The 121,896-nt window shown below is 44.7% G+C and overlaps 4 protein-coding genes and 1 non-coding gene across 8 annotated transcripts; 4 read left to right on the top strand and 1 right to left on the bottom strand.

Moving 5' to 3' along the window:
- Positions 1-247: 247 nt before the first annotated feature.
- On the top strand, positions 248-13,632 carry LOC106588410 (uncharacterized). The gene is made up of 9 exons (XM_014177356.2): positions 248-478; positions 2,366-2,424; positions 2,786-2,806; positions 2,969-3,241; positions 3,562-3,861; positions 4,070-4,357; positions 4,604-4,782; positions 7,952-8,050; positions 8,345-13,632. Exons 2-9 carry the CDS (start codon positions 2,379-2,381, stop codon positions 8,786-8,788), a joined length of 1,650 nt encoding a protein of 549 aa, XP_014032831.1. The 5' UTR covers positions 248-478; positions 2,366-2,378; the 3' UTR covers positions 8,789-13,632.
- A 1,029-nt stretch (positions 13,633-14,661) lies between these two features.
- On the top strand, positions 14,662-19,762 carry LOC106588411 (transcription factor 19). 3 transcript variants are annotated; one of them, XM_045709678.1, is made up of 5 exons: positions 14,662-14,887; positions 15,228-15,267; positions 16,167-16,780; positions 17,022-17,997; positions 18,374-19,762. In XM_045709678.1, the coding sequence occupies exons 3-5, from the start codon at positions 16,522-16,524 to the stop codon at positions 18,687-18,689; spliced, it is 1,551 nt and encodes a 516-aa protein (XP_045565634.1). In that variant the 5' UTR covers positions 14,662-14,887; positions 15,228-15,267; positions 16,167-16,521; the 3' UTR covers positions 18,690-19,762. The 3 variants fall into 3 exon arrangements, with proteins under 3 accessions (XP_045565634.1, XP_014032833.1, XP_014032832.1); XM_014177358.1 differs by lacking the exon at positions 15,228-15,267 and having other exon boundaries at positions 14,662-14,797; XM_014177357.1 differs by lacking the exon at positions 15,228-15,267.
- Positions 19,763-28,806: 9,044 nt separating this feature from the next.
- LOC106588412 (poliovirus receptor) lies at positions 28,807-75,920 on the top strand. Its single transcript, XM_014177359.2, has 7 exons — positions 28,807-29,325; positions 60,352-60,461; positions 60,755-60,998; positions 61,306-61,605; positions 62,081-62,198; positions 62,880-63,028; positions 70,310-75,920. The coding sequence occupies exons 1-7, from the start codon at positions 29,241-29,243 to the stop codon at positions 70,861-70,863; spliced, it is 1,560 nt and encodes a 519-aa protein (XP_014032834.1). The 5' UTR covers positions 28,807-29,240; the 3' UTR covers positions 70,864-75,920.
- On the bottom strand, positions 65,381-65,456 carry trnaa-ugc (transfer RNA alanine (anticodon UGC)). Its single transcript has one exon. It is a non-coding gene; the product is annotated as a tRNA-Ala (tRNA).
- Positions 75,921-99,712: 23,792 nt separating the features above from the next.
- LOC123730934 (uncharacterized) lies at positions 99,713-110,936 on the top strand. 2 transcript variants are annotated; one of them, XM_045709564.1, is made up of 5 exons: positions 99,713-100,010; positions 106,653-106,788; positions 107,000-107,057; positions 107,195-107,290; positions 107,766-110,936. In XM_045709564.1, exons 2-5 carry the CDS (start codon positions 106,748-106,750, stop codon positions 107,994-107,996), a joined length of 426 nt encoding a protein of 141 aa, XP_045565520.1. In that variant the 5' UTR covers positions 99,713-100,010; positions 106,653-106,747; the 3' UTR covers positions 107,997-110,936. The 2 variants fall into 2 exon arrangements, with proteins under 2 accessions (XP_045565520.1, XP_045565519.1); XM_045709563.1 differs by lacking the exon at positions 99,713-100,010 and adding an exon at positions 105,819-106,031.
- The last annotated feature ends 10,960 nt before the right edge of the window (positions 110,937-121,896 follow it).

Genomic DNA, 121,896 nt, shown 5'->3' with positions numbered 1-121,896 from the left:
TGATTGAGTCTTTGAATGAAGAGATTGAGATAAAACTGTCCAGTTTGAATGTTTGTTGCAGCTTGTTCCAGTCGCTAGCTGCAGCGGACTGAAAAGAGGAGCGACCCAGGGATGTGTGTGTTTTGGGGAACTTTAACAGTATATGGTCTGATATACCATGGCTGTCAGCCAATCAGCATTCAGGGCTCGAACCACCTAGTTTATAAAGGGAAATAATGCAGAGCCGAACCTCCGGAGTCCGGATTCTAACGAAATTGCACGAGCTCCACCGATCATTAATAGACCACAAACCGACACCTACCGAAGCTCTCCAGATAATGCCGATTCGTAACACCATTGAAGTCCCTTTATTTGACGGGTTGGGGGTGAGGGAGAGGGGGCGATATTAAGAAGAAAAAAAACGAATTTAGCAGAAAACCCTACTTCCTGTACCCCGCCCGTTCCATCTGCTGCTTTCGGATCCAAGCCTGTCTGAAAGGTATTTACCAGCATCGAATTATGATTCATTGGTATCTGCTCAGTTCTAGCGGTTTTTTTTATTTTACCGGGAAATGTATGGGTTAAATTTGGCCGTTTTTTCGTTTGCTGGCTGGTAATTTGGCTGTTTTTTTATGCATATCTAACAGCTATATCTAATATGCGTGATTTAGGGCGTGTTACTGGTAATAACGCAGCAGAATCGGGTAGGATGACAGTAATTACCTTCATCTTCACCTAGAACACATAAAAAAAACATTATTTTACATGTAGAATATAGCACTTCCCATAAACAAAGGCTAATAATAGAAAATAGAAACGGGGACAATGACTATTGTTGGGCACCAGGCAGCATTTCATAGGCTACATATGCTATTTGGGAAGGTTGAACGGCCTCTCTGCTTCTTCAGATTGTAGCCTATTTCCTTACAACGAACACCAGAACAAACACTATGGAGGAGGGTTCTCCCCCCCATCCCCCCTCCCTCTCCCCCTTCAATCGTTTATGTAATTGATGAACGAATGGTAGTTCAATGTGAAATTGGTGATTCTTCATTATTCGTTTGATGTCCTGCCCAATGCGTTAATACGTGGACACCCTGACAGGACACCCACTCGTTAGGTTTCATAATGAATGGGAACGACAGATGGCGAATTTAGCGTAGTCGCTGAGTACGTGTTTGGTATGGTCACATAGTCACTGTACTGAAGAGAGCATACAAAATCCACACGCGTGACGGAAAACCTAACCGGAGTGAGGAGGAGTCTCCTCTATGTCTTTCAGATTCCTCAGAGCAGTGTAGTCACCATCATTCCCACAGCTGTGTATTATCTTGTTGGGACAGCCCATGCAGCGGAGCGTGACACACCCTTGTCGCACCACCGGTGTATAGACTGCACACGGTTTTACTGAGAGATAGAGCAAGAAAGATGATGATGCTCGCGCGTGTGTAGTGGAGGAAGAGCGACACGGGGACGTCAAACTGATGATATATGTGCGGGAAATTGGGGTGAACAATTTCAGCTCTGCATTTGTTAAATAGACTCCTGACCCTTTCAGAGTTCTGATTGATGTACATTTTACATTTTAGTCATTTAGCAGACGCTCTTATCCAGAGCGACTTACATGTAGTGAATGCATACATTTCATACATTTTCTTCTCCGTACTGGTCCCCCGTGGGAATCGAACCCACAACCCTGGCGTTGCAAACACCATGCTCTACCAACTGAGCCACACGGGACCAATGTACATTGTTATTGCATGCGACAGGCTCAAGGCAAGCTTCACTCGAACGTAGATTAGCATCCTTCTTCTCAGATACTGAACACAACCCATTGGAAATCAATTGCTTTCAAAACTCTGGCTACACTTTGATTGTCCTGAATATGAGATGCAAATAGGGAAGAGCTAGTGCTGTAATTTCTTAATTTATGCCGCTGAAAGAGACCATGCTTATTAAACAGCACTCTGTGTTCTTTCATGGTTGTACGCTAGATCTTTGGAGCCACTTAGCTCCTTCTCATCTCCTGTCACTGTAAGCAGAATGGTGGTCTAAGCCTGGGCTCATGTCCACTCTAGTCTAATGGTGGTCAGCCTCATCATCATACAAAAGAGCTGACTAACGCCCTGGGGAACTACAAGCCACTCCTGTTAACCTCGGGAAATGATGTCAATACCACTGCAGACACCTTTTCTTTTTTTCTTCAGTTACAGTAGAATTTACTGGGAGTAGATGATTGAATATGAGCTCTTCATGTCCAGATTTAAACTATACCCTATTATGTTTAGTGAATCTTCATATCTCTACATGCATGTACAATCATTAAATCCATATTTAGATAAGCAATATCCTGCTGTGAAAACCACTTTTTATTTGGTGTTTTCAGAGATTCAATCAAGATGAAAATAATTGGTGTTGCCGTGTTTGGAGCCGTGTTCTGCACTGGTAAGCATATTGGAGAATTAGTCACCAGGGATTTAGGTTGAGGGGTTGAAAGAGCATAAAGCAAAGTTTGACACAGTCACATGATTATATCAGATTTTATTCACATGAGTGCAAATTGGTAGAGTCATTTATTATCTGTTCCTTTTTTCCCCCTCATTAATTTATGGAGGGTTTGATGTTGTTGACAGAAGTTCTATTTTTGGCAGTGAGAATGTAGGGCATTTATATTGCAAACACTTTGAGATATTTGCCAAGTTCTGTGGTTTCTCTTCCAGCAGAACAAAGAATGTCTAACTTCTTGAAGGATCTTTGACAAAGAACATAAAGTATTGCTAAAATAAACCTCTCTTTTACTCTACAGTTCTGACTGCATCCCTAAAAGGTAAAATCATGCATGATATTCAGTTTTTTCTGTCTTTGACTGTCAAAACCTGAAGATTGAATATGAATACCATCACTAACGTTTCTCTGATTCGGACATATTATTCCTTATACTCTGAGTCCCTTTATCAATCTCCACCTCTTTTCCATTCTCTGTCTTCAGTCAAAGAAGAACACAAGATTGCTTTTTTCGGCGAGGATGTGCACATCCCACTCCCATCCCTAGACAGCACTGAGGTTCTCTTCAAGCCCGCCTCCAACCCAACCGCCGAGGTGGTCCTGATGAGGGACGGGCGGGTGGTGGGCCACCGGGCCCAGCTTAACTCCCTCAAGCACCTCATCCTGGAGGATGTGGGGGAGGAGGACGAGGGCATGTACATGATCAAGAACACCGAGGTGCCTGCCGATGTCAAACACATCCTCCTCCTTGTCAGGGGTACTGTTCTTCTAATTACTGTACCGTTAAATAATCCTCTGTTCTTTTAATACTTCAAACTTTTCTTTTAACGTTGCAATCGACTTGTTTGTGTCCTTCTTATCGGTGTTTATCCAATACATTCACTACCTAAGATTGTATCCTAACTGCGCAAACAATGTAACTCTTAGACGCAGATATCGATCTAAATGAGAGTTTCTTGCATTTTTGCCTGCAATCGATTACGATCACTGTTCTGATGAAAGTGTAACTGTATAGGAATAAAATACTCCCCCTGAGCCCAGAGTGACACAACTGTGCTGCTGTGTGCTCCCTGGCAGATTGTGCGCTGGAGCAGGTGGTCAAGTACGGTGAGACATACCACATCCCACTCAGCGACATCTTGGGCCCTATCACCCTGGAGTTCAGGCCCAGTCAAGCCCAGGCCAATCAGACCACGGAGCCACCGGCGGTGGTGCTGCTCAACCAGACTTCCATCCCCGCGGAAGAGTACAAGGGCCGTCTGAGTGTCTCAGAGAAAAGGGTGACTCTAAGCATGGTGCAGGGGACAGACGAAGGTAGCTTCACCGTACTGGACCGTGACGGGAAAGTCAGGAGGAGGTCATGCCTTAACGTTAAAGGTGAGATGAGGAAGACCACAGTCCGAGAGGGAGTGGTCAATGTCAGAGATGGAAGGGAGATAATACTTGATCCTGGGGTTTTGAAATTGTGGTTAGTGGTGTGGCCAAAATATGGTTAACAAAGCTTGAAAGACACAGGCCAAGGTAAGAGCAAACAGAACTATTTGACAACTTTGATCCTTTTTTATCTTGCCCCTTTGTTCCAAAGAGCACCAGAACTTCGTCCACCTATCATATGGCAGTACTTTGAAGATCAACCTGTTTGTGGACCACACCAAAGTCAACCTCTTGTACACTCCAGACTGGGACCGGAAGGACCGGGTCATACTGGAGCAAGGAGAGCTAGTGGTGCCGTTGGACCCATCACTGGACGGCAGGCTGACTGTAGAAGGCCCCATGTGCATTCTGGAGAGGGTCCGGGTCAGTGACATGGGGCTCTTCAGAGTGACAGACCTGTTGGGGTTCCCTGTGACCAACATCTACCTGGAGGTAGAAGGTAAACCGTGGGTTGTCAGGGAGGAGACTAGGCCTTTAACATATGGATCCATGTATCACCTCTTTTAATGCTCTTTCCTTTCTCTTTCTTCTTATTGTCATCGATGGGACTGTCTATTTCACTCTACTGTTTTCATGTTGGAACTCTCCACATTCACCTCCTCCGTCATCCATCTCTCCTCTTTTCTTGGTGTTCCTTTCCTCCTTGTCTTCCCTTTCCTTCCTCCATCCTCCCTCTCTCTTTTAGCTTATAAGTTACCCACGCTGTATGTTGCAATCCTCTCCTTACTGGGCTTCCTGGTCCTCCTCTTGCTGGTGTGCCTGTTCTCCTGCCTGACCAATGTGCGCCGTCGGGCGGAGAAGGCGAGGCAAATTGCCCTCATCGCCCAGCAGGCGGACAAGGGGGATGGAGACGCATTCGTCAAGGTAACTCACCCTAACGCTTCCTCAACAGGGGTGAACACTTTAAGACACCACGATGCAACCCTTTTACAATAGTTAAGCAGTATCTGCTTTATCACACCTGTGTGCTATTCTCATGTCGAAAACACTTACATTTATGAACAATTATCGGCCATTGTCTCTTCAAGAGCGCAGTTTTCACATTTTGGTCATTCATGAATATTCTGGAACCATGTTACTATGATTGTAGACCTAATATACTAGTAGAACGAAGCACACTGCGACAATGGCTCAACATGATTCCAAAACGATAATGCTATATTGCTATTACACAGGTCGCAGATTGCAAAGTGATTGTTAGAGAAATATTGGTGATGGTAACCCCTCTTTGAGGGATAGTGAGACATATTGGATTCCTTACCCTGTAAGCAGTCTATGTACAAGGTATGACGGCAACCCATGCTTTGGTTTTGTTTAAGTGGACGCTGTTTCAACGGCTAACCGTTTAGCATTAGTGGCACGAATCCAATGCAAGTCAATGCGAACAACATTAGCATATGTCCAAATCATCCTAAAGTATCTTAAAATTGGTTTTGTAACTCAATGTAGTTACTTAGAGATGATTTGGACATGAAGCATGACAATGGTCATTCATGGAGGATGTGGGGGAGGATCGTTGTTCCCATTGACTTGCATTGGATTTGTGCCACAAATGCTAAAAAGTTGAACAAAACTAAAGCATGGGTTGCTGTCATACCTTGTCCATAGACTGCTTACAGGGTATGGAAAACAAAATGTAATTCTGTAAAATGATCACTTTATGTATGGTCAAAGAAAGATGTCAGTGGACATCTAACTGTATTTGTGAGTGATCCTGTGCACCTTTGTCTGTCCCGCTCTCTTTTCCTTTGTGTGCATTCCTGCGTTCGTCTTTTAGTCTCAGATAAATAGCTTTAATTACACTCAAGGTCCTAATTTACTTTTGTTAATTCGCTGGAATTCACTATGGAACAAAACCTGTCTGCCCAATGTCGGATTCCTGGATGTGTGGCACTTTGAATCACACAAAATGAGATCATCCACATATCATTAGTCATCACTCTCTCCACATGGCAGATTCCATCACAGTGGCCATTTCAAGTGTTTTGTCTGCAGCCCACAATGTTGCCGTTGTCACACAATGAGATCACACATATATCATCGCTCACTCCATATTGCAGAATCCATCAGTGGCAATTTCAAGTGTTTTGTACATTTGCAGCCCACAATGTTGCCATTGTCCACCCATCATCTTCATCTCAATCCTTATGTATTTGGTCCACCCAATAGATGTCAGCCTAATTACAAGTTTGGGGAAAATCTAGTTAACGATTTGCCTTTGCGTTACGTTTCTCCCTCTTAAAGGAGCCTCGGACGGAGCCTCTGCTTGGTGAGAGAACTGTGTTCTGGCTTCATTCCGTAGTGTTAAGTGGATGAATCTGTATTGGTGTTTGTACTAACGCTCTGGGGATGGTCATAGCGTCACTATGCTGTGTGGGCCTCCTACCACCGTCAGTGATTATTTGTCTGTGCCATCCATTCCTCACCCCTCCCTCCTTTCGCCAAATCTCCACCTGACAAATAACTGCAGTTACTCCTTCATGATAATTCATGATAACTGCAGGCATAGCCTCAGTGCAAATAAGCATACAGATGCAGCCGTCCAATACGATTCAGCTATTCTCAAGCACACATGCACATATATTGTTGTTGGCGGGCGGAGTTACCAGGTAAACATGTATTTATGTGTATGTGTGAGTATGTGCTGATTTGTGTGCGTGTGTGAGTCTACTGTGCGTTTGTCTAAGATCGGGGCAATAGCGATTAACATATCAATTGGCTTGGTGATACTGGAATAGATCTGCCACTTGTTTTCTTGATTATATGCTGTGGTACATTGTGAATTGCACATTGGGAACCAGGATATGTCCACCTAGTTAGTGGCACACTTACAGTAGCCTACATGCAGAGTATACAGACATAATGTGGGTTTAGGCTGTATAATACACTGGATTAAGTTGCCACCCGGACTAAGATTATCACAGAAGTACACTATGGTATTATAGCAATTAGTGTTCTCTAGTAATGGAATACTGTGGAGATGAGTTCATAGACATTAATTAGTGCATCAAATAACTACTGTACTGTGTACATCGACCAAGAGCATTATGCATTATGACATCATGTAGTTTAAGAGTACACACTGGGTGGGCTCTCTGGACACAGATTACTCCTGGACTAAAACACATGCTCAATGGTGAATCTCTGTTGAGGATGCTTTTTAGTCCAGTTACAGGCTTAATCTGGGTTCGGGAAGCCGGGCCAATTCAAGTACTGTAGCAATTATTCAAAGTATGCGACACTGTACATCCAAGTAAGATTGTATTCTTGATTGCCAAAAATTTAGGGGAACTCTTATCGCTTAATCAGCTACTAGCCCAACAGACGTTTGTGTCAAAGGTGTGCCACTTCTGTTTCTTTCTATTTGTCTGTGTCTATGTGTGTGTCTGTGTAATTTCTGTACACCTGATGCTATACATTTTTGTGTTTGAAAGTGGTGTACCGTAGATAATTTACATGTATATATTGTGACATGATGTGAGGGGCCTCTACTGTTCTAATCCCCCTGTAAGGTCTTTGCTCTGGAGGCTTAGACGACACTATCAATATGCAGCGAGGCTTCATGTCCCACTTCATTATGGATTTCTGGAGACTAGGCGACAAACCTGGACAGCCTGTCTGATTGCCTTTGCGCTCCCCACAGCAGTTTCCGGAGTGTTCCGACGTAAAAATCGATTGATCTACCTCATCTCTCGCTCTCTCCTGACATACACACTAGAATGCGATTCCCTGTCCCTCAAGAACGATGGCTCCCTGAAGCCTGCTCCTCTAAACTTCCAGGGTGTTCATTTCACGCCAACAACTCCAGTCTCTCAACTTGTCACTCTATATATACACACCTTACGATCTTATACATCGATATAAGAGCTTAATGTGCAGTACATGTACATTTTTTTCCCGCCAACTCCTATTTACCCGTATGTGTTTTTTATGACGCGCAGTATACATGATGAAGTGAACCTGTGATTGCTACTGTAATGTGGTTGCCGTGGGTTCCTGCTAAAATACGACCCTCTTGTGCTGTTGTTGGTAGGTTGTTCAAGAGGCCTATACGCGGTTCGCTGAGGAGTCCACTTTGACATCTACGTGGGACAACAGCAATGCTACAGAAAGCACTGAGGTCACTATTAAGGTAAGCAGGGCTCAGGAAAACATTATGGGGTGAAAGTGGCCTACCACTTGGTGCGCATGTTTAAGTTGCAAGAGGAAAACAGATTCCACCATTATAATTGCAAATGTTTTAAATAAAGACAGACATAAACACGGGGGTAATGTTTCCATAAAAGGCTGAAAATAACCAGTCTCCACACCAAGCAGTACCTAAACTACATTTGCAGAAACATCCGAAATGAATCATTCATGTTCTTTTTTTTTTGCTGACCCTTTCTTTACACACCCCTCCCCCCACATGACTTTCCTTCCACAGGGTCTGGAGGTATCTAAAGCAGGCCGCTACCACACTCTCTCCTCGGACAAGAACTTCCTGGAGATGAGCGACTCGGGGGTAGAGTTCAATTCCTCCGGCCTCCCGTTAGACAGCGAATACGAGACGGACATGCCCCAGACCTTCACCTCCCACAAGCTGCTCCTCAACAACTCTGACAGCGTGGCCGCCACCGTCATCCCAGAGGGAGACCAAAGCGCCAACTGGACCCCCGACTCGGCCATGAGCCCCAGCCCCGTGACCCAGGCCCGCTCTGAGGCCGACGCCCCTGAGGAAGACCTGATGGGTGACAGCACGCCAGAAATGGCATCCAGGGGCGCCGAGCTGGCTGGAGGACTTGAGGCAGCCGACAGTGTTGCTGAGCCTGCCGATAAAGCTAGCAGCCCATTGATTCCCAGTGCCACCGCAGAGAACACCACCACCTGAGAGCTCCTGCATTGTATTCCTAAAAGTCAGACACAAACCACCGGACACCCTAACAATCTTTACACTTCAGCCTCAATTACTCTCCCACTCACTCACACAGACACTACCCAAATCCTGATCACTGCTTTTTTAACCTAAAGCTACAAAAAAAATACTTGTTGTAAAAATTGCCAGTCTAAATGCACTAGACTTTCTAAAGAAAAAAAATACAAGAACTTAGCTCATTAGAACACATTAATTCTGTGCATACGGGAAATGCATGTGTAACGGAGTTAAGCACATACCGTAAGCTCACTCCACAGCTAGGTGGAAATGTCGCGGATGGAGCCATCCAATTGGTACCTTTTGGGTGGCTCAACCCGTTGGAATGTTGTCAAGGAGGGCGGTCACGTGTGTGGTGAAGCAGAGGATCACTGGATCGAGCCCAGTATGTGGCAGTTGGACTGTGGAGGAAGCTAAGCTGTTAACAGCACACTGACCCCCGTTACACATGTTTCTAAATTAGACTTAAAGCCGGGATGTATCCTTAGCTGGCCCAAGAGGGAATTGATAGTATTAATTACTGCGTACTGCATGCATTCCTAAGAACCACAGACTCAGAGATAATAAGATAACTTGGTGGACTAAGGGAAAATGCATTAAGATCAAAAGGAATGAGTGCACACTGATATCAAAGTAAAAAATGTTTTAAATAATCCTGTAAAAATGTATCCCAGATTTCCTATAATGGCAAAAATGATGACATTTCTGACAGAGCTACAATATATTTAATCCATCTTTCTTATTAGCATTGAATGTTCCTACCACTGATACTGTATGTGGGGCCATAGACATAGCAGCAAAATGTATGACATAGGGCCAGGGTAATAGACCAACTTAATTTTACAAATAAAATTGTAATACTAGACTAACAAAACCAATAAAGACAATTTTCTAAAAAATAAAAATCTTGGTAAATAACGCTTCTGACAACCATAAGCCCACAGTTTCTGACATAGGCGCTACACCGCTACAATTTCATTACATAAAGAGAGACACTATTAACAGAAATTACAGGCAAGGCACAAGGCTTTGGCACCAACTCAGAGAAAGCGCTTGTCTCAGCATATAGCCTCTATAGAATACCAGAGTTGGAGAGCTAATTCTTGATAACTGATTCAAGCCTCGTAGATTGAATAACGCCATGCTATGCAAGAAAGCTTGTAGTGTCCCTGGGCATGTAACAAGGTGTCCAATCTCTGCCACTTTTGATGACATCATCCAGTAAAGCACATGTTTACTACATCCCTCATCTTGCCAACACAAATGACCCGGAACTAATACAACGGCAACTTCACATCATGCCATTTTGAACCCATCTACATAAGGGCATGTTTCTCATTACAACCCCAGCCACTGCAGAACAAGCCTTGGAACAGGGACTTCTGGTTGGAAGGGACCTGAACGTTTGGATCGTTGCCCTTAAATGAAGACAGACTCAGGAGTGATTGTGGAGGAATAAGATGATGAGGCAGACCTATTGACAATGAATGACCTGCATGATGCCACCCTTCCTTCCTTTTAAACATTTTTAGTATCCAATTGGTAGTTACAGTCTTGTCTCATCGCTGCAACTCCCGTATGGACTCGGGAGAGGCGAAGTTCGAGAGCCGTGCGTCCTCCGAAACACAACCCAACCAAGCCGCACTGCTTCTTGACACAATGCCCCCTTAACCCGGAAGCCAGCCGCACCAATGTGTCAGAGGAAACACCGTACACCTGGCGACCGTGCACAGGGGTTGCTAGAGCGCGATGGGACAAGGACATCCTGGCCGGCCAAACCCTCCCCTAACCCGGACGACGCTGGGCCAATTGTGCGCCGCCCCATGGGTCTCCTGGTCGCGGTCGGCTGCGACAGAGCCTGGACTCGAATCCAGAATCTCTAGTGACACAGCTAGCACTGCGATGCAGTACCTTAGACCACTGCACCACTCGAGAGGCCCCCTTTTTTTCATTCCTATTTTGCCTGACTACACGGCCCAAAATGAACTGAGTGCTGAATTGATAAATGCTAACGATTAAGCCAACTTTCCTGACAGACTGAAAACACATCGCTTGCTGAGATTGGCGCGCCAACAAAGCCAGCAAGTTATTAAGATTCAATGCCCTTGCTGCTGCATTCATCACGGTCTTTATGGGAGAAGGTTTGCACATTTCCTTTCAACACAATATGTGCTGTCAGATTAATTTATTTGAACCAAACATCCCACCCAGAATCTCTAAACGAATAACAGTCGCTACTTCATCTCAATTCAGTACAACATTTTTTCAAACGCATTGTATTTCAGATAGGTGAGGATGCATGACTTGATTATAATAAAGCGGTAAAGTCACAATGCAAAACAGAACATGATTCTTAATCCAACATCGTGATTGCTGAACTGTTGAAATTTCAAGATGATTGTATTGTCTAAGTTCTATGAGGATTGTACTGTCAGATAGGCCTAATATCCCGGATCTATTCGATATATTCAGTCTGAACAGGAAAAACGCAGAACCGTTCGCCAACCGTTCAGATAACATCAGTGAGAGATGTCTATCTGTCCATTTGCTGCAAATATACATTGCAATGACATCCACCATCAGTCTATTTGCTTCAGTAACACTATATTAATACACCCATTACGTCATCTGACAAACCATTCCACTAAGGCTTCCCATTGGTTTCAACTCTAGTCCAATCAGGTTCTGCATATTATTAACGAGGGCATTCTGTATGTCGATAATTGGTGTGTGTATACATGCTCATGTTAAAAAGGTCAAAACAAAGGGAATGAAGGGGTGTAACAGTCCCAGGCATTTTGGGACGCGGCATAGTTGATGTTGGGGACAGCGTCTGCTAGCAATATCGCTACCTCGTGTTGTGACCGATTTAGGATGTCCGTGAGTGGAACTCAATGGAGTAAGGCAGACATGATTGGTGTCTGAAAGAAAAAGCACAAATATAACATGAGAAACAGTTAAAAGTAGAACAAAAATGTTTAAAAATGAATTGAATTGCAGCTATTGTAAATAACACTACCTACAAAATAAAAAGTATGATTCTACATTCCTTTTTTTGTTGAAAATTAAGGTTAAATTGTTTTTAATACAACATGAGAATACTGGACGGCGTAAATAAATATCTTACGTGTAAATTCATCATATATGATGCAGCTACTTGATCGTTGATATTCTATCGGCTATTATATTGGTTTTGTAGAAGATCATTTTTTTTATAGATTTGTGTTCAATTGGTGTTGAATTTGCACTGAATATTTAGAATTGGATTAGGATGGATGTCAACTTTGACTAAAGACAATGTAAAAGCCACCTTTAAAGCTATTCCTTTCATATCAGGTAACAAGCTACTGAATCCATGGCCTGGTGAGGTACATTTGACCCATTTCTATTTTAACTAATTGAAGGGGGATTGATTTTTCATTGAATCTTGAGCAATATCTGCGCATTAGCACCGAAAAAAAAGGAAAAAAGATAAATATCTAAAAAATATGACCTTACAAATATTACCCAAAGCTCACTTTCAAGCACTCTTGTATATAGCCGAGATATATTGCATGTGTATAGCCAATACTGTTTCTTACTGCAAAGTTATGCAAGATTTTATATCCCTGAGTTGGGTAATTTATCCTTTCACTATGTTCACAGTAGTTATACGGATACACGTAATGTAGGAGATGCCTTAGACTGAGTGATCGAGGAGACATAATAGCAGTAAAATGCCTATTTTTCTGTCTCTCATTCTCTTCTCTCTTTTGCATCACACATCATCTACCTAGAGTATCACACGATAGTATCCGCACCTCAGAATGTTTTTTGGGAAAACGCTAGACATGCTTGAACATTTCATAAGAACTCTTAGTATCACGACTACTTTAACTAATATTACGCTTTTTTCTTCTTATGCAGATAACTGCTGTCAGCTATAGTGTACCCCAAAACTGCTGCTGCATGTTGAGCCGTAGGTTGCCTGTGAGACAGCAGGAATACTGTAATATTTAAATTGCAACGTAAATACTATCATTTTGGTGTCTGTTCATGCAGTCAAAGAGGTATTCTCATTGTCAATATTACTATGGCTCAGACTGGAATAATGTACACGTCGCCCGCAAAAGCCATTACAAAATCACCTCTGCAATTTTCACAATGATTCTATTTCCTTAATATTGATGTCAGCCAACATGATATGTAAACAAATGGTCACCCAGAGTTGAGAGTAAGTCTTGGAGTGACTTTATGCTCTATACAGGTAAAATATGTGGGATTTCGGCAACAAAGTATGACCATTAGTTACAAAGTACGACCATTCATTATAAGTAGTATTTTGTATTCAGCAATATATGTCCATTTTATCTACTTCAGGGTTGAATTCACAAGGCCGAAGTCCATAGCTGAATTCAGCTGAATGGTATACCTACCTGGCAGGTTTATTTCAGGTACCTTGGTGGGAAAAGATGTCAGATGTATTCAGGAAAACTGCTTCTGCAAATGAAATGATGCATGCTAACCTTGGTTGTTATGATTGCATTTTATTGTTTTGTTTCATTTAAAATTAATTACTTTCCAAACTTGCCTGTTAGGTTTAAGTCCAGAATTCATACTGTTGGCTCTCTAGCTATATTATCGTTGACTTTTATAATACTTCGCTATCACGTACGAACAACTATGCCCTTGTATGCTAGAATTAACCATTTCAAAAATGTTATACTTTTGGCATCATGCACAGAATTTTTTAAAATATGTTTTTTTCTGTAATGAATGAGCAATGTCCATTAAAGGATTTTGAAGAGACAGATGGAAAAGGATGCCATAACTGTGTCTTGTGTCAGTGCCATGTCTGCAATAATATTCTTCCAATATAATGAAAATACTGAGCTGAGGTAAACTCACTAGGGAACATTCTTAGTGTAGGAGGGTTGGGAAAGTAATTTCCATAATGAAGTCAAATTCTGGATGTGAATCGAGTTTCCTCCTGTAATGTCTAGACCTAGGGCCTACTGGAGCTTTCTACAGATTGTTACACAAGATGATGTGATATAACCAAAGATTGTTGGTGTCCATTGCTGAATGTTATAAATTTGCCTATACAAAACTTCACCAACAATTTTTCTACTAACCTGCATTTGGTGATACTCTCTTTGTTCTCGATTCAGGAAAACAGTTATCTTTACAAAATGTCTGTATCCAGTTGCAGGTGGTTCTAGAAACACCATATAAAACTCAGGAAGATAGTAAATACATGTTTTGTATCGAGTGAGATATGCTTACTGCATGCATCTTTGTTTTAGTCGCCCTGTCACCAACTAGATGTGCGGCGGCTAAGATGGCAAGGAACCTTTCTTAGTTTTTGCAGTTTTTTTTTAGAACCACCTGCAACTGGATACCGTCACGTATAAGAAACTGTTTTCCAGAATCAAGAACAAAGAGAGTTGCAGATTAGATGGAGAAAAAAATCTATGGCGCTGTTTTTTTTATAGGCAAACCTGTAACGTTCAGTAATGGACACCAACAGTCTTTGGTTATATCACATTATCTGGTGTAGTAGGCCTACAACCTGTTGCTACTGCAGGTGCTGCAGTGCACTGTTCTAAGGTGGAACCCACATGGTAGGAAACGCTCTAAAAACCTTATCAATGTATTTTTCTTGAATAATTTCCTGTGTTAATTACAGGAAACCCTTAAATCAACAGACACCATAGACTATCAACTAACTAACTACCTACGAGTTTTATATGTAGTAGCTGGCCAAGGTAGCTACAGTAGCACTCTGCAGTGACTGAGTTTCATTTAAAACGATGCCAATAGATGTGAGTGACAGAACAGAGGCGGGCGGAAATGGCGTGAATCAAGCGCAAGGAAGCCCGGATGGCGCGCCAAATTTCAAAGAACTTCCTGGGGGAAAAGAACGCGAAAATCTCCGTTCAGCAAACAACGACGTTTAAATTGGACATAAGTTATCAAAAGACTAAAGTATGTAGACCGTTTTAAACCATCGGCAGCATCACATTTAGACAGTGGATAAGAATTCAAGTGCACCAGATTCGAGCCACTTTTGTGGAGGTATGACTTTTAATGTGGATTACAGGAACTATCCAGTTGTCTACGCCTTGATTGTGAAATGCTTTTTCCGAGTAGTGTATTTTGACATCTTAATATGATGCACCTCTTAATCGGTGTAACGATGGTTTAGTTTGTGGACATTTTGCATAGTCATCTTGGCAAAACTATTCGTTGTAATTTAGCTAGTTACCTAACAAAAGTGATTCACTTGTTGTCCACTGCTTTGTCCCTGTGCCATTTCACCGCATGAGCTTTGTGCTACACTAGCAAATCAGCAGCACTGTCAGGCATACAGTAACGTTAGCTATTAGCTAACATGCAGTTTGTTCGTTTTTCATAGAACAACGTGCATCATATTGGTGAATGCTCATAAAGGCAAGGTAGTACCTACAATTCAACTACATGTAAAAGTCTATTTTGATGCATATTTTTAATTTATGCCACTTTTCTGAGATACAGAGTGCAGCTATGGGCAACTTTGATGGGGGCCACAATCTGAACTCATCATGAGAGGCCACAGTAATCAGGACCTGGCACGTAGCCTTTCTGCAATTCTGACTGACATAACAAGAGAAACTGCTGATGCACAACCAAATTTGGAATTGCATCTGTGTTTTCTAACTCAGCAGTAAGCTGAGATCCCGATTTTGAGTTCCTAAAATATATTTTTGGAAGTTGTGTTGTGTGTGTGTGTGTGTGTGTGTATTCGTTTTTGGAAATTGATCTGCGGGCCGCCAGATAGGGCAATAGAGCTGGGAATTGCCAGGGACCTCACAGCGCAATACTTAGGTGCCAATACTATATGTATTGTGATTCAATGTTCCAAACATATTGCTCACTATATGTCTTCTGCAGAGAGCATGAGAAAATTGGCTTTGATCAGTCGTGGAAATAAGTTCTGAAAATAGGCTCGCTTTAAAAAGATGGAGAACAAGCTATAGGATAAAAAAAATACTGTACCAGAGTTTTGGCAAAGGTACAGCCGACTAGCGCTAGCTAACACTACCTAGCAAAAGGTAGATTTACAAATCGATACTTGTAGTCAAAGTATATATATAATATAGTCCAAAGTAGTAACTATGTACTTTTTACTCCCCATCACTAAGCTATAGGATGCTAAATTGCCATCAAGCCATAGATTGTCACTTGTGTTAAATATGAAATAGTCATAACTCATTTATATTGCTAATATAATCAATTAACTATCGATGGTGTAGACAGGCTGAGTGAGTCGTATGGGCATGCTGTCTTACAAACGTTCCCTCTTCTGTCTTTTCAGATTGAACCACCTCAAGCTGCCAGCTCTAGCTCCCAGCCTTTACGTGTCAATTTACTAATTAGTTAGCTTAGTCAAATGTACACGGTATTACAACTGATATTTAGGTGACATTGCTCAGCAAATAACCGTGCAGGTTATAGATTGTATACGATACGTTTTTACTGTTAAAACAAGAGTTTATGTTTAATCTGTTCAAATTCATTCAACACCACATACTAAGAACCAAGCTTTTAACAGCGTTGGAGACGGCTTTTTGTCATCACATTCACTGACTTAAGTGCTATTTAAGCCATGGAACGCTCTATGTAAGAAAGTAACTGTCACTGACCGGGGTGGGCATCGGTGAGTCGTGGCCATGCTGTCCGGAGTCCAGCCGTGTTTCCAGCTGCTGAGAATCGGCTCGTCCTCTACGGATTCAGCCCGGGACCTGTACACGTTCCGGCCTGCGCTGACCCACTCGGTGTTCCGGCTGGGCCGTGCGGCAGAGCTGTGTGACGTCACACTGGACTCGACGTCCGTGTCTCGTATCCATGCCGAGCTGCATGCTGAGAGGGAGGCGGAGGGAGCAGCCGAGGGGGGCTGGAAGGTGCAGATAAAGGACCGGAGCAGCCATGGTGAGTTCCACATGATTACAGTACACCGTTCTTTGAAGAATCACCATCAGAGAGACATAACTGTGATGTAGTCTGATATGTCTGTCATTCTATCTTTTGGGAGGAAATTAATATTTATTTTGTTGATTTCTTGTAACATATTCTACAACTACACACACTTGTGTTTAGTTTCCTTAGGTCTCATTCAATTCTATTCTACTAGCCTTTCATCTGAGCTTTCTCCTCCACCTTCCCATGCCAGGTACCTGGGTGAATGAGGTCCGGCTGCAGCCAGGAGTCCAATGGGAGCTCTCAGATGGTGACACGCTCACCTTCGGCGGCCAATCAGAGAGAGGGAGCCCAGAGTTCTACTTCCTCTTCCAGAAGGTTAGCGTGCGACCGTTGGACTTCGACGCCATCACCATCCCGAAGGCCGGCACCTTCTCCTCCGACCTGAAGAACCGAATCAGAACGAGCCTGGACCGCAAGGCGGTGGCCAACTTGGATCTCAACAGGGCGACTGTCATTCTGAATTCCATCGGAAGCCTGAGCAAGATGACTGGGACTCCTTGGACATTTAAGAGGTGTGACGGCAATATCGCAGACACAAGCTCCACCTCCGTGCCCTTTACATCCTTGGTGCCGCCCTCCACCCCTCCTCCCTTTCCACCCACTACCTCTGTGGCCTCATCCAAGTCACTCCCGCCCTCATCCAAGAGCAGGCGCAAGTCAGCCCACACGGTCCTTCTGGAGGATGACAGCTCGGACGAGCCAAGGAACCACCGAAGAGTGAAGGACGGGCCGAGTGGGACGAAGAGAAGGCGCCTCTACAAGTCAGAATCTGAGGGTTTCCATGCTCATTTACCCAAAACGGACCAGGATGTACGACGCCAGTTTGAACTGAAACGCGTGCCTGCGCCCAAACCGATCGCAAACTGTCACACCATCGTCGCTAACGGCAAACTCAACCATGTTTCCTTCAACATCAGTCAGAGGCGGGAGATCGACCCAAACAATCAAAGGACTGGTCCAAATGTGAACGTCTCTGTGTTTCGCCAGCAGAATATTTTTTCGCCGCCATCCTCTGGGCGGGGAAGGCAACGGGCTCACAGCTCCCCAGTTTACTCCCCTATGGTAGTGGGAGGAACGAGTTACACCCTGGGGTCTCCATCCTTGAGGATCTGCAAAGAGGATCGAGGACGGGCAGGGCAGTTTGCCAGATTTCACATCTCCTCTGGGTAAGAATGCCCTCATGTGACAGCATCCAGACTAGTGACATTGCTCTATCATATATTAGTATTTCTCATTGAACATTTTCCTTCTCTGTAAACGAATATGCTCCGTTCTCACCTCACATTCTCAAATATGTATGGTGGTCCCGTGTAGCTCAGTTGGTAGAGCATGGTGTTTGCAGCGCCAGGGTTGTGGGTTCGATTCCCACGGGGGACCAGTACGGAGAACAAAATGTATGAAATGTATGCATTCACTACTGTAAGTCGCTCTGGATAAGAGGGTCTGCTAAATGACTCAAATGTAAATGTAATGTATTTTTTGTGATATATAGTGAATATGTTAAGTCGAATGTGACACTTCGCTCTTCTTCCTCCTTCCCAGCAAGCGGCGGGGCAGACCAAGGAAGCACCCTCCTCCGCGGCCCTCCCTTCCCCCTCCTTCCTCTTCATCTTCCTCCTCCTCCTCCTCGTCGTCCTCTTCGAGCTCCTCCTCGTCGTCCTCAGAAGACGAAGTGGAGGGAGTGTCCCAGGGGGTGGAGCCGTGTGCCGCGCCTCGCTGCCGCCTGCCCCAGCAGGACACGGTGCAGTGGGTCCAGTGTGACGACTGCGACGCCTGGTACCACCTGGACTGCCTGCACTGCGACCGCAAGAACCTCCTGCTGGACCCCAATGCAGATTTCCACTGTGGCTGCCGCTGATACAGCAGGAGTGGGTCACAGACCCCTACACCAGAGTACACTTAATGCCTTAATCATACCACAATGAATTATGGGGGGGAAACGATACATAGATTTTTTTGTATAATGGGGATCGTATGATCAAAATAGATGTTGTACAGTGTTCGTGGAGGTTTTTTAAGTTGCGACTGAGGCTCTTATGAACAGTAGGATGGGTCTCATGTACCTAATGGTTAGAGGCTGCCCTTAACTGACATTTTTCAAAGTGTTCATCCAAGCTCGCTCTGATGTTGAGCAACGGTTTGAGGAATCCAGTGAAAGCTACAACTTGGGTTAGCGGTGGTAACCCCGGGGACTGATATGAACTGAACTATTTTAGCCGCACACAGGCTACTCTGGTGAACAGTACAAGTCTCGAAACGAGTAGGCTTACAGTGACAGACTGTAGGTTTTTAACTTTGTGTATGAAGTACTTCCATATTGGGTTGTGAATAACCCTGCTGTTGATGGGGCTAAATGAAGGTGGAATTGGAGAATCCGCCAAATTCATATCTGCCGTAACACAATATGCATCGCAATGCTCTCATCACACAATACGAATAATCGAGCAAGGATCTGTTGAGCTTGATTCTGTCCCGTTCGGTAAAGATGTCTACTCAAAAAGATGAGCGTGGATTTTCTGCGTTCACACTGTCGTCGTGTTGATATCGATCTATAAAATGCCGACTTTATTTTTTTCTTCTGTCGGATGACTTCGATTTATATATCTAACTATGTATGCATATCTGTCCAAAACACGACTGGATTTCAGCTGTAGAGCAGGGACGGCCAAACTGCAGGGTTTTGTTCCAGCCCTACTATAACTCACCAGTTGCTCCTCGGGATCTTGATTGGCTGAACCAGGTGCGACATAGTACGGCTGGAGTAAAAGCCGGCTCTCCAGGAGGGTTTGCTACACCTGATGTATGGTCACAAAATATTTCACGCTGTCTTCACTTTGATGATTTATAAGATCAGCTCGCGAGAGCGCGTTACAGTTGGGATGTTTCTCTTCAAAGTTATTAGGGAAGAAATAAAATGTATTTAAAAATGTGTTGATGGAGTATATTTTTCAACCTGTAGTTCCCAAGTCCGTCTGTTCACCGTGAGTCGTATAACACACACACACACGCTTATTGGCTATTGAATTACCAGGTGCACGATTAAAAACGGTGCAAAATTGAAAATAAACTTCAGCACACTGGTGATCTTGATGCGGCAGCTTCACGGATTTAATTGATCTTCTGCGGAGCATCAAGATCACCAGCGTGCTGAAGTTTATTTTCAATTCACCGTGATATTACCAATGACTCAAACTTCGGCCCTCTGGGGTACATATCCATCTAGTTACGGCTCTGGGTTGTGAGTCGCGATAACATTCTGTGGCCTTTCTAATAGCTTTTCATCCATATTTTCTTTCTCCGATTGGAGTACAGTACGTCTTCTCTCAGGTTAGTGAGGTGTGCCCATGGTTAACGTGATACCAAGTCAGATCTCTGCAGACAGCCTCAGACGGCCAGGGGAATAGATTATAGAGCAGGGGGGAAAAAGCTGCCCGACTCTCAAGGAAGAGTACTACATTGTCTGTGTTTCCATGGCAACACTTTTTCAGCCAGCCACAGCAACAGGCCGTGTTTAATTCTGGGAACCTTGGAGGCGATTGGAAATGAGACGATAGGGAGTGGAAAATCTATTTGACTCAGATAATTGTAGTCTGAGGGAAAATGCAGTAGTGTTATCGGGAGGGTGGTAATGAGAACATGGAGCTAAAAAGCTATTTCACGTTGTTATTGTTTGTTGCCAGCAGAGGGCTGTCTTGTTCTTTTAAGTGAGCTTTATGGCTTTTGACGTCACTTAAAAGTGTCTGGTATAAAACTACCCGTCTGGATATATTTATGCAGCCATTCCCAATTATCATATGTTTTCATTACACAATTCAAAAATAATTCTATCTTTTGAACGCATGCGGGCGAGAAATTACTGCGAGGGCCAAAATAGGCTTGGAATGGATGGATTTCAGTGCATTTATTGGCACAGAATATTGTCAGACACCACCAGCCAAACTGAGTTTGGTCCATATGTGCTCTGGTTCCTGAGAGGTGTGGTGTGACTGGCACACAGGCTTAACTGAAGCCTAATGGGATCACTCTGGAGCAGCTGCCACTTCCCCCTAAGAACCTGTTTCTGCCCTCAGCGCAGGATATGAGACGCTTACTATTTCCTCCCGACCCCATCCTGACCCTGGTTTGGTGGGCTTCCAGCACCAGTCAGGAGAGGAGGGAAAACCATTTTACTCACTAGTTCAGCCTGAGAGGTAAATTGCCTGGAACACAATGAGAGTACTGTTCATAAGCCTTGTGTTCAATTTAATGAGTGTATCAATTACACTCAAACAATATTAATGGGCCGTGGAAATGAATGTCTGATAGCATTATAGGACTATGTCAGCTCGGGGATTCGAAACTTGCAACCTTTCGGTTACTAGCCCAACGCTCTAACCACTAGGCTACCCTGCCGCCCAAATGCTGTGATACCAGGATGTGTTGTATGCTTGGGCAGCGTGTTAAGCCCTCTCTGATGAGCATAATGACAGATAGGCTGCCATTAAAGTGGCATGTCCAATTACCACGACACTTACTCTCCCCTCCCTCTGACAACACGGCCATCCATCAAAGTTAGTTACCTGCGACATAAAGCCTGCTCATGTGCGATGACCATCCCACCTACAACTGGCATATTAAGGAAAAGGAAAAAAGAGGGGGGATACCTAGTCAGTTGTACAACTGAACGCATTCAACCAAAATGTGTCTTCTGCATTTAACCCAACCCCTCTGATTTATAAAATGTTTAATGTGGTCCAGGCTGATTCGATCCCAAGTTAAGTATTCTGACTACAATTTTGGTCAGCTCGAAACAGGGCCATGAATGTATGAATGGACTATCTCTATCCCGTTGCCCGCCTGTGGTGATAAGTAATAAATACATTCTCTCCTCGGTTCTGCTAAATGTGATTTATTTAAATCTTTTAGAATCATACTTTTAGAACCTGTTGTTACTGGCAGTGTTTTATTCATTATTGAGCATGAGTTGCAACTTTGAACCACAAGCATTATAGCCCAGCTACTGACAAGGTACAAATCTGTCGTTCTGCCCCTGAACAATGGCAGTTAACCCACTGTTCCTAGGCCGTCATTGAAAATAAGAATTTGTTCTTAACTGACTTGCCTAGTTAAATAAAGGTAAAATACAAATGTAATGAGTCATGCCACCCATAAGAACACACATGCTTAGGCTCAAACACACACACATTCTCTCTCTCTCTCTCTCTCTCTCTCTCTCTCTCTCTCTCTCTCTCTCTCTCACACACACAGGCCATCACTCACACAGCAGCATCTCACAGTGGGTGGCATGCTTCATTCTCTGAACATGGTCCACAGGTGGTAAACAGAACAACCATCAGTCTCCAGTCTATCCTAACCTCTAACCAAATGGGGCTATATCTGCACTGTAATGTTTGAGTGATCTGGGGTTATGAGGTTAACATCACAAGAGCAGTTTATTATTATTCTAATCAATTTGGCTATATCAACCCTCTAGCGTCTTGGTATTTGAGTGATCTGGGGTGGTGAGGTTAACATCACAAGAGCAGTTCATTATTATTGTGAATCTCTAAACAAGATTGTGTTTAACTGCACCTACGGGGTTCTGTGTTGGGGAATGCAAAACAATTCGTCAATTTAGCATTCCGCGGCTCCCACCTCACCTTCCCACAGGTAGCACGGCTATTTCTCAGTGGATGAAAGTAAATGGTCGCAACGACAGGGGGCTTTATTGTAGGACGCGAAGCAGTGCCTACTTAGTCTTCCACAAGGGCAAACTGCTGTTGAACTACCAATTACGTGGTGCACTTTCTCTCAATCCGCTGCTTGTAATGAAGAAAGAGAACGCATCCTCCCAGTAGGCGGTATCAGCTCTCTCTCTGTAATTGATTTAAGTCTTTTACGTGATTGAGTGAAGTCTGTTGAACTGCCAATTATGTGATACACTTGCTCTGCATCTGCGCTGCTGCTTACAGTAAATTAGCGTTCTTGTCTCAATCCATTCCCAGTAATTGTTTTTGCTAAGTCTATATGTGCTGGGAGTAAAAGGCCTACTACTTCACATGGCAGAGGGGCCAAGCAGCGGACATGAGTCAAGCACAAGGGATGTCAAACTCACAGGCCCTCTCACACTGGGAGAATGTGAGGAAATGATAAAGGACTTACAATCTCACCAGACTCACCCATCTAGCCAGTCAGCCCCTCACTCAATGAGCTCTCCACCCTTTAATCTGTCCACCAAACATTGTTTTCACCCCTGGGGAGCCGGTTTTCTATTTATGGAGCAGTGTTGAGCGGATGTGAGACAATCAGAAAGCGCCTTCCTGACGTTGTGTTTGTGTGAGCTGTGCATTGTGGATGAGGAGTGGATGAGCGGACACACAAACAGGAGCCAGTGACGCCATACAGGGAACAGAACAGATGCACAATTATTATGTGTAAAATGGCTAAATATGGAGAAACAAGATGGACCAGATGCAACGACGCCTTCTAGGAGAGGCTCTCAGCATGAGGACAAAAGCCTACACTTTATACACTTTAGGTGAGACAAATGCCAACTCACAGAAGCTGTAAACACACACACACACACACACACACACACACACACACACACACACACACACACACACACACACACACACACACACACACACACACACACACACACACACCCCCATATGGGCCTCAGTATATATTCACAAACACACAGCTACCACCCTTGTGCCTGAAACTCAAACCCACACAGTTTCTTAAATCCAGCAACAAGCGTACTGGAAATAAATGAGCAGGGAAAACACTCATTAACTGTAAACAAAGTCCACGGTGCTAAACTAATGAAGATATTCACGAGTCGGAGAACACCAGGGATGAGGTGGCGGAGACAGCGAGAGAGAAACAGATAGAGGAAGAGAAACGAGTGGGAGAGAGATGGAGAGAATGGAAGATAGAATGAGAGCGGGAGGGGAAGAAATTAAGAATATTTCAGGAGGTGTGAGAACACTTCCTCCCTGGGGCTCCATGTCTCTCTAGCCCTTTAATGTCTTTAATTAAAGCGAACAGTATTATCTGCTGCTCCCTTGGAGTGCGTTTACCAAAGCGACACTCAGCTAATAGGGGAGGGGAAAGGGAGAGGGGTAAACTCTGACGGAAGGAAAAGAAAGGGGGGAGAAGGAAGTCATCGAGGGGGAGGGAAAAGATGGAGGGAGGAGGAGAGAGGTGGGACATGCGAGATCAACGCTTCAAAAAATGAAGGAGGCTGCCACCGGCTAAGATGTACGGCGCTTAAATGTGTTGCTCCGGCTGATACACGATCACATTAAGCGACAGCTTGTTAAATCAATCTCATTCCTCTGAGCCGATCTCTGGCCACAGGGGCAATTTCTCAAATGGCACGGAAAGGGTCTGACAGAGAGGGGGAGATGGAAGAGGCTAGTAAACATTAGATGCATTTACTGTAGTCATCTGTTTTGATGACATGGTTTTACCAAATCAACTTTTTGGTGGGCAGTTAGTTTCCCAGAGATACTGCAGGCATGGTGTTTCTGTTGCTCTGTATGTCACAGTGGAAGGACTAGTCTTCCATTGAAGCCTCCTTGCAGAATGTTGGGTCGAGCCATCAGTAGTGCCAGTCAGACAATTGGCAGAGCTTTGGGACAGATAATCACATTATTTTATTAGTTGAAAAAGATTACCCATTGAACAGTGCAATATTTCAGTGTTTAAAGTTCACAAGCAGAACTCATTTCCAGTTATAGTTGGAGGTATTAACTTTGTTGTTTATGGCCCCCTTGGTCTCCATGGAGATAACCCTAATAAACCCCCAATAAACCCCAGGGCTAAAGTTAAGCATTAAGACCCTTTTGACCTACATCTGTACCGGCTAGATGTTGCAGATGATATGGCCAACCCAATCTACCCTCAGTTGAGTGATGGTGAGCATTGCCTCCATTTTGCCCAGGCACAGCTCTGACCCCCTGCCGTTTGCTGTTTGCGACCCCCAATCACAGCCATGTCAGCAGGCTCCTTATCGTGATGGACAGCCACCTCTTACTCACCGCTCCATGTGTTTGCAGATTGAAAGATTATCTGGCAACCTACAGGTCCCCTTCCCTCCTCATAGAAAAACATTCGAATCTATATCCACACAAATCACATGGAGACCATATGGGCCTTGTGGCTTCTTGGAATGGGAGTGAAAACAGAGGGCCACATCTAAAATTCATGGGCTCCTGTATAAAGAAAACAATAAGGGAGAGAGCACTTTGTTAGCTTGCCTGGCTCCAGCGGTGGACCAAAGCATCTTGGGTAAATAACACAATAGAGGTCCAAGCTGACAGCCAGTCAGGGGGTGGGAGTTGATTTCTATTCCCTCCTGGAAGGAGATTGAGGAGCAAAGGCCAGGATGACCTGAACACGAGGGGATATATGTGGCCGCAATTGCATCAAACTGACAACAGATGGCACACTGTAGTTGATGATTTGTATGCTGGGGGGGGGGGCGGTCACTAGTTTAGAGGACAGAAGGTTTTCGATGCTCCACCAGTATTGAGTGTTTGATTGAGAGTATTGCCAAGACAAAGAGTCAGCTGGTGACCACTGTGATAATGAACTGCTGATAGAGAAGTATCTCACAGCTTATGGCCATACCACCAATCACAGGGCCATATCCTGAGGCAACGTTCTCCTCTGAGCGACATTTATACATAAGAAGGTTACTGAAGGTGTGTTTATGCCAAATATTTAAATAGGTGACATCTTGGAAATGATGTAAGGACGAACATCACCGACCTGTAACCAATACCACATTTGATCAACAGAGGATTTAAATGAATGTACAGTGCATTTGGAAAGTATTCAGACCCCTTGACTATTTCCACATTTTGTTACATTACAGTCTTATCTAAAACTGATTAAATAAATAAAAATTCTCATCAATCTACACACAATACCCCATAATGACAAAGCAAAAACAGGTTTCATTTAAACAGAAATACCTTATTTACATAAGTATTCAGACCCTTTGCTATGAGACTGAAAATTGAGCTCAAGTGCGTCCTGTTTCCATTGATCATCATTGAGCTGTTTCTACATCTTGGAGTCCACTTGTGGTAAATTATATTGATTGGACATGATTTAGAAAGGCACACACCTGTCTATATAAGGTCCCACAATTGACAGTGCATGTCAGAGCAAAAACCAAGACATGAGGTCGAAGGAATTGTCCGTGGAGCCCAGAGAGGATTGTGTCAAGGCACAGATCTGGGGAAGGGTACCAAAACATTTCTGCAGTATTGAAGGTCCTGAAGAACACAGTGTCCTCCATCATTCTGAAATGGAAGAATTTTGGAACCAACAAGACTCTTCCTAGAGCTGGCCGCCTGGCCAAACTGAGCAATCGGGGGAGAAGGGCCTTGGTCAGGGAGGTGACCAAGAACCCGTTGGTCTCTCTGACAGAGATCCATAGTTCCTCTGTGGAGATAGGAGAACCTTTTAGAAAGACAACCATCTCTGCAGCACTCCACCAATCAGGCCTTTATGGTAGAGTGCCAAGCGCCCTGTCTGGAGGAAAACTGGCACAATCAATTCGGTGAAGCACGGGTGGCAGCATCATGCTGTGGGGATGTTTTTCAGCAGCAAGGACTGGGAGACTAGTCAGGATCGAGGGAAAGATGAACGGAACAAAGTACAGAGAGATCCTTCATGAAAACCTGCTCCAGAGTACTCAGGACCTCAGACTGGGGCGAAGGTTCACCTTCCAATAGGACAACGACCCTAAGCACACAGCCAAAACATCGCAGGAGTGGCTTTAGGAGAAGTCTCTGAATGTCCTTGAGTTGCCCAGCCACTGCTCGGACTTGAACCCGATCGAACATCTCTAGAGAGACCTGAAAGTGCCGCGACACTTCCCATTCAACCTGACAGAGCTTGAGAGGATCTGCAGAGAAGAATGGAAGAAACTCCCCAAATACAGGTGTGCCAAGCTTGTAGCGTCATACCGAAGAAGACTCGAGGCTGTAATGGCTGCCAAAGGTACTTAAAAAGTACTGAGTAAAGGGTCTGAATACTTGTGAAATAGCTGGTCAGCTATAATATTTGTTCTGCAAATATTATTTTGGGGAAGTTCCTGAATGTCATGTTTCATAGGAATGAGTGTTGGTGGTAGGTAAATCCCTAAACTTCACTGCTTTTCACAACCTGATCATTTTAACTGAAGCATTTTGATTTCTATGCTGCCTCAACCTGTGGTCACAGCATAGATATATTCATCATGAGTCCCACCCACTCAAAATAGCCCAATTATCCTCTGTGTAGTCTACCACTATGATAACATCCATGCCATATCCTACAGAGAAAAATGTATAGTCGAATAGACAGAAAATGGATCCACCATCCATATAGGTCAGCGGAATATGCAAGAATGTTCTCTATTGTGATTATAATTTTTTTTTAATGAGTGCCTTTGATATTTTAAGTGAAAAATGTAAAAGCCTGTTATATTCAATGAAGGGCCCTTTAATATATACCACATGGAGAATTCAATAAATCATTTTTTGTATATGAATAAAGGCTTTTGACATGCCCCTCCATGCACCCTCGGTGACATACAGGAAGATTTTAATCCATTTAACCCCAACTTTTCTCCCAAATTTCCACCGTCATTGTAGATCCCTAGTTATTTTGTTGCTTTGAACAGTCATTTCCGAAGATGATTATTTCTTTCATGTGATTAGTGATCCATTTTAAGGTCAACCCTGTTATATTAACTGAACTCTCTTTTTAATATGGTGAAACTATTCGTTTTTAAATATTTTTTTTCCAAAAGAAACATTGAACATCTAATAGTCAAATCATAGTGTGAAAGAAGGTGAGCTGGTTCTACTCTTTTTTGGCCATTTTCTGGTGTTTTTGTGTTGGAAAATTCAGTGAGTCCAGCATAACAACTGTTATCCATCAACTATATTAGCCTTAGACAGGCAAGACATTTTTTTTTATTTTAATTTTTTAAGCTTGCATTCAATTGCCCCTCCCTGTTGCACACAACAATCTTCCATTTGTTTCTTTTATCACAAGATTTATGGGTGATTTAAGATGAAATCGTCAACCCTGTTACTTTATTTGGTACATAAATATGCACTTTCTACAGTCATTTTTTTTATTTAACCTCATGAGATGGGAAAACGTGTTATTTAAATTAAGTTGAACATGTGCTCTTTATGACAGAATGTTGAAATAAATTGAATAACAAGATAGGCCTACATGATTTGACCTCGTTCTTTGCTGAGTTCCCAGTTGTCATTAAAGCACCATTAGAGAGACACGTTCATCGTGCTTTCAAGACAACTTGGAACTCGGGGAAAAAACGAGGTCAAATAATGACGTCAGTGATCTTCAGGTCAGAGCGCTAGAAAAAAGCCCCATTTACGGACTTGGTATTCCGAGTCGGAGATCGTTTTTTTCCAGAGTTCCCAGTTGTCTTGAACGCTTTGAATTCGGAAGTCTGAGATTTCCGAGTTTCCAGTTATTTTGAACGTGGCATCAGACCAATGCGGTTTCTGCATTATGTGCATTTACATGACACTTCAACATTCTATGACAGCCATTTTAGCTCCCCATTAATAAATATTACATGGGAATATACAAACAAAAAAGACTATACAACGGAATGTATAGAATGAGCATTACGATGCATAAACATGATACATGATACTTCAACGTGCTATTGCAGCCATGTTAGTTTACCATTACCATTACATGGGGAATATTTAAACAATGCTATGTAATTTAATGTCTAGAATTAGAACAATATTCACAATTCTAAAAGTTGGCCTAACTATTTTAGGGTGCGTTCGTAAATTCACTCTAGCTATCTACTCCGATTTCAGAGTAATCTCGTTTGAGTGTGTCAGAGCGCAGAATAACTGACGAATTTACGAACGGACAATCTGACAACGCTCTGAATTTACGAACGATCAGAGGGCACTCTGAGTGTACTCTGGCACTCCAGATTGAATTTACGAACGCACCATTATGGCTCTGGTTTTAGGCGGCATATTGTGACATCACAACCAATCCCCCACTCAGAATGCGTGCCAATGCTTCGTGGAAATAACCGACACACGGAACATGAGTGTTACTTTTTTCTGGTGCCATTTAGCGAACACCAGAGACATACCTGTACGCACTACGTCCGCCCCACACGGGGAGGGGTTTTGAATGTTTTTGTGTGACTGTCAAGTCGACTCTAATTTGAAATCGAGAAAAATAAGACGTCGGACTGAAGATCAATCATATAGCTCACCGACTCCGGTCTGTTTTGCGGTCTACTTATCCTATTCTATATTTTTATTGAGAAGCAATCAGTCAAGGAATATTAAGTCTGTTCTGGTGTGGTGTGGTGCTGGGGATTTTATATCCACCTCGTCTTTTTAGAAGAATGGCGAGAGACGCTAAACATTGCCCCCTATCACCAATGAAAAACAGTTTGTTGGTGACAGCAGGGATACTTCTGATTATTCAAGGTAAGAACCATGAACATTGACCCTATTTTCTGTAATATCCAGCCCTTTTATTACCTTTTACGTTTTCTTTATGTGTTTCAATGGGTCACGTTCATTCAAATGTTCGGTATCGGCAACCGAACTGTGCCATATAGATCCGTTCACAGTCCCATATGAAACGCATGCACATTGTGGGGCTCATCAACACGGTCATACATGATTTCAGAGGTGGCGGTGTTGGATATCTCAAGACTTGTTATGGAAGTTGACTTCTACACAATACCGTCTGGTCCCTCCCGAGTTTCGGTACGCCATGTTATGTATGCAAGGTGTGGCCTCCCGGGGTATTTATTTGTCAGAGCGCGCAGACTGCAGCGCAGGTGTGATTGTTCCGAATCACCTTAATCCAGTCCTGGTCTGTTGTTGTTTTCTTTGTTGGTATCCTCAGATCAAGTTTCATTCAGCCATTAGTGATCTAGCTGATATTTTCCCATGAACTGAAATGAAGTCAGAAAAAGCAACAGGGTGTTGCTGTAGGCTACAAGACATTGTCAGCAAAGACACTTGGTTATGTGCGTTTTGTGTGGTTTGACTGACTGGTCCGTTGTTACAAGGGGAGAAAAAAACGAGAATGGATTCTACCTACATCTGTATTTATCCTACTGTTTTTACCAACCAAATGTCAATCTATTGTAGCCTCAACTGTCAAATGAAGATGGCTAATGTAGCCTACATAGCCTCTGATCTAGTTATTTTAGCCTTATAAACAATTCAATTGTCATGTCTCCAAGAACCTACCTGCATTCAGCACAATTGACTGCAAGCCTCATCACTGCCAAAACCCGAGCATGGATATGAAAAATAAGGTTTCTCTTAAGGTTGGACTGGTGTTTGACCAGAGAGAGTATAGATATCTTGAGCCTGTTAGGGTTTAGGGCTACTAGATTTGAGGAATGTATTGATTTTGATGGTTGATCGCACAGTGTTGCATAGGCCTATGTCATTTGTGTTTCCTGTACATTTGACTGTATCCTGATTCTTTTCATCCTGTTAAGAGTTTCTGGGAAGAGGTTTGCCTGGGTTTATAGTTCAGATTTTGAGCTGGTTGTCATGGATACTCCTGAGTGGCAGCATGAATTTGGGGCATTGAGATGTCCATCTTGTCTGGTGGCTTTGCTACTATACTGTTTGATACATCTTGAATTCAGGCCTGGGGTGTGGGGGAAAAAAGAAATCCGTTTTGTGTACTGTAATGTTTTAGGAAGTGTGAAGAAAATTCCAGTTTTCTAGGAATCCATCTTGCAGATTTTTATGTCCATACAAATCCTCATTGCAAACAGGTGTCGGTATTGTAAAGCCTGCAGTAGAATTTAAGCTAGGAAACTGGCACCTTGCTTGGATACATTTCTGAATGTTTACGATTTTCAGAGCTCAATCAACATTCGAAGCACCCTGAATAAACTGAACATAACAAACCTCTACCCATCCCCCACTCCCCCCCATCCACTCCCCCCACCCAGAGTTAAAAAAATCCCAGCCCTTTCACAGTATGCCCTTTCTCTCTTTCTAGCCTATTTTCAGACTTTGCTCCAGCTCCTGTCGCTTTGTTGGAGCAGCTTTAGTCAATGGTCCAATATCCCCCTTTCCCCCCCCTCTCCCCCAAAGTTCTGGGCCCCATTCTTTCTAGACGTGTGGTGTGTCAGAGATTCGGGGGGGGGGGGGGACTCGAACAAAAAATGTTTAGGCAAAAGTTCCTGCATGGTCCTCAACTCACCCAAACCATGCCTCTCGCTGAAGGTATCAACTATAATTTCCTAATTTCCTCAATCTTATATGTAGAGGTTTTCAGGCCTGGTAAAATAAAATGACCTACTCTCTATTATAACAATTTCAAAAGAAAATGCTACATTTCATTTTTATGAGCGGTCAACCGTCTCAAGGATTACTGTGGAATAACCCAGATAATCTTACAGGCAAATGGAATAGAGCGGCACCTTCACAAATGTATAGCGACGTGCAGAGGAGTAATCCATGCAACTAGAAACATAAATGAATAGCTCTATGGTGGAGTAATGAGATGGGGTTCGCCTGAAATAAACACCCTCTCCTCCACCAAGTAACTTCTAAATCGTTTGCGACACGTTTGTTTAGGTCAACCCCTCCTGCTGACGTAACCGAGATGGCGGCAGATAACCTACTGTTTTTTTTCCCCCCCATTTTTTTTCCTTTCTTATTTTTCCTAGTCTTTCAAACCTCTCCACCCACCCTGCAGTTTGAGATGAAACGGAGGCTAAAGAGATGGATTTCTGAGTGGGCTAGGAGAACTCTCGCCCTTCCATGTGCCCTCTGTCTAAATCAGAATGTCTGACTTGGCTCCCTGCGACTCCCCTGCGTTTAGCATGTCATTTCCATTTGCATACTGCACACTAACATCTCTCTCCGCCAGTGTCGGGGTGAAAATGTATTCACAGCACCTCTCTATGTAAAACAGACACAGAATGTAATTTTTTTCCCGCTGGTCCAGTGCAAGCTTTATTAATTACTTTTATATCCCTCAGTAATTCTAGGGTTGATTGAAAAATTGTGCCTGACAGCTGCAGCACAATGCTTGTCCTCGCCACTTCAGTGTGCTCTCCTTCAAGCACTTCATCACGACATGTAGTCTCTGTAGACCTGGCGACCTGTTAAAAGGCATGACAAACACGCGGTCAATTGTCTTCATGGTAGATGTCGTAACCCGTCTCTGGTCTGGCTCAAACAGGAGCTGAGCACCGTCACTTTTTCCATGACTTTTGTATCAGTTCACTTTTGTGGAGTCCATAGGCAAAATTTGAACTGGAAGACTGAACAAAAATGGATCTAGTTGCTTCCCGTAAAGAGATCTTATTACCACTTCCTTCATCTTCTGATTTTTAATTTGTGCAGCTCCCTTAACCCTAGGCATCAAAGCAAAAATGGAATGAAATGATATGCGTGGAAAAACAGAAAACATCGAGGCCAGGATGCATTTTCATGACTGTTGTCTTGGGTAGCAAACAAAAAAAACATTTTGCTTCCATTTTCCAGTGGGTTTGGCAAATAAAACTCACAGGCATGTCTAGGCCTGACAGTCTTAACCCCAGTGTCTATTTTCAGTGCAGAGGCTTTTACAAATGTGACGATGAGACCCTAATACCTTGATGTTTCTATTGGTCTTTTACTTTCGGGGGGAGTGACTTATAGGCACCCAATTGTCACACTGGGTGAGTGATTGCTGCAGAGGTTGCTAATAAGATGCATTCTCTTTCAAGTATGCTCCATTACATTTTTTGCATGCCATTTCCAGCAGGCCCAATCCGATGTTCCTGGCGTATAAAATCCAGGCCTACACAAATGTTTAAACAGTTAAGAATGTTTAACTGGTGAGCGCGAGTGCAGAAGGGATGTGAGCACATGCTAAGGAGACTTACTGTTCGCAGCATCACACATTCTTACACATTGTCAGGAGGTTGTCGGAATCATCCAGGCCACGGCACTGAACACCGTTGATGAGACACAGGGGCATGATCTGATCCAACTAGGATACAGAACGACTGGAATAACTCAAAACGGCCTCCCAGTAAGCGTGACCAAATGTCCCGGATTGTGTGGGACAGTCCCGCATTTCAGCCCATTGTTCCATGTCCCGCGACCAAACAATCATCTCCCGCATTTTATCAACAAATTCAAACACCGCAAATTTAGAAAAAAAGGTAGTTGTCCCATATTTCAGTCAGACATTCCAACCTGTCTCTTGCAGTCACATTGCACTTATGAGAAAGTGATGCTCCTCATCCAAGCTGACAGAGTTTGAGAGGATCTGCAGAGAAGAATGGGAGAAACTCCTCAAATACAGGTGTGCCAAGCTTGTAGCGTCATACCCAAGAAGACTCGAGGCTGGAATCGCTGCCAAAGGTGCTTCAACAAAGTACTGAGTAACACTGACTACATGTAAATGTGATTTTTCAGTTCTTTGTTTTTAATACATTTGCTTAAATGTCTAAAAAGCTGTTTTTGCTTTTATCATTATGGGGTGTTCTGTGTAGATTGATGAGGGGAAAAAAACTATTCAATCCATTTTAGAATAAGGATGTAATGTAACAAAATGTGGAAAAAGTCATGGGGTCTGAATACTTTCTGAACGCACTGTATATATTGTATCATAAGGATGTTGTACTGGTGATGTTAAACATTTTTCCAATCGTTGTTGAGATCTGATGTTCTGCGCAGCGCAAGAGGAGACGTAGGCCAATGTCATTGGTTGACGATATGCCTATCACATTTCTCAAATCCTTTCAGGCTAAACTTTGAGAGGACAGTTAGCCCTCACTACTTACAAAAAGCGTGCTTCTGACAAAGAGCTACAAAAGTAAGTAAATAGCTGTATTCAGGGGAGGACCATCCTTCTCAGTGAACTTCATAAAAATGGTAAAACATTTTCAGAAGTTATCGTTCTTAGATATAACTATACTAAATATATTCACGTCACCAAATAATTGATTAAAACACACTGTTTTGCAATGAAAGTCGTCTGTAGCCTCGACAGTACTCCCTGGGGTAGCACATGGTGTAGCTGGAGGACAGCTAGTTTCCATCCTCCTCTGGGTACATTGAGTTCAATACAAAACCTAGGAGGCTCATGGTTCTCACCCCCTTCCATACACTTACACAGTAATTAAAATGACTTCCAGAGGATGTCCTCCAACGTATTAGAGCTAGCTATATTTTGTGCTATTTGATTCACTTAATTAGCTAGTGAATGCAGCTAGCTAGGTTAAACACCTGGCTCTAACAGAGAGGGGTGCTATGTTAGCTAGCTGGCTAAGGCTATCCAACACTGGAACTCTTCCATGTTTAGGTAAGCTTTTGGTTTTATAAATGTATTGCCACCGGGGCCTGCCGGTGTAACTGCTAAACTGCTTGCTGTACACTGTACTGCATGATTGTAGCAAGTTTACTGACATGTTAATTCCAGTAGCTATGCTGACTATGAAGTTAGCTAATGGTGAAAATGATGTAGACTGTAGTGGTTATGGTATGAAGGTTTGGCTTTGAGAGTTTTTTTTCGCCTGGTCACAGACAGCTGTTGTGTTGTGCACTAAAGTCCACAATCGAAGGAAAAAGGTGAGAGAAGGACAGATGCGAGAAGGAATTATACAATGAGCAAAGTGATCATGCTGTTTGTATGTGGGCTGCTATGAAAGTGAACTGCGTGTGCGGGTGATAGGGGTGTATTCTGTTGAAAAAGTTTCTTAAACGGAAACAAAACTGGGATAAAAAAAATACCTGAATTTGTCCAATAGAAACTAATTTGGACTAATGATTACACCTTAGATCAGCTAGATGCAGGCAAGAGTGTGCAAGGTGGTATTGAATATGTCCCTGTCTGTCACCTTGATTACTAAAAAATGTCTCTCAATCTCTGCACCTACATTGTACACTTTCATTCGTAGGTTAGGTTGTAGCAACCTGATGATGGGTATAGGGAACATTTTTGTATCATGTAGTAGCCTAAACCTATCGCTGTTACATTGAACTGGGTGAATGGAATATGAATGACAGTCATCCAACATGCTGTGATAGAAATAAGGACATGCTCATCACAAAAAAATCATCCTCCCTAATCTTAAACGGCACCAACCGCCACTGGCCGTATTAGACTGAAAGATATAAGGTACTTTTTGTCAAACTGGTGAGGCTCTCCAGTCTCCATGCTCGTTAGTTGTCCATTCAACATATACGCCGCTACTTCACTCAATCCCGTTTTTAGAAGTCTCCCTTGCTAACCGTTTCACATTCACTGAGACCCAACCAATGTTTTCCTTGTCCACATATTCCCGGCTGTTCATAAAACAGCCACACGTGGTCTCTCGTTTCTGCATCACCAAATTTTGGACGAGGAAAAATGGTAGACTAGGTGTGGCTGGTGCGCTACTAGCTAGTTCAGTGCAGCGCACTGCGGAGGTGTAGTAGTACTGCCAGAGCGCACCGGAGTGTGTAACATCAAAGATGAATTAATGTCTTGGAAGATCACAATGATTCATTAGTATTCTACAGAGACACATATAATAGCAGAGTATAATGTTAGCGTTACACCAAAAACAACCTAAAATCTCAGAAGAAATGAGGTGATTGTGAGGTGATTGTTAGCTGAATAGTCAAACAACAAAAATCAAATGAGGTCAAAACTCAACAGTAGGCTACTAGGCAGAATGTACTTTGATTTTAAAGAAGATGCAGGAAGGCTATATAGTTTAACACCATCTGCTCTAATTTGCTCATGAAACAGTAATTCAATTGCAAGAAGATCTAAATATACTGAAACAAAATATGGGTGGGCTTGGGAGGGCATAGGCCCACCCACTTGGGAGCCAGGCACAGCCAATCAGATTTTCCTCACAAAAGGGCGTTATTACAGACAGAAGAACTCTTCAGTTTCATCAGCTGTCCCGATGTGGAAGTCCTGGTCCGACTTGGTCTGCGATTGTTAGGCCAGTTGAATGTACTGCCAAATTCTCTAAAACAACGTTATGGTAGAGAATTGAACATTACATTCTCTGGCAGCAGCTCTGGTGGACATTCCTGCAGTCAACATGCCAATTGCACACTCAACTTCAGACAACTGTGGCATTGTGTTGTGTGACAAATCTGCACATTTTAGTGTCCCCTTTATTGTTCCCAGCACAAAGTGCACCTGTGTAATGATCATCTTGTGTAATCAGCTTCTTGATATGACACAACTGTCAGGTGAATGACTTACCTTGGCAAAGGAGAAATGCTCACTAACAGGAATGTAAACAAATGTGTGAACATTTTTGAGAAATAAGCTTTTTGTGCATATGGAACATTTCTGGGATCTTTTTAGTTCAGCTCATGAAACATGGGACTAACACTTTACATGTTGCGTTTTTTAAATATTGTTGTTGAGTGTACATATGGCCAAAAATAACAGGCTACACTGTCCTGAAAAAAAATCATCCTCTTGTCATTATTATTATTATTTTTTAATGAGTTCACCTTACATGGATTTGGAATTGACTCTCCGCCTGTAACACACCACATTGAACTTGACACGTTTGTGGGAATTGTCAACCTCTCGCTATTCCTGGAACTTTTTTTTAATAGTATCTGGGTTTATTGCACTGTGACACTGCTGCTCCCTGTCGAGTGTCAAAATGTTTCTGGTTTTCCGGGAATGAGCCATCCGGAGTGTGTCAGAGGGAGCAGGGACGCCTCCTCCTCAGGAGTGTGTCCACTGGAGCGTCTGGAGGAAGACACTGCTCTGAGGCTCATGACAGCACACAGCACTGTAGGGGGGAACCCGGTTAAGGCGTTTAGTGTGTACCATTTCTCTGACAGAGAGTCGGTGGCGATGGCAGCGAACCTCAACAGGCTGGTTGTTTTCACCCTCTGATATGCAACACATACCCAGAATTCTGCACTGGCGGTGACACCGACCACAACAAGCCAAGGTGACTGCATGCTATGTAAGGCATGGCAGTGACGCCGTCGTTGGCACGCCTGCTTCCAGACAGCGCGTTATGCCTCCATAGCCGTGCCTCTCCTCCCCCCAGCTTGTTTGTTGGGTGAATTCCTCCGTTCAGGTTTATGTCTGTCTGTGACTCACAGATGATGCAGGCTGGACACTGCCTAAGGGAAGACATGGACACTGCCTAAGGGAAAACATGGCAGGCCTCCCACCTCATCAGTCGCTATCGCTCAGTCGGTGTGTGTCACATGGGGTGATGCTCCATTGCACCCCCCCTAGTGAGGTCACCGCTGGAAGTCATCTGCCTTTCTGGCAGAATTTGAAGAATTTCCAGATAAGCTTCGCAGCGAGGTTCACAAGTTCATTGGAAATGCCATTTTCTGTTTGTTAGTCTTTTGTGTTGTGCACTAGTTTCTGTGCACAGTGAGTATATTGTATGTCTGGAACGCACCGTAGCAAGGGTTTTGAATCCAATACAGGTTATCCTTACCTCTTCGCTCACGCATTCCATTGCCTTATTTGGGCAGTGGAGCGAGACAGCACAATTACCGTGGGCCTCGGGGTTGTTTTAACATAATCGCTCTCTCAGCCTCTCTCTCTCTCCTCGCCGCTGTCTTTCTCCACTCTCGCATTTATGCTCGTCATCCCTCCCTTCCTCTTTTGTCTTCCCTCTCTCTATCTCAAGATCTCTCTTGTGCTCAATCTTCTCTCGTTCACGTCTCCCACTCCTCCTCTGTTGAAAGTGCGATCAGATAAGCAGTGCCAAGCGAACAGTAATGGGGGACGGCGTTAACTTGTGCCTTTTCAGGCACGCAACAGATTCCTTGCCCCTGCACAAAGGGGATGAATAAATGTTTCATTGAATATTTTCCCAGGAATTTCTCCTCCACGGCAGGCATAATGTGCCTCTACAGCAGGACTAGGTATATATTGATTGGTTTATTGTTGATATTCAGCAAGCGCCACACAGTGCTGAGTGTTGTCTGCTCAGTGTTGAGAAATACTGTCTGAAATCACCATGTCATAGAAAATAATTTTGTCCTCTTTTCCTGTAAAAGGCTTACCAGTGTGATTACTTGTGAAAGCTAAATTGGCTTTCTGCCCTCGGTCTTTCTCCAACTCCCATTCTGTCTCGCTCTCCCTCGCACATTAAAGCCAGTCCTCTAAGATTAATCCCCGGCACCCTCACTAGCTCGCTCTCTCTCTTTTTATCTGTTCTCTCTTTCATATTCTCCCCCTGAAATCCCTCCATCTCTCGCTGACTCGGCGGCAGAGAGGGTCAGTCATGGTCATGTTTATTTTAGTGCTTATCTGTAACGGTGACCCTCAGACCAAGCCACCATATATTACGGTCTCTCATCGCTTTCCCCCTCTTCTCCTCCTCCTCTCACCACATCCAATCTTTCTCCCTTTGTGCTGCTCTGCCTCTCCAGCCACCATTTCCTTATCCCGTCCTGCTCTCTCTCTCTCTTCAAGCCATTCCTCTGCACACCCTGCGTCTAGGCAACTACACACAGCAGAGCAGTTGAGTTTGACTGTCTCACTTTCCTTCCCTTTCCCCCTACTCAATTCAATTTAATGTACCGTCTTGTCACCATAAATGTGCCCTCATTTTTGCCAAACGATGTACATAATATTGTACTATCAAAGATAAGACGCCCCCCCCCCCCAATATCTCGTTCTCCAATTTCCCTGTTCTCTGTTATAGAAGCAGACAAATAATCTATCATTCTGACACATGATTTTCAGCCTGAATTGTTGAACCCAGATATCATAGCACAAAAAGGCTGGAAGAAGTGCTTATTTTAACTCTCTTCCCCTGAGGACTTTCCTGCCCCCCCGCCCCACCATCCCTGATGTTCCAGCTGTCTCTCTCTACACTGTCCTCGCTGTTCCCTCTCAATGCTCTGTTTGTGTGTGTGTTCAGGGAGAGGGGGTTTACTGAGAAAAGGCACCCCAGAACGTCCAACGAGTACAGTTAATATTGTTTGTTCATTCGCTGTTCTTGCTAGTCTGTGTTTGCTAGAGTCTAATTTTAATTTCCTCTTACAATTTTTGCGTTTCTTTTTAAACATGGATTTTTCAATAGCGTGTCTTTTCAGCACTGTGCCGCGTAGCCGGGACGACGCTTCTCCCCGTTTTGTCATGAATGAAGATGAGAAGAATAACATTTCTTATGCCAGTAAACATATGCCAGCTCAAACATTGTCTTTGCGCCATAAATCAGATGAAATGTAGCACAGACTGATTGCAGTGTCGCTTTTGACGATTAACACGGCTTGTCAGAACTTGTCAGAACCCCTCCTGCTGCCTGACTCCGACTGCAGACTTTCAGTAGGAGGACGGGTGTTGTACAGCCACCCGATACCCGTCTGCACTAAGAGGACAGGGAAAGATGACCCGGCGGGATCTAGACAGACATGTCCTGCGGGCACGACTTTCTTCCTGGTGCCCTTTTGCTGTCCAGAGTCCCCCTCTGGGTTGGAGCTTAATTGCCACCTAAACTGAGTGTCATGCCCCTATGATGTACAGATGGCTTTCCAGTCCACGAAGTCCTGTGCCGTGCCTGCGGGCGGACTCTGTGACAGGTCATCCGCTGTCCTAATAAACCGTGTAGTCCTAGTCTATCTGGGGGAAAAAATGGAGCCCGGGTCTCTCCAGACAGAAATAGACTTTGAATGTTCTCCCTCCCACCATTCTCGCTGTGACAAGAGTATTGAGAGCGAGAGCGAGGCCCTTTGAAGCCTGTGTGCCTAACCTGTACGAGACAAGCTTTCCATAAGTCATTTGGATCCGTGTTCACGGTAACACTGTTCTGGGATCTGTTCTCACTGCCCAAACTGGCCCCAGGGATTCATTGATTTAAAAAAAAATAAACTGGCTCCAGATCAACCTTTTTGAGTGGCTCTTTTTCATGTTTTATCCTGCCAAACAGCACTCCAGAGAGGAGCTGCCTGTTTTTTTTTTGCCACTCATGAATGGGGGTGAATAGATACTTTGCTAGGGTTTTGTTCCCATTAGACCATCGCTGTTTGAATGTGGCCCAGCCTGTTGATGTGGGCATTAGACCTTTTCCTTCCATTATGGTGTGAAGGACAAGCTTTCGCTCCAAAGAGATTCCGTTTTCAAACGATAGTCCTTGTGGCAAGGAACATCTGTGTTCTATATCTAGAATCTACTGTAGCGACAGCCACTCAATCTGGACCTGGTTTAGAGAAACCGTGTTTTGTAAAGCGGTACTGCCAATAGGCGAGGGAGAGAGAGCGCATTCACGGTACTTCACTCTCTCTTTTCATGAGGATAAATAGCAGTCCTCTACGTCTTAAGAGCAACGCAGCGCTAATTCATTATCTCTGAAGGCCAGCGTAACTGGGGAGAAGTACATGTTATTCATGTGGGAGGGGAAAAAAAACCATTATATTTAAGCCGCCCTGTTGATACATAGAAATAACCATTACCGATGAGAGATAATGATACTGGTGCGCCGTCGAAGTCAAGGCAGACTACGCAATCCAAAGGGAATTCCCAGACATGCGCAGTCGTCCAGCAATCGCGTTGCATTATTTCCTTGCGTCTTGCAAAAGCCCCTGGGTTTTCTGACCTTTTCCACCCAGTTGCTAATTATATACCCAGGATAAGAATTGCCACCAGATTAGAAGAGCTTTCCCAGGGACACGACAATGGAGGACAAACAGACCATGCCCCCCCGGCTAAATCAAGATAACGTTTATGACTTAAAGGGATACTTTGGGATTTTGACAAAGGCCCTTTATCTACTTCCCCAGAGTCAGATGAACTTGTGGATACCATTTCTATGTCTCTGTGTCCAGTATATGAAAGTAGTTTTGCGAGCCAATGCGAACTAGCGTTAGCGCCATGACTGGAAGTCTACAGGTATCTATTAGCATGTACTGGACACCGACATAACAAATGGTATCTAAGAGTTCATCTGACTCTGGGGAAGTAGATAAAGGGCCTCGTTGCCAAAATCCCAAAGTATCCCTTTAATGGACCTACTGCGCTGACAGGATTGAGCTGTGGGGTCGAATGAGACCCCCATCCGTGTGTAGTAAAGAAGAGACGGTGAAACTTAACGGAGGTCAGATAGGATAAGGTCACGGTGGCGGGGCGCCAGTATCTCCCTCGGACAGAAGACAGCGGACGGACGATGACAGGAGGAACCGGAGGAGAATGTGATGCCGAGGACTCTGAGGGGGTTTGTGCCTTGGAGTTGTCGATGAAGAAACCGGATGAGTGAAGCAGCATGTAAAAGAGACGTATATCCTTTTTCTTTTCTCCCAGCTTTGCTATTTTCCGTCTCGCTGCACATTCTGCCTGTGGAGAGCATTGGTGCGTGCTGCTAAGGACCTCCCCTGAACTAAAAACCACCCCGTGGGCCCCCAAGGGCCTTTTCCTTCCCTGGTTCCCCCTTTATTTGGGCCCCGCGTTGCAGCCGAGCTGTGTTTATGATTGCTTGGTGGGCATGGGCGCTGCGTGTGCCAGTATTTTTGGGAGCTGGAAGCGGGGGGAGTGAGGGGGGGGGGAGCTGAATCTTCTCCCCGGTGCTGCAGGGAGAGAGGAAGAGAGGAGAGAGATGAGGGAAGCGAGGGCTGCGAGGGCTGTGACGCCAGCCGCCATTAGAGCTATTGTACTCCCCGATTTTTAAACACACATTTAAATAGACACTGCCTTGGGAGGGAGCAGAAGAAAAAAAGGAGGGGGACGGTGCCTGCACGTCATGCCCACAGGAACCGGCATAGATTATTGATGCACTGTGGAAATGTGGCCCTTCTGTACCCCCTGTCTCCGTGTCGAAACGCTCCCCTTCCGCTTTCTCTCTCCCCCACTTCCCCTGTTTTTTTCTCTCTCTCCTTTTCTCTCCATCTCCCTCCCCTCTCATGCCACCTCTCCACTTCCCTTGATTCAGTTCACCTCTTCAACCCAGCCCTCCATCGCTGATATTTCAATTTTTTTCTCTCCCTCTTCAGCTCTCCCTGGCAGAGACTGACTCATTTATTTTCCTGTTTCAAACCATCCCCCTCTTTAGCAGACATGCTCTCAATCTCTCTCTTTTTCCCTGTCTGTCCACTGTCTTTCCTTGTCCAATCTCTGCAAATTGGTTAGACTGGTGCAGTACATTCAGGTTGAAGTGCCCTACTTTCCCACTACGCCACCCCTCCCTATGTTTATTTATTCAGATGTGAAGGGAAGGAGAGCAAATGAGAGTAAGGGAGGGAGGTAGGGAAGGTGGGGGTGTCAAGGGAGGGGAGCCAGGGAAACGCAATGAGCTCTCCCTCAGAGCAACCAACATGAAGTGAGTGTTTCTGACATTCCGTTCTCCGTTAGTGCGGCCAGCCTCTAGATAGAAGGGGTAAAAGATGACCAATCTAAAGCCAACGCAATTCAACAGTTTCTCAATGAGTGAAGCTTCAGTGAGTAGAGCTTGGCGGAGGCGTTGTACGTTTGCATTTGGTAGTGGTGAACGAGAGATCCCGATCGCCGTCGGACTATGAATGGGAACAGTCACACTACCCAGGGCCACCGTCTCGGCTGCAGTACAATATCGCTCAGTGGACACTTTCCTTCCTTCCAGAACAAATGTGGGCTAATGTGTCATCGTATCGCTGGGAATCTCCAGTGACACCTCTGCCATTGACCCCGACAGACACACTCGCACACAGACTGTCCCTCTCGATCTTTGTCACTCCAGTAGTCTGCCAGATAAGCTGTGCCGCGGTGCCGCCTCCCATCGTCTAAGGCAGCGGATGCTGGAGAGGGTCCAGGCCCCGGCACTGTTGGAATAAGCAATGTGACGGCTCCATTAGCAGTGATGGCCACAGGACTGCATTAGGCAGTACCTACACTCTGGGGACACTGTAGGGGGGGGGACCGTGCTGGATTGAACAGGACAGGCTGACGCTGACGAGCACCTAATTAGCGATCACACCGGGAGCCCGAGCGGAGGCTTTTGTTTCGCCACGCCGGCATCATCCTGAAGAGGTGTCCATAACGGCTGACCCGGAATCAAAACTAAGGCGCTTCATACTGTGTTGTGGGTTTGGATCAGATGATGCTCGGCTGACCTCTGGGAAAAACTGTGCTTTAGAGAAAACAGTTGTGCAATCTGCCGCTGCTTATCCACTGGGATAATGACCCAGGTGTTGATGAATAGGGAGATTGAGAAAGCGAGAGATCTGACAGGAAGAAATCAGAGGAGAGGAAATGGAGAAGGAAGAGGTGGAGGGAACCCGCGTGAAGAGCCAGAATGGGGTGAATGCTAACAGCAGGAAAGAGAGCAACTGCCGCAGCAGACAAAAGAGAGTAGTTAGAGAAGGTAGAGATAATGGAGGAGATGATCTGTCACTGAGACTGAGGGCAGAAGGCAGAGAGAGGGGTGGGGTTGCCTCATTATAAGTAATGGAATCTAGAAACGAGGAAGGGGGCTGGGGAGGGGGGGGGTGCTAAGCTGACAGGGAAGGTGTCTACTGTTCTCCGTAATGAGCTGAAGTGATGAAGGTCTGTGCTTCGTGAGCGCACATCAGAGAGGGAAGAAACTGGGGTGATGATGATTAGGGAGGCCTGGCGTGGGAGATTCCCGCAGAAGCCTGTGGGGAGAGTCGGAGGCTGTTTCACATCGTCTGAACTCCGCGTCAATCTGCACAGATCTACTGATCTGACACTGAACGGATGGACTCAAACACACCCTGTGAATCGACATCAGTAGATCGAAATGATGTGAGGATTCTGGCACAGCCTTCATTGGTTAGAATTGTATTGAACTGTGTCTGTGCATAGTTAGCCATCTATCTAGCTGACAGTGAAGTGGATAGACTCGACACTGTGAATTTCAATCCGTGAGTCAGGTGATGCAAGGGCTCTGTCCAGGTGCCCTCACGAGACGAATTAAATTAGGGTAGAGCAAATGGCCAGCGAGGAAATGCCCATTGTTGCTCGTGCCGAGGCGGGTAGACTGACTGCTCGTGCCGAGTTGGGTAGACCTCTGGAAGTGGGCTACTAAATAAACCTCACCACCAGATAAAATCAGAGAATAACAAAACACAATTTTTTGCATCATGGGCATTTCCTCTGGTGAAGACCTCACGCGGCGTAGAGCCATTTGCTCAACTCTCACACCTTGGACAGGCTAGTATGTCAGAACACACAGAAAATAGGCCAGCCCGGTTTCCTGCTCAGTTTGTTTTAGCTCGCTTGTTTTTGTGCCCTAGTTGTTTTTTATGTGAGAAGTCAGTCCCTCGGTCATAGTGGTGAACGTACTGCTACATTAAAAGGGGTCAAGTTCCATTAACTCTGTAAGCTGATACCTACCTATTTACCCAAAGAGGTGGGTGACTGTGGAGAGCACCTCTTCACTGGTATTTTTATATACAGCCTGTACCGTTGACACCAGGCAGTATGGGTCCATGGACTCATGCTGCTTACGCCAAATCCTGACTCTGTAATCAGAATGACTGAGCAGGAACCGGGATTCGTCGGACAAAGTGATGTTTTTCCACTCCTCAATTGTCCAGTGTTGGTGATTGCGTGCCCACTGGAGCCGCTGCTTCTCGTTTTTAGCTGATATGAGTGGAACCCAGTGTGGTCGTCTGCTGCAGTAGCCCATCTGTGACAAGGATCGAGTTGTGCGTTCTGGGATGCCGTTTGTGGCCCGCCTGTTAGCTTGCACGATTCTTGCCATTCTCCTTCGACCTCTCTCATCAACAAGCTGTTTTTGTCCACAGGACTGCCGCTAACTGGGTATTTTTTGTTTGTCGCACCATTCTCGGTAAACCTAAGACACTGTCGTGAGTGAAAAGCCCAGGAGGGCAGCCGTTTCTGAGATAATGGATCCGTTGCACCTGGCATCGATGATCATACCACGCTCCGTCACTTAGGTCACTCGTTTTGCCCATTCTAACGTTCAATCGAACAGTAACTGAATGCCTTGATGCCTGTCTTCCTGCTTTATACAGTGCATTCGGAAAGTATTCAGACCCCTTGATTTTTTTCCCACATTTTGATTCGTTACAGCCTTATACTAAAATGGATTACATAAAACAAAATCTTCATCAATCTACACACAATAAACCATGAAGACAAACCAAAAACAGTTTTTTTAGAAATGTTTGCAAATGTATTTAACCTGCGTCCCACCCTAGTCAACAGCCAGTGGAATCGCGTCGCGCGAAATACAAAACCTCATAAATGCTAAAACTTCAATTTCTCAAACATGACTATTTTACACCATTTTATAGATACACCTCTCCTGAATCGAACCACGTTGTCAGATTTCAAAAAGGCTTTAAAGCAAAAGCAAGACATTAGATTATGTTAGGAGAGTACCCTGCCAAAAAAAATCACACTACCATTTTCAAAGCAACTAGATGCATCACAAATACCCAAAACACAGCTAAACGCAGCACTAACCTTTGACAATCTTCATCAGATGACACTCCTAGGACATAATGTTACACAATACATGCATTTTTTGTTCGTTAAAGTTCATATTTATATATAAAAACAGCATTTTACATCGGCGTGTGACGTTCAGAAAATATTTTCCCTCAAATGCTTCCGGTGAATCAGCGCTACAATTTACAAAATTACTATTCGAAAAACATTGTTAAAATGTAATATTGTCATTCAAAGAATTATAGATTAACATCTCGTGAATGCAACCGCATTGCCAGATTTAAAAATAACTTTACTGGGAAATCACACTTTGCAATAAACGACGTGGTATGCTCAGAAAAATAGGCTAGGCGATACATGTTAGCGCCATCTTGGAACCATCTAAAATCAAAAATACTATTGTAAATATTCCCTTACCTTTGATTATCTTCATCAGAAGGCACTTCCAGGAATCCCAGGTCCACAACAAATGTAGTTTTGTTCGAAAAAGTTAATAACTTATGTCCCAATAGTTCCTTCTTGTTAGCGCGTTCGGAAGGCTACTCATAATGTACTGAAGCGCGCGGGACTTGTTCGTTCAAACATGTCAAACGTTGTATAACATAAATCTTTAGGGCCTTTTTCAACCAGAGCTTCAATAATATTCAAGGCGGACGATTGCATTGTCTTACTAAACGTTTCGGAACAAAAGGGTTCCCATGGGCGCCCGCGTCAGAGTAGTAATGGCCCTCCCCCTGTGACCAACTTCCCAAGCCTCTCTTTGGGTCAGTTTCTACCATAAAAGACTCAAACCACTTTGTAAAGACTGTTGACATCTAGTGGAAGCCTTAGGAAGTGCTAAATTATTAATAAGTCCCTGTGTGTTTCAATGGCAAAGGTTTGAAGTGATTCCACACATCAGATTTCCACTTCCTGTTAGGATTTGTCTCAGGGTTTTGACTGCCATATGTTATACTCACTGTTATACTCACAGACACCATTCAAACAGTTTTAGAAATTTTAGAGTGTTTTCTATCCAAATCTACTAATTATATGCATATTCTAGTTACTGGGCAGGAGTAGTAACCAGATTAAATCGGGTACGTTTTTTATCCGGCCGTGCAAATACTTCCCCCTATCACCAACAGGTTAAAATAAAAAAAACGGATAACTTATGTAAATAAGGTTTCAGACCCTTTGCTATGAGATTTGAAATTGAGCTCAGGTGAATCCTGTGAAGCAAGGTGGAAGAATCATGCTGTGGGGATGTTTTTCAGCGGCAGGGACTGGGAGACTTGTCAGGATCGAGAGAAAGATGAACAGAGCAAAGTACAGAGAGATCCTTGATGAAAACCTGCTCCAGAGCACTCAGGATCTCAGAATGGGGTGAAGGTTTACCTTCCAACAGGACAACGACCCTAAGCACACAGCCAAAACAACGCAGGAGTGGCTCTGGGCCAAGTCTCCGAATGTCCTTGAGTGACCCAGCCAGAGCTGAACATCTCTGGAGAGACCTGAAAATAGCTGTGCGGTGACACTCTCCAGCCGACCTGACCGAGCTTGAGAGGATCTGCAGAGAAGAGGGGGAGAAACTCCCCAAGTACAGGTGTGCCAAGCGTGTAGCATCATATCCAAGAAGACTCAAGGCTGTAATCGCTGCCAAAGGTGCTTCAACAAAGTACTGAGTAAAGGGTCTGAATACATGTAAAAGAAATTTTTCAGTTCTTTATTTTTAATACATTTGCAAAAATGTATAAAAACCTCTTCTTTTTCATGATGGGGTATTGTGTGTAGATTGAGGGGGGGAAAAAACGATTTAATCCATTTTAGAATAAGGCTGTAACAGAAGAAAATGTGAGAAAAGTCAAGGGGTCTGAATACTTTCCGAATGCACTGTATAGCAAGCCACGGCCATATGTCTCACTGTCTGTAGGAGCGATCCATTTCCGTGAACCGGGGGGTGTACCCTAATGAACTGTCATGTGAGTGTACCATGTCAATCAATCAAATGTATTTAGCAACCATATCAATCAGTCAAATGTATTTGTAAAGCCCTTTTTACATCAGCAGATGTCACAAAGTGCTATATAGAAACCCAGCCTAAAACCCCAAAACAGCAAGCAATACAGATGTAGAACCTTCTTGTTCTGTTTGTGCGAGCGCCTGTCACTTTTATGATCTCTTTGCTTGCCTTATCCGTGCAGTGACAGAGGCTTGGCAAGGTGTTAAAAGAAATGCAGATGGATGGATATTCTACAGACTTGGCGTGTTATTTTCTGTTTGTCTTTGAGGGGAGACTGATGTGGTGTAGAGAGAGGGGAAACATGAAAGGGAGTGACTGAGAGGAAGGCCAGCCGGTGAATGACAGATGCAGTGGGTGGGAGTGTGTAGAGGAGGAGTGAAGAGTCTCTTGAAGACAGGCTTAGCAAGTGATAAGGTTTCCTGGGGAGAAGCCTGTTTGAAATGAGAATGCTCTTGAAGAAGCGTGCCTACCTGCTCTCCATTGAAACGTATGGTCTTGTACTTTCAGTCGTTCTTCGCCATCCGTTAGAGGTCGACAGATTTTTTTAATGATTTTTCAATGCCGATTTTTTTTGGGGGGGGTTTATTTATTTTTATTTATAATAATGACAATTACAACAATACTGAATGAACACTTATTTTAACTTAATATAATACATCAATAAAATCAATTTAGCCTCAAATAAATAATGAAACATGTTCAATTTGGTTTAAATAATGCAAAAACAAAGTGTTGGAGAAGAATGTAAAAGTGCAATATGTGCCATGTAAAAAAGCTAACGTTTAAGTTCCTTGCTCAGAACATATGAAAGCTGGTGGTTCCTTTTTTAACATGAGTCTTCAATATTCCCAGGTAAGAAGTTTTAGATTGTAGTTATTATAGGAATTATAGGACTATTTCTCTCTATACGATTTGTATTTCATATACCTTTGACTATTGGATGTTCTTATAGGCACTTTAGTATTGCCAGTGTAACAGTATAGCTTCCGTCCCTCTCCTCGCTCCTACCTGGGCTCGAACCAGGAACACATCGACAACAGCCACCCTCAAAGCAGCGTTACCCATGCAGAGCAAGGGGAACAACTACTCCAAGTCTCAGAGCGAGTGACGTTTGAAACGCTATTAGCGCGCACCCGGCTAACTAGCTAGCCATTTCACATCGGTTACACCAGCCTAATCTTGGGAGTTGACAGGCTTGAAGTCATAAACAGCGCAATGCATTGCGAAGGGCTGCTGGCAAACGCACGAAAGTGCTGTTTGAATGAACGCTTACGAGCCTGCTGCTGCCTACCATCGCTCAGTCAGACTGCTCTATCAAATCATAGACTTAATTATAACATAATAACACACAGAAATACGAGCCATAGGTCATTAATATGGTTGAATCCGGAAACTATCATCTCGAAAACAAAACGTTATTCCTGTCAGTGAAATACGGAACCGTTCCGTATTTTATCTAACGGGTGGAATCCCTAAGTCTAAATATTCCTGTTACATTGCACAACCTTCAATGTTATGTCATAATTATGTAAAGTTCTGGCAAATTAGTTCGCAACGAGCCAGGCGGCCCAAACTGTTGCATATACCCTGACTCTGCGTGCAATGAACGCAAAATGACACAATTTCACCTGGTTAATATTGCCTGCTAACCTGGATTTCTTTTAGCTAAATATGCAGGTTTAAAAATATATACTTCTGTGTATTGATTTTAAGAAAGGCATTGATGTTTATGGTTAGGTACAGTCGTGCAACGATTGTGCTTTTTTCGCAAATGCGCTTTTGTTAAATCATCCCCCGTTTGGCGAAGTCGGCTGTCTTTGTTAGGAAGAAATAGTCTTCACAGTTCAACGAGCCAGGCAGCCCAAACTGCTGCAAATACCCTGACTCTGTTTGCAAGAGAAGTGACACATTTTCCCTAGTTAAAATAAATTCATGTTAGCAGGAAATATTAACTAAATATGCAGGTTTAAAAATATATACTTGTGTATTGATTTTAAGAAAGGCATTGATGTTTATGGTTGGCGCAACGTGTACCTAAGCGATTATATGCAACGCAGGACAGGCTAGATAAACTAGTAATATCATCAACCATGTGTAGTTAACTAGTGATTATGGTTGATTTTATTGATTGTTTTTTTATAAGATAAGTTTAATACTAGCTAGCAACTTACCTTGGCTTCTTACTGCATTCGCTTAACAGGCAGGCTCCTCGTGGAGTGCAATGTAAAGCAGGTGGTTAGAGCGTTGGACTAGTTAACCGTAAGGTTGCAAGATTGAATCCCCGAGCTGACAAGGTAAAAATCTGTCGTTCTGCCCCTGAACAAGGCAGTTAACCCACCATTCCTAGGCCGTCATTGAAAATAAGAATGGGTTCTTAACTGACTTGCCTAGTTAAAGAAAGGTCTAAAAAAATAATAATAAACAAACAAAAAAAATTATTGGCCAAATCGGCACCCAAAAATTCCGATTTGTTATGAATACTTGAAATCGGCCCCAATTAATCGGCCATTCCGATTAATCGGTCGACCTCTACCATCCGTACATTATAGTTTCACTGGTCGGCATATCGACACTTGACAACTGCCATACCTCAGATTCTGCACTCGCTCCTGTTCATCTGTATGTAACATATGCCAGTGAATGCGTATTTTCTTGATTGCTGTCATGGATGGAATAACAGCTTTACAAATATGTTAAATTACTATGCAATTATCTGTCCTTGTACAGGACTATGGTCTGTTCCAACTCTACTCCCCCCAAACCCCCTTATCTCTCCCTATCCTTCCCCCTTTCCTGCCCCTCCCTATCCCCGGTCCACTCTTGGCAGTCTGTCTGCTCTGTGATGAGCGGGCTGTCACCAGATGTGACTGAGGAAGAACAGATGTTGCTCAGCTTCACAGCTGCTTCGCCTCGTCCACAGTGACTCCATCACATCTCCTTGACGACCAATAGCCCAGCATGCGTTCCTGGAAATCACGAGCTGGGTTGGGATTGAATTTCAGTCTGTTTACGACTTATTTACGGTTGGCTTGAGTGAGTCGTGAAAATATTGATATTGTTGCCGAGAGAGAGGGGAGGGATTTGGACAGTTTCTCGTCCAGACTAATCTCATCCAAGGACATTTTGATATGTTTTGATTGAAGGGCACTGGTACAATATTGTGTGTGTGTGTGATAGTTTAGGATTACTAACCAGATGGAACTGCGAGGAAAGTTAAGACATTTGATGTGGCCAGAGAGTCTCCAGAAACCAAAACTGAATTTATAGAACCGGACAAGGTTGACGGCCCTCCTCATTTTGGTGCACAGTGTGAGCAGCTAGACTGTGACATTCAGGGACCTTGACCTTGTGACCTTGCCAATCGTATCTTTCCTTTATTCAAGAAGAGGTGACTGGAGCTTTATGACCGGCCAATTACATGTCAGTTTTATCGGGGTAGAGGTGAAAAGGGTGCTAGACTTAAAGACAAATTTTTTTTTAGCCCAAGGACCTGACGTTATTTAATTAGATTTCTCCTGCTATGTTTCCTCCCCACCCATCTGACAGATTGTGCCTGTGATCCTGGAAATCCAGGGATCAGAGCAGAGTCAGATATGTATGTAATCAACGGGAGAGAGCAGCCCGGCCCCAGCCTAGAAGCCAGAGATGAGAGATTTGGGTATTTTTAATCGGTGTGAATCCCTCAATAGGGCGATTTTTGAAGCGGCAAGACCCCTAATTTGAGGACTTAAGTCACAAAGCCGGCATGATTTCACCACCTGTGTGTTTATGAGAACTCCTAACATACAGCCGAGATAAACCTCTACCAGGTTGACTCTGATGCAGCTCCAGTCCTGAACCGCTGTGTTGCCCTTACGGCAATGTCCTTGACGGGGTTATAAATATCTAACGTCCACAAATCTATACCTATGGCATGTTGATGAAAACACTGCACGCATGTTAGGTTTGCTGAGTTGACAGAAATGGTGTGCACAGGGCTTCCCGAGTGGCACAGCGGTCTAGGGAACTGCATAGCAATGCTAGAGACATCACTACAGACCCGGGTTCGATCCGGGGCTGTGTCGCAGCCGGCCGCGACTGGGAGACCCATGAGGCGGCGCAGAATTGATCCAACTTCATCCGGGTTAGGGGAGGGTTTGGTTGGCTGGGGGTGTCCTTGTCAACTCGCGCTCTAGCGACTCCTTGTGGTGAGCCGGGCGCATGCACGCTGACTTTGGTCGCCAGCGGATGGTGTTTCCTCCAACACATTGGTGTGGCTGGCATCCGGGTTATGCGAGCAGTGTGTCAAGAAACAGTGCGGCTCGGCGGGGTCGACGCATGGCTCTCGAACTTCGCCTCTCCCGAGTCCGTACGGGAGTTGCAGCGATGGGACAAGACTGTAACTACCAATTTGGATATCACGAAATTGGGGCGAAAAAGGGGTAAAAAGTACAAAAAAGAAATGGTGTGCACAGTGCGACCTTTGACTGCTGTCTGGAGTTGAAACGGAGGCTGTTTCAATTGAATAGTGTACTCACTGCATGTTGCATCCCATTCAGATGCCTTAGTATCTTAATACATTAGTCTCCTGGTATTCAGCTAGCTAACTGATGGCATCATCTGGGGCTGTTTACATTGCTCACATTTCGTTATCCATTTCAAGCTAATCAGGTGAAGTATCTTCCTTAGGGCTAGCCCAGTGCCTGGGGCAAATCACCTGCTATTTGAATCATCATTGTTTCCGAGCCGTCGGGTCCCATGCAATGCTCTCTCTAAGCTGCGTGTGAGGGCGGGCAGTTGCCCGAGACTGTTCTATTGCGCACGACTCAGCCCATACACAGACCTGTGCGGTAAAACCAATCAGAGCTGCAGTAGGCCTATATGCAAATAGATCATTGCCATATATGGATCTGTGCCGTTTACTTTGAACTGGACTGTGTTTACAGCTGTGGTTGTGAGTCCAGATCAAATAGAATTAGCTGCATGAAGCCACGTGTGCACATTTTGTTCATATCCTTTACTAGTTAGTGAGTTATTAGCCCAGTTATAGATCATTTGTAGTCAGCAATAGGGGACTGATTGCTTCCTACAAAAGCACGAAACATGGACATTTGTAGACATCTTTGAAAAGCAATTCAGGTAAAGAGGGTTTTTTTGTCTTAAAGGGTTAGTGTTGTATTTTGAGACAGGCTTGAATAAGCTAAGTAGCCAATAGGCAGAATAATTTGTCTGGTTCTCTGTAATAATGGTATGATAATAATAATGGATGTTATTTTGTAAAGTGGTTTCTTGCATCAAACAGTGAAACAACATTTGCAGTCACCTCCTTGTCTGAAGGACAGGTGGATTAACAGGTTAATGTCAAGCCCTGCATGTTTTCTTTATTCAGTCTCATGGAATGTAGGCCCACATTCAACACCACACATTAGCTGCTACTGTAGGCTGAATGATAGAATAGCTGTTTCCATGTTAACATGTTATGGGATGCATTTTCTTCATTGTTTTTGATTGTAGGCCACTCTGGTAGGCCTACGTTATTACAATCAAGTAGCCTACTTGTTCACTGTTAAAACTGTAGCTTAAAGCGGGTACAGCCTGTGTTCACAGTAAACGTTGCACAGAACACAGAATTCTCACAACGTTGACGTTTGCACTCAGCAGACCTGAAATTTGCTCAGTGCGGGAAACAAAAAAAATTGAGGGAACATTGGTCCCGCGCGTTAAATAAAATCAATTGCGCAATATCTGAGCTGTATTTTCAACCCGCTTACTTAAACGATAAAGCAACTGAGGTTGGCTAACCGGTGCGGTGCGGTCGCTCACTCAGGCAAGTGAATACACATAACCCGACGTCTCCCAATGGAGTGCAGTGGAGTACTACAGTCTACAGTCTACCAGATAATAAAGAGCGTTGAACAAAATCCATAACCAGGCAATTGAGAGGGTGAGTACGCAACAACCCGCACTCTGTTAATCAACCTTTTTTTAATGGCTTACTGTCTGAACTGTAACAATGAAATAAACCCAGTCTGAGCAGGACTAATTATTCCTCCAAGGACTTTCTTCAATGTATTTGCCTGAACCTTTCCCAGGATCTTTTCATCTGTGTTCAGGAGAGTGATTTGGTCTATAATTCAAACTTGGATTAAGCTGCCTCTTCTCATTCTAGTGGATAAGTCTCTTGCCCTTAGTGTAAATTCCGCGATTCCCCTCCTGGGTGGTTTTTCTTACCGTGATGATTGACTATAAATGTAGACACTGCTGCCTGTGGCTCATTGACGGTAGTGTGCTCTTTAGAAACTCACCCTATTCAGTGGTTAGAACCCAACCCTCCCCTAGCCGGTGCTGAGCCTCGCGCTCGCAGAGCTAGTTTATTATACGAGTAACCCTTAGATTCAGGAATAAATATCATGCATGACGTTAATCCCTAGCCAAATAGGTCTTTACCTCGCCACATGACAGATCTACACTGAGTGTACGAAACATTAGGAACACCTGCTCTTTCCACGACAGACTGACCACTGTGATTCCAGCTGAAAGCTATGATCCCTTATTGATGTCACCTGTTAAATCCATTTGAATCCGTGTAGATGAAGGGGAGGAGACAGGTTAAAGAAGGATTTTTAAGCCTTGAGACAATTGAGACATGGATTGTGTATGTGTGCCATTCAGAGGGTGAATGGGCAAGACAAAAAAAATAAGTGGCTTTGAATATGGTAGTAGGGTGCCAGGTTTGAGTGTGTCAAGAACTGCAACGCTGCTGGATTTTTCACAGTTTTCCGATGTGTATCAAGAATGGTCCACCACCCAAAGGATATCCAGTCAACTTGACACAACTGTGGGAAGCGTTGGAGTCAACATGGGTCAGCATCCCTGTGGAACGCTTTCGACACCTTGTAGAGTCCAAGACCAGATAAATTGAGGCTGTTCTGAGGGCAAAAGGGGGTGCAAGTCCATGTTAGGAAGGTGTTCCTAATGTGTCGTACACTCAGTGTACGTTTACACGACAGCCCGTAGAGACAAACTGTCATTGTAAATAATGTGCAGCCCAAGCGGGATTCTGGGAAGTGTTGTTTTTGGATGGATTGTGGAACTTTAAGCGCATAGTCTGGGATTTCTGGCAAAAGAACCGAAGTGGGCGCCCTGTAATTGTGGCGGTGTGGCTTTTCTTTATGGCTTTGACATGCGGTAACGGGAGGAAAAGCTGGGTTTACCCCACTACGGAATAGAGGCATTGTCCAAACAATGTCAACTGTCCACAAAGGACTTTTCCCTTCCACTTTCTCCAGCTCCTACATATCTTTTCCCTTTCATATTTGTTCCAAGGAAGGTGTGACGTCCGTTCTTTCAACAGAGCTCCTCTATCAAAGACATTTACATGGGCGGGGGGGGTCTGGCTTGTAGTTGGCCGGTCTTATTAGGGACGATTGTTGACGTGCGTCAAAACAGCTTGTCAAAGTCACTGGGTTGCAACGGTGTGCACCTGGGCTCCATTCGTCTTAAGTGCTGTTCTCCCGTCAGCTGACGTTCACTCTGCGCTTCCTGTTCCATTCAGTCATTAACTTCCAGTGCTGTGTGCCGACACACAAGCGACCGACTTTAATGGCTCTCAAATGAATATTGCGGCCCTCGTGACAGAAGCAGTGGAGTCCATGGCAACAAGGCATCGACAAGGCTTCGAAACAATGGGGGGGGGATGCAGCGTTACTCCCCGATCCAACTCCACCACCCTTTTCCTCATCTCATTCCTCCCACATCCTCTTCCTCTCTCCCCCGGGTCAGGTGCAGTGTAGATGTTGCTTGTCAATAATTTAATAAGAGGGAGAACTCTCTCTTAACCAGGCGGATGAATTATTAACTATTCGGAATGCTGCGGGGCTGTGTTCGGGCTTTTGTGAAGAGGAATGATTAAATAATTGTATATAGAAGTATGAAGACGAGCATGTACATACTGTGGCACCCACAGCCTCATTCATGCATGTTTTAGGAGCAGGCGTCTGTAGCCAAATGAATAGCTTCTTTTATTTTCTGTGTGTACAGATGGGCTGTGTGGATAACTGTGTTTGGGGGGTATGTTAGCAGGTTTGTGAGTGCTGAGGCCCACATACATTTATCATAGAAGGGCTGGGCAGTAGAGCTGTAGCCGTGGGGCTGGAGAGCCATTCCACAGATGTGATGCATGGCTACAGAACCACCCTGGGTCCTATGGGAGGAGGGTTCACTCGGAGTGAATCACATTCTATGTTATGCAGCTCTTGCAATCGCTAGTCCTCTATACACACACACACACACACACACACACACACACACACACACACACACACACACACACACACACACCAGTTCTTGTTCCTTTCGTTTTACACAGATGCAAAATAACAAATGTCTCTCTCTTTCGCACAAACTCTCTTTAATGTTCTCACATTCTCTTTTTATATACAGTGCATTCGGAAAGTATTCAGACCCCTCGACATTTTGTTACGTTACAGCCTTATTCTAAAATGGATTAAATTGTTTTTTCCCCCCTCATAAATCTGCACACAATACCCCATTAATGACAAACGCAAAAACAGGTTTTTAGAAATTCTTGCAAATTCATAAACAAAACAGATATCACATTTCCGTAAGTATTCAGACCCTTTACTCAGTACTTTGTTGAAGCACCTTTGGCAGCGATTACAGCCCCAAGTCTTCTTGGGTATGACGCTACAAGCTTGGCACACCTGTATTTGGGGAGTTTCTCCCATTCTTCTCTGCAGATTCTCTCAAGCTCTGTCGGGTTGGATGGGAGCGTCGCTGCACAGCTATTTTCAGGTCTCTCCAGAGATGTTCGATCGGGTTTAAGTCCGGGCTCTGGATGGGCCACTCAAGGACATTCAGAGACTCCTGCGTTGTCTTGGCTGTGTGCCTAGGGTTGTTGTACTGTTGGAAGGTGGACCTTCGCCCCAGGCTGAGGTCCTGAACGCTCTAGAGCAGGTTTTCATCAAGGATCTCTCTCTGTACTTTGCTTCATTCATCTTTCCCTCGATCCTGACTACCAGTCCCTGCTGCTGAAAAACATCCACATGATGCTGCCACCACCATGCTTCACCATAGGGATGGTGCCAGGTTTCCTCCAGACGTGACTCTTTGCATTCAGGCCAAAGAGTTCAATCTTGATTTCATCAGACCAGAGAATCTTGTTTCTCATGGTCTGAGTCCTTTAGGTGCCTTTTGGCAAACTTCAAGCGGGCTGTCATGTGCCTTTTACTGAGGAGTGGCTTCCGTCTGGCCACTCTACCATAAAAGCCTGATTGGTAGAGTGCTGCAGAGGTGGTTGTCTTTCTGGAAGGTTCTCCCATCTCCACAGAGGAACTCTGGAGCTCTGTCAGAGTGACCATCGGGTTCTTGGCCTTTCTCCCCCGATTGCTCAGTTTGGCCGGGCTGCCAGCTCTAGGAAGAGTATCGGTGGTTCTAAACTTCTTCCATTTAAGAATGATGGAGGACACTGTGTTCTTGGGGACCTTCAATACTGCAGACAGTTTTTGGTATCCTTCCCCAGATCTGTGCCTCGACACAATCCTGTCTCAGAGTTCTAAGGACAATTCTTTCAACCTCATGGCTTGGTTTTTGCTCTGACATGCACTGTCAACTGTGGGACCTTATATAGACAGGTGGGTGCCTTTCCAAATCATGTCCAATCAATTGAATTTACCACAGGTGGACTCCAATCAAGTTGTAGAAACATCTCAAGCATGTTCAATGGAGACAGGATGCACCTGAGCTGAATTTCGTGTCTCATAGCAAAAGGGTCTGAATAATTATCGAAATAATATATATATTTTTTATGTTGAATACATTTGCAAAAATGTCTAAACCTGTTTTCACTTTGTCATTATGGGGTATTGTGTGTAGAATGATGACCATTTTTTCTCTTTAATCCATTTTAGGATAAGGCTGTAATGTAAGAAAATGTGGAAAAAGTCAAGGGGTCTGAATACTTTCCCAATGCACCGCAGCGTGCGCGCGCGCACACCACATATTACCATCCTCCCTGTACAAAGACAGCACAGAGGGGTAGGAGAACAGCACAGAGAGAGAGAGGGGGAAAAAAAGTGAGCCGGAGACTACAAGCTTAAGAGCGAATGAATGACGTGATAGGACATTGGATGTAAAGAGAGCCGACTTCAGACCCTGGGAGTGAAAAGTGGAAGGGAGGTAGATGGAGAGGCACACTGACACGGAGCAAAATGGTAGAGATGAGAAAGATAGGGACAAAAGGATTGGGGAGTACAGAGAAGATGGAAGGGAGCACTGCTTTGACCTTGAGATGAAGAGCGGGGGGGAGAGGGGGCGAGGAAAAGAGTGCAGTGGAGAGCGAAAGAGCTAGCCGGCAGTCGGTGACAGCCAGAGTTGAGAGGATCAGTCTGCTTAGTGTCTGTCAGATCGACAGGAGAGTGAGGGGAAACAGCTGGAGGCACTCTGCGTGTGTGTCTGTCTCTCTCTCTCTCTCTGTCTGTCTGTCTGTCTGTCTGTCTGTCTGTCTGTCTGTCTGTCTGTCTGTGTCCTTTTGTGAGGTTGTGTGTGTCTTTGTCTCTGCATGATGTGTGTTTACCGAGTTTGCTCTGCCTGTATTACGGTTTGCCTTATGTGTGTGTTTGTATAAGTGAGCGGGATGGGGAGAGTGAGAGGGTAAGGACAGAGGGAGAGGAAGGTATGACCCTAGCTGCCAGAGCCTAATCCTCTAGTATGGCCATTTTGGCTGTGATCAGTGTACCTGCAGAGCTAATGGATTCAGATGTGGGAGGGAGGAGGGAGACGAATGGGCCGGCACACCGGAGGTCCGCTTTAATATGGCAGCGATGTCATCACTGCGCCAACGCTCATTGCAGGGGTCACATAAAGAGTGGCGGGTGGGAAAAGTGCCTTTGCTTTCTGGACACATTCTGGGCTGAAGTACACAGCAGCACTCTATTCTCTTTCCTGCTTTCTCTTTCTATTTTGGTGTAAAGAAAGAACAGAGTGCCCACATACAATTCTATCAGCTCCCTCTGTAGTTTCTCTGTTCCTGTGCTCTCCACCCTCCTCTAGTACTGCCTCTGCGGGCCTTGGCTCTCTCTCTCTCTCTCCTTCTCTTTCCCCCCTCTCTGTGTGTGTGTGTGTGTGTGTGTGTGTGTGTGTGTCTCTACCCTCGCTTTCTGTCTCTTTGTACTCCCCATCTCTCTCCCTCCCCATCTTCCCCTCTCCTTCTCTCTCGCTTTCTTTCCCTCCCTCATTCTCTCTCTCTCTTCATTTTGGCTGTCTCACAACTCGGCCAGCACCTGTACCTGTTCTTCTGTCTCCAATCCAGCCTGAAATGAGACGGCGCTTGTGTACCTTCTCCCCCCTTATCCCGTTACTTGCCTCTTTTACATAATTCAGGCAGAAATATCGGTAATTACACCTTTGCGCTTGACTACCCGCTGCAGTGGAAAGCAGCCGTTTTTACGTGCTGCTGACCAATCCTGCATTGTTGGGAAGGACCCGCAAGTAAGCATTTCACTGTTAGTCTACACCTGTTGTTGACGAAGCGTGTGACGAGTAAAATTGGATTTGATTTAGATAGTTCGGGAGTGTTTATCAAGGGTGCTCCGCGTACAGGAACCGACCCCACTTTTTAAACGACCCAGACTCCCACATTCACTGTGGCCCAAAACTGCTGTCGATGAAGTTGGGGAAACAAATCAAAAACACTGTAGGTACGAGGTCAGCGTTTTGGCCAACCAGGCAGCAGGGGAAAAGTATATGCATTGAAATGTGTAATTGCCACAGATTTTTATGGCTGAGGTGTTAATTATGTTTTCTCCCCCGTTCACTGCTGCTTACAAGCCGGAAGATGCATATTGAGGTTGGCTCTGCGTGTATTATAATGAGCCCTGTGACAATTGCTCACTCCCGTTTGCTTAGTGATGCTAATGATCCCTAATGATTCCTGACTGATGAAGGAATCTTTTTTTGATTAAAAATGTCTACATGAAAGGAGTAGCCTTGATAAGAGTGTCACATGACTATAGAATGGGGGGAAGAAAAAAAAATCCATGATATTATGGTTAATGTGCAGCATAATTTTGTAGGTTTTCCTCTGCTGTTCTCCAACATATGTCTATGTCAGCCCGTATTGAGCTGAAGCACAGCTCTCCTTTGTGATACCGTCGAGCTGATTTCTCGACGGTGCGCTCACTCGGATCTAATACCTGTTTTCTGTTGATGCTGGAAGTCATTGTTTTTCAAAGGAACTCCTCCTTCTGTGCTTGCCAGCTCAAAGCTCACACTGAAGTGCTTTGAACGAAAGACGTAAGAGATCTTAATCTGTCGCCTTTTATTCATGTCAATTTAGCCTACAGTAGGCACCGGTTCAAGGCTGTGCTCCTCGGATCTTTCATGCACAGCACTGCGGAGCATGGTTAAAAGGCATACTCGGCGAGATGACGTCGCAACAAACCGCACCGCAGATGCAAGACTTTGCTCTCACACAGTCACACGGTGTGTCCGCGCATGTGCACGGGGGGCGCTCCACGCTGCTACGGGACCAAAACGGCGGAGAAGTTTAGGCTCGCACTTCAACGCTCTTAGTTGTTGCGGAAATTGACCTGCTTTGTGTTTACTTCCTGCATGCAGCGTCACCTCTGAATGTACCTTTTTTAAGTTTCACTATAGTCATATCTCGTTTATCTGAAACGCTGGCATACAAGGAAATTAGTTTACTGGAAATCATAGACAGGATGGGAGGGATGAGTCGGAGCCTTCCATTTCGATACTTGTAAATAATAGGCTCATTCTGTTGTGATAAGTGCTTCTTTCTCTTTCAGCATTATGGCCCATTTGGTAGTTACACCTGCGGCTGAGAGAGCTTTACCCACCGAATAATGTCCTTAAACTAGATGGTTTATTTTGATCCCAGTGATTTAATATGTCGTTTTGGGGAGGAGGGGATGTGAGAAGGCTGATTTGCTGCTTTTGACAGCAGGGGAGAATTCTGGTTCAATGGCAGAGCACTTCTCAATCACTACACTCAGCATTAGTATGACTCGTAGGGGTTATAGAGGGGGTTCTGTACGCATGAGCCACAGGCAGAATCTGAGAGGCTGATATGTGTTTGTTTCTCACTCGCTCTTTCTCTCTCCATCCACAGCTGCTTCGTGTCAGCGGGTGAAGGTGGTGCCAGAGGTGGAGGCGTACCCCACCGAGTCGGTCGACCTGCGCTGTCAGTTTGTCGACGGAGGAAACACCAAGCTCACACAGGTAACCAGATAACACGCGATGAGAGAGCCTGCTGTGCACGTCAGCCTTGACGCAGGGAACGATAAATATTGCCCTCCGATTTCTTTGAAAAGGAAGGACAGTACTGTAAAGATGTTCTCCGGAGTTTTAATGTGGCAACCGTTGTGGTCGACCGTCGCTGCATTGACATTCTGTTAGTGTGGGTGTTCTTTATGCTATTTCATGAAATCGACTGGACATGTGGATAAGACTGTATGTGCACAGACTGCCATCCTGCAACCCTCTTAATTCCTTGTCATTCCTGTTGGACGCAGGTGTCGTGGATATGGGAGCCCACGGAAGGCCAGAGGGACAACATTGCCGTCTTTCACCCCACATACGGCGAGAGCTTCCCCGAATCTCCCTTCAACGGGCGTGTCCGCTTCATCCAAGGCACCTTGACAAACCCCTCCATTACCATCACCAGCCTCAAGATGGCCGACGCCGGGCGTTACACCTGCGAGTATGCCACTTACCCCAGCGGCAATGAGCAAGGCACCACCAATCTGGTCATACTTGGTGAGCAGCTGGTGTTTTTGTTTTCTTTCAGTCTGCGCCCTAATTGCTCTCGGCTAAGAGAGGGCACCGGTGCTATGACTAATAGTGTCCTCAAATGAATGCGGTGTCACGAAACGCATCAGTTCCAATGCACCCACCTTGTTAAGCCTCCACATCGATCGCCTCACTTTTCACCCTCGCCAGCTGAATCTCTGCTGCCTTCCTCTTGCACTGTTGTCTTTTTATTAGACTCTAGGAGGGACCACACTTCCTGTATATGCACAACAACAAACTCACTCATGCATTCGCTTACCCGTCTCTCTTTCAGCGAAACCCAAGAATTCTGCATTTCCTGTTATCGTCCAAGCCAGCACAAGCGGTAAACCAGTGGTCGTGGCCAAGTGTGAGGCGGCCGACGGCAAGCCAGCAGCCACCATCAAGTGGATGGGAGAAGTCGGTGGCACCGAAAACACCACTTCCAAAAAAGGGCTGGACGGCACGGTGACAGTGATGGGCGAGTACCTACTGGTGCCCACGCCCGAGGACAACGGCAAGGAGGTCACCTGCATGATCAGCCAGCGCACTCAGGACAAGCCGCAGATCTTCCCCATGAAGCTGTCCGTCGAGTGTAAGTGTTTCGAACCCAGACCACAAGGTTGTAATCCTCTGAACCGAAGCCTAGGCATTACTCCAATAACAAATGTTTGAATAACCGTCTTATTCAACGAAGTGGGGGGGGGGGGGGAGGAAGCACAGAATATTTCCATTAGGTCTCAGACAATGTTGGGTTAGTTATCTCACAAGCGTGGTTCACCACCTCCATTTCTGAAGCATTTTGGGACTTCCCTGTGTTTGTTTTTACCTAGCGTGAGTCATCGGTCCCTAGTCATATCTCTGCAATCCTCCGGCGGTAGTTTTCAGTTTCAGTGATGCTTTATAGGTCAACTCTCGCTGTGAGAACCTCTGTGTTGAAGCTTCTCCCACTCCTGCACCCCAGTAGGCAATCAGTGTTCACTTGGTCGCTCCAATTCACAGTAACACCTCTCTCTACTCTACTCTCTCTTTCTCTCTACTCTCTCTGTTCCTTTCCCCTTCTTTCTCAGATCCCCCGACTGTGTCCATAGTGGGCTATGATAACAACTGGTACATTGGCCGGACCGACGCTGTCCTGACCTGCCAGGCCACTGGCAACCCTGCCCCCACCAACGTCACTTGGACAGCGTGAGTTAATCTTCCCATAGCTGGCCCCTGATCTTTGGAGTACCCCCCACCCGTCCCCCCAATTGCAGTCCCAGGCTTTTGGATTGGAGTATCCATGACAGTCCCAGATGTTTGGAGTATCCCTCCCATTGCGGTCCCAGACTCATGGATTACCCATCTCATGTCTGTCCCATACTTTAGGAGTATCCCTTCCCGTTTTGGTCTTAATTTACCCTGAGATGGGAGAACGACTTTAGACAGCGTCTCCCCGATCTATCCCAGACAACAGAAGGAGTCAGTCAGCCAAAAACAATCAATTAGCAATTCCAATCTGATCTGCTAGAGCACCAATATTGTCCGTCCTCTGGGTCCCAGCAGCTTGCCTTCGTCTCTTAATGGGGGACACAAGTATCTCTGCATCGGTTATACGGAAAAGAAAAACCATATTTAATTTGTTTTTCTCTTGTTGATTATCCACATGGTCTTAATTTCGTCTGGCGGTGATAGACAGACGGCGGTTAGATTGTTACAGCCTGCTCCTCCAGTTAAGGTCTTGAATATGGAACCAGATAGGAACTCGTCACAAGGCTGTGCTTCTTCCAAGTTGTTTATCTCTGTCCTCCCTCCTTCTCTCACCCCTGCTCCCTCTCTCCACCCCCCACACACACACACACACACACACACACACACACACACACACAGCATGTCCGGTCGGATGCCTGACACGGTACAGATCAGCGCCAACAAGCTGATCGTGCGAAAGGTGGACGAGGCTGTGAACACCACCTTTGTCTGCGAGGTGAAGAACCGGCTGGGAGTGAGCAAGCACCAGGTCACCACGGCGGTCATCGGTGAGTCAAGCCCACTGAGCACGTGACATCCGCCTGCGTACTCTTACTTAGTCTTACGTACACACACTGATGCACACATTCCAGCTCACGAGCGAACACAGGTGCGGACATTTTGTGGACGCACACACACATACACACACTGGGATCAGAGCTACACAGTGGTCTTGTCCATCATTTACACTGTCAGAGACCAACGTTCTCTCACAGCTAACTCTGTCGTCTGCTGGGCAGGTAAAAGGGGGTGAAGGTTTGGCTTTTAGGGGTTCTTGGAAGGGTTCTTCTATTCATGCGGGAAACCAGTTGGTGTGAGCCAGTTTGCCGGGTTTTCTTTTCTCCCCACTAACATCCTTAGTGTAGATCTGGATCTCTCTCTCCCCCCCCCCTTCAAAATAAGAGTCCGCTCTTCCTCTGCATGCACTTTCAACAGATTTTTCCTGTATTCAGATATGCTGCGGTTTCTACTCTCTTGCTTTCACACATTGATCCAATGAACACAAAACAGCCTTACATTGGCTAGCCTTGACTTGGGCGTCAGTTATGGTTTGCAAGATGTCAGTTATGCTTTGTTACATTTGGATTCTGCCTGGTCAAAACGGGTTCTGCCTTTGGATCAGTGGAGCCAGCGCAGTTAGCACTTGTTCTCACCAAAGACGACGTGAAAGCTACATTTAGAATCCGTGGGAATCCTTTCAGAGGTTTTGAATTGTCTCCCTTTGTTCTCAAAGTTGCTTTGTAGGCGCTGAAACGTGTGGGAGGTGGGGAAGAAGTAAGCTCTGGCTAGCAGCGTTGCCTTGTGACCACTGTATTAGGGTTGGCTGGCACTCCCACCAGCACCACATCTTTGCAAGTACTTGAGAGAATCTGGTCCAACCTCCAGTTTCATCCCAAGCGATGGTGCCAGACATTTTTTTGTCTTCTTCTAAATGAAACCAATTGTAGTACAAACACAATCAGCTTCCTTAATTTTCACTCCTGAAACCATTTTAAAAGCCCTCTCTGTTCCCTTTAACTTCAGATGAAAGCGCCAAGCTCTATTTGTCTGGGGTGGCTTTCGTAACACCCCTTTGAGATTGTGATTGTAACGAGGGTTGACGGAGGTGCCGAGCACAAAAGTAAAAGATGAAGTTTCTCCTCTACATTTTAAAGAGGAGTGCTCGGTCACGTGACCCACGACCTCTGAGTAAAATACAGAACTGAGTTCTGCTGACAGGAGAGGAAAATGCGCCGGTCTCTCGCTCGACACTTGCTCAGCAGGCACGTGCCAGAGATGGCGTGTTAGTGTCGACAAGGTGCCAGCTGGATCTGTCCGCGTAGAGAGAGCGGCAGAGAGGGGAAAAACAATAACAGAAAATTCCATAGAACTCTTAGATGACTCCTGCTAGACTTTCAAAGGCCTGGCGGGGGTTCGCGACCCCTTGTCTCTAGTCCCCCCCCCCCCACCTTCGGGGCTGTCCAGCTGGCTCTGTACATTTTCACTGTACACTGGAACACTTCTGAAGGGACCAGCGCGTACACACACACACATATTACTTCCTCTACTGCCTCAGGCAAGCCATCCTCTGGACATACACACACTTTCCTCCACAGGGAAAGAATAATAAACTAATCTAGCTGAGAGGAAATGCTGGCACTGAAATGGCAGCTGACATAAACCCGGTGCTAGTAACCTACTGTATTGTAGCCTTAGTTCTGGTTTTGTCCTCAGGGCTGGAATGGCTGCAGGCCACTGGAAGTTCCTCTTTAATTGATTGTCACATCTTGATTTAATCCATCTCCATTGAGCAGATTTAAACCATCTCCATTTATCAGATGTTTGTTTCCCACCTCAGGCCATGTTAAAGGGGTGTAGTGAGAACTGCCAGACTGTGAGGTTTCATCTCTGTGAGGGAGATAAGGAGAGAGGCAGGCACCTGGCCATGGTGGTTTATCAGAGACTGTCCCGTGGTGCCCAGAGAGAGGTTAAGCCTGCCCAATGGAGAGCCTGGCGGGAAGGTACAAATAAACAAGTTAGAGAATATCTACCATGAACATCTGCCCATTTGCCTCCAATGATACTAGATGTACTGGAGGTAGTTTGCAGTGCTAGTCCAATGTGACCCAGTAACCTTGCCCGTGGCCTGAAGAGGCGTGTTACAAAGAACTAACCCCAAAGAACTAGCAAAATTGACAGACCTTGGACATTAGCACCACCAGACTGGGTTAGCTTGCAGAGCTTAAAAGGACAGCGTGAGATTTTGAGGAAAATACCTTTTTCTACATTTTTTACATTTTAGTCATTTAGCAGACGCTCTTATCCAGAGCGACTTACAGTAGTGAATGCATACATTTTCATACATACTTTTTTTTGTGTACTGGCCCCCCGTGGGAATCGAACCCACAACCCTGGCGTTGCAAACACCATGCTCTACCAACTGAGCCACAGGGAGCCTACCTACCCAGAGTCAGATGAACGCATGGATGCCATTTTTATGTCTCTAATTAGCATTAGCGCAATAACTAGAAGTCTACCAGAACATGCTCATTCAGTTCATATGACTCTGAGTAAGTAGAAAAAAAGGCTTAGTTGCCAAAATTTCATACTATCCCTTTAAGCTCTGCATGCTAACCCAGTCTGGTGGAGTGCTGATGTCCAAGGTTGGTCAATTTAAACCCTGTATTTGGGGAGTTTCTCCCGTTCTTCTCTGCAGATCTTCTCAACCTCTGTCAGGTTGGATGGGGAGCGTCGCTACACAGCTATTTTCATGTCTTTCCAGAGATGTTCGATCGGGTTCAAGGCCACTCAGGGACATTCAGAGACTTCCTCCACTTCCTGCATTGTCTTGACTGTGTACTTAGGGTCATTGTCCAGTTGGGCCGTGAACCTTCACCGCAGTCTGAGGTCCTGAGCGCTCTGGAGCAGGTTTTCATCAAGGATCTCTCTGTACTTTGCTCCGTTCATCTTTCCCTCGATCCTGACAAGTCTCCCAGTCCCTGCCGCTGAAAAACATCCCCACAGCATGATGCTTCCATCATGCTTCACCGTAGGGATGGTGCCAGGTTTTCTCCAGATGGGACGCTAGGCATTCAGGCCAAAGAGTTCAATCTTGGTTTCATCAGACCAGAGAAACTTGTTTCTCATGGTCGGTGTCTTTAGGTGCCTTTTTCAAACACCAAGCGGGCTGTCATGTGCCTTTTACTGAGGAGTGGCTTCCGTCTGGCCACTCTACCATGAAGGCCTAATTGGTAGAGTGCTGCAGGGGTGGTTGTCTTTCTGGAAGGTTCTCCCATCTCCACAGAGGAACTCTGAAACTCTGTCAGAGTCCATCGAGTTCTTGGTAACCTCCCTGACAAAAGCTCTTTTCCCCCGATTTTCTCAGTTTGGCCAGGCAGCCAGCTCTAGGAAGAGTCTTGGTGATACCAAACTTCTTCCATTTAAGAATGATGGAGGACGCTGTGTCCTTGGGAACCTTCAATGCTGCAGAAATGTTTTGGTACCCTTCCCCAGATCTGTGGCTCAACACAATCCTGTCTCGGAGGTCTACGGACAATTCCTTCGACCTCATGGCTTGGTTTTTGCTTTGACATGCACTGTCCACTGTGGGACCTTTTTATATAGATGTGTGTGCCTGTCCAAATCATGTCCAATCAGTTGAATTTACCACAGGTGGACTCTAATCAAGTTGTACAAACATCTCAAGGATGATCAATGGAGACAGGATGCACCTGAGCTCAATTTCGAGTCTCATAGCAACGGTTCTGAATATTTGTGTAAATAAGGTATTTCTGTTTTTTATTTATTTATAAATTTGCCAACGTTTCTAAAAAGCTGTTTGTCATTATGGGATATTCTGTGTAGATTGATGATGAAAAAACATTTAATTTAATCCATTTTAGTATAAGGCTGTAATGTATCAAAATGTGGAAAAGGTCAAGGGGTCTGAATACTTTCTGAATGCACTCTATCTCCTAAATATTTCTGATAGAAATGGGTGGTTCATTACTTACTAGTCAGGAAGAATTTGTTTGACTTTCATTCAAATGTCAGCAACCACCTTGTGCCTCCTTCACTGAACTTGGGCCACATTTTCAATTTTATTCTGGTGGTCAGGTTCTCCACCAATCCTACCTGCAGTAGGAGCCATACTTTCTCAGGAGACCCCCCCCCAATTCCAATCCCGCTCTGCCTTAGCCGTTTGACGTCAAAGAGCGACGGAATGATATGCCTGATTTGTCATTCCACTGCCAGGCATCTAACAGACCCAAGCAAAGGGCAATGATTGCCTTGCCTGTGAGCGGCTGCATTTCAATTTGAATGATAAAGTCTAAGCCCGAACGCTTTGCCGTTGCATTAACCGCTCGCACCCTGCCATTTTGTGCCTGGCGCTTTGTCATTTCCCTCATTTTCTCAGGCTTGTAAATGCAACTGCCCTCTGGCCTGACCCAGCAGAAACAGGCTGCACTATCTGCATAGCCTCAGGCAGGAGCATAGCTCTGTAATCCTCCAGGGTCATGAAGCTACCTTTCAATTAGCCAGAGGGTTAGCTCTATGGCACATCAGATCACTATCTGGCTCAATAATCCCCCATCATTAATCAATGGGTAGTCAATGCAAGACCGAGTGCCCTGAATCCTTCAGGACTAGTACTAGGATTGCTTTTCCCCCGTCTACCCTAGCTTTTGGGCCTCCTCGCTCTGTTCTGGAAGAATGAAGCTGGAACCACACACTTCTCTCTCTCTTTCCTGTTCTCTGTCCCTTCAGCTTCCCCTCATGAATGACTCATGGAAACACAGAATAACTCATTTTGAGGTAGATTGCAGCATTGCTATTCACCGTGTGTCGGTTTGTTGATCTCTATCAACAGCCAAGGTCTGGATTCAATCATCGCAGCAGGATTTGTCCAACTTTTAAAATTGGTCTCGAAATACATGTGTCTGTGTATAATGCAGTCTTGGTACAGTAGTCGCAGAACTGATTGAGAATCCGAGTCCTTTATCTAAGAATAGAAATTTGTGTTACCAATCTATTGAGTCTTAAGACAAGCGGGCGCTAACAAATGTGTCTATTGTGTGCCTCGTGTACTGTAGCGTTGGCGTGTAAATAATGTGTCGTAAGCTAAACCATCAGACGTGTTTAGACGGTAACCCAATAATATTTGTTGAGTGACCTCTCAAAGTTTCTGTTATCCAGTATGCAGAGTATAGCCATTAACAAGATGTTTATCCTTTTGCAGCTATGAAATGCGGTCTGTTTACATCTAGCCACATACCGCCAGACACCGACACTGAAAATCAATACCCGATCCAGATTCACCCATCTGCTTTCCGGGATGTATTTTTATTTTACGATCATGCAATGCAGTCGTTTCTTTTCATTAACTCCTAGCCTACGTTGTTGTGGTGGTGTGTCAGACGGGGAGGGGCGCCCTCGGCGCTACGCTAGTCCACCCCCGCCTTGTTGTGTGCTGTCGACACATCCTCACAGCAGCCAGCAAGGCCACTTAAGAGTGCTTGCCGACTGTGTGAATATGGTATTACTGCTGCATAGAGACTGCAGCTGGGAAGAAGGCGGTGGTGAATGAGGAAGCAGAGTGACTTAAGGGTGGGGATGTCACCGAGGTGAGGGATGCCTCCTAGCGTTTCTCACCTCTAGGGGGATGAGCGAGCACCGCAGTTAAGTTGTGTGTGTGTGTGTGTGTGTGTGTGTTGTGTGGGAGAGCTGTGTGTGTGTGTGTGTGTGTGTGTGAGGGAGAGCTCTGTGTGTTAGTTTAAGCACATCTGCCCGGCGTTCTCCGAAATAAATTGTTTAGAAACTTCCGCGTCTCAGGAGAGAGAGAGGGGGATTAAATGGTCTGTAGAGAACTGAGTAAAAAAAGACGTGTGTGTGTGTGTGATCGTTTTTGTCTGCATCCAAAACGGAAAGAGAAGGAGGGATTTAGGGTGATTTGAAGAAAGGCCTCGGTCGCTTCAGACTAGACTACTTGAAATTGAAATGATTGAGATTGTCATGGAAACACTGGAGATTTTCAGGGGAGGGGGAGACGGGACGGAAGATTTGAGGTGAACGTGCATGCAGAGGTTGAGAAGGTGCTCTTACCCCCACTGACAGAGTTCGCACTGGCAGCCCAACTCCTTACATTCCCTCTCAACACGTTAAGTGCCTTGAGTACGTCAACCTTATAAATATTATTGGATATTTACAGTTCTATACATATGGGTACTTTACCTGTACTGTACAGCAAGAACCTGAAATCGTACTCATTATCTTCAACATCCATTCCAGATCCATGTTATTTTCCCTGCCTTTTTCCTGTTCTGACAATCTCTTCCTGTTCGCTAAGTTGTGATTCACTGGAAAAGATGGTTCAGGTCGGCTGTTGTGCTCCTTCCCCCTAATCTCTATGAGTGACAGTGATATAAGCTCGCTGTGATCATTTTTGACTTTTATTACCCCTTTCTGGTTGATTTAGTCCTGACTCCCAACTACCCCTGTCCTGTTTCTCCCTGTGCTGTGGCTTTGATGTTTTCACCTCCCTAGACATCAGGGCCTTGCATCTCCCTGGCCCTCTGTCTTGGCAGGACATTCCAAGCTGCCCTGTATGGGGTCTGGTTTTTGGAATGGATCAAACTGCAGGCGGGTTTCTGCCTCTTATAACCTCGTGTGGCTCTGAGTTTAGTTCCTCCATTGGACTGGTTTTTGGTTTACAGTGGGGGAGCGCTCATAGCCCGGGGTTAAACTAACTGATCGATTTGGGGGGGGGACAGAGCAGTATGTCGACGTGTTCCATTTTTCAATTCCATCATGCATGACCACAGTGTGCTAGTCATTACCACTTCTATAGTGCCCTTTCACTTCCCTTTTCCTGTCTCTTTCCCTGTCTCTCATCTCTGCGTTGTTGTGCCCGATGTACGCGCCTCGGTCAAAATCTCAGACCCGTGATTCGTCCCATCGTGGGTCACAAAATGTGTTCCTCATTTTTGTTTCTCTACCGAAACAAGAGTGGACCGGCTCAAACTTGGCTCACACCAACCGTACTAAGACCGTAGAAATGGGCAACGGGGGGCTGCAAAAAAAACAACAAATAACTGCAACTAAAGGGGAGGAATCAATCCCAGTCAAATCCCTACAACACTGATCGAGACACCACCACCTCACTGACAGCATCTCACCAGGAGAGCACCAGAACAACAACACTACTCGTATGGAAAGAGGCCCGTTTAAAAACCGACCAACCCCCTCTTTCCTCCCCCCATTTTTTTTTGTCTCTCCCTCTACCTTTTGCTCCTCTCCTCCCCCCTTTTCAGAGGCCATAGTGGACCCGTCCAACGCGGGTGTGGTGGCGGGGGCTATCATCGGCAGCCTGCTGGCCCTGCTGCTGGTCAGCTCGCTGATTGCTGTCCTGGTGACCCGCAGTCGCCGGCAACGGCGCGGTTACCCCGGCAATGGGGAGCCTGGCGCCTACGGGAACAAAGCCCGCCTCTTCGCCGGAGCTGGCAACAAGAACGAAGGCACGGGGGCCAACATCAACGGGCCCATCTATACGTACCGCGAGAGCGACCCCGGAGCGCTGGCGGAGAATGCCAACGACTTCCACGGCCCGCCAGGCTCCACTCCCACCGCCCACGACATCCTGCTGAGCAGCGAGATGGACGAGGCGGAGCGCAGGAAATTTGACGCCCTCGACGACAGCCTGGAGGAGGAAGAGGAGCGCTACGACAGCTTCAGCGTGGGCATGGCGCCAGCCTATCACATCCACCGGCACAACGAGGAGATGGGAGGGGTCAGCATGTACCTGGACGACGACATGGAGTCACAGCGGGACGGGTCGGTCATCTCCCGGACTGCCATCTACGTCTAGAGAGGGGCGGTCACCCAACAGGGTCCAGGAGGGAGAGTCCACCACCAACCACCTGTCTGGAACGATACCGCCAACAACCACCCCTCCCCCTGCATACTAAATAGACATGCTACGCTTATGGTCATTTTACAAAAGAATATCACTACAGAAACAAAACAAGGCGTTGAAACTGAACTGTAACTGATGAACAAGCAGAATGATAACTTGAGTGCGCTGGTCAGTGACTAGACATCTCGTTAAGTCAGTCAGTCTACCAAAATAAATTGTAACAATGTAACTCATCTTCAATGCTGCTTACTGCTCCATTTCAGCTTAGCAAGTGAAACGTGAAGAATGACCACGTGACTGCGTCAGTAGCCAACTAATCCACAGGACTGTAAACACTAAGACTTTTTCTTGGTAAGGAAACGCATCGTTCAATGTCGTCGTCATGGTAAAACTTTTAGATGTGTTCATAGACGGTCACGCTCGTTCTATAACCACGGCTACTGCTTGAAGACGTCCTCCAGCGGACCGCGGTGTGGAGGACAAGGAACAAAGCTGCAACTTGTTGTCTTAATGTGCATCATCACAGGCGTTCCATAGCACAGTGTTACGTAAATGGTCTTTTGTATTATCAAGATGTTTGGGCCTTCAGGCCTTGTTGAATCACATTTTGGTGTTAATGACTCATAATGACTCAGGCAGAGTTAGTCCCACCAACTTAGTTTCCAATTTCCATTTCCTTCCTCCTTTTAGTTTTTTCCCCCCCATTTATTTTATTTTATTTTATATATGGGAGGCCAGCGACATGGTAGACTGAGCTGGAGCTGGGGTTTGGATGAGAGAAATGGTGCGACAACATCTGTTTTTGTTTTTCCAACTGTCTGTTGGCTGTTCATGTTGGTGGAACGTCACTGCTAAGTGAAGGGCAGCGCGTCAGCTGGAACCATCACAGGGCATTGGGCCCCGTGCCAGGCTGTACTAGCCTTCCACGCTGAGGGACCAACCAGCTCCTGGAATGATCGGAGCCACGTCTAGTCTGCCTAGCGATAGTGTAAGACAGACCGGCATGCACACCCAGCTCTAACTGAAACTCCTGCTCGGCCTGTCAGTTTGACCAATTAAAAAAAGGAAGCGTACTCCATTTCCCCGGCAAGTCAATAAATGTGCCGTCTATTTAATGGTTAAGAAATGTTTCGCCGCTGATCCTCGAGGGACCGGAGGCGGAATATTTCCCTTGTTTGTTTTTTTTGTTTTTACCAGAACAAGCTGTTCCTAGCCCACTTGTTTAATTCAGGAGTAGAAGAAGCATACAAGTGTTGCGCATTATCTTATGTAGAGGTATAGAGCGAGAGAGGTTGATTTCCGGCTGGTATTGAGTGCTTTTGCGATTCTTCTTCTTATTTTTTTAATGCAGTTAAGCCCAAGCATTAATAAGACAAGCCGCACATACGGCTGAAATAGCGAAGTTTCGCTCCCGAACACAGTAGGAGTTAGGAGGTCGACCGTCTGCCTTGTTGTCGACCGTCAACGATCGATCATCTACTTCAAAATTCAGTATTATCATTATTTTTGCAGAGCGAAATGCTTAGTTGAGTTGTTTTTGCTGTATGTTAATGGACAAATCTCTGCCGGGCCTGCTAAGGGGGCAGTAACACACAAAATACGCCTGTGACTGTGTGCGGGGATATTTCTGACCATGTGCGAGGCCCATTACTTCTGGCTGAGTTGACCGAATTTGACTCGCTGCCAGACTTGGTACGAGGTTAAGGCTAACCCCACCCGCAGTATGTTCCTCTGTCGGATTGGCGCCGTTCACTTTAAAGTAGCGGCCGAGTGTGTGTGCTGACTAGTGTGTGTGTGTGTGTAGTGTGATTGTACAGATTCGAGTTGTGTATATCCCACATGCTGATTCACCGCGCAATAGCCCAATGTTATGCAGGAGTTGTTTTGCATAATGTCATACATATGGATGGCTAAGCCTATCTCTGAGTCATTCATCAGTCATTTCATGCACAGTAACCTCACTGATGAAGGGGTTGTGGGACGGTGATAGGAAACTGCTTAGCACGGGGACCCGCATGGACATGAATATTACACTGGCGGAGCCGGAATGAAGCCGGACTGGCTCAAAGGGCCTTTGGCGTGGTCTCCTGTGCCAGATGGAAACTTGATTGGGTATTGGTGTCCGGGCCGTTGCTCTGTAAATATTGTGACCCACTCCCCTTCCTTTGCTTTTTCTTATCACAGATAGAGGTCGACTGATTATGATTTTTCAACGGCGATACCGATTTATTGGAGGACCAAAAAAAAGCCAATACCGATTAATCAGACGTTTATTTTATTTTTTTTCAAATTTTTATTTTATTTTTTTATATATATATTTTTTTATTCATGTTTTTTTTTAAAATATATTTAATAATGACAATTACATCAATACTGAATGAACAATGAGCACTTTTATTTTTACTTAATAAAATCTGTTTAGTCTCAAATAAATAATGAAACATGTTCAATTTGGTTGCATAATGCAAAAACACAGTGTTGTAGAAGAAAGTAGAAGTGCAATATGTTCCATGTAAAAAAAGCTAATGTTTAAGTTCCTTGCTGAGAACATATGAAAGCTGATGGTTCAATATTCCCAGTTAAGAAGTTTTAGGTTGTAGTTATTATAGGAATTATGATGCGTCGACTATTTCTCTATACCATTTGTATTTCGTATACCTTTGACAATTGGATGTTCTTATAGGCACTTTAGTATTGCCAGCCTAATCTTCGGGAGTTGATAGGCTTGAAGTCATAAACGGCGCTGTGTGTCAAGCATTGCTAAGAGCTGCTGGCAAACGCAGTAAAGTGCTGTTTGAAGGAACGCTTACGAGCCTGCTGCTGCCTACCACCGTTCAGTCAGACTGCTCTATCAAATATTAAATCATACACTTAATTATATATATATATAATAAACACAGAAATACGAGCCTTTGGTCATTAATATGGTCAAATCTGGAAACTATCATTTCGAGAGAGAAACTTTAATCTTTCAGTAAATATGGAACCGTTCCGTATTTTATCGAACAGGTGGCAACCCTAAGTCTAAATATTTCTGTTACATTGCACAACCTTCAATGTTATGTCATAATTATGTAAAATTCTGGCAAATTAGTTTACAGTTCGCAACGAGCCAGGCGGCCCAAACTGCTGCACATACCCTGACTCTGCTTGCACTGAACGCAAGAGAAGTGACACAATTTCCCTAGTTAATATTGCCTGCTAACATGAATTTCTATTAACTAAATATGCAGGTTTAAAAAATATATACTTCTGTGTATTGATTTTAAGAAAGGCATTGATGTTTATGGTTAGGTACATTTTTCGTGAATGCGCATTTGTTAAATCATCGCCCGTTTGGTGAAATTGAAGTAGGCTGTGATACGATAATAAATGAACAGGCACCGCATTGATTATATGCAACGCAGGACAAGCTAGTTAACCTAGTAATATCATCAACCATGTGTAGTTAACTAGAGATTATGTGAAGATTGATTGATTGTTTTTTTATAAGATAAGTTTAATGCTAGCTAGCAACTTACCTTTGCTCCTTGCAGCCACAAGGTCCTTTTGACGCTGCACTCATGTACAGGTAGTCAGGCTGCCACGCAGTCTCCTTGTGGATTGCAATGTAATCGGCCATAATCGGCGTCAAAAAAGGCCGATTACCGATTTTGTTATGAAAACTTGAAATCGGCCATGCCGATTAATCGGTCGACCTCTAATCACAGATTCCTATCGCATTATCAGATCATCACCACTGTGTTCAAATGAACTGTTTTCCTTATGATGTTTTGTGCGAATGGATATCCATTTTTTTCGAATTAAGAAAAATAAGTGTTCTTATGTGAGGTGTTGGTTGTGTATATCTTGATGTAAGATATCCATTTAATGAAGTAGGTGTGTTTATCTTCAATACTCCCTTAAGAGATGATATTTATAAGTGCAGTGTGGGTAATGGTAAGTATCACACACTACTCTCATGGGAAATGGTTGGAAAATAACCAATGACTACAAATGACCTTAATGTAATTATAATGTGTGTCAAGGCATGGTATGTAGAGGTGTATATTATCGAGGGCCTTGATCTCCAATCTGCTCTGACCATCTTTTCCACACAGTCTCTCGCTCCCTTCCACGGATTAACTCTCACAAGAGAGCATATAATCACACACCCATGCAGATCTGTTTCACTCATAGAATTCTCTCTCACACACACTATTTCCCTGACCCGACACACACTTTGAGTTTGATGCCTCCCATTAGCGGGGGGGGGTGATTGTTCCTCGTTGGGCTCCTGTGACTCCATCACTCTCCATCTTGTTATTAAGATGAACAGAGAGGCAATCTCTTTCTCTACAGAGGTTTAAAACCTTTGATTCGCTGTTTTTAGAAGTAAACAAGCACCAATTTCACTCTGTGGGAAGTGGCGCTACAGCTTCTAAGGACCATGTCAGAATAAAAAGCGCTGTTTCTGGCATGCAATTACCCGCCCTGTCTAAAGGCGGTGATGGTGGCGGTGGTTTTAAAAAGCATAAATGGGTCACGACATCCTACAATTCTCATCCGACTCTAATCTCAAGACAACCAAACAAAGCCTTAAATTCACAGTTTCGCCACATGCGTTATTCCCCGTGTCCCTTGTGTACAAAGTATAAATAAATCCAACATACTTGCAACATGCATTACTAATTGATGTGGTTACGTTAGTGCATCTGTTCTGCCCAGCTGCTGGTATAACAAGGTATTCATGTTTTCTGGTAAATTATACAGTGTTTTTAAATTTTTTGTTGTTGTGTACAATATTGACAGGACGGTGACCTGGAGAATATGAATAATATTAAAATGCTCCTATATTCCAAGATGTTTGTGTCTCTCACTCTACAAGCTGCTAAGAATATAACAATGTCTTCTGTATCACCATCTTGACTGTGTGGGTGTTTTTCATTTGGAACCTTTTCGTTCCGGTTCGTCCTGTCAACATTAATTTTTGTATTCTGGTGTTTATTAAAGTATGATGGATTTCTAAATATGATTTGAGGCTGTTATGTGTGACGTTCAGCCGGCGTAGTGATCCGTCTGTGAATTTGATTGTGACATGTATATCGACAATGTTTTTGCTTCGGCCCTTGCGGTTATTAGGTCGAGCTTAATAATAAAACTGAAATTATTCTCATTATTACACGGAGAACTGTCTGTTCGGTTACGTTTATCACATGCTTCGACAGCAACCCTATCTAGACAAGTGTAGTTACCCAAAGTGCTAGAGAAACTAGAGGGTTATTGATGTGAAACAATGAGATGTAATAAGCGAAGAGGAACTGTCATGCAAAGAATACTGCTCGTTGTCGTCAGTATCTTTAAAGTAGATGCATTCATGGTTTGGTGAGTGTTTTGTTCACAACATGTGGGCTGGATGATGTATGTTGACTGCAGATCCCCCCCCCCAAAAAAAATGTACGGACTTAAATAAGGTGGCTTATTCAGCCAAACCTGTCGTACTACATTGCCCCGCCAAATTCTTGACTGCAGTCGAGACATTTATCGTCCTCCTGAGTCCACTTTAGGTCCTCGTCTGTTGCCTTGACTACGCCTCTCTGCAGCACTCTGTCAATCCCTCTTCATTCAGGCCTTTTATCCTTGTTGACCTAATGCAGGTGATTGTGACACGAATGGCTTAGTTTTAGTTCAGGGAACGGTACTGAAAAAAAAGAACCTTTTTTTTAAAGATTAGTTTTTTTAGTCATATTTTACAAAAGTCAATCTACCTCAAGTCTGCTGGCATGTAAATCTTAGTAACGGCTTTGAAAGGTGGGATTGTGACAAGCGACAAACAATTACTGTACCTCAGACAATCTACAGTCTTTGGTTGTCAATTGTCAAAGTGGAAGGATACCAATTGTTTTTGGCGGGGCATACAGGCAGAATGTTAAATAATGTAGCAGGGCACATTAACGACTGGAGTAGACCCACATGTCATAGTAATGGGATGTCGTTTTTCTGCCTCAATGCGAAATCATGTCATTAGATGACACTCCATTTTATTTTTGTGCATATTCTATTAGTTCCTCTTTTTTTTTTTAACAGTGACTGTTGGAACTATTTTCCTCACGAGACCTATGTGAGAGAATGTGAATTGTTCTGAATTTTGTTAGGCCGCCGTCTATGCTGCCGTTTTCTTTATTTAAAACGTTCCTTTATCTCCACGTACGAATGGAAGACGGGCCTGTCTGCATTTCCAGGCATGTCAAAGTTCCATGCCAAATTAGAATTATTATTATTTTTTTTAAATGAGAGAGATTATAAATAAAACTGTAATGTTAAATAAACTGCCTAACACATTCTTCCATAGTATTATTTGTGGAATGTCATTGTTTGTACTAGGTAGCCCATAAAATTGCACTGGAATGCTGAATGCCGGAATGCTTGAAAGGATTTTCCTCGACTCGTCAATAAGTGTCTCGCCCACATGACCTAGTAGCTCGTTATTTACCTTGGGGCTTGTGATCTTAACCAGAGGGTGTCCGGGCAGGGCTAGCAGAAACGCCTGATAGCCTACTGTTCGGGCCTGCCGGCTGCTTGCCCTGCCCACAGTATATTGACAAAGCCACTAATGGCTCTGGCTGTCCAGTATTAATAGACCGGCAGAACTGTGGACAGCCGCAGGGGGTCTTCCATTGAGCCCTATGTGGACCGCCCTGGGGCCTGACACCCCTCTCTCACCTTTCCCGCACCACTCGGGCTGAATGGATTGACACAGATTGACAGATAAATGGCCTACAGCGTCTTTTCTCCAGGCCAGTCTCTCAGTGGGATGGACAGCTCGTCAGCCAGGGAGCAAATCCTGTCCAGTTCACCACCTCCTGAATGTTCTCTCAGTTTCTCATTGCTGTCAGTTGTCACAGCACCTGCGAGCTCAAATCAAATGTTATTTGTCGCACGCTTTGTAAACCACCGGTGTAGACTAACAGTACAATGCTTATTTATGAGTCCTTTACCAACAATGTAGAGTTAAAGGTGGAAATGACATGTAAATAGTGAGGAATAAATACACAGTGAATAACGGATAGCAATAACGAGTAAAAAATAACGTGGTTATTTGCATATTTCCAAAGCGACTTCCAGTAAGTAGCAAGTAGGGTTAAGTGCCTTGCTCAGTCACCTAGTCAGCTTGGGGGTTTGAACCAGCGACCTCTTGGTTACTCGCCCAACGCTCTTAACCACTAGGCTACCTGCCGCCCTATACAGGGAGTACCAGTACCGAGTCGATGTGCAGCGGCTGCCAGGGAAAACCTACAGCAATGTGTGAAGATCACATGTCACTCACTGTTATTTATTAGACCGCAGGTTTCTTAAGAAAAGCCTCGTGACTTAGTCAGCTGTGCCTTTTCACACTCGCGGGTGTTGCCGTCGTACGTGTGAACGCGAGGGAGAACTCGGCGAGCGCGCCTCGCTACAGCAGCTTTTGATGAGGCTAAGGTAGCAACAGGAGTCAATGTGTTTCCAGCTGATCTAGAATCAGCATCTACCTACCACCCATAAAGTGGCCACCAGTTGGTATGTGATGTTATGCGGGTTAATGTAACTAATCCTAACTGATCCCAGGACAGTGGGTAATGGATAGCGCCGGCTCGCTAACTGCAATGACAAGGTTCAAAATGTAGTACCAGGGAAGTGACACTGAGGCAAGGAGAGGAGGTTGAACGTGAGACCGGACATGTCATCTTCGGTTTGGCTCTCTGCACGGCGGTGACAAAAGCAGAGGGAGAGATACCAGACGGCTGCTCTCTCTCTCTTTCTCTTCTCTCTCTGGCTTGTGAAGATAAGACTGACACCCCTGAAACACCACTGCACCATCGCTTCTCTGGTCCCCATCGTTCCCTGCGAAATGATGGTCAGAGTCCACCAGTTCTCGAACCGTTTTTATGTAGGCTGCAAAGTGATAGGCGTGCTCAGTCCTGCCCCACTGCTCTCAGCCATACTGTCTAGAGGCCTTTAAATCCACTATCATTTTATATACTTTTCTCCCCATCAAGAACATCTTTCATTTAAAATGTCAATTATATTTTTTAAAGGGTCAGTCTGTGATTGCTGCATCCATTTTTGACTTATTAAATTAATGATATATATATATATACCCCCCAGTGATTCTTGAAGAATATAACTTATACATGCCTCATGAGTTTAGATCAACTGTCGTAACCCAAAATACACTACATGACCAAAAGTATGTGGACAGCTGCTCGTTGAACATCTCATTCCAAAGTCATGGGCAATAATATGAAGTTGGTCCCCCCTTTACTGTTATAACAGCCTCCATTCTTCTGGGAAGGCTTTCCACTTAATGTTGGAACCTTGCTGCAGGAACTTGCTTCCATTCAGCCACGAGCATTAGTGAGGTCGGGCACTGATGTTGGGCGATTAGGCCTGGCTCACAGTCGGCGCTCCAGTTCATCCCAAAGGTGTTCAATGGGGTTGAGGTCAGGGCTCTGTGCAGGCCAGTCAAGTTCTTTTCTGTATGGACCTCACTTTGTGCACAGGGGCATTGTAATGCTGAAATAGGAAAGGGCCTTCCCCAAACTTTTGCCACAAAGTTGGAAGCACAGCATCGTCTAGAATGTCATTGTATGCTGTAGCATTAAGATTTCCCTTCATTGGAACTAAGGGGTCTAGCCCGAACCATGAAAAACAGCCCCAGACCATTATTCCTCCTCCACCAAACTACAGTTGGCACTATGCATTCGGGCAGGTAGTGTTCTCCTGGCATCCGCCAAACCCAGATTTGTCCGTCGGACTGCCAGATGGTAAAGCGTGATTCATCACTCCAGATAACGCGTTTCCACTGCTCCAGAGTCGAATGGCGGCGAGCCTTGGCATTGGCTTGGCATCGCGCATGGTGATCTTATGCTTGTGTGCGGCTGCTCGGCCACGGAAACCAATTCCATGAAGCTCCGTATGAACAGTTCTTATGCTGATGTTGCTTTCAGAGACAGTTTGGAACTCTGTAGTGAATGTTGCAACCGAGGACAGACGATTTTTACACGCTTTATCTCTCGGCGGTTCTGTGAGATTGTGTGGCCTACCATTTTGCGGTTGAGCCGTTGTTGCTCCTAGATGTTTCCACTTCACAATAACAGCACTTACAGTTGCCCAGGGCAGGTCTAGCAGGGCAAAAACTGGACGAACTGACCTGTTGGAAAGGTGGTGTCCTATGACGGTGCCACGTTGAGTAAGGCCATTCTACTGCCAATGTTTGTCTATGGAGATTGCATGGATGTGTGCTCGATTTTTATACACCTGTCAGCAACGGGTGTCGCTGAAATGGCCGACTCCAATAATTTGAAGCTTTGTCCACATACGTTTGTATATATAGTTTAGAAGCTTGTGTAATTGTAAACAAGTGGTTATACTTATCCAACCCCATCCCTCAGCTGTTTACCAAAACAGTGGTGGGGTGCCTGCTTAGTTATTGTTTGAGCTACGGAGTTCCCCTTTAAATCCACAGCCGTGATGCTTTCTCACCCCCATCCAGAACACGATCTTTAGTGTACCGTTCAACATATATTCTGTCCCCCAATTAGCTTGAATTATTTATTCACCAAGATATTTTTGTTATCTACAGAGTTTAGTATGACACCCCAGAGGCACTGGTTACTGGCCCTGCGCTGTAGCCACTAGGCTTCCTACCGCTTAGTAGCATAGCGCTCTATTCCCTCCACTTAAGTAAACAATAACCGTGTTTCCATGGCGTCCCGTAGATCCAGCCACGGTTAATTGGCGTTCTAAGAAGGGTCGGTAATGGAGAAGATTGATCACTCGTTCTTAGGAGAGCTATTCAACAGGGCTTCTGGTTCTCCAGTATTCTACTGATGCTTTATGAGTGTTGGGAAGGAGGAAGTGGGTATTCTAGCGCCTAAAAATAGTTCTGCGAAACGGAAATGATTTTAATGTGAAGTGGAGGGTGTGCGCGTGATTGTGTGTGTTATGTGCGTGGCTCCGGGCATTCTGCAGATCGTTCAATGTTTAATCCAGCGCTTTCCCCCGCCAGCACGATTCCCAACAGGCAGCTCCCACTCTAGAGTTGCGCTACTTCCTCTAGATCCTAACCAAAGAGAAGAAAGAGAGGGGAAAATGACGCACTTCTGTACGTTCTGGGCTGATATCCCGGGGTTGTGTTTTCTTCTAATCATCATCTTTGCAGAGGGAATCAAAGATGAGATGAATGGTGGGAGTGTGTGTGGAGTGGGATGGGTGATTGATGTGTGTAGATCTGTGTGTAGATGTGTTTGCGTGTCTGGCTGGATGATTGGGTGTGTGTGTGTGTGGCTGGATGATTGGTGTGTGTGTGTGTGTGTGTGTGTGTGTGTGTGTGTGTGTGTGGCTGGATGATTGGGTGTGTGGCTGGATGATTGGGTGTGTGGCTGGATGATTGGGTGTGTGGCTGGATGATTGGGTGTGTGGCTGGATGATTGGGTGTGTGGCTGGATGATTGGGGGTGTGTGGCTGGATGATTGGGGGTGTGTGGCTGGATGATTGGGGGGGTGTGGCTGGATGATTGGGGGGTGTGGCTGGATGATTGGGGGGTGTGGCTGGATGATTGGGGGTGTGTGGCTGGATGATTGGGGGTGTGTGTGTGGCTGGATGATTGGGGGGGTGTGTGTGTGTGTGGCTGGATGATTGGGGGGGGTGTGTGTGTGTGGCTGGATGATTGGGGGTGTGTGTGTGTGTGGCTGGATGATTGGGGGGGTGTGGCTGGATGATTGGGGGGGTGTGGCTGGATGATTGGGGGGGTGTGTGTGGCTGGATGATTAGGGGGGTGTGTGTGGCTGGATGATTGGGGGGGTGTGTGTGGCTGGATGATTGGGGGGGTGTGTGTGGCTGGATGATTGGGGGGTGTGTGTGTGGCTGGATGATTGTGGGGGTGTGTGTGTGGCTGGATGATTGGGGGTGTGTGTGTGTGGCTGGATGATTGGGTGTGTGTGTGGCTGGATGATTGGGTGTGTGGTGTGTGTGTGTGTGTGTGTGGCTGGATGATTGGGTGGGTGTGTGTGTGTGGCTGGATGATTGGGTGGGTGTGTGTGTGTGGCTGGATGATTGGGTGGGTGTGTGTGTGTGGCTGGATGATTGGGTGTGTGTGTGTGTGGCTGGATGATTGGGTGTGTGTGTGTGTGTGTGTGTGTGGCTGGATGATTGGGTGTGTGTGTGTGTGTGGCTGGATGATTGGGTGTGTGTGTGTGTGGCTGGATGATTGGGTGTGTGTGTGTGTGGCTGGATGATTGGGTGTGTGTGTGTGTGTGTGGCTGGATGATTGGGTGTGTGTGTGTGTGGCTGGATGATTGGGTGTGTGTGTGGCTGGATGATTGGGTGTGTGTGTGTGTGTGTGGCTGGATGATTGGGTGGGTGGGTGTGTGTGTGTGTGGCTGGATGATTGGGTGGGTGTGTGTGTGTGTGGCTGGATGATTGCGTGCGTGCGTGTGGCTGGATGATTGCGTGCGTGCGTGTGGCTGGATGATTGCGTGCGTGCGTGTGGCTGGATGATTGCGTGCGTGCGTGTGGCTGGATGATTGCGTGCGTGCGTATAGTGTGTGTTTGTCTCATTGGATTTACTCTGTTGTACCGAACAGAATGTTTCTACAGTATGTGGGAATGCCTGTTTTATCCTTTTTGTGGGAATGCCTGTTTTATCCTTTTTGTGGGAATGCCTGTTTTATCCTTTTTGTGGGAATGCCTTTGCATTTGTTTGTTGAAAATCAATATCAGCTTCTAGAGAATTTGAGGATTAGTTTGAACCCAAACAGCTTGGTTTGTTTATCCTTTACCTTTCCATCTGAGAGAGAGCAAGAAGGAGAGTGGGAGAGAAGCCTTTTCATTCCTCAAATATTTACCCATCAATTCAGTGCATGATGAATAGCCACTCAACCCCTCAGTCCACTCTCCTCTTTCATATCGCTCTCATCTCATTTCTTTCCTCATCTTTTCACCCGTCTTTCATATCGCTCTTTTCATTCGCTCCCTTCATCACCTCTCTCCCGTCACCTTACTCCGTGTATCAGTCACAGACTCACACAACTCGTCTGTGTGCAGCTCACCATATTGCTTCATGTCTTGTATTTCCCTCTCTCATTTTCTCCAACTATCCATCCGTCTACCTCCTTGAACACGCTCACTCGCTTTCTCATTTTGAAGACTGGGGCATTGTCATGTCCGTCTATCCCCTCTCATCTCTCTTCCAGCCGACAGATCATGTCTCATTGTCAGGATCTTACTGAGAACATCTTCACCCGGGATATCAGTTTCATTTGTCTTTCATCCCCTCCGTCTTCGTCTCGCCGACCGGCTTAGCCCGGCGAACGTGAGGGTGATATAATGGAGTCTCATATCCGCTTTCACATCACTCAATCCATCTCCACTCTCTTTATTTGGTTAACACACACGTACAGTATACACACACATTCTCTCTTTCTCTTCCTCTTTCCATTTCCTTTTCTTTCTGTCTTCTCTAGCTCTCTGTCCCACGCACACATACACCCACACTGTCCCTCCCCCTCACACGGCAGGCTCACTAACAGAATCCAGTTCATCACGGCGACGGTTCTTGGGGGCTCTTCCCTCAGGACACGTGGAGACATCTTGCCACTACCTTTCGCCATCTTTACCGTCTTAATAAACCTGTCCATCCTGTGTCTCCCATCCCTCCATTTCTCTCTCTCTATTCTTCCCTCCCTCCCTGCCGTTGACCCAGCTGTCACTCCTTCATTCTATTACCCGTCCGGGACGCCGTCCATCCATCCATCCGTTTGCATTAGCCTGACGAGTAGAGACGGCGGGCGAGCGTGGCTCACCTACTCGGCCTGATTACACTCGAAAGCCTGAGTGGGCGGTCCGGCCCCGCGGTCTCAAAGCACTGACTCCTGGGTAATGGGCACCCATGCGGAGCCGCGCGCCTCGGTCGAAGATCCATTCGAAGAATTGTTGGCCTTTCGTGTCTCGCTTTCATTGTCGATTCCTGTGAATAGTATTGGTGTATAATTGCTTGGTCTTGTTTTAGGTACAGAAACGCTCGTTTAATTTCTCTCTCTTACATCTTTCTCTCTGTCTCTCTATCGGTCTTCCCTTCTCTCTCTCTCACACACACACACACACACACACACACACACACACACACACACACACACACACACACAAGATCTACATCTCATGACTGTCTGCACTGAGAGCAGACTGTCTCCTTCCTCCCCTCTAACACAGTGACCAATAGGAAAGTCTAACCATGCCTCTATCCACAATTCATGACCTGTTGTCCCCATGACTGGGTGGCAGCATGGGTAAAAACATATTTTAATGTCATTTCTACCCTTTCCATTGTACCCGCCTCGTTCCCTCGTTATTACACCCTAAGGCCTATTTGCTACTACACTGGCGTCAGTGTTGTGATGTATGCGGTGGATTCTGTCTGTCTCGGGATGCCATCTGTACGGCCTGGCTGCCTGACTCCCCCTGGGTCGCCAGTCTCGACACTCGCCTGGCAGAGCAAGCGTCTCGAAGTTTGTTACCCATAAAGAGGGAGGGAGGGAGGGAGGGAGGGAGAAAGACCTTCAGGCCAGAGGGAAATGAAATGGAGCGATGAGTGCAACGGGGATCTTTATCTCTCTGTTAATGCCATACTCTGTTAATGCTATACAATATCCTACACAATGCTTTAATTCAATTTGAGACCCAGTCTAACTCAATGTGAGAGGAGTGTGATCGGGATATGGTTAATGTTATAGTCCGTGCTCTGTCTATAGATACAATAGCCTTGTGGGGTACAATACTGTACACACAATGGCTTTAATTCAATTCATATGTGCACCAGGTTCCTGCAAGGCGGGTATGATAAGAGTGTCATTGAACAGGCCTATCTATACCCGTGCTAGAGAGACTGAACGTCTACTCACTGGCACTAATACAAACCAGGGAGGGGGGGGGGGACGCCCCCACGTTTGTGTTTTTCCAAGGAGTACAGCCCATGTGCCGGTCGCGTCAAATCCATTGTATTGGAACACTGGAACATCCTCAAGTGATCCAGATCAACTAGAGTTAACAACATTGAGCGCACTACGGAAACAAATGGAGGCAATCGGGCCGATTCCGTTATGCACAGCATGCAGCTACCAAGAAGCGTGTGACTTGGCTCCCAGGCCCATCCACTGGCAATTACAAGTGTGGACAATGTGTTCATTGTGACAATACGACCAATGCTAAAAAAAAAATATATTATTATTATTTTTTTTTTAACCATCCGAGAACAGGTAAAGAATACAAAAAAAACAAAGCTTAATTAATTGTAGCACCACAAATTATTCAAAAATGTATTAAATAAAACATTTTCCTCATCAATCTACACACAGTACCCCATAATGACAAAGCGAAAACAGGTTTTTGGAAATGTTTGCAAATGTATTAAAAAGGATTACCTTATTTACATAAGTATTCAGACCCTTATAGATAAGACTTGAAATTGAGCTCAGGTGCATCCTGTTTCCATTGATCATCTTTGATGTGTCTACAACTTAATTGGAGTCCACCTGTGATAAATTAAATTGATTGGACATAATTTAGAAAGGCACACACCTGTCTATATAACGTCCCACAGTTGACAGTGCATGTTAGAGCAAAAACCAAGCCATGAGGTCGAAGGAATTGTCCGTAGAGCTCCAAGACAGTATTATGTCGAGGCACCGATATGGGGAAGGGTACCAAAAAAATGTCTGCAGTATTGAAGGTCCCCAAGAACACAGTGGCCTCCATCATTCTTAAATGGAAGAAGTTTAGAACCACCAAGACTCTTCCTAAAGCTGACCGCCTGGACAAACGGAGCAATCGGGGGAGAAAGGCCTTGGTCAGGGAGGTGACCAAGAACCCGATGGACACTCTGACCGAGCTCCAGAGTTCCTCTGTGGAGATGGTTGTCCTTCTGGAAGGTTCTCCCATCTCTGCAGCACTCCACCAATCAGGCCTTTATGGTAGAGTGCCCAGACAGAAGCCACTCCTCAGTAAAAGGCACATGACAGCCTGCTTGGAGTTTGCCAAAAGGCACCTAAAGGACTCTCAGACCATGAGAAACAAGATTATCTGGTCTGATGAAACTAGGATTGAACTCTTTGGCCTGAATGCCAAGCGTCACGTCTAGAGGAAAACTGGCACCATCCCTACAGTGAAGCATGGTGGTGGCAGCAACATGCTGTGGAGATGTTTTTCAGCGGCAGGGACTGGGAGACTATTCAGGATTGAGTGAAAGATGAATAGAGCAAAGTACAGAGAGATCTTTGATGAAAACCTGCTCCAGAGCGTTCAGAGTCTCAGAATGGGGCGAAGGTTTACCTTCCAACAGGACAATGTCCCTAAGCACACAGCCAGATCAATGCAGGAGTGGCTCCAGGACAAGTCTCTGAATGTCCTTGAGTGACCCAGCCAGAGCTGAACATCTCTGGAGAGACCTGAAAATAGCTGTGCGGTGACACTCTCCAGCCGACCTGACCGAGCTTGAGAGGATCTGCAGAGAAGAGGGGGAGAAACTCCCCAGATAAAGGTGTGCCAAGCTTGTAGCATCATACCCAAGATGACTCAAAGCTGTAATCACTGCCAAAGGTGCTTCAACAAAGTACTGAGTAAAGGGTCTGAGTTCTTATGTAAATGTGATATTTCAGGGTTTTTTTCTTTTTATACATTTTGCAAACATTAAAAAAATATATATATATATTTTTGCTTTGTCATTAGTGGGTATTGTGTGTGGATTGATAAGGGGGAAAAAACTATTTTATCCATTTTAGAATAAGGCTGTAATGTAGCAAAATGTAGAAATAGTCAAGGGGTCTGAATACTTTCCAAATGCACTGTACATGCTCAAATTAATCTGAGGGGGCTGCTTGTATTGGCCAAACCAAACGAGGATCGAAATTTCACATCGCGGAACATAAGCCAGCTATTCAAAATAAAACATGAACTATTCTTTTTTTGCGCCACTGCATCGACGCCAACCATGGCTCACCTTCCTCCCTGCTCTTTGCAGCCATAGAACACATCCACATTTCACCAAGAGGACGTGACATCATACATTAACTAACACCGAGGCATTCTGACAACACTCCTTACACATTGTGGATCCAAAGGGGCTAAACCAGGATGTTGTTGCCTTCTATAATTTTGTGGCCCTGATTTATTTTTTTATTTTTTGGGGGGGGGTGGTCTCTGTGTCTGGATTTACAGGCCTATGTATATTTTGACACGCTATTTCTCTTATTATTTGGTGCTGTAATTTGCCATTTAGCTTGAAACATTATTATTTTTTACGTTGTGTCTCAATGAGCCACTAGGCTATAAATAGGAGCAAAGTGCAAAGGTCAGGTCACTCTGAGGAATATGTCAGCTTGACGTCGAAACATCAGTCACCTGTTCGCATCCTGTACAATTTGATTTATTTGTGCTTAATTTCATCCATCTCCAACTCCTTTTTACCTCAAATTATTCCCTTTGTAAGTTTTTCTTGGTAAAAATAACACTTCCTGTAGCATAGAAAATAACTCCTCCAAAAGTGACTATTGTTAAAAAAAACTCTTCGGGATCGGTGTCCCTATACCGGGACGGTTGTTGCTAACGTGCGCTAATGTGACTGAATGTAACGTCCAACTTTCCTGGACATGTCTTATATGTGCAGAAAGCTTAAATGATTGTTCATCTAACTGCACTGTTCAATTTACAGTAGCTATTACAGTGAAAAAAGACCATGCTATTGTTTGAGGAGAGTGCACAACAACTAAACTTTTATCATGGCACTTGGTTTGATACATTCACATCTGAAGGTAAATAATGTACTTACATTCAGTAATCTTGCTCTGATTTGTCATCTTGAGGGTCCCAGAGGTGTAGTTTTGTTTTGATAAAATACATTTTGATATTCAAATGTAGGAACTGGGTTCTAAAGTTTGAACCTCTGCTGTTTCTGGCCCCACACCCGGCCATCTAGATGTATGAAGGTTAGTGTCTTTTCTGTGGGGAAGCAAATTTTCATGGGAGTGTGTAAACAAATTTTTTTAATTATCCATATCATTTTTGTGTGTTCTCTATAATTCTCTAAATGTATCAATTGACCAATTTGGCACATTTGGGCAGGCTTGATAAAGAAATGATTGTGACGTATTGCAATGCTTCACTTGATCAGTCTGAAAATGTCCACATACGCTGCTGTTAACTAGTGGCCAAAATCTAAATTGTGCCTAAACTCCAATATTATATAATTGCCTTTCTCTTGCATTTCAAAGATTTTTGAAAACGCATTTTTTTTTGTTTACCAAATCTAACTTGCGTCGTGTGCTCCGAGCGTCTTCAGTTTGTTTCCGCCCGCAAAGGCCTTTCCATGCGCGGTGTCTGAGCGCGCTTCGGCGCTCGTCGGCTCTGCCGTGCCGATGATGGTCATTTGCGGTGTTGTGCGTTCAGTGTTTGTGGCGTGTTGTGCACATTGAAGCTCCTACATGTATTCGGCGGGGCGCGCCGCCGCGTGTGTTGGTTTGGTCTCACCGTGTGTGTGTGTTCAGGCACTTTCACCAAATTCAGTGTGCCGCATATGATTACAGGCCCAGAATCCATAAAGCCTGTTTCAGTGTTCTCTCTCTCCTGTTTCAGTGTTCTCTCTCACTCACAGACACACTTACAGAACACACACACACACACACACACACACACACACACACACACACACACACACACGCTATAAATAATTCAACAACCTGCTGCTTGCCATGAAATGGCAAAACGCCCAAGCGTGCTAATGCCTTGTGTTGACGTGCGGTGCTGTGTTCACTGGGAGGGTTGAGGAGTCTGTCGGTTCCAGCTCGCTTTGTTCTGTCTACATGTACGTGTCTGTTGCTGCATGTACTCTCAGCAACGTGTGCTTGCGTGGTGCTGCGAACAACAGCAGCACGCAGTGTGAATGGTAAAGGAAATCCACTACATATTGTGTGCGTTGCTTAAGCAATAAGGCCCGGGGGGGTGTGGTATATGGCCAATATACCATGGCTAAGGGCTGTTCTTCTGGATACAGCCCTTAGCCGTGGTATATTGGCCATATATCACTAACCCCCGAGGTGCCTTATTACTATTATAAACTGGTTACCAATGTAATTAGAGCAGTAAAAATAAGTGTTTTGTCATACCCGTGGTATACGGTCTGATATATCATGGCTGTCAGCCAATCAGCATTCAGGGCTCGAACCACCCAGTTTAAAATAACAATTGAACAATGAGAATTCAAGATGGACTAGTTTTCTTTTCCGTGCCGGCTATGTGTGTGTGTGTGTGTGTGTGTGTGTGTGTGTACTGCATGTGAGCATTATCTGTGCTCTCTGTCTGCCTGCTGTGTGTGGAATAGGCAGTGCAGCCCCTTGCTATGCGTGGTACCTACTGTACATTCTGTATCCAGGCCTGAATCCGTCCGTGTGTGTGTGTGCGACCATGGTTCTGTGTGCCTCTCACACACCTTGGCAATTTAAGCATATTCCATGTTAATATTCAGTGGGGGGAGAATGGCGGGAGAAGTGTGTGTCACGGGGTGGGAGGATGGGGGTGTAACCAGTCCCCAAGTGTGCCACGACAGTTCCCATATACACACACATTCACATGCTGTATGCACACACAGATCCACAGATATTTCACACATGCCAGATGGGAAAGGGATACATAAATCTGAGGAGAGACCGAGAGGAGGGAGATGTCCGAAGCACCCTGGCAGCTGAGGAGGACAGATGGAGAGGGAGACAGAGGAGGGTTACAGAGCGCTTGGTCTGACCTGAGGGGCCATTGGGGGCCGGTGTGGGATTTAGCTCACGTTTCCCCAGTTGAGTTGTCACCCCACTCCCCCCCCCATCCCTCTCTCCTCCGCCTGACTCCCAACACATTTCTCTCCCCCTCCTGACTCCCCTACCTCCCCACCCCCCTTCTGTGCTCCTGACTGAGTAGCCCTGCTCCCTCCTGTAGTCACTTTCTTGCTGTGGACACGTGTTAGCGTCTCTGGGGAGGCTTTCTAACCTCTGCCCAAGGGCTGTGGAGTGTGGAGGAGAAAAGGAAAGGGGATGTGTGTGTTCCATATCTGTTGAAGGGCTGTGGAGCTGCAGTGTTGTGCCCTACCTGTTGAATACGCCTTTTGGTCATTCGGGTTGCGTATGTATTTGCCTGTGTGGGTGTGTAAACTGTAGATATCGATTTTGTCTTTGTGTGTGTGTGTTCCGTCTACCCTTTGCACTGTTGAGCAGCGGTGGAGACACGGTTTGTGTGTGTGTGTCGCCGCGTCGCTCTCTTGCTCACTGTGTGTGTGTGTGTGTGTGTGTTCCATCTCACCTCCGTCAAAAGGTTCCTGGCGTCCGCTCCTCTCACCGCTCTCCTCCTGTCATTGGCTCCCCCTGAAAGGCTCCAGTCTCCTCCCCGGGCCTTAGCGTTAGCGCTAGCTTAGCTAGGCTGTCTGAGCGCTGAGGCTACCGCTAAACATGGCCTTGAATATAAATCACTGTTTGCTTGATGTCGGATGCCTTAACATTGCATTCCTTCTAAGTCCAGTTTTCACATGACTGCTTGACACTACCTCGCATTCCTCCAACAAGGAAATAAACTGTTTTCTTTGGCACATTTAGCCACGAGGTAGAAAAAATAAATTGTTTTGATTTATGTGGAGGACTGTTTTATTCAAGATGGCCTTGTTTGTGTTCGTTGTAATGGCGTTGGAGCACATTGTATTACCATTCAGCTGGGATGAGAGGGCTAGTCGGAGGATTCTTTCATGACATGGCCCCAGTTATGAGACTTGCATGCAGAGATTATTCTAGAAAGAATGTATTACTCATGATGCAGTACTTACGCCAGCTTTTATTTCACAAACTGTAAAAGAGGGCTATGAAAAGCCTTTGATCATTTTATGTGGGTTAAAACACATTCAAGCGTACCAGTTATGAACTATACACGCAATGCAAATGCCATCTGTTGTATTCGATTTAAGTATTATGCACTTATATTTCAAACATTACGGTCATTTTCATATTTGGAAAATTATGGCCATTTTTGGTAAAAGCCCCACTTTTTAGCACTGTCAGAACAGCAGCTACAGTAATATATTACACATAACCAGCTGAACTAGTTGGTTCAAGGGTATTACACAGTATATTAGGGAATGTGAGCTTTGATGTGCCCGTGAGTCTTTTGATGTATGATATTCACTGGAAATATGCTTTTGATGCTACTGTATTGATTTTCTGTTGTAGTCTTGATGTTTGGGGTTAGGGCCCAGTGACGGGCATTGCATGCTTGTTACCAAGGTGCTTACCTGGCTGTTACTGTGACCCCGAGGCTGTGTATGTGTGTGTGTGTGTGTGTGTGTGTGCTCGTGTCACCCCACGTTAGCACGCCACGTGCCTCCTTTACCCACAGGTAACCAGGTTTGACATGCTTCAAAATCCTCACTTTGGAATGGCAGGCTTGCTCTAACCTGCCAAGAAGTCAGGGGGAAGGGTTTTGCAGCCCCCTTCTGCATTAAAAAAAAAATGTGTTGTGTGTTTTCCCATATGCAAAGACAGGAGAGAATTATGATTTCTCCATTTTTAGCACACAGGGCTTGGCAGTTGAAACAGGTTTTACCGTAGGGGGTATTTCCAGTGACTTGTGTCTAAACACACAGGATGTCTTCCTTTTCCTGTTTGGAAACCCACCTGCTGTTTTAGCAACGTCTTTGTCTGCAGGCTTGAACACCCGTCTTCCTACCTTGGTGACACAGCAATCGCGTATGAAGCTTATAATTAGTTGCAGTGACACTGGGCAGCCCAGTTTATTATGCTAATGACCCTGTTGATTAGGCTTTGGGGGGGGTGGCAGACCTTGGAAGAAAAAAATTGTATTTTGTAGTTTAATTGAATATGCCGAGTTCAAATACTCTGTAGCCGAATATAGTTTTGATAGTTGCCTTTTAGTTTAAACTATTTTCTTTGATATTCAAATACAGGTCTCAGAAAAACAATATTTGAAGGTGTTTGAATACCTAATCAATATTTATTTGATGGCTGACTGATATTTGATGAAGAACCAAAAACTACAAGTTAGTTTAATTAGTCTAAATACATCAGCAATAGCACTCGGTTTGGAGGGCTCTCAGATATGAATCTTAATATAGCCTATAGCAGTGGTCGCCAACCTTTTCTGAGGCAAGAGTCCAAAAGCAAGCCGAGATCTACCGCTCAGATATTTCTTTTTAATATGACTTTATATATATATATATATATATGTATATATATTTTTTCACTGTGTGCAACATTAACCGATTTAAAAACAGTAATGTAGCAGTTTGCTATAGGCCCAATACATGATCACTGCATATTGGCTATGCTTGAAGTGCACTGCCAATGTTGTTGTTCTCAGACCATTTTGAAATTGCAGGTATATGATCACACTGGTAATAGATCATTTGTCGTATTACTTGTGAGGCACAGCTGAGGGAGCATAATAATTCGCTTTTATTTTACTGGACTGATGGCGTGCAACTGATGGTCAGTCTGAAGGGAGGGAGATGGCAGCGGTGAGGCTGCCTCACCCGTCCCTCCTCTCTCCCTCCCTTCTGCTGAGAAAAGGGGACAGTCTTCCAGCTGATGGCAAAACTCAAGTCGCACTGCGTTATTTCTGCCTCATGAACCAATTCATGTTGTTACTCCTATGACCAGAGAAAGTGAGATATTCCTTGATATTGAAAAAAGACACGTCGCTAATAATAACAACGTAAGCTTATCGGAACACATTGATATACTCATTAATTGCAGCTGCTTGGCTTGTAAAAGTGTTGAACAGTGTTGACAGTGCTGAATAACAACATAAGCATGAATTTATAAATTTAAAAAAACTGCAGCTCTTTGCTGTATTAATTGAGTCTCTCTAGTCATGGTTTTAAAAACGGTGAAATCTCAAAGTAGCTTCTTTTTGCAGCTTACGGCTCGAGGAAACTGTGCAGACACGGTGGTCTGAGCTCTCTGATTGACCAGCGGTAGGCCTATATAGGTGCGCTTGATTTGCTCTCTGGGCCTGCCTGATAGGCGACGTTCTACCTTCAGACACATGAAATGGTTAAACACGGGAACACTTTGCTTTCCTGGCACTAGGGCTGCTGAATCAAGTGCACCGCCAACAGCACTAAACCCCAAAAAAATAAACAGAAACTCAAAGGCTTTATTGTTTTTTTGTTTTTTTTACAGAAATGTTTGGTAATCGACTATGAATGCCGCGATCGACCGGTTGGTGACAACTGACTTATAGCCTATAAGTGAATGCATTGAATCACCTCAACATTAGAGTAGGCCACTTTTGCAGCTTCAAAATGACTAACAAATATATTTTCATAATGAGTGAGACATAAGGTTATACAGTAACAGTTGACATCAAGCTCTAATAGGGTTGCCAACTTTCTCACTACCAAATAAGGGATAAAAGGCGGCGTGCCAGTGCACGGTGCCACGGCGGTGTGGGTATGGTGTTGTGTGAATTAATATACAGTGTATATCATATTCTTAGTTAATTGGAAAGGCAAAACATTTTTATATTCCATTTACTCTATCGCTTTACTAAAACTGTATTATTATGTAAACGTATCTGAATAATATTCAAAATAAATAATCAAAGAAATCTCAATTTGGATCTTTACAGCAAAAAAAATTCTAACATTTCAAATGCAAAAGAGGAAAAGAGGGGCACAAGTCACTCACCCAAGTCTACTTTTTCCATGGATATTTTTTGCTGCTCTTGACTGATTTCAAGCAGTCCTTTTCTCCTTTTGCATAGCCAGAGAGAAGTCCTTACATGACAAGTCACAGTTCCCAGATATTTGAAGTTCATTTTTGATCAGCTCTGTGCTACATCTGTTTCTAGAGTCTGACCATTTAGTGGTCATCCGAGAGAAAATCCTCTCCACGAAGGCATTTGAGCCTGGCACACTGAGGACAAATGAGACAATCCTGAACATGTTGATCAAGATGGCTTTCCCTAGGTTTTGGAAAACTGCCACCCACTTCTCACTGGTGGATTTTGTGGTATCAAATCAAAGTTTATTTGTCACGTGCTCAGAATACAACAGGTGTAGACCTTACAGTGAAATATTTACTTACAGGCTTTAACCAACAGTGCAAAAAAAAGGTGTGTGTGTGTGTGTGTGTGTAGGTAAGTAAAGAAATGAAACGACAGTAAAAAGACATTTGAAAATAACAGTAGCAAGGCTATATACAGACACCGGTTAGTCAGGCTGATTGAGGTAGTATGTACATGTGGGTATGGTTAAAGTGACTATGCATATATGGTGAACAGAGAGTAGCAGTAGCGTAAAAATAGGGGTTGGCGGGTGGTGGGACACAATGCAGATAGCCCAGTTAGCCAATGTGCGGGAGCACTGGTTGGTCGGACCAATTGAGGTAGTATGTACATGAATGTGTAGTTAAAGTGACTGCATATATGATAAACAGAGAGTAGCAGCAGCGTAAACCATTTGGTTACCTGTTCAGGAGTCTTACGGCTTGGGGGTAAAAACTGTTGAGAAGCCTTTTTGTCCTAGACTTGGCACTCCGGTACCGCTTGCCATGCGGTAGTAGAGAGAACAGTCTGACTGGGGTGGCTGGGGTCTTTGACCATTTTTAGGGCTTTCCTCTGACACCGCCTGGTGTAGAGGTCCTGGATGGCAGGCAGCTTTGCCCCAGTGATGTTCTGGGCCGTACGCACTCCCCTCTGAAGTGCCTTGCGGTCGGAGGCCGAGCAATTGCCGTACCAGGCAGTGAGGAAGGAACACCAAGGAACTTGAAGCTCTCAACCTGCTTCACTACAGCCCCGTCGATGAGAATGGGGGCTTGCTCGGTGCTCCTTTTCCTGTAGTCCACAATCATCTCCTTAGTCTTAGTTACGTTGAGGGATAGGTTGTTATTCTGGCACCACCCGGCCAGGTCTCTGACCTCCTCCCTATAGGCTGTCTCGTTGTTGTCGGTGATCAGGCCTACCACTGTTGTGTCATCTGCAAACTTAATGATGGTGTTGGAGTCGTGCCTGGCCATGCAGTCGTGGGTGAACAGGGAGTACAGGAGGGGACTGAGCATGCACCCATGGGGAGCTCCAGTGTTGAGGATCAGCATGGCAGATGTCTTGCTACCTACCCTCACCACCTGGGGGCAGCCCGTCAGGAAGTCCAGGATCCAGTTGCAGAGCGAGGTGTTTAGTCCCAGGTTCCTTAGCTTAGTGATGAGCTTTGAGGGTACTATGGTGTTGAACGCTGAGCTGTAGTTAATGAATAGCATTCACATAGGTGTTCCTTTTGTCCAGGTGGGAAAGGGCAGTGTGGAGTGCAATAGAGATTGCATCACCTGTGGATCTGTTTGGGCGGTATGCAAATTGGAGTGGGTCTATGGTGACCACACTGTCTGGCTTTCTGTATTTCCTCCCGGCTAGCACAAAACTCTTCATAGAGTTCATCCATAATGACTGTCTCTTATTAAAAACGGTTTCTTTTTTTTTAACTGTCATTTTGAGGGCAACCACCACCTGCTCCAGGTCAGTGAAGGAGAGCTCCTCATAGAGGCTGATCGGTTTCAGTTTCACCATTACATTTTCTGGTGAGAAATCAAACCACTTGTCAATGTATGTAATGAAGGTGTCATAGAACTTGACAAAGTCCTGTTGCTGCTTGGACCTTTTGTGCTGACAATTGTTTGTCCATCAGCTGCTTGGTCTGGTATCCAAAAAAGCTGTTCTGTTTCCGCTGAAGATTCTTAAATTTGAAATGTTGGACTTCCTCGTAAACATCGGTGATGCAGAGAGTTGTTTCCTCCAGCTTTTTTACGAGTTGGTCAAAAACACACCCCACGTTGTGGAAAAAGCACAGATAAATCTCAGCAGCTTCCGTTTTTTCTTCATACTCAAAAATACTCTTCAGTGCCACAGGACAAGTCTCCCCAAGGGACCTGAAGTAAGAGCTGGCTAGCTTTGCAGGAGACGATCGACAGCTGGATGAAGAGAGAGCCATCGTGTGCAAGCATGTCGCAGAATTTCACTCCATTCAATGTCAACAAAGGCAAAAAAAATGCACGCAGTTCCTCTCTTCGGGAAGCAGATACTGAGAAGTGGCTGTAGATCTTTAAAACAATTGTCTCAATATCCACTGACAGCTTATCGCAGGCGTGCTCGCAGGCATTGTGAGCTGGGCAATTAGCTTTCAGAATGCGATTGTTGGCACTGCTCAATAACTGGTAAACGGAGAGGTGTTTTCCAAAGTTGACATTAGCATTATCTGCTGCATAGGGCTGTGGTGTGTCTAATATCCAGTTCATGCTTTTCCAGACCGTTCATCAGAGCTCGATGTATGCCATTTGCAGCTTCGTCATTGTCTTCATAAAAGTCAAGTAACTTGCACGGCACTCCATCAGACAGAGAAATATCTCACGCACACTGGAAACATGTTTCTATTTCCCTTGTTTGAGGCGTCACTGGCAACTGAGAAATACACGGACTCACCTTCGGTCGGGGGACAGATCATCGAAAATTATCCCGCACAGTCATTGGTCCTAAAACATTCATTGTAATCATCTCCGCTTTCGTTCTTCCCAAGTGCATCTTCACAACATTTGAGTCATGAAACAAAGCACCTTTGAGCTTAACAAGACAGTCGGTGCCGTTGTAGCCGAATCCGTGTTTAACCGTATGGTACACATAGGAGGCTTCACTTGCCGCGATTTTGTTATTTTCCGCAGTAGACGTCACGAAGCATGCAGCGATATTGCTAGCACCTTTAGCTAGCGTGGCCGCCTTGTGCATTTCTGTGGATGCATGCTGAGTTAGGTCATTCTCCCCTCCATGGCCTATTGAGAATTCCCGACGGCATAAAGTACAGAAAGTTTTCGTCGAGTCGCCACTGACGGGCTTAAACTACATCTTTTTTTGCTTCCCGTTTGTAGCTGCACAGTCTTTTTTTATTTTTTTATTTTTGGCAGGTTTTTCCATATTTCCTTGATATGCCAAACCAACCGAACAACAGAAATGACTTTGCAGGAGTTGGCCCGTCCACGCTATACTGTGATTGGATGAATATACGGGACAAACCAATTTAGCCCAATATATGAGGGACATCCCGGCTAGTACCGGACAGTTGGCAACCATAAACTCTGTGTAGTAACTTTGATTATTACAATAGTAACAGTGAATACATTTACATGCACACTAATAATTCGACATTAAACGGATTATGGCAGTATACAGATGACGCAATAGTCATGTAAACACTTTACTCTGCGTATCTTAATTGGTGTAAGGGCAAAATCGAAGTAAGCATACTCCGATTAAAACACCTGGTTTTTATTAGGACATGGAAACACCTTAAGCGACGTTCCAGCAATGTATTTGATCTGCGCATGTGCAAGCACCTGCCGAGCGAGCCTCCCTCTGTTTAGCGCGAGTGAAGTGAGTTCGGAAGTACTGAATGTATGCGAAGTAGTTTTCACATACAAACTTTGTCAGAACTCGGAATCAAATATGCTTCTCAAAAATAACATGGTCACTGTGGTTTAAGGTTTTTTTTTTTGGGATTGGTGATTTTCTGCATTTATCAGAGTGCCATCAGGTAGCCTGATTTTCAGATGTGTCCATGTAAACAGGATTATTTGGGAAATCGTACTTCTTGCAAAGCATGTTAACGTTTTAATCGAACAATTATATTAATCTGACTATCCACAATAATCGCGGTATTGTGTGCTTGTAAATTTACTCACTGCTACATATGGCTTTAATTGCATAATGGAGTTATTACATCAGTGGAATAAGGAACAGTCACTATTCCTCTTGTACACAGTACTTAAAAACGCTCTCAGCTCATTGCTATGCAATTAAAATGCAATTACAGAAGTATTATGTAACAACATGCTAATAAAATGATGCTCCAAACGTAATTACAGTTTTATTAGAGGCACAATAACAATGTAATGTTAAGTGTTACTGAGAATTCTAACAGTAACAAAATATGGTTATTAAGTTTTAAACTAAATATCCAAAAACTGCCTTCTTCAATCAACTACAGCCAAGGTAGGTGGAAAATCATGTCAGTTTGTATTTTGAGTAACTATCCCTTTTTAAAGATGTTTTGGTGTATGTTTAAAACAAGAACTCGTACCCTCAGATGGACAAAGAGGTTCGAAGTTGTTTTTGCTAAGCATCCAACTTGCTGTTTGCACTGTTTGCAAATGGATGTTGAATTTCTCTGCAGTATTTTTACGTATCATTAAATGAATTGCAGTTTTCAACATTTTCAGTGGCATACAGTCAAGTGGAGCATCACAACTTATTTACTTATTGGTACAAAATATCATTGGTTTGACTGATTATGTACACCTTTGGCAATGGACATTCAGAAGAATGGATATTTACAGAATTTTCAGTCATATTTGATCTACACAATACATTTTTGTCAGATAGATTGGAATAGTATAGGAGATTGTGTCCAATTCATTCTATCTTCAACATGCAGTTCCAGATATAGCCCTGCCAAGACAGAAAATCCAATAGTTTCTGGAAAGTTGTCACTTCCTGAGATCTGCATTCAAATAGTTTTACAAAAATATGAATTTTTGGGATCTGTATGTAAACAGTTCTAGTCACCTTGAAAGTAGCTATTTGCCCACAATAAAAAAAAAAGATGACTTTCCACAAAGCATAGTTAAAACTATAGCTCTCCCAGGTCTGGTGTGTGGCCTGCAAGTGCTTTGTGACAGATACAGAGTGCTTGAGTGCATAGCTGAGTGTGGCCATGATTTCATGTGGCCTGAAAGTGTTTGACAGAGTCGTGTGTGTGTATGTATGTGTTTGCGGGATACTCCTTGTCTTGTGTGGTATCGAGTCCCGCCACTAAGTATCTGTCAGGGCCCATAGACATCCATGCGTTCCTTCCACTAGTGTGACAATCTCCGACTAGAGTTCGTCAAACGGCTTCCATTTTACCACACCAGTGTTTGTTTGCTTCCGTCGGGGGCTCGTTTTCCTTCACACCAACCTAGTCACCACAGTAATTAGGCCCAATCATTAGTAACCATTAGCATCAAGCACTGCTCATAAACCAAACGTCAACTCTCTGATTTAATAAGAGCTGTGACCTTTGACTCCAAGACTCGCTTCGTAATCCCTCTGATTATACTACATACAACAGTAGGCGTTTTAAATGGCACAATATTTCAACGCTCTCCGGAGAAGGTTCCGATGGAACGTTCTTTGAATGTTGTGGACGTTTGTGTCTGAATCGATTAGGTTCGCATCTCTCTGAACCGTGTGGCCAGCAGCTGTTAGTCAGTCTGTAGATGTGTTAGAGAACACGGTCGTGTTGTTCCGAGCTAGTGATTAGAAGCCTCGTCTTAATGCAGTTTGATCAGAGCTAATGAGCCGCCACTGTTTACTCTCTGAGGCACTCAGTGTCTTTACCGAGTCTTTCTACTCCGCTGCTTAGTTTGCAGCCCAACATAATGCCTGCTGCGGAACCCACTTAAAGACGTTAATGCGTCTGGCTGCCGCCTGGGCTTGTGTACCTGTATATTATGTGTGTGTGTGTTTTTGATTATTATGTCTATATAGAGAGGTATGTGTGTTTTTGTCTTGATCGGCAGATGCTCTATCTGTTTGTGTTTTGTCAGAATGAGTAACGGCGTTGGGTGTCTTTCTCTGGGGACGTGATTAACAGGGTTTTTGTTGAGTGCGCGTGCGTGTGTGTTGTACCTTACCGTTTGCTCTCTGTCATTCATTAACACTGCTCCTGAACATCAGTGTTCAGTTATAAAAAGCCTCCAGCAACCCGAGGTTAGACGATCTATATAAAGACACGAGAGAAAATTGAGTTTTTGATATTAGTTAAGGCCTTAGATATGGATTCCGATTCATTAGTATGCAGACGTTGTCATAGGTGGATAATTACCACAAAGAGAAAAATGTAATCTGCAATTAAACCGATTTCAGAAGCACTTATTCCACACAAGAGATAGGTGTGGCTTTCACAGAATGTATTGATGTAATGAAAGCGAAATGCTCTATCAAAACACTTGCATGGAATTAATTGGGTGAGTTCCTTCTATTCAGTAGTACCTTCCAAAACATAAGCCGTGAAGTATTGTTTTTTGATACTGTAAACCGCCATTCAGATTTCTGTATGCTTGCTGGTAATCAGCAATAGCCTAGTAGTTAATACAGCCTTTGTCGCAAACAATGTGGGGTACCGTTTAATATATAGGTATATATTGTTTAGAATGCATTGGCATTTACAGTTCTATATACATTTGATACACAATATTCTATAATTCAATGACTCACTTCCTCTGTATATAAAACAGTCGTTGTTGTCATGGGAATGGCTTTGTTGTACAGGTACTGTACATTCCCTCAGTCATATATAGATATGTACAGATCATGACTGTTTCTCCTGTATATCCTATGACTGTTGGTCTTTTCCCAGCTGCGTGATAACAGCTTCTTACTGCTATCATAACAACAGAGTTGATGTTCACCCCTAGGTTCAACCCTTTCATTGAGTCCAATTATAGGAAATTACAGGTAGAAAAGAATGCAGTTCATTCCAATGTGAAATTCATAGTTTTCTTTTTTTTCGGTCTCCTAGCGATTTCATTTTTGAGATGGTTTCGCAGAAGTCATGAATATAGAATTCTTTAAAAAAAATCCATTTTCCCTTTTGTCGTTTTTTTCGTTCTCCTGCTCCTTCCGCTCGTCTTTCTCTATCTCTCCTCCTCTACCTCGCTCTGTCCATTAAACACACTCCAGCCGTGGCCTCGCAGGGCCTGCCCTTTAGTTCCGCCGTGGTTAGCCATCCCAGAGACCTTTACCGTCGTTAGCGTAGCAAAACCTCATGGCTCGCTACACTATTAGTGGTTAGTGGCTAACAGACTACCTCAGACCGATGCACTCAAGGGAGCTCATTTCTCTCTCTCTCTCTCTCTCTCTCTCTCTCTCCATAAGACCATTTCACCCTGTCTTTCTCTCTCTCTTGCTTTCTCTCTTTCTTTCTCTTTCATTCCTCCTCTCCCCTCCTAACCATAGTCCGGGAAACGCAAATTAGATGCTGAAAGACACAAAAATGGGGTTTAAGTGCGCTCCGGGCTTCTCCCTTGATCTGTCCGTTCTCTGAAAAACTCCATTGTGGTAAAACAAGAGGAGTTTTACAGGAGCGGAACGAGAGGTGTGAGGTGATGGATGAGTGTGTAAGGGAGGGAGGGATGATGAAACGTCTGGTTCCCGACAGGCATACCAGGCAGGCTAAGACAAATCAGCTGTTAGTCCTGCAGGGATTGTGTGTAAAGGGGGGTTTGTGTGTGTGTGTGTGTGTGTGTGCGCTCACAGTATGTGAGGGGAATTATAGTGAGTGTCGGTGTTGCTGTCGAGAGGTTACAAAGTTCAATGCTAGCATCTCCAGCTGCAACAAATCACTCACAGATAAACAAGCTGTGATGTTGTTTTGCGGGAAGAAAGAGGTGGCCATTTTTGATACTGTTAGTGAAAATACCTGCGTACCTGGGGTGTCTAAACACGACGTAGAATCCACGGCATGCAGTCAAAACAATTCCTAAGAGACTGACTCTCTAAAAGGATAAAGTGAACGGGAAAAAGGCCTGACGCACACTGTCAGTGTATCAGGGTTTAAGCCTATTAGACCGTTTTAGCCCGGCATATGTTTCCTGTGTCGTTGTAACTGCCAATGTTTATATCAGAAACTGATATGGCATGTAGCAGCAGGAAGAGGAGGAGGGCACTTGGTGGAAGTATGTGTTTCTGCTGTCCTTGTGCGTGGGTCTGTCTGACTGTGTTTCTGTGTCCCTTTTGTGTCTGTTTGTATGCGAGAGGAAGGTCACTCAGTGTTGGGGGGGGGTAACCGATGGAGGGGGGGCCCTTGGGTCTACCCAGAGCTAGAGGGCCAGCAGTGGCTGGATGAGAGTGTGTGGGCTGTGATTCGCTGTGGCACTGGATGGCAGGAAACATACTGCTGTCTGCGGAGGAGGGAGGGAGTAGAGGAGATCAGTGTCACAGTGAGGGGCGCACACGCACACACAGAGGAGGACAGACAGAAGGATATAGCGACACATTCTGACACACAAACATGCAGTGTCACTGACTGACCTCAGCTTAATCTCCAGACAGTTAAAATGCACAGGGGCCAACAGGGGAGGGATCGCAGTAAATTAGCGTTTGGCTCTGCTTGATGCTACTAGGCACAAGCAGCGGTGGCCACTAAGACATGCCAGTATAAATGCCTGTTGATCTGGAGACACACAGCTCAGTGGAACGTAAAACCTTCTGCTTCATGCCCTTCTGAGCTACACACACACACACACACACACACACTGCTCTCTTGACCTGATAAACCCTCCGTGGCCCCGCAAACACCCAGGCCTCATTACCTATGCGGAAGGTTACCAGGTAAAAGGCGGCAGCCGCGGCCCCCGAAGCCCAGCCCTGGTCCACTTGACCCAGATAAGTGACAGTCGCTGGGTACGTGATCTGTTTTCAGGTAAAGATCAGGGGACGTGGGCCACGCTGGAGCCGAAATGAAGTGGCTTTTGCTGTCTCGCGCCTATTTGACCTAGTTTGATCCCTGGGAATGGAACGGTTGGAGGCGTTTTGCAATGACGCTAAACTCATTTCAGTTTTATTTTTGTGAGAAACACTTTTTTTCTGGTCCAGTCATGCTATTTGAGGAAGCGAACTTGGAGAGTGTTTTTAATCCACTAAGTGGCAGAACGATGGAGGGAAACCAAAACGCATGGGGAGAGTTGACCGGCACGGAAAAAAAGAGAGGATCTCTGGCAATTGATAGGGTTTAAAAGTGTAGCTATTAAGACTAAGAGGGACATAAAATGCTGAGACACTCAAGCGCACAGATACACATGCAGAGAAGGGCGGGTGTGTTTCTGAGTGTTACCACGAGGCGTCATGATCCAATGACTATTGGTGCTGAAGGTCTCCGTGTGTGTGTTTTGCGTGTGGCTTGCGTTGTGTTGCTCACTGGTGAGCAATGGGTCAAGATAAGATGTAGGCTCATTGGACGCTAAAGAGTCCAGGAGAGCAACACTCCTGCGAGCCTGTTCTCCAATCACAGACGGCCCCGCAAAGTAAGTGTGTGTGTGTGCGTGTGTGTGTGTGTGTGTGTGTGTGTGTGTGTAAGATGGTGTGAGGGTTTGGCTTGGTGGAGCAGGCGGGAAGCCGAGAACACGCTAGGTCACTAAGGTGGTCGGGGAGAGAGAAAGAGGGAGGGAGGAGGGGAGGCTCATGTCAGGGGTAATCCAGTTTTGGCCTCTAAGCACAAGGCAATGTTTGACTTCATATTACATTGAAGCTTTTAAAGTCTTCTCTCTCGCTTTCTCCCTCCATTCTTTATCCTGTCTTTCCCTCCTTCGCTCCCCCTCTAGCTCCAGCACTTACTGTACAAGACCTATTTTGAAAAAGGAGAGGAAGAAATCGTTTTTTTTAGTGGTTAGTTTTTGAACTATGAGGTAATTATGTAGAATTTGAACGTGTGTGTGTGTGTGTGTGTGTGTGCGTATGTACGACTAAGAGAACATTTCAGAGCTTGCTTGCCAGTGAAGGGAAAGTGAGCAATGGAGTGTGAGAGAGAGGGATGGAGACAGACAGAGCGAGAGAGAGAATGTCCCAGTTGGGAGTTTTGCGGAGGAGTGTAGCAGCAGAATGCCAATGGCAATGAGAGCCAGGCCGACTGTGAGGGGTTGTTTCGCTAGTTGTTCCTCCCTGTCACTTAAACCGTATCCCAGAGAGACGCTGGACCTTTTACAGTCTGCGTCTATTGGCCCCACTTCAGAGCCTTCGCACCCCTGTCGCTCTCCTCTGCCCTCCCTCCTAGCACCATCCTTCCCTCCCATCTCTCTCTCCATCCTCACACATCTTATGTATATACAGTACGTTCGAAAAGTATTCAGACCCCTTGACTTTTGATACGTTACAGCCTTATTCTAAAATGGATTACATTACATTTTTTCCTCATCAATCTACTCTAAATACCCCATGATGACAAAGCAAAAACAGGTTTTTTGAATTTTTTGAAAATGTGTTAAAGAAAAAAATTCACATTTACATAAGTATTCAGACCCTTTACTCTGTATTTTGTTGAAGCACCTTTGGCAGTGATTACAACATTGGGTCTTCTTGGGTATGACGCTACAAGCTTGGCACTACAGTATTTGGGGAGTTTCTCCCATTTCTCTTGCAGATCCTCTCAAACTCTGTCAGGTTGGTTAGGGAACGTCGCTGCACAGCTATTTTCAGGTCTCTCCAGAGATTTTTGTCCGGGCTCTGGCTGGGCCACTCAAGGATATTTAGAGCCACTCCTGTGTTGTCTTGACTGTGTGCTTAGGGTCATTGTCCTGTTGTAAGGTGAGCCATCGCCCCAGTCTCTGGAGCTCTGTCAGAGTGACCATCGGGTTGTTGGTCACCTCCCTGACCAAGGCCCTTCTCCCCCGATTGCTCAGTTTGCCCGGGTGGCCACTGTGTGGACCTTCAATGCTGCAGACATTTTTTTTGTACCCTTCCCCAGATCTGTGCCTCGACACAATCCTGTCTCGGAGCTCTACAGGCAATTCCTTTGACCTCATGGCTTGGTTTTTGCTCTGACATGCACTGTCAACTGTGGGACCTTATATAGATGTGTGTGCCTTTCCAAATCATGTCCAATCAGTTGAATTTACCACAGGTTGACTCCAATCAAGTTGTAGAAACATCTCAAGCATGTTCAATGGAAACAGGAGCTCAATTTCTAGTCTCATAGCAAAGGGTCTGAATACTAATGTAAATAAGGTATTTCTGTTTTTATATTTAATACATTTGCAAATATTTATAAAAACCTGTTTTCGCTTTGTCATTATGGGGTATTGTGTGTAGATTGATGAGAAATATTTCATCCATTTTAGAATAAGGCTGTAATTTTTAACAAAATGTGGGTTCGGGATAGTCTCATTCTTTCAATCTGGGCTGACAGGATGGTTTTACACACTGAATGGTATTGGTAAGTGACTCAACTGGGAGAGATATGGGGTAGAATATGTTAGGATGACTGGGTAGGAGTGTGTGTGTGGCTGGGGGTCTTAGTGTGTGTTTGAGTGTGCTAAGGGGTTTGTCTATTCACATCTGTTATGTGAGCTAATCAGTCTCCGATGACATCCTCTCGCTCTCCACTCCACCACGCCCCATTCTTGTATCCACCCTGACAAAATCTGATCCCAGTCCTTTTTCTCTCTCCCCCCTCTCTTCTTACCCCACCCTGTCTTGGCCCTCGTTCTCTGCCAAACCCGTGGGTATCGGGTGGGTGGGCACCCCCTATCGTTACCTTCCTTTTCCCAGCCAACACAATTGTCTGTTTCTTTACCTCCTTCCCTCAGCCCTCCCGTCCTTCAAACAGGGTTATATTCATCAGGCACCAAACATAAGAAAACAGACTGAAACAGGGATGGGTGTATCTGGACTTGACCAATAACGGCAGCTTGTTTTTCTTTTTCCGTCAATAATTGTTTTAAGACCAGTTCATTTCCTCCATGTTAGACTGCTTGTTTTTGATGCAGTAACTAACATGACTCATTATTCATTGAAAATACAGTTAATTATTATCGGAGAACATTAATGGTAAACGCTGCTAATGTAAACGCTGATACCCAGCACATCAGATCAGCAGCTAGGGTACCCACAGAGGGATGCCAATAGGTTGGAGGGGCAGGGGGGGGGGGGGGTTCTGTCTGTATAGGAGTGTGTGTCCGCGGATCCAGCTTTGAGAATAGAGAGAGAGAGAGAGAGAGAGAGAGAGAGAGCAATTCAGGACCGAGCCCTGGCCACCGCCCCATATCTCCCTCCTTCCCTTCTCCATTTCATGTTTACGCGCTAGCAAATGATTGACGCTGACCGGTCTCTTTTCGGCTGTGACTGCCGTTGTAGGAGTGTGTCCCCAGCATAGATGCAGCAGACTCCCCTACACCTACACAGCTAACAGATGCGCGAGTCTGCGCCGCTCCCAGTGGAATCGCCCGTAGTCGGAATCTCTGATATGGATGCAAGCCGGAGTGAGAATCCACAAAGTAATTTATGCTCTCACTCACTCACTCTCAGCAGCGAGGTGTTAGCTTGGCAACAGCACACCACCATGTGGCTGAAAAGAGGAAGTAGACCGCCATTATGCTCCAATGTGATATTGAGGATAATAGCGGTCTAGTGGCCATCTGTGGAAACTGCAAGCTAGTTAAAACCAACATAATGAGAGGCTTTTACATTTAATTTAGATGCCTCACTCAGCCTCAAAGCCCTCTGGAAATCACAAACATAGGCATAATTGAGCAAGTAGCCAGAGGTCAACTCAGAACATCGGCGGATGATAAGATGTGTGGCAGGCATTAAATGCCTAACAGAGCTTATTTCCTGGCATGTGTTCAATGGTGAGAAACCTTCTGGATGTTGCAGAGAGAAATAGAGTGAACGGTCATGTCTGTTCTGTGTGACACATTTCCATCGGAATGTTCCGTAACATCCTCCTGAACAGACCCCCCGTGTTCTTCAGTTCAGCTGTTTTCATTTAACACTTCTGATTGGATTCTGATTCTAACAGCTCATGTTCCCCCAGCCCTTATCACAAGGAGTAATGACACATATATTTGAATTGGACGAAATCCTAAGTCCCCCCCCCGCGTCTAATTCTCTTTCAGAGCAGCGAAAGAAAACAGCAGGGCCGTCGACGGCTGGCATCATCGGAGGCATCATTGGTGTGGTCCTCTTGCTGGTGATCGTGGGCGCTGTCGTCATGCTGGTCCGCAAACGCAAGCAGAACGCAGAGAACGGAGAGTGAGTGTCCCGCTCTCAGAAAATGGTCCCTTTTTAGGACACTCTTAGCGATTTCTCAGTCTTTTTTTTCTTTCTCCTCAATATGTACGACTTAGCAAATCCCCATCTTTCCTCCCATCAATGAAGTTTTACTCACTCCAAACCTGTTAGGTGTGGACAGAGCGAGTTGCACTAACCTCTCCCCCTGCCTTCTTTTCTCTCATCCAATCAGTGGTCCTCCCAAGCACAAGCCCCCTCCGCCTGTGAAGACCGGCAGCTCCACGGAGATGGTGAGTGGTCCACGTTCCCTGTCACTCAGGGCTCGTTATTATTGAAGGTCATAAACCACATGGAGTGCAGTTCGTAATGGGGGCTAATGGCTATTGATTTGGAGATGAGTGGCCCAGTTCTCTGACTTTACCCACAGCTGAACAAGCATGTCACGGACCCAGTGACGAAGGAGGTGACGGAGACCCAGCCTTTAAGTAAGGTCTACTACGAGACCAGCGGAGAGCCTGTTACGGTAAGAGGGCATCCTCCAATCGCCATTCTCCGGGTCCTGATCATTAGGTCACACCAGAAAACCCCAAAAAATGAATGTTTCCTATTGTACTTTAGTCCAGGTAGTTACTCCATGTTTCAGACTGTTGTCTGCCTTTTGGGTGCCTTATGAACACAACCCGGACTGTCTCCATTTTCACACAGTGCTGTTTACTGTCGTTGATTTACTACGTTTACCCTTCATGAGGTACAACTGGCTGCTTTCTAGACTCTGGATTCGTCTCTATCGTCAGATTACTCACCTGTTTGTACTATATTATAACATTGTGCCTGCATGGTCCCTCAACATCTTGACTATTTTGGAAGCGAAAAGGTTATTTTAAGCTATTGTGAAACTATGGTTAAGGAGTGGATTTTGTCTACCATACCACAGTTGATGTCATTTTCTCCAGAGTTGTTGTTGTTGCTGGTTCAACCGGGATCTGTTGCTGTTACAGGATCTGGATGCCTGCGACGATGACGACGATAACACCCGTGGGGGTGGGGCTGCTAATGGCGGCGGCCCTGCTGTCCTGGAGGACTCGATACAGTATGCCGATATCGACGACACGCTAAATGACGGAGCGCTGCCGCCGTACTCCGGCGCGGACGGTCACCACGTCGACGAGCCGCCGTCGACCACTGTGGCCCGAGGAGAAAGCTTTGTGTCGGCAGCCATGTATGTTTAGCAGATGACGTTTTAGCCTCCGTGACGATGACAACAACAACAACATCAACAACGTGCCTGTAGACCCAGGAAGTTCTGGACCTATCGGCACAACTCCAGCCTCCCGATGTGGTCAGATCCTAAATGCAGTGTTTACTACTCTTGTGATTCCGGAAAGGTCACCAAAGGTCACCGGAAACACAATTCAAAATATCACCAGAATTATCACTCGAAACTGGTTGTTTGAATGTTGCAGTGTTATACTTAAGCAATAAGGACCAGAGATGGTGTAGTATATGACCAATATACCATGGCTAAGGGCTGTTCTTCTGGGTACAGCCCTTAGCCGTGGTATATTGGCCATATACTACAAACCCTCGAGGTGCCTTAATGCTATTATAAACTGGTTACCAACGTAATTAGAACTGTGGTATACGGTCTGATATACCACAGCTTTCAGCCAATCAGCATTCAGGGCTCGAACCACCCGGTTTATAATGTACAGTAAGCATCCTCAGACCGAAATGCCGTTTTATGGCAGTATGAACAGAATGAGGTTGTCACTGCTTTATAACATTGCACCATGACAAAGTTTAAGAATCTGACTTTTTGGGTTCAATCTAAATTGCAAGAGCTGGCAATACTGCGTTGTTAGGGAAACAAAGTGTGACATCTTTGTTTACAGCAAAGCACACAATGCAAACACAATTATCAATGAGCGTGCAATCTCCCCCCACACACAGGAAAGATGAACATTTAAGTCAAATTAAGTTAAAATTATAAGGATTGTATTTTCAGTGTCAAAATACCCAGCATATATTGGAAAATACTGCCATTAGTACCAATTTATGTAGATGGTGGCTATTATACGCTATAATATATGCTGTTTATTTTACACACAGTGAAATATGTATTGAAATCTTTTCTATTTTAGTCTTATTCTAAAGCCTTTTATGTACCTAACCACAAATGTGCAAAACATCATTGATGAACAATTATGTGAGACCGTGTCAAGTTGGTCAAAGATGTCAAAGTGAACCAAATTATCAACGAACACTGTAAATAATATTGCTGATTTAATATATTGTCGGTGAAATGTGTGCACATTAAAAAAAACAACGAGTGTAGGTGTTTTCAGAACCTCTTTGTATAGGGGTGTCAGTTTCCATGTGAAATTGAAAAAGAAAAAGTATACATTTAACTTTAACGGGTATTGAGGTTGTCAGTCACAAGGCTTATGTTTTGAATCTAAAAATGCTGTGTGGATTTTAGTCCTTATAACTCGGCATGGCATGATCGGTGGCTTGTTTCAATCAGTTGGCTCACTTTTTTTCTCCCAAGGCTACTTAGACACCAGGGCTTATACTTTTTGAATGTTGTCGACGTCTGCGTTCCTCCATCGTATCGTTTACTTCGAGCACAAACACATGGATATAGAGCAGCGGGTGATTTAGGCCGTACAGAAGGCGCACAGCACGACTTGATAAAGCTTTTTGCTGATACATAAATCAGTCAGCATATGACTGTTCTTTCCACGGGGTGCTTAATGCAGGGTGCAATAAACAAAGAGTTGAATGTAACTCTTGCTGAGGAATGGGAACAAATCATTGGTTCTGGCTGTTCCAAAGAGCTTGAGAGTCGCACAATTCCACGAGGGCATTGATCTGTCTGTGTCACCTCAACGGACGGAGACAAGCAAGGCTATATTCGCTAAGTACATTAGCTTGTTGAATAAAAAAAAACGACGCAAAGAAAAATACAAAAATGAGCAAAAAGCACATGTAGATATGTAAGTAAATAAATAGATACTATGACACTAATGATTGCTAGACAGATGTAGAAAAATAGATATGGTATATAGACTGCTAGGTAGACGGACTGGTAGACGGGTACACGGACACAGAGAAGTAGAACACAGTAGTTACTGCCTATCCCATTGTGCTTTATTCCATCACAGTCAGTGCTCCACTGCACTACTGTCATTATTTTTTGATGTGACAATCACTTTGAAAACAACTTTCATTGGCTTTTGGTGGCACTTCGGTCTCTATGGTGTTTCTTTTAAAGATAATGTCTGCATGCTGCATGGAACTATGGGTAGCTCAACTTCTTCTCTGTGCAAAAAGACTCATGCTGCCATTTTGAAAACGTATGGCTGTGGGCGGCGGGCTCGCATAAAGTGGTACAGTGTCAGACAATCACATCTGAATTTTATAGCCCTTACACAGGTCAGAGTTCAAAGGGAAATTAATTGTGCATTTTTTTATTTGCTTTTATAAACTGTGATTCCATCTTCTTTTTTTAAATTGTATTTATTGCTTCATATTGCCGTCGGAAATATATTGTACTGTTTTGTGTATTGCCTATAAAAAGAGCCTCAAAATTTAAGATGTGTTGATATGTTGAGCTTAGAAAACGACAATCGTTGGGCCCCTTGGGTTTGTTATTATCAAAGACCAATGAGTCAGCATTCTGTTTTAGTTCTGTTGTTTTATACTCAAGGCATCTGATAACGTTTTCTCGCTGCAGCATTAGTTGCAGTGTGTGTTTGCCAAGCGCTTTGCCTCCGTCCCGATAGGTTTAATGCCAAAAATACAAACTGTGAATGTTAGTGATAATGCTAATCTGAATCCGGTCTTCTTCCTTCCCCGCTTGTTTAATTATCTCACATTCACTGTCGCTTTTCTTTTCATCACCAAGCCAGATGTGCCTTCGTTACTTTATTTTTAGCTTGTTCACTTACACATTTGTTTCTGTCTTAGAAAATAAATATGAGATGAAAAAAAAAAAAATGGGGTTACCTCTGATTGTGGAAAGCCAAACACTTGAGATCATTGTGATTAGTTTTTTTTAAAACATGTTCTTAATTTCCCTTTTTTCTTTTTCATTTGCTTTTTTGAAAGCATATTATGTTTTAAGGATCATTGTCTTGTCGAATAAAATGTAAACCAAAGGCCCTGAATTGTCTCGCTGTATTCTCTTAAACTTCTATTGAGTCACAACGACCTCCAGTCCTTTAAGGCTCCTAAATGACCAACCACTGACGGCGTCACATCCAGTGGCGCTATAATGTCCAGTGGTAGCTGACACTGATTGCCCTTCGTTGCCCCTGGACAAGTATGTGTCTGTTACCATTCTATAGCCAGCACCCAAGTGATATAGCCTGGCCTGAGAACTGTCACCATGCATTTGTTAACCTCTGTCTTTAATTAGTGTTATAGGTCTATAGCCTGCGGGGGGGGGTCAACATCACAGAACATGTTTTAAGATCATTTTCAGCTAGTACAACATCCAGAATTTCAGCCCCAGAGCACTTTTCAAAGCGGCAGGTACTTTCACACTTTAACAAAAAAAACATCATAAAACATGGCAAATTACAGTATGTCTGAGATTTGTGTGTAAACATATCCTCTGGAGGCTCAAGCACAGACAAATCCAGGAGTATTATTTTAGCCGCGAAAAAATGTTAGACGTGCTAGACGTGCTGCTTGTGAAAATGGTCATTTTTGAGCTACTGAGCCAGGCATGCGAACACGTGTTGAAGCCCATCTTAAACAGATTAGGGAGCGTTAAAAGGTGCAGTCTGGGATTTGTTTTGTCAGCAAAACGGCTGCCCGTCACTTGTTTTGATAGACAGGTGAGGGATGAGGCTGGGGAAATATAACCCCCTCCAATGAATCCTCAAATTCATAAATGGTACTCTTGCTGCGAGGACTGTCAGTCCATGACATTCACATGATAATTGTAAATATACTTTAAAGTTATACGTTGTTTACAAAGACACTGTTTTATAATGGAATAAAACAACCTTACATTTTGGGACTTGATAGAAGACAGTTGTGCTGAACTCATGATGCATTTCTAAATGATATTCCACAGGAATCAATGGAGATATATAATTCATTTAAATGATTTAATGATGGCTGTAAATATCACAGATTGCGGTTTTAAATGAGACGGGAACCAAAATGATGCTAATGCTACATCACTACCCCTTGTATTGAAGATGGCGGATGTGTCTGATATTAAAGCACTTCCAATTATGGTTCGAGTGCTTAGTTGTGGAGATGAAATATATTCACCCAAGTACTACCAGTGGTTGTATCAGTAAGTAGGCCTCAGAGTCAAACAACACTTCTTCCTTCTCTGATCCATAGATCAACAGTTTGACAACATGGCTAGAGTTGCCAACATAGACTCAATTTATAACAGCAGATTATAACATGCTTTTTTTGGGGGGGCTTTAAGAAAATCAACAGGAATAGCTTTTGCCTGCAGCTATTTCAGATCAGAGTTGTGCCTGATCTTCCTATTACCTCAATATCCACCTTCCATTAAACTACACACACTATAGATCAAATCATTAATTCATCTAGTAATTAGGGATCGAAACACTGTCTGATATGAATGTGTGTCTGGTATGTTGAACTGACATATGGTGGTAAAACGTTATTCATTTGAGATTCTCTGTTTGCATGTCATTTCAGTGAAATCGCTCTTCTTTGTGACACCAAATAAAGTATTTGGTAACATATTTGGGCATGACATTTAAAACATGCTAATCTGGATACGTTGATTGATTGGTTATTGGTCTGAAAATGCTAATATTAGCCATTGGTGGCAGTGGCTAAATCACAGTGTGGATTGTTGTCTTTCCTTCTCCATAGCTCTCAAGGTAAGGAAACAAATGTATACATGTGTACTTTTGCTGCACTATCGCTTTAGTGAATCCAACTTTTTAAAATTATATATGTATTTTTTTACAAACACTACCTAATGGCTAGAATCTCAAAAGGATCATGTTTACATCTTATCATATAATTACTTCGCCATCCAGTAATTCCAGATCAGAGGAGAAACGTTTAACCCAGACCGGCCACCAGAGGGAGCAGTGAGTTGCAGAGATCAACCATGATGTGGTGTGCATGTAAACAGGCGGGGTGTCGACTGGTGTAAGATAACAATGCTCTTCATACCTCATTCTGGTAATGGAAATGTCTGTAAGGAAACACCCGACGGTCATACACATGACAAGGCCATGTGCTGTTTTCAACTAGGTTCTCAATGCAGCACACTCAATTAACTTTAGCACAATCAGTACACCTAGTAGGCATTCCTGTTATGATAGGGTTGTGTACATTTTTTGAGTGGGATGAAGACGTTTTTATTTCAAAACTATTATAAACTCCTTCTGGTGATTTGCAGCGTACTGCGCTATGAGAGGTCCAGGGTTCAAATCCTAGACTAGCCCCCAAATAGTTTTTTGTTGTTGTTGTAGGAAAACAAATGGCTACATTGTGTTGTTATTGTGGTGTTGTACACTGTGTTCTGTGGGGAGTAGAGCTGAGACTGGCCCACCATCTCACGGGATTAACTACTGGCATTAAATCAGAGTTGCCTTGAGATTTTCATATTGCTTTTTCAATGTGAATAAAGGGCTTCACTCTCCAGCTGCTTTTCTATCGATCTATCTATACCCAAAACTCCCTAGAAATAGCATTTGACCTTGTGGGGACTAATAAAATGTCCCCAGGTGGTCAACAAAAAAAAAAACTGAAAATTGCCAAAAACAGTAGAATCAGCTCAGCTGCTTTTAATCTATCATTTGACTATTAGATGTTTAATGTTTCTTTTGAAAAAAATATTGGAAAAGGAATAGTTTTTCCATATTAAAACGAGAGTTCAGTGAAGGAGAAACTTGAAGAAATGTTGGGATCTAGTGGGTTGAAATCTTCCGAGAAGTGAACACCGAGTTGACAGTGGGACTTGTCAAGATGCTGTTATTCATATTCAAAATCTGATTTATTGAATTCTTCATGTAGTCTATTTTAAAAGGTACTTTAAAATACAATATTGGTGCATAATTTCTACTTAAAATATTAAAGGGACGCAAAAGGCACTTATTTCGTGGAAAGACCCAGATGAGCAAATTAACACAACTGATTCTAGATCAGTGCTAACTATTTGCTAAGCCCCTTGTGTCTCTTATCTGAGTCAGCCATCTTAACTGCCTACAACAATCTCAGAATTCCCTCTCTCTCTCTTAATTGAACCATGTGCCAGTCTCTCCCTCTCTCGCCCACTATTTCCTCTTTCCATGAATTCCCTGGCTCCCAATGTGGCGCGGAAAAACAGCGATCTCCATGGAAACAGCCCAGCAACAGGCTGGCCCCTAACACCCAATCGGAGCGCTCGGTGGCTCTACCTCTCCTCCAATGGGAGCGGTGGGCCTGACGACAGCCGTGAATGTGAATGCTCAGAGGTGTGATCGTTCACTTCTTCGTTGGTACATCTAGCCGACTGAGCTGAGCTTTATTCGATGTTCCTCGCCTCAACATCGCTTGGAACGTATCGAATGACACTTGTCTGCTAAAGTGCTGCTCTTCATTGAATAAAGCCCTCTTCTGTGGTGACGATACCACAGTAGGAGAGAGAGAGAGGGGTTTCGAGGAGAGACGCTAGCTAGTTTTCCGAAGTCATGCCCACAAACCCACTTGCGACCTATATGCAACCACTTCACCAAACGATTCTTCCTGCTCCTCTCTCATCTACAAATCCGCTCTGCTGCTCATTTACGATGTGCTGTCATCCAGAATGATGTGCAAAAAGGTCATCTGGTACACACAGTTCCCCATTTCCCTCTGCTTCCATTTCATTCCATTTCCCAGCCTTAAGTAACACGTAAAGTTGTATCTAACATTTAGCCTACAGTAAAAGCATACAATCGTTGACAGACACCTCTTTGTCACCCTATGAAAAATGGATGTGAGGAGACTCTCGTAGTAGCTGTGTGTGTGTTTGAATGTGTGTGGGTTTCTGATGTGATGCCTGCTGCCAGCAACTTTGCCAAGCTTTGTATACCACCAGTGTGTTACTACTCCTGAATTCAGTGCTAGTAAACCCATTTCATGTGACGTGCAAGACAGGATGTGGTTGCCAGGCAACCTCCATCCCTCGCCCCATCCCCTACAAAATAGATGTGTATTTATAGAAGCGATGGCAAGGGAGAGGGAATTACGTGTTGATGCTAAAATTAAACGTTTTTTTTCCTGTTTTCTGAGTCACTCAGTTTGTTTCATTCACAGATGGACAGAGGAGAGTGAAACAGGAGAGGGGCAGAGGATAGTGAAACAGGAGAGGGGCAGAGGATAGTGAAACAGGAGAGGGGAGAGGAGAGTGAAACAGGAGATGGCCAGAGGATAGTGAAACAGGAGAGGGGAGAGGAGAGTGAAACAGGAGATGGCCAGAGGATAGTGAAACAGGAGAGGGGCAGAGGATAGTGAAACAGGAGAGGGGAGAGGAGAGTGAAACAGGAGATGGCCAGAGGATAGTGAAACAGGAGAGGGGAGAGGAGAGTGAAACAGGAGATGGCCAGAGGATAGTGAAACAGGAGAGGGGAGAGGAGAGTGAAACAGGAGATGGCCAGAGGATAGTGAAACAGGAGAGGGGAGAGGAGAGTGAAACAGGAGATGGCCAGAGGATAGTGAAACAGGAGAGGGGCAGAGGATAGTGAAGCAGGAGAGGGGAGAGGAGAGTGAAGCAGGAGAGGGGCAGAGGAGAGTGAAACAGGAGATGGGCAGAGGATAGTGAAACAGGAGAGGGGAGAGGAGAGTGAAGCAGGAGATGGGGAGAGGAGAGAAACAGGAGAGGGGTGAGGAGAGGGAGAGGGGCAGAGGAGAGTGAAACAGGAGAGGGGAGAGGAGAGTGAAGCAGGAGATGGGGAGAGGAGAGAGAAACAGGAGAGGGGTGAGGAGAGGGAGAGGGGCAGAGGAGAGTGAAACAGAAGAGGGGGAGAGGAGAGTGAAGTAGGAGAGGGGGTGAGGAGAGGGAGAGGGGCAGAGGAGAGTGAAACAGGAGAGGGAAGAGGAGAGTGAAGCAGGAGATGGGGAGAGGAGAGTGAAACAGGAGAGGGGAGAGGAGAGTGAAGCAGGAGATGAGGAGAGTGAAACAGGAGATGGGGAGAGGTGTGTGAAACAGGAGAGGGGGTGAGGAGAGGGAGAGGGGCAGAGGAGAGTGAAACAGGAGAGGGGGAGAGGAGAGAAACATGAGAGGGGCAGAGGAGAGGAATGAAAGCGGAGAGGGGCAGAGGAGAGGAATGAAAGAGATCAGGACAGAAATCTGATCATAACGATGAACGTGTGAACATGACATTACTGCAGATTTCGCAAAGCAGCAGTACAGCACTAACTCCATTATTCTAAATAATTCATAAAAAGCATGGCAGAGGAGTTTTTCCTTTAAAGGTCCTGTCATATACCATGATTTGTGCCAGGTCTACTGCTTCCTGAACTCTAATATGAATTCTGTGAGGGGGGAACCATTTTAGATAGTGTTTTTTGTTGTTGTGTTCTTTCCAATTAGGTATTTTCTGGACAATATTTCTATCCATTTAGAGGACCCCTGTAGGCTCTAGAGCACCCCCAAAGGCAAAAGTTCAGTATTGCCTGTTTAAGGCGGTTTCCCAAAGGATGGGTGGTGGACGGTTATTTCTGGATCATGGCAGGAGATTGTTTGTCTAGAGATATTGGCTTTGTTGGTTCGGTGGGTGGCAGGAAAATTCCAGAACCTTTTGATTAGTCAGAACACAAAGTATTTTGGGTACCACAGTGTGACAAATATCACCGCAATATAAATAGACAGGGTCATCATCGTGGATGGAATGACAAACTCGCAACAGAGGAAGTCAAACCCTGTTTGTGGATGTACTTGGGGAAAAAAAGGGAGAAACATTACAGGGATGGCACATAAATGAGAGATAGATATGCTCAAGAAAGACACTCAAGTCTGAAAGACAGTAGACTCATATGGTAGACACAGTACAGTCTCTCATAAACGAGTCACACCCCATAGTAGGGAGACCTACTTCACACAGGAGACAGACAGACAGACAGACAGACAGACAGACAGACAGACAGACACGCTATCAATACCCTGATAAGGACCGTACACAAGACAAATGTCCAGGTATTGTTTTCCCAAGTACAGCTAGTGTTCTTCCCCATTAGCTCAGGGAGCTATGGCTCATCTCAAGGTTTCGCCCAACAACACGCTGCTGCTCGCTCCAAAGGAGCGTCACGTTGACGGATGGGTGTGTCTTCCCGCGGAAGGTCGTCCCATGTCTTCACGAAACGCATCCCTGAGCGCATAAAATATTTTTGGGGGGAATAGGAGAGACAGCAGAGTGTGATTTTGATGTCCTTGTGAAAATACCAAGTTGTTTTTTTTGTGTTGCACAAAATCTGAAGAGTGCCTTGGTATTTTTTTTACTACTTTTTGATGTACCTTTTTTTATCATGTGATGTTAAATCGAGGTTCTAGTACATGATTTGATTTATTGAATTATTTGTTATTTCTGTGTCTTACATCTTTCAGATACCCAGCCCGTATGGGTTTATAAGACACTAGATATTCAAAATGTATATACGATTTTCAGTATAGTACAGTATAGCTCTACCTCTATTATGCAGTGAGTCGTCCGCTATCTCCCGCTGCCTCTATCACTGCCATTATGCAACTCTGTCATGGACTCAGACGAGGTTTTACAAAGAGCAGAAAAGAGGTGGGGAGGAGAGGAGGGGGAATGGAGAGAGGGGATGGAAAGAGTAAAGCCCTTTGAATTGAATTGAGGGAGGCAGGGAGAAACCATAGCCGTTAGCTATTTAACTTCCCAGCTGCATCCCATGTGTCCTTCAAATCAAATCAAATCAAATGTATTTATATAGCCCTTCTTACATCAGCTGATATCTCAAAGTGCTGTACAGAAACCCAGCCTAAAACCCCAAACAGCAAGCAATGTAGGTGTAGAAGCACGGTGGCTAGGAAAAACTCCCTAGAAAGGCCAGAACCTAGGAAGAAACCTAGAGAGGAACCAGGCTATGAGGGATGGCCAGTCCTCTTCTGGCTGTGACGGGTGGAGATTATAACAGAACATGGCCAAGATGTTCAAATGTTCATAGATGACCAACAGGGTCAAATAATAATAATCACAGCGGTTGTCGAGGGTGCAACAGGTCAGCACCTCAGGAGTAAATGTCAGTTGGCTTTTCGTAGCCGATCACATTGAGTATCTCTACCACTCCTGCTGTCTCTAGAGAGTTGAAAACAGCAGGTCTGGGACAGGTAGCACGTCCGGTGAACAGGTCAGGGTTCCATAGCCGCAGGCAGAACAGTTGAAACTGGAGCAGCAGCACGGCCAGGTTGACTGGGGACAGCAAGGAGTCAGGTAGTCCTGAGGCACGGTCCTAGGGCTCAGGTGCTCCGAGAGAGAGAGAAAAGAGCGAAAAAGAGAGAATTAGAGAGAGCATTCTTAAATTCACACAGGACACTGGATAATACAGGAGAAATACTCCAGATATAACAGACTGACCCTAGCCCCCCGACACATAAACTACTGCAGCATAAATACTGGAGGCTGAGACAGGAGGGGTCGGGAGACATTGTGGCCCCATCCGACGATACCCCCAGACAGGGCCAAACAGGCAGGATATAACCCCACCCACTTTGCTAAAGCACAGCCCCCATACCACTAGAGGGATATCTTCAACCACCAACTTACCAGCCTGAGACAAAGCCGAGTATAGCCCAGAAAGATCTCCGCCACGGCACAACCCAAGGGGGGGCGCCAACCCAGACAGGAAGATCACATCAGTGACTCAAATCAATCAATCAAATTTATTTTTATATAGCCCTTCGTACATCAGCTGATATCTCAAAGTGCTGTACAGAAACCCAGCCTAAAACCCCAAACAGCAAGCAAAGCATGTGAAAGAAGCACAGTGGCTAGGAAAAACTCCCTAGGAAAAACTCCCTAGAAAGGCCAAAAACCTAGGAAGAAACCTAGAGAGGAACCAGGCTATGAGGGGTGGCCAGTCCTCTTCTGGCTGTGCAGGGTGGATATTATAACAGAACATGGTCAAGATGTTAAGATGTTCATAAATGACCAGCATGGTCAAATAATAATAATCATAGTAGTTGTCGAGGGTGCAACAAGCACGTCCGGTGAACAGGTCAGGGTTCCATAGCCGCAGGCAGAACAGTTGAAACTGTAGCAGCAGCACGGCCAGGTGGACTGGGGACAGCAAGGAGTCATCATACCAGGTAGTCCTGAGGCATGGTCCTAGGGCTCAGGTCCTCCGAGAGAAAGACAGAAAGAGAGAAGAGAGAATTAGAGAGAGCATATTTAAATTCACACAGGACACCGGATAAGACAAGAGAAATACTCCAGATGTAACAGACTGACCCTAGCCCCCCCGACACAAACTACTGCAGCATAAATACTGGAGGCTGAGACAGGAGGGATCAGAAGACACTGTGGCCCCATCCGACTCAACCCACTCAAGTGATGCACCCCGCCTAGGGACAGCATGGAGGAGCACCAGTTAGCCAGTGACTCAGCCCCCGTAATAGGGTTAGAGGCAGAGAATCCCAGTGGAGAGAGGGGAACCGGCCAGGCAGAGACAGCAAGGGCGGTTCGTTGCTCCAGTGCCTTTCCGTTCACCTTCACACTCCTGGGCCAGACTACACTCAGTCATAGGACCTACTGAAGAGATGAGTCTTCAATAAAGACTTAAAGGTTGAGACCGAGTCTGCGTCTCTCACATGGGAAGCCTCCAGCTGTTTGCTTAGAAATTCTAGGGACAATAAGGAGGCCTGCGTCTTGTGACCGTAGCGTACGTGTAGGTATGTACGGCAGGACCAAATCGGAAAGATAGGTAGGAGCAAGCCCATGTAATGCTTTGGGGGTTAGCAGTAAAATCTTGAAATCAGCCCTTGCCTTAACAGGAAGCCAGTGTAGACAGGCTAGCACTGGACTAATATGATCAAATTGTTTGGTTCTAGTCAGGATTCTAGCAGCCGTGTTTAGCACTAACTGAAGTTTATTTAGTGCTTTATCCTGGTAGCCGGAAAGTAGAGCATTGCAGTAGTCTAACCAACAAAAGCATGGATTCATTTTTCTGCATCATTTTTGGACAGAAAGTTTCTGATTTTTGCAATGTTATGTAGATGGAAAAAAGCTGTCCTTGAAACAGTCTTGATATGTTCGTCAAAAGAGAGATCAGGGTCCAGAGTAACGCCGAGGTCCTTCACAGTTTTATTTGAGACGACTGTACAACCATCAAGATTAATTGTCAGATTTAACAGAAGATCTCTTTGTTTTTTGGGACCTAGAACAAGCATCTCTGTTTTGTCCGAGTTTAAAAGTAGAACATTTGCAGCCATCCACTTCCTTATGTCTGAAACACAGGCTTCCAGCAAGGGCAATTTTGGGGCTTCACCATGTTTCATCGAAATGTACAGCTGTGTCATCCACATAGCATTGAAAGTTAACATTGTGTTTTCGAATGACATCACCAAGAGTTAAAATATATAGTGAAAACAATAGTGGTCCCAAAACGGAACCTTGAGGAACACTGAAATTTACAGTTGATTTGTCAGAGGACAAACCATCCACAGAGACAAACTGATACCTTTCCGACAGATAAGATCTAAACCAGGCCAGAACTTGTCCATGTAGACCAATTTTGGTTTCTAATCTATCCAAAAGAATGTGGTGATCGATGGTATCAAAAGCAGCACTAAGGTCTAGGAGCACAAGGACAGATGCAGAGCCTCGGTCTGACGCCATTAAAAGGTCATTTACCACCTTCACAAGTGCAGTCTCAGTGCTATGTTGGGGTCTAAAATCAGACTGAAGCGTTTCGTATACATTGTTTGTATTCAGGAAGTCAGTGAGTTGCTGCACAACAGCTTTTTCTAACATTTTTGAGAGGAATGGAAGATTCGATATAGGCTGATAGTTTTTATATTTTCTGGGTCAAGGTTTTGCTTTTTCAAGAGAGGCTTTATTACTTCCACTTTTAGTGAGTTTGGTACACATCCGGTGGATAGAGAGCCATTTATTATGTTCAACATGGGAGGGCCAAGCACAGGAAGCAGTTCTTTCTGTAGTTTAGTTGGAATAGGGTCCAGTATGGAGCTTGAAGGTTTAGAGGCCATGATTATTTTCATCATTGTGTCAAGAGATATAGTACTAAAACACTTGAGTGTCTACATTGATCCTAGGTCCTGGCAGAGTTGTGCAGACTCAGGACAACTGAGCTTTGGAGGAATACGCAGATTTAAAGAGGAGTCCGTAATTTGCTTTCTAATGATCATGATCTTTTCCTCAAAGAAGTTAATGAATTTATCACTGCTGAAGTGAAAGCCATCCTCTCTTGGGGAATGATGCTTTTTAGTTAGCTTTGCGACAGTATCAAATAGTAATTTTGGATTGTTCTTATTTTCCTCAATTAAGTTGGAAAAATAGGATGATCGAGCAGCAGTGAGGGCTCTTCGATACTGCACGGTACTGTCTTTCCAAGCTAGTCGGAAGACTTCCAGTGTGGTGTGGCGCCATTTCCATTCCAATTTTCTGGAAGCTTGCTTCAGAGCTCGGGTATTTTATGTATACCATGGAGCTAGTTTATTATGACAAATGTTTTTTGTTTTTAGGGGTGTGTGTGTAACGCCCTGGCCATAGAGAGGGGTTTTTTGTTCTTTATTTTGGTTAGGCCAGGGTGTTACACTGGGTGGGCGTTCTATGTTCCTTTCTCTATGTTTTTGTATTTCTTTGTTTTGGGCCGTGTGTGGCTCCCAATCAGGCACAGCTGAAGCTCGTTGTTGCTGATTGGGAGTCACACATAAGGAGCATGTTTTTCCTTTGGGTTTTGTGGGCAATTGTTTCTGTTTTGAGTATTTTCCTAACAGGAATGTTTGCTGTCGTTTTTGTTGATTTTTGTAGTGTTCTCTTGTTTTTTGAATTAAAATTCTAATGATGAACACATCCTCTGCTGCACCTTGGTCTAATTCTGACAACGGCCGTTACAGTGTGACTGCATCTAGGGTATTGCGCAAGGTTAAATTGAGTTCCTCAGTTAGGTGGT

The sequence above is a fragment of the Salmo salar genome, chromosome ssa27, assembly GCF_905237065.1.
Source record: "Salmo salar chromosome ssa27, Ssal_v3.1, whole genome shotgun sequence".
Classification (NCBI taxonomy): Eukaryota; Metazoa; Chordata; class Actinopteri; order Salmoniformes; family Salmonidae; genus Salmo; species Salmo salar.
This window is presented reverse-complemented; position numbering and strand designations above follow the sequence as displayed.

Coding starts and splice junctions, on each gene's coding strand:
- LOC123730934 (XM_045709563.1), top strand. CDS start 105,947: ATGCGCGAGTCTGCGCCGCTCCCAGTGGAATCGCCCGTAGTCGGAATC. Junction 106,789..106,999: donor CAGAACGCAGAGAACGGAGA/GTGAGTGTCCCG, acceptor TCATCCAATCAG/TGGTCCTCCCAAGCACAAGC. Junction 107,291..107,765: donor CCAGCGGAGAGCCTGTTACG/GTAAGAGGGCAT, acceptor TTGCTGTTACAG/GATCTGGATGCCTGCGACGA.
- LOC106588411 (XM_014177358.1), top strand. CDS start 16,522: ATGCTGTCCGGAGTCCAGCCGTGTTTCCAGCTGCTGAGAATCGGCTCG. Junction 16,781..17,021: donor AAAGGACCGGAGCAGCCATG/GTGAGTTCCACA, acceptor TTCCCATGCCAG/GTACCTGGGTGAATGAGGTC. Junction 17,998..18,373: donor AGATTTCACATCTCCTCTGG/GTAAGAATGCCC, acceptor CCTCCTTCCCAG/CAAGCGGCGGGGCAGACCAA.
- LOC106588412 (XM_014177359.2), top strand. CDS start 29,241: ATGGCGAGAGACGCTAAACATTGCCCCCTATCACCAATGAAAAACAGT. Junction 60,999..61,305: donor CACCAATCTGGTCATACTTG/GTGAGCAGCTGG, acceptor TCTCTCTTTCAG/CGAAACCCAAGAATTCTGCA. Junction 63,029..70,309: donor GGTCACCACGGCGGTCATCG/GTGAGTCAAGCC, acceptor CCCCCTTTTCAG/AGGCCATAGTGGACCCGTCC.
- LOC106588410 (XM_014177356.2), top strand. CDS start 2,379: ATGAAAATAATTGGTGTTGCCGTGTTTGGAGCCGTGTTCTGCACTG. Junction 3,242..3,561: donor CATCCTCCTCCTTGTCAGGG/GTACTGTTCTTC, acceptor GCTCCCTGGCAG/ATTGTGCGCTGGAGCAGGTG. Junction 4,358..4,603: donor CATCTACCTGGAGGTAGAAG/GTAAACCGTGGG, acceptor TCTCTCTTTTAG/CTTATAAGTTACCCACGCTG.